This window comes from Neolamprologus multifasciatus, chromosome 17 (assembly GCF_963576455.1).
Source record: "Neolamprologus multifasciatus chromosome 17, fNeoMul1.2, whole genome shotgun sequence".
NCBI classification, from domain to species: domain Eukaryota; kingdom Metazoa; phylum Chordata; class Actinopteri; order Cichliformes; family Cichlidae; genus Neolamprologus; species Neolamprologus multifasciatus.
Window position 1 is genome coordinate 18,885,692 of NC_140455.1, and position 144,179 is coordinate 19,029,870.

The following is a 144,179-nucleotide window of genomic DNA, read 5'->3' on the forward strand; positions in this document are numbered from 1 at the left end:
AACATCTGGTCCATGGGACAATATTCCTCTCCCAAAAGTTCCAAAAGTGTTCTCCTCAATTCCCAGATCTTTACAGATTGGTGGACCAAAATCGTCAACAGTTTCTACAGATGTGCAGTTGAATGCATCATCATCAGTTCAGTCACGGGGTGGCATTGAAGCCCCTCTGTTCAGGACAGGAAGTATCTCCAAGAGAAAATAAAAGCTGCCTTCCTATCAACACTGGACACTATCCCTGATGACTGACTGTCACCTCCTCGGTGCAATCATTAATCTTATCTCTCCAAGTCCATTTTTTTTAAGCTGACATCTTCTTGCCCGTTCCTCCTGCCTGGCAGCTCCATCTTCAACATCCTTTATCTAATACAGCAACTATCCCTCCTCTCCACATGTCCAAACCATTATTCAGAGAAGGTCACACTAACATCTTGTGAACCTCTTCCATTCACTCTTGCTGCTATCATTCTATTACTGCCTCACTGTTTTTTTAAGCTGACCTCTATTTAACTACACTACTGAATTTTACTGTCCACGTGATAATAAAACCTCTTAATCTGATTCTTTTTGACCTCAGTCAAAAAAAAAGGAAAAAGAAGACAAAAAGATAAAATGTCGAATGTATGACTTAAAGACTTTCAGTGAGTCGTTTTAATTCACACTTTGGACTCGGGTGAGTGTTTTACTTGGGGTAAAATTACCTTTTATGAGGGTTTAGAAAGACAAACTGACAGAAAAATTGGTCAAACTGTGACCTTCGACCCCGCATCGTCCAGCGCCGCTAACCCCGCCCCTCTGCGGAGAGAACGGGAGCTCCATTCAAACACACCAAACTGGTAGCCCCGGGATGCGACAGTCGCTGTAGCTGAAGAGAAAGGTGGAAGAAGAGGAAGAAGGACAGAAACACACTCTCTACCCCCGAAATCATCCGAGCAGGGCGGTCACACAGCCAGCCAGAGACACCAGAGCCCGCAGCCGGAACATCCTCACCGAGCGCACTCTACTAGTAGGAGGCTAACAGCACCAACATGGCGAGCGCCTCGTACCACATCTCCAACCTGCTGGAGAAAATGACCTCCAGCGACAAGGATTTCAGGTAAAACAACGCCCGGGTGGAGGGATCTGACCGTCAGTTGTTGTTTATCGCATCGGAGTGTTGTTATTTCGCACTGAAAACGGCGCTTTGCTGCGGCGGGCCTGTCGCTCTCAGGCTAACAGCTAGCATGCCACCTGTCTGATCATCGTCACATCCGCGGTTAGCTGCTAGCATTAGCAGCTAGCCTGCAGGCTAGCGGGCTAGCACCAACTTCTGTCAATCCGCAGGCTAGCTTAGCATGAGTGACGGCGCTCTGTGATGTAGATTCAAATGTGAAGGTACCCCCCCCCCCCCCCGTGGGATTTCTCCCGGGAACCGGGCGGGTTTAACGTAAAAGTGTCGCTCCAGCTAACGGGGGTGTGGTGACGCCGGTAAACAGACGGAGAAGGTCGGAGCTTCAGCCTTGCACTCACATAGACTCTATCAGTGTTAAAGGTGTCTTATTCTGATCTCATTTCTGTGGTTGTTTTGTTTTAAAAGTCTCGTCAGAGCAGCTTTGCGTGAGTCACAGTTCAAAAAAAGCCAGCTTTGTCTCTCACTGGGCCTCGGTACAGCCTTGCAGTTCATCCTCCCTGAAATAAGCTGCTGTAGCTCCATCAAAACAGCTTGTTTCATACAGAAAATTGGCTACTTTCTGGAAGGAAAGTAGACAAACGACTTGTTTCAGACAGAAGGTAGTTGTTTTTAGACAGTAAGTGGCTTGTTTCAGATAGGAAACAAATAGGAACAATTTCTGTTAGTCAGAAAATGTCTGGTTTCACACAAACCTGGCTTGTTTCAGACAGTTTGAACAGTAGGTAACAGAGCTTCTGGGAAGCTGCTTTCTTTGATACTGATCTAAGTCAAGAGTAGAATATGAAACACTACTGTCCTCCTGAGTGGTCAGCTTTTAGAAGCCTGCTGCGGGGGAGCAACCAGCACTATACATAGTGTATTTAAAAGATGGTTGTAGCTAGAGTGGCAGCACCTTTTGGCTACTGGACTGAGTTTTTATTGTTTTTGTTGGAGTAAGAAGAGACCATATTCAGAAACATGGAAGCGGCATCAGTACACTGTACAGGGTCAGCATACCTGCTAATTAAAATCCAAATTAAATCTTCGATCTAGGTTCGTCTTTAACCTAAACTGGGGCTCAGACTTCTTGGATAGTCTATTAGTATGATTAACTACACAACAGCCATATTATTAGTCAAATAATTTCATTAAAAATGTTTTTAAAAATGCACAAACGCTCCAATCCAGAGGTCTAGTTCAGACGGCTAATAGAAGCCAATAATACACACAAAAAATCAGCCCGGGCATTTTGACTAGAGACTGGCCCACCAGGTATTATAGGAAAAACCATAAAGCCTTTGAATGAAAACAAACGCTGTTGTCGCAGTGATGTACACTGTCTTGTTGGCATATATATATCAATCTAATAAACTTAAAGTTTATTAGATTGATACATGTACACCATCCTCCCTATGCTGGCATTCTAAACAGTACAGAAACCCAAAGACTGCTTGGTTGAGTTAACCTCCTGAACTATCTACAACACATGGTGGAAACCTGAAATTAAGACAGAGAAGACTAGAGGTGAGACATGACCATTAGTGAATATTAAAAATAATAAATGACAGATTTAGAGATATTTTCATAAACTATTCATTTACCACATCAATAAACAGCATGGCAGGGCAAGATATTTTTTCTAACATGGCAACCTTTAAAAAGTGAAAGGAGATAGAGAGACAGGTGACAAAGAATAAAACTTAATTGACTTTTTGATGGCATTTTACACACAGTACTGGTACAGAATCTAGAAAATGTGGGAAAATACTGGCATCATATACAGTACTTATTTCTGAAGAAATTATGATGGGACCCTGAAAAAATTACTATGAACAATTAGAGGTGGGAATCACCATACATCTCACGATACGATATTATCATAATACTTAATGCACGATACGATATTATTGCAATTTTTAAAAATATTTTGTGATATTCAGATTCTGTACATAAAGGTAAACTTTATCAATATTCATTTTATCTAATATCAAAGTCTCACACTCAGTCTTTCTCTCATTTCAGTCAGTTTTATTGTTGACAAACTTGAATGGTTTGTATTACAGTCTAGTCCAAATTAACTGAATGCAACCATCTGGTACAATTATAGCTATTCTGAACTATGCAATTTATGAAAACTATGCAGCCCCTTCAGCAACTGAAGAATTTGAAAGTAAATTAAAACAAAATATAATTTTACATTAAATTACGAAGTTTTAAACGTAATTAAAATAAAACATATCTTAAATTAAAATAAGTAAACTGTCATGTTAACTGTCATGCCTAAAAACAAGTTAAACACATTTGGACAGTGAAGGAATGTCAGGATTCTTGTTCAGAAAAAGGATCAACATCTGAAGTCAGAGCATGTTCCAGTCCACAAAAACTTTTTTTGTAACAAAATATCGATTTCTGCTGTCCCTGTATCGATACATTATTAGCAAACAAAATATCACGATACTACACAGTATCGATTTTTTCCCCACCCCTATGAACAATAATGGATTTCTATACATTTAGTCAGATGACCACTTTTGTTGTAAGATTCAGATAATTATGTATTCAAAGTTTTTAAATGACATAACAAAGAAAAATATTTCTTTGTGCCCCCCTCTCCCTGTTAATGCCCTACCTGCCCCCCTGGCAAAACTTTGCTAGACCCGCCCCTGCACAGTTACCAGCTGTCAGCTGCTTAGAAAAGGATCCTGGTGTTATTTGTCTCTCAGAAACAGTTCATAACTTCGCTTCAACTCATTCATATCACCTAAAAGGTAAACCTGTTTCTCCATCACCTGTTCAGCTCTGATGATTCAGTAAGGACATCTCCTGGTTTCATCTGCATGTTTCCCTCTCACCACATATCCGAACCGACATCATGACCAGCAGCTATGGAGAAAGAAACTAGTTGTAGAGGTTGTTTATTGCTGCTGTAAATTTGGATTCTAACATGAGAGTTGGAGGAAGTGCATTTTCTGGTTTTTCGGTGTTGTCTTAATTTTTCAAACTTTGAGGGTTGGTGCTTGGCTACCCATGGCACTCTGATAAATCACATGCAGTGACATAGGCTTACAAATTATCACTTGAATGCTTAAATTCATTACAAAATGCATTCACCAAAAAGACCACTTTAAGAAATAAGGAGACTGATTTAACCAAGCCTTAAATTATGACACACCTGCTGCAGGAGATCACTGAAGCTTTGAAGATGTTTAATACAAACATTAGTGTGTTTTGTAAAAAGTTGTATATTAAGGAAATAATACCTGATCTAAAATTAACCCCTGTGGTACACCACAGGTAGTGTAAGCTGAGATGATGGTGACGGAGCATGCTCTTTGTAGAAAATAAGTGTGAAGCCAACGAGGGAAACTCCTGGTCAACCTGTTCTTCCTCTTTGTCATTTTCAGGATGACATAAAAACCAGTTGCTGCTTTTTAACTGATTACCAACTGCATCCCCCCCCAATCCCCACCATAGGGGTTTTAACCACAGAAACTCGGGGCTAAAACCTACATATATAAATGACAGTATCTGAAAAACAAAGGGGAGTTCACAAAAGGCCTTCTTGCTTTTTTCTGTTGCTGTTTTTCATAATGTTTAATCGATTCATCTTCAGTATAATCAGCAGGTGAAATTGAAATGCTGCAGTCGCAGCCTGAACTGAAGCTTCAGATTAATGAGTTTATTAACAGGCAGACTGAAGTCACACAGTTTTTATTGATCATCTGCAGCTGATATCGTCTAGCAAATAGTGAAGGCAGAAGCGTCTGACAGGAGGTCCGTTAGCGCCAGACGAACACAAATATGCAATGATTTATTTATGTTGGAGCGTTCAAAACTGAGCTTATAAACTGATTTGACAGGAAGAAGAACGTCATCAGGCCCTGCTCCAGGAGTTTGTTAATCCTGAGCTCAGGTGGAAACTGGGTTTTCTGGTTCACAGTAAACTTAAACTCTGTGCCAGTTACCATGGTAACAGACTCTGTGAACTAAAACTGTTCTCTGGCTCCTCCCTTCTTACTGCACCTGAACCAGCTGACTGACACTCAGTTTCATTTCCTCATTCATGAAGTCGCCGCTGAAGATTGGAATGAATCCATCTACAGACAATTTTACACACACTGAAATCCCAGTTTAGGTGTTAAGTGTGTTTTTACTTTACACGAGCGCTTTTAAGGTCAGTCACTCGTCAATATATGAGGGCAGATCCTGCGATTACATCACTGATTTATAATCAGCTCAGAATAAACTGTAGTCTCATCTTTCTGCCTCCGAGACTGTGGGCAGTAACACTGTGGGCAGTAACACAGCCGTCAGACTGTCAGTACTAACATTTACTGTACGTTACTGAGAAACAGTGGTTAAATCAAACTAATCTGTGTTGTAACTTATCACACTGATGGAAAAACATCTGCCACGACTGGATTGGAGATGTAAGGATGAAACTGAACTAAATTTATTTAAAATTTAAAAGTGAGTTTTTGGAAGCAGCTGCACACAGTCTGATTGTAAACTCATTACGTGTGTTCATTGATTGAGATTCAGTGATTAAATGAAGCCAAACAACATTTTAAATGGATAATTAGATCTAATCAAATTAGGATTACTGCATCATCTATAAGTTAAAGTGCGGTTATCAAGTTTCATTCAGTCAGTGATGATGACAGAGTGGACAGAGCTGATTAAAACCACTCTCTTCTTCCCTCCTGTTTGAATATCACGGTCAGCACTAAAATGTCTTCATAGCCCTGCTCATCTGGATTGAAATGGAGGCTCTGCTCTTTATTTACCTGTTACCATGGTGAATTATAGTGTTGGAGCTCCATTGATGATTGCCTTCTTTCATTAACTCAGGGTAAACATATTGAGAGCTGATTGAAGTAACTGATCAGCTGTTCAGGAACAGGAAACAAAAGAGTTGTCGATCCCAGGTCTCCACGATTTTGTTCTTAGACTGTGCAAGCGCAGCTTTGCATGATTCACAGTTCAAAATAAGCCACATTTAACTCATGCTCAGCCTCTGTGTTTCCCTTCATTCTTGGTCTAAAACGAGCTGTTTTAGCTCGTCGCCCTTTAAGCCACCATTGAAAGCCATTAAGCATCAGTTGGGCAGGGCTTCGCTTCCAAGAGCAGTCTGATGTCTGTTAACGTAAAACTTTGCCACTGGAGAAAGAAGCACGTGGCAGAAAATAAAAAAAAGATCTTAGCAAAATTAGAATACTAAGATCATTTTAAACATAAATACTACTTTAGTTTTATCTGTGCGGTCTTTATTTCCCTCTGTATGTTTTTGCTTGATTGTGTTGGTTTTTGTGGTGGTCGTACTTTGAGCCATGTTGATGTGTTTGTGAGGAGTGCTGCATAAAGAGGCACAGAGTGGCTTGGATCAGACTCTTTGACCAGTAAAAAGAAGCTCATATTTAGCTTGAAATTCAGAGCAGCCTGGCCCTCTTTGTGTCAGCTGCTCGGGGACGATCACAAGCTGGCAGCACAGATAATCAGCTTCATCGCTTCTGACGGCCGCCCTCTCAGAACAAGGAATCCTCGATATCATGGAAAGCTGTCGGTTTTGCCTCCTGTTGGGTAAAAATTGACCCACTTTTAGGCCTGATCTGAGCGTTTCCACACGGCTTCTGTGAGACAGGAACTACATATTAGTTATTTTATAAATGTATGGAGCATGAGGTGCTTGGGGCAGATGTCTGAAATTGCCCAAAAATGAAATAAAATTCACCGAATGCCAAAAAGAATATACTAATATTCAGTGCACCAGTACTGTTATGTGGAAGATAAACATAGGCATTAATCTATAAAATACATTCATGTAAATATAACATTTAATGGTATTTAATTTTTCATTACATTTTAAAATGTGTTTATTGTTTATTTCTCAGATTTATTCATTAATATAATAATTGTTAGACTTATTTTTCTGTTTTATGCTAAAGTTTGCACACTGATACTCTATGAATGACCCACTCCTTATTTTCATAATTAAAAAGAAAGTAAATGTATTAAAAACATATAATGAGACATTTTTAAGGTGGGAAAGAATGCAGAATTAAATGCACAAAAAAGCAGGCAATGATTAGATTTATAATTAACTGGTTATGAATGAAATGGTGAGGATTTCAATTTATAAATGAATGAATGCCCACAGTTGGTAGATTCTATTTCATAGTTTTATTGATCTTTATTTACTCAATTTTTAAAATTCCTTAAGTTATTCATTGTTAGTTAAATAAGCAATTCTATTTTTTTAAATTAATGACAAAGTAAAGAAATCCGAGAGTAAATTAAATGTGGATTTTATTCATTATACTTTTCACATTTTTCTTTATTAATGCCAATAATAAATTCAGCGTAATTTGTGAAATTTGAATTCATTATTTTGTCAATAATATATTTTTTGACATCACTGTGTATATTTATAATAGGTTTATTGCCTCTTTTATTAAAATGTATTTACTGATGGTACATATTTTGAATATTTTTTTACATTTTGCACTGTACATCTCAGGGTTTCTTCAGTTTTATATATATATTTTTAATTCATTACATTTTATGCCTTTATTTTTGCATATTATCTGACTTTCTCTGAGAATTTAGTACTTGGCTTATTAGGTAAAATAAACAAAATAAAACATGTATTAAATATGTGCATTAGTACAAAGAAAAATGCAGTTTATACATTTCTTTCTCTGTGATGTTGGCAGCTTCAATCCTCTGTATTGGGCTCTATATATGTGAACCTCGGAGGACTGACAGCACCTTTGATTCTGCATTAAAGGATTTGGATCTGCAGCAAAAACGGATCCATTTAAAGAAGTTAATAAAAGTGTCCTAAAACGGCTCGTTTGTCATCCTCCAGATTATTTTTACCAAGCTCGCTTTAGAGAGACGCAACTCAGACAAAAGAGAGGGTCTTACATAATTTCATTTATTTCCAATTTGCTTCGTTGGTTTTTATAAAAGCTCTTTTAGCAGAGGTCAGCATGTCTGAATGAAGCACTCAGGACTTTGGCTGATGCACATTTGAGGAGATAAAAGACTAAAACTTAAATACTCTGAAGGTTGATCTCTCAACTGTCCTGCACCAGTGTCAGGTCCGAGGGCTTCATCCTGGCACCCAACAGCAGTCAGACTTCAGGTTGTGGAGGTCAGTGTGACATCACTGACCCACTGCCAAACCGGTCGTGTTGGATGACGTCACAGATGGAAAGTCCGAGAGTTTGGTGAGAAACGTGCAGGGGGTCGTTTCACTGCTCTGACACACAAACGAAAAAGACACCAGCTGCTGAATCCTCTACTGATCCTCTCAGTGTGAGAGGAGCAAGTTTTTTTTTTTTTTTTATATCGTCTACTTACTTGTTTGAAATCCTGCTGTAATGAGCTCAACCTAACGGGGTTTTGGTGTAAAAATGAACCGTTTCATTAGGACAGCTGGAGGAAAAACTGACGTGAAAACACTTTGGGAAGAACACGGACTGAGTCTTAAATATGCATTTTCAGAGTTCATGATCTGACCTTCTAGCAGAATAAATAAGTCCTCCTTTGTTGCCCGTTTTGTCATGTCCTTTTCCCTTTTAGTCCTTTCCATTTCCTGGTCTCTTCAGCGCCTCCTGTTGGATGTTTTACTCCAAGCTTTAAAAACTCAAATTAGAATCATTTCTTTTTTCTGAGATTTTCAGGAGGAAAGCTAAGACTTGTCTGAAGCAGATGTTGTACTTTTTGCATCTCCTCAGCTGTAAAATGACTCGCCCATCTGTGCGTTTGATCACCGCACACTTCGACTCGCTTTATTAATTTGTTTGTTCGCTGTTTTCCAGATTTATGGCAACTAACGACCTGATGACAGAGCTTCAGAAAGACTCGATCAAGCTGGACGACGACAGCGAGAGGAAGGTCCGTGTGTATGACCTCGCACTGCTTCACCTGGTGTCTGTCTAATGAATGATTATAATTTATTGATAATTTATTGAACTTTTTGTTGACACTGATGAACAGGTGGTGAGGATGATTCTCAAACTGTTGGAAGACAAGAATGGAGAAGTTCAGAACTTGGCTGTCAAATGGTAATTTATTTGATTTTAAGTTTCCTATTTCCTGTTTGATCGTGTCCATGCGTGTGACTGTGGGTGTGTTTGTTTCAGCCTGGGCCCTCTGGTCAGTAAGGTGAAGGAGTACCAGGTGGAGACGATCGTGGACACTCTGTGCACCAACATGCTTTCAGACAAAGAGCAGCTCAGAGACATTTCCTCCATTGGACTCAAAACAGTCATTGGAGAGCTACCGCCGGCCTCCAGTGGTAAAATATTTGACTAGTACTGATCTCATAACAGCACATATTTCATTCAGTATCACTTCTGAGCGAGCGAGCTTTGATCTGTAAAATGTTTTCAGTATCCAGTGAGTTCATGAATCTTCAGATCGTTAATGGTTTTCCTGTGAAAATGCGAAGATTCATCTTTTCTCCTCCTGCCTCCGTCTCAGGCTCAGCTTTAGCGGCCAGCGTCTGTAAGAAGATAACGGGTCGTTTGACAAGCGCTATCGCCAAACAGGAAGACGTGTCCGTGCAGCTGGAGGCACTTGACATCATGGCCGACATGCTCTGCAGGTACGTAGTTGGGCGGTCACCGATGGATGGCGCTGGTGGGGATGGGTGAAGTTTTGAGTTCTTCTCCGTGTCTCTGTTTGCAGACAGGGGGGTCTGCTGGTGAATTTCCACCCCTCCATCCTCAGCTGCCTTCTGCCTCAGCTCACCTCCCCCCGGCTGGCCGTCAGAAAGGTCTGTCCAACCGCTTTGACTTTTGTGTTTTTGAGCTTTCAGGAAGCTGTTTGTGTCCTTACCTCTTGTTATTTGGGCGTTTCAGAGGACCATCATGGCTCTGGGCCACCTGGTTATGTCCTGCGGAAATCTGGTATTCATCGACCTGATCGAGCACCTCCTCGCTGAGCTGGGGAGGAATGACAACATGTCGACCACCAGGACATACATCCAGTGCACGGCCGCCATCAGCAGACAGGCTGGACACAGGATTGGTGAGACGCCCAGCCTCCACACTGTCATGTCTCTGATTTAGAGATGAATCCTCCCTGACCTCTGACCTCTCGTCTCTCTTTAACAGGTGAGTACCTGGAGAAGATCATCCCTCTGGTGGTGAAGTTCTGTAACGTGGATGATGACGAGCTCAGAGAGTACTGCATCCAGGCCTTCGAGTCCTTCGTCAGGAGGTAAAACTGTCTCAGACTGAAGAACCTGTGGCGGCGGTGCCTCGTGTGCTCACTGCTTTTATTCTTTCCAGGTGTCCCAAAGAAGTTTACCCACACGTCCCCACCGTCATCTCCATCTGCCTGCGCTACCTGACCTACGACCCCAACTACAACTTTGATGATGAAGATGAGGATGACAACGCCATGGATGCTGAGCAGAACGACGAAGACTATCAAGGTACTGAAACCCTGGCTCTGGCTATCGCTGCTGAAGTAAGAAACCTCCAGTTTATGTTAAACTGTTAAAGGCTCAGCTGATTGGTGCTTTGAAATCACATGACACTGCCCACTCATTTACATCCAAATTAAGCGTTTGAGCATTAATCGGTGACGCCATCTCTTCATTTCCTTTCCAGGCAGCGACGATGAGTACAGTGATGATGACGACATGAGTTGGAAGGTTCGAAGGGCGGCGGCGAAGTGTTTAGATGCTGTCGTCTCGACTCGTCATGAGATGCTCCCGGAATTCTACCGCACCGTGTCTCCTGCGCTCGTCTGTCGCTTCAAGGTAGCGTTATTTGATCGGCTTTTATCTCTGAGATGTGTAACGATGACCTTAATGTCTGACCTGCCTCTGTGTGTATGCGCGTGCAGGAGAGGGAGGAGAATGTAAAGGCGGATGTTTTCCACGCCTACTTGTCGCTGCTCAAACAGACCAGACCAGCTCAGAGCTGGTTGGCTGATCCAGACGCCATGGAGCAAGGAGACACGCCGCTGACGATGCTGCAGAGCCAGGTATGCTCCTGCTGTGGACGGAGCTCTTTTCTCTTTATGCTCGCCACGCAGAAGCAGAATTTTTTTTTTAAATTAATGAAATAAAGAGATATTAGAGATGTATAAAGTATGAGATGTTAGAGGAGCTTAGGAGTAGGTTATTTAGATACAGGAGATAAAAGTTATCACCTCCTTGCAACCAATCAGTGCTCACTCTGTATGAGAAATGGGTGTAAAGTTTTCTCTCAGGACAGTTTCTCACTGGTCTCTGGCTGTAGTTCAGCTTTCCTACAGCAGATGTCAGTGCTGCACAGCTTTTAGGAGCATATCTTTGGTTCTCACGGCGACAGGAAACCCTCAGCATCCTGCAAGGCTGACCGCAAGCAGCAGGAAGTACCTGCGGTGGTCTCCTGTGATTCTCTGGTAACATCTTTCGCCCTCCACAGGTCCCCATGATTGTGAAAGCTCTGCACAAACAGCTAAAGGAGAAAAGCGTGAAAACCCGTCAGTGCTGCTTCAACATGCTGACCGAGCTGGTGAACGTCCTCCCGGGCGCCCTGACTCAGCACATCCCGGTCCTCATACCAGGTGACGCTGCCGCAGGTCAAGAATAATCTAGATATGATAGAATACAGTCACTACACACAGATACAAATATTTTTCACCAGTATTTTTGTAGTTCTTTACATAATTCTGTGGCCCAGTCGTGCAGAGTTGATGCCATGAAACTGTAAGCCCCCCGCAACAGATTTCAGGGAGGACACAGGAACACACCCACAAAACAGCATCTTAGTCAGATGTCAGAATGGCTGGCTTTTCTGCTGGGGTTAGGTTACGGCTCCAAAACGTTTTGTATAGGCTCTTGGAATGTTTGATGTTTCTGTTTTTGCTGGGATTACTCTTTGGAGCTGTGTGAGTCTTGATGGCAGTGAGGTAATTGTGTATGTGTGTGTGTGTGTGTGTGTGCACGCTGCAGGTATCATTTTCTCTCTAAACGACAAGTCGAGCAGCTCAAACCTGAAGATCGACGCCCTAGCCTGCCTCCACGTCATCATGGTCACACACCCCGCTCACGCCTTCCATGCCCATGTCCCTGCCCTTGTCCCGCCCGTGGTGTCATGCGTGGGAGACCCCTTTTACAAGATCACCTCTGAGGCTCTGCTTGTTACTCAACAGCTTGTAAAGGTGGGAGTCAAATTCACAACCTCCTCCTTTCTGTTTCTAATATCACAGCTGATTTTTATCCTCCATCCTGTTCTGCGTCTCCACCAGGTGATCCGACCACTGGACAGCCAATCAGAAGCCAGCGACAGCTTCGATCCCTCCCCTTACATTAACGACCTGTTCACCTGCACCATCAAGCGCCTGAAGGCCGCCGACATTGACCAGGAGGTGAAAGAGCGAGCCATTTCCTGTATGGGGCAGATCATCTGTAACCTAGGTAACGCACACACTTGCCAGTCACATGATGTGATATCACAGAGCTTTCCTCGGTTTAATGTCTTCCTTTTTTCTGGTACAGGTGACCATCTGCCTGCTGAGCTTCCGGGAACGCTGCTGATCTTCTTAGAACGCCTCAAGAATGAGATCACAAGGCTGACAACGGTGAAAGGTAAGCCCCGCCCACACACCAGTTGTGTCTCAAAGGAAGCTTGTCTCTTTTCTGCTTCCATATCAAAATGAAGTGTTGGATATTGTTCTGGAGCTGTTAGTGTTTGATGTGTGTGTGTGCGCACAGCTCTGACGCTGATTGCCGGCTCACCACTGAAAATCGACCTGAGGCCCGTTCTTCCCGACGCCGTTCCTATCCTCGCCTCCTTCCTCCGGAAGAACCAGCGTGCCCTGAAGCTCTGCACGCTGGCCGCTCTGGACATCCTCCTCAGAAACTACAGGTAACACACACACACACACACACACACACCAGTAAGCCCTGCCCACCAAACCTCAGCTCCACCCTGTCCACCACCCTCACCCTCTCATCCTGTGCTTCAGCTCTGCGGTGACTCCGGTCATGGTAGATGCTGTCCTGGCCGAGCTGCCTCCTCTGATCTCTGAGAGCGACATGCACGTGTCTCAGATGGCGCTGAGCTTCCTGTCCACGTTGGCAGTGACTCACCCATCCTCACTGGGTCAGCTGAGCGGCGGGAACATCCTCCAGCAGCTTATTGCGCTGGTTCGATCCCCGCTGCTGCAAGGAGGCGCGCTTTCTGCTATGCTCGACTTCTACCAGGTACTTCCAGCTCCGCTTACCCTTCGGCATGTATGGTGGGCGTGAATATGCATATTAACCATGTGACTTCCCGCTTAGGCGCTCGTGGCCACCGACACTCCCGGCCTGGGCTACATGGACCTGCTGAGGATGCTCACTGGCCCCGTTTACTCCCAGAGTGCCGCCCTGCCGCACAAACAAGCGTACTGCTCCATTGCCAAGTGCGTCGCTGCTCTGACCAGAGCCTGTCCCACTGAGGGGCCCGCCGTGGTGGGACAGTTCATCCAGGTGAGTCAGTGAGCAGCGTTCACCTCTCTGCAGGTTAATTGAGCTGTTTTTTAAGGTTTTCACTGCCTTCCGATGAACAGCGAGCAGTAAGAGCCACGAGATTCAGAGACCTTGTGTTCCTCACAGGATGTGAAGAACAGCCGTTCCACAGACTCCATCAGGCTCCTCGCTTTGCTCTCATTGGGTGAGGTTGGACACCACGTGGACCTCAGCGGCCAACCAGAGCTCAAGACTGTCATCCTGGATGCTTTCTCCTCCTCCAGTGAAGAGGTAAGTGCACCTGTCTACACTCTGAATCCAGATGTGACATCCCCCAGCTCTGCTGCCCTTCCTGCACTGTTCTATCTGAATAAAATGAAAAAGTTCCATAAAAAATTTTCAAGAAGGATTTTACTGACTAAATAAAAAAGATGATTGAAAAGATGCTAATCTTTGACGTGATGTGTTCAAAGGAAGCAATGAGCTTTCCTGCGGTTGTTCACCTGTGCTGTTGTTTCGGTGGAGATTAAGCCACCTGCTCTCTGTGTCGCAGGTGAAATCGGCAGCCTCGTACGCATTGGGCAGCATAGCGGTGGGGAACCTGCCAGAGTACCTGCCCTTCGTCCTGCAGGAGATCTCCTCCTCCAAGAGGCAGTACCTGCTGCTTCACTCACTCAAAGAGATCATCAGTGAGGAAAAATACATCACATTTCCTGCGTGTGTGTGTGTTTGGTTTTAACATTGTTTGTTTGTTTGCAGGCTCGGCATCTGTCTCCGGGCTGAAGCCCTACGTGGAGTCTGTTTGGTCGCTGCTGCTCAAACACTGCGAGTGTCAGGAGGAGGGAACCAGGAATGTGGTAGCCGAGTGTTTGGGCAAACTGACGCTGATCGACCCCGAGACGTTGCTGCCCCGTCTCAAAGGATACCTGCTCTCAGGTGACCCATACGGTTAGCCAATCAGATGGGTTGTTGCTGGCGATGAGGCTGATCGATATCAACGCTGATTTATTGATTTCTGCACATTTCCAGGTTCGTCGTACGCCAGGAGTTCTGTGGTAACGGCTGTGAAGTTTACCATCTCTGACCAGCCGCAGCCCATTGACCCACTGCTGAAGAACTGCATAGGTAACCCAGTTTCAGTTTTCAGTTTTATTTGTCATATGCAAGTTAGCACAGGGTCAACATTGCAATGAAATGTGTTTCCGGTTGCGCCGTAAGATGGCTGCACCGACGAGAGCTCCCAGTCATCTCAGCAAAAATGTTATTATTTATTTTGTTCTGCTTTCAATTTCTGTGCGCACAGCGCGATCATACACTCGGTATGACAGACAAACGCTTTTGGAGTTTGTCTGTCAAACTCACACAAATCCAAATGATTTATCTTTCTTTTGTCCCTTTTGGGTTCTTTTTGTTTTTGTTTACACTGTTGTCCCAGAGCTCGTCTTCTTGTTTTTCTCTGTGATGGGTTAGTGTTGCCTGACCAACTGTCTTGTCGTATGACAGTCAGCAGTGTCATTTGCTGTCTCTGGTCTGCTTGAAATTCAGGAACATTTAACTCGGGACCCACAAGCTTCATGTTGTTGTTGTTTCGTTTGGGCGGTGTGGACATAGAAGTTTGTGAATGTGAGCAGGAGCAGCTAAAAATCTCAGACGAGTTTGAATCCCGGTGACCTCAACCTAAAGGTCAAAGTCAGGGCTCACGTTTTCTGAAAGTCTTGTGAATTCGATAACTTCAGAACAATGTGATTTTGAAATTGAAGCCAGAGGTCTGTTTACTAGGAGGCTGAGGGGTAGCCGTGGCAGTTGCAGATATTTTTTTCTAGTCTGTGTCGTTAAAACATTGGTTGGCAAGAACAGGGGATGAATCTTTTTTTCTGTTGCTCGTATCCATGATTTCATTGTTTCGGTGACAGGTGAGGGTCTGTGATTAAATGAAAACTCAAAAAACCACAAATGCTAGCATTACTGCTGGCTTTCCATCACTTGTGAACACAAGATACTTCAGTTTGACGCTCTGGGTGGAAACCCAGAGGGATCGCCCCACCCATCTTTAATCTCAGACTTGGAGACGCTGATTGCCATCACAGTCACTATACTCACAGCTGCACGAGGTGAAGGTGGCGCTCTGATGATGCGAGCAGAATCAGAAGACGCAATTTTCAGCAGTGTGTGAAACTAGAAAATAATCTATCAGACTTCTCGTCTTTGTTTTATTCTCGGGGTGGCAGCTTTTGGTTCTTGTTTTAATTTGCTGATTAACACATATTTAGTAATATTGTGGTAAAAACGCCCGTTCACAGTTGTAATAAACACAAGTTATGATAGAAAAATTGGATCAGCTGTGAAAGGCTATAGATGCAGGGCTTTTTCTCCTTCTTTATGTAAACTCTAAACGTGACAAGAAGACCTTATTTTCTTAATTAAACACTATAAAATGTCTGAAGTTGATGTTTTTATCATTAAAGTCAGAGTTTGTCACACTCTGGTGAGAAATGAAAGTTTCCCCCTCTGTCTGTCCTCTGATTGGCGTTTTTGTCCTCAGGGGATTTCCTGAAGACGCTGGAGGATCCAGACTTGAATGTGCGGCGTGTTGCCTTGGTAACGTTCAACTCCGCCGCCCACAATAAACCCAGTCTGATCCGCGAGCTGCTAGACTCGGTTCTACCGCAGCTGTACAACGAGACCAAAGTCCGGAAGGAGCTGATCCGAGAGGTGAGGACCTCGCCCACTCGATTGCTCCGAGTGGGCGAGGTCATGCGTCTGACTACTGTCCTACTACTCTGCAGGTGGAGATGGGACCCTTCAAACACACGGTGGATGATGGGCTGGACCTTAGGAAGGCTGCGTTCGAGTGTATGTACACTCTGCTGGACAGCTGCCTGGACCGACTCGACATCTTCACCTTCCTCAACCACGTGGAGGACGGTCTGAAGGACCACTACGACATCAAGGTGTGTCTGAGCCCCAGGGCCTGGATCCTGAGGATGCAGTTACAAATCATAAGTGTATTTTAACCTTTAGCATTTTCATTAAATTCAGGTTTAATCCTTCCATTAAAACTCAAATATGAGTGGCTGGCTTCATTTATGGTCCAGTGAAAAACCAGGAGTCATTTGTGTATATCTGAGATCATGATGTTTAAACACCATAAGGTATTTGAATCATAGATACTGAAGCTGCTGCTGTGTTTGCAGATGCTGACCTTCCTGATGCTGGCTAGACTGTCATCTCTGTGTCCCAGTGCTGTTCTTCAAAGACTGGACAGACTAGTGGAGCCACTGAGGGCCACCTGTACCACAAAGGTATTTTTTAAACCAGTTTGGATCCAATGTGTCCAACATATTTGTTTATTGTGGACTTTTCCTGGTTAAAAATAACTCCCAAGATTCCTCATGGTGTTCCTGGAGGCCAAGGTTAAAAGGAAGAAAGTACAGCTGTAGTCAGAAGTTTTTATCTACTCATGGGTTTGAATGTCATGATGATTTGGGGATTTTAAGGATTTCTGATGTATTGTTTTGCTTTTTCTAGTATAATTTATTTTCTTTAAATTACACAGGGTTATTTTTTTTATATGTGTGTGTGTGTGTGTATATATATATATATATATATATATATATATATATATATATATATATATATATATATATATATATATATATATATATATATATATATACACACACACACTCACTGAAATCTTTTTGTAAATGGTGTTGAAGGTTCAATGATGTCTTCACGTCTCATGTGTGATGATGATTGACTATAACTTCCAGCATAAAAAGGATTTGTTTGACAGCACTGGATTGACGATACTCAGATCAGTGGTAAAGTCCAAGTAACTCTGTGATCCATGAAGCAGAGTTATAGATTTAGAAAAGTCAGAAAGGTCTAAGGCCATTTCTAAACAGCATCAATTTCCAAGTTCATCAGTTCTAACAAAACTGTATGTAACTACAAGTTATTCAGAATTGTTGCCACTTTGCCAACATCTGGAAGATGACCCAGACTATCACCCTCAGATGAGAAGAAATTGGTTTGGATGTTCAAAGAACAACACAAGAGCCACCAAGGCTTGAGCCTGGCATGCCTGCCATGAATTGGAAAAACTGCCGGAATACCTCCATCGCTTTCCACAGTCAGGTCACTTTTAGAACACCGAGAATTCCCTGCTCTAGAATCAACACATTCAGTCAACTTGGTATGAACAGAATGACATCTGCAGAAAAGCTTTATGGTTAGAGAAGACAAAGATTGAGCTGTTTGGCCTCAGTAACAAGGTATGTTTGTAGTAAACATAGAACACTTGTAGCATCATGCAGTTGGCTGTTGTTTTGTACAAAGTGGATGGAGTAATGATGGAGGAGAACTGCTTACAAATTGTTCAACTTTATCTCAGATCAACAGCTAGATGGTTGAACCTTGGATATACTTGGGTGTTTCAGCACAGCAATGATCCCAAACACTTCAAAACTGGTTATGGAATGGCATTACCGAAACCTTGATCTCTCAAACCTTCTGAAAATTTGTGGGCTATGCTTAAAAGCTGGGTCTGTGCCAAGAAACCAACCAGTTTAAATGACCTCTACTGATTCTACCAAGAAGAGTGGTCAAATATCCATCCAGAAGTATGCCAGATGCTTTGTTGATGTCTGCCAAAAGCATCTGGCTAAAGTATATTTAACCAAATGTTAGTGAGGTGTAGTTGTATATTTAGTTTTGGCCCTGTGTGGATGAGGAAAAAAAATCCAAAATATATCCAAACTTGTGCTCCCAATTCTTGTTTTTAAACTTATTAAATATGTATGCAAAGATATACAATAATTCCACCCAAAAAGAACAGTTAAAAAAAATAATAAAAAGCCCAACATTACCCTGAGATTTATGCCCATGATGAGTGTGTATAAACCTCTGACCATGACTGTATAATGGAAAAAGTATTAGCTCTAGCATAGAACCCTGAGGAACACCATGACTGACTTTTGTGTTTAGACGACTCATTTAAAGGAGGCATCAGAGTGCTGTTGCATTTTACTAACTGATGTTCCTGGAGTTACGATTGCCTAGTTTTTGTTTTTTTTAACGGTCTCCACTGTCTCTGTAGGTGAAGGCGAACTCAGTGAAGCAGGAGTTCGAGAAGCAGGACGAGCTGAAGCGGTCTGCGATGCGAGCCGTTGTCGCACTGCTCACCATCCCCGAGGCCGAGAAGTCACCGCTGATGTCAGAGTTTCAGTCTCAGATCTCATCTAACCAGGAGCTGGCGGCTATCTTCGACTCCATCCAGAGAGACTCCAGCTCTGCCAACATGGAGTCCATGGATACCAGTTAAAAAAAACCCCATGGACAAAAAGAAGTTCCCACGATGCAACACAGCACCACCCGCTGCTGGAGCGCTAACCCTGCAGCATGTTTCCATGACAACAGGATGCAAACACACACACACACACACACACACACACACACACACACACACACACACACACACACACACACACACAAAATTGTAGTGACACACCCTCTCCTAGCGATCGATCGTTCCATGATGCATTGCACTGAATCAGCTGTTGGAAGAGAAAGGAAGTGGACGGACGGATGGACGGCTCACACACGGAGAAATAGGACAAAAACAAAAAATTACACACAAGGCTTGGAAGCTCCTCCCACTTCCTCTTTGTTTTTCTAGCGAGGTCATCTAACTGGTTGATCTCCTTGTTCATCCTCATTCTTCTCTTGTTTTTTTTTTTTCTCTTTTCTTTTTTGTAATTCCTGAAAGTTCCACAGGTACTGTACTGCAACCTGATTCGCCGCTGCTGAGTGACTGACAGTTGGCATGTTATCGAAACTGACCAATGGAAGGGCGGGGGGAAACAGCCTTTTCCGCCTAAGCTGTGGTGACCAATGGGAGAAGGGCTCGCTCTGGGTTTTTTTTTTTTCTTTCTTCCTTTTTTGATTGATGTAGGCAACCAATAGGAGGCTACGGGGAGATGAGCAGCGGGCGGGATTTTACTGTGTGTGGACCAATCAGCATCTTTGTTTCCTCCTGATTCAGTAGATCCATCATTGACCCCTCTTAGGAAGGAAGTGAGAGTGGAAAGAGGAGGGATCATTGGATCAGGCCTCATCTGACCAGACCTGATTGGACCATAGTGGCTGTTGCCGTGGTTTTGCAGTGTAAAAAACAAAGTAACAGTGTTCTGCTGGTTGTCCACAGTCTGGCTGCCTCAAACTCATTTCTGCTGGTTTAGTCCAGTCAGCATGGGTTTGATTTTTACTGTCTTACTGGTTTCATTGGTTTAATCCGGTCAAACTGGGTCCAGTCTAGTTCATTCCGGTTCATTCTGGTCTGGTCAGGACAATCCACTGTTGTTAATCGCCCGAGGAAAAATAAAAAGGTCCATTTCTGCCTGCCTTCACGTTCTGACTGGGTTTTTTTTTTTTCTGTGTTATGCGTTGCTACATTTTAGAGATGCTGGTTTTCCTGATGGTTCGATTATTTCTGAAAAGAAATAATCACTATTTTATAATAAATTTTGTTTGATTAGATGCTTATTAAACACACAGCTCATGAAATGAATAGAGAACAATAACAAAGTTCTAGTTTCCAGGCCACAAACAGCCCAGCAAAAACATTGACTGGCCACACCTCCACAGCCAGACTGCATCCAGAAATTCAGTTCACTTACAAGCTGTGCAAAATGACATGAACCCTCAACAACAGTGAAGTTAAGTCTTACTCCACCTTCTTTCAGCTGTAAACCCAACACAATACGCATGTCTAATATGCTGAAAATTAGATTATCAGTGGCTTCTTAGGATCCATGTGTGGGTCTCCAAACAGACTTTGCATAAGGTGAATTATTTCTGGCTCTTTAAGCTGATCTACCCAGACCCTCTATTACAGTCTACCTTTGTACAGTTTTATTGTGAAATCATTCGTTACAGATACCCCCTCAGCTTCAGTCCTGAGCATAAACGGTACACTGGGGTTGTAGCTATCGTGACATCACCTGCTCATCTCTGAACTTCTGAAGCATTTCTGCCATCACCATCTTGGTTCTAGGAAATTGGATGTGATAAGAAAAGGCTGGTGTAGAGTACTACGTGACAAGAATTTACCCAAAGCAAGCGTCTCATAAACTGAGTGTTCAAAGGGGTCCAGCCAGAAAGTCATTTTCCCACAGACTTTTTGCAGCTGTCGCCATCTGGTGGTCTTCAGTTTACAGCACTTCTACATTGACATTTTTCCATTTTGGAAGCTACAATGCTGTGATCTCTGTCACTGCCATCAAATCCTTGAATATTTCACTCTCCACAAAAAAGACTGAAAACTGACTAAAGTCAAAAATATATCACAATCTTTATATAACCAAAGTGTGTATTTGCAGCAGTTTAAATTAAAATGTCAAATTGACACACAACACAACATAACATTAAAATCAGTGTGTATTCGATGTATACCCCCCTACAAACATGATGACCTCTTCAAAACTTCCAGTTCACTCTGAGTTTTTTTTTTTCTTCAAACCTGTGGTGGTTGAGTGTAACTGCTTGAATCGTAAAATGTTCAGAAATGCGGACCTGGATTTGGACTGTTTGTAGGGATTTATCAAAATATCTGTACTTAACTGAAACTATGAGAAGACCGCCATGAGTGTTTTCAGTTTAGTTAGTGTAGTTTGTAGCAGCAGAGGGAGCCAGAGTTCAGGTCACAATATAAACCCAAGACCTAAGTGAATGAACAGTTACAAGAGTCTATGCTCTGTTTAGTTTAGTTTTACGGTCAGCCTAGATCTGCCTAAAAAAAAGACTGTCTTAGACGAGCCCTGGCTAGACGTAGAACAGGCACTATGCAATAATATAGAGACTTTGGACCTGCCATTCATTAGCACAAACATGAAACAACATGTATGCTTCAAAAGCATCAACATCAGCTCTTCTCTGACAGCATGGTTGGAGTTTCTAAAAATGACTGAGTCTTCCCATGGAAACGTAGACCCATTTGGAACAACCCTGACGTACTACAGAACAATAATATGATTAACTTCCCAGATTGGAGTTGTAAAGGAATTAAATAGTTGGAACATATATTTGAAGGAACATACTTTATTATGTTTAACAGATTAGTTATACGATATGGGCTTAAGAATAGATAGTTAGAATATCAACAAATTTAATCTGTAGTAAAAAAGAAAGTTAAGCCTACGCAAGTCAAATTACAAACACCACCAAGTGTGGTACAATTCCTTAATCTGAAAACTCCAAAATTACTAAAATATACGGGGCACCCTCCACGTAGATGGATCAATCTCCCTTCCTACTGCAAAATGGGAGAGGGATCAGTCAGCTTAGACCAAAACATCTGGTCTCACATATGTTTAAAAACCTTTACATGGATTAGAAATCCCAGTCTACAATTAATACAATACAAAATACTACACAGAGTGCACTATACAGGTCAACGGATGTTCGGGATGGGTTTTACATCTTGTAACAACTGCTCACATTGTCAAGGGAATACACCTGACAGTTACACCCATGTTCTGTCCACCAGTTCAGAGGTTTTGGTGCTGGATATGTGAGACTTCTCAAAGTGTCTGAAATGTAACATTCCAGCCTCCCCTTCAGTTTGCTTATTGGGCAACTTAGATGAATACAGTCCAGATGGCTCTCACTGCCTAATGCTTTGCTAAGAAGACTATCCTCATGAACTGCATCTGGGGGTTCCCTAGGGGTGGGTTTCTTTGGGGGCTGGACATGAGAGCTGTGTTCCTGACCTGGATGAGGCTCTGGTGGCTCTTGATTAGTGATTCTCTGGCGACTGCGTGTGGCAGGGCCGGAGGAGAGTCTGTGCTAGCAGACGTAGGTTAAAGGCCACGCTGCTCCTGGGTGGGGCCGGGCTTGGGGACTTGGGGTCCTGGGGTTGCACCACCTCTGGGCTGGCGTTCTTGGTGGGCCTGGGGGGCTTGGTTCCTGGTTTGGTGTGTCACTGGGGTTGTGGGTTGGTGCATGCACGGGGCCCTGGCCCTGGCATGGGGGCCTTCGGTGCACCGGTGGAACTGGAGGCCTATTCAGCTGGTGACGAGGTTGTTATTATCTTTTGCATGTGGTCTCTGCTCTTGTGGAGTCCACTCTGCAGGTTGGGGGAGATCCAGCAGAGGTGGAGGATGAACTCAACCTGGGTGTCTATTGTCTTATGTAGTCTGAGAGTTGACTCAATGTTGGGGTGGGTGTAGTTTTTCCCCTGGGGTGGGGTCGGCGCTCTGTGGGACTTGGTGATGCTGCTGTTGTGGGCCCCGGCCTGAGTCCCCTGACCTTGGTGAATTTCAAGGAATGGGGGTGCCTATGGGCGTCAGTGGGGGAACTGGCAACAGGGAGGGGGTACTTTGCCTCAGTTGGGGGCTCTTGGGTCTTGGGTCCCTCGGCCCGCTGCTTAGGTGCAGCAGGCTTGCCGCCATGGCCCAATGGGGCAGGGCTGTACCACCCCATACACACTGTTAGATACTTAAATGGAGAAACCTTATGAATAAGGTGCTTGCACACACAGGTGTATAAATGGGTAAGCATAGACGCACACTATCTTGTCTGCTGCTGCCTCTAAACATATCATATATTATTAGTCCTGTATGCTCCATTTAATATTTATTATTTACTGTTACTACTTATGTTGGTTGTTGCTGTGTTTTCCCTCCTGTGTTGTTTTTGGGAGGATTTTCAGCAGGTGTTTAAGCAGATTTTCAGTGTTTTTTCTCTCTATATATCCCTATTCTTCTCAATTTTTCTCTCACTCTCCTTCTTTGAACTTACTCTGCAATGTTTCTTCCCAACTCATCCCAATAAAAATCTAATAAAATATGAATGAATGAAGTGGACTATTATAGCAAAAGCTGCAATGGTCCACTTGGGAAAATAAATCTGCTGGGCATTTTTTTGGCCTTCAGACAACAACTCTGATTGGTACACTCCCGGACAGGAAAGGCAAAAAAAATCCCCAAGACCCGAGTGAATGAACCATTACAAACAGGAGTCCATGCTGGGGTCAGTTTAGCTTCATTGTCAGCAGCAGGGCTGTTGGGTCTCACCTGTTTACCCAGCGTGCTGATGTTATCACAGATCCAAAGGTGAGAATCAGAGGGCCGCACTCTGATTGGCTACTGAAATGAGGCAGAAATTCATTAGCAGGCAAACAAACAGGATGACGCTGGTTCAGCTGGTCTCCTAGCAGCAGCTGAATTGATGAGTTTGTATTTGTGTGTGTGTGTGTGTTTTAGCCTGGCTGATCATTGACATGCTGATGATTTTTACCCTTTGAAGAATAGTAATTTATTCTGCTCAGATAGACCCCCGCCTCAGCACCAACGAGCCGAGAAGTAAAACAGCTCCAAGTCAGAAAAACTCCCTAAAAGAAACCTATTAATAGGAACAGAGGAGACAGGAAATACATACAAAAGCAGCACAGCAGACTCACAAATCAAAACCAACAAAATTAAAAACAGCATATTTCATAAAAACATAAAAATTTAACCTCAGTTTGCTTCTTTAACTTTGCTTATTTGGAGACAAAAAGAATATTAGCTAGCATTAAGTTGTTCTGCAGCACGTTTGTGTGTTTGATGACTGACCAACAAAGCAGGATAATTATTCGTACATGTATTAATATTATTATTGGTGCTCATCAGAAGTTAGTTTCTATTCCTGAGCCTTTCACTGAGGTCCAAGGGATCTTCCAAGAATGAGGAGCCTGTTTTCCAAAGATCTGATTGGTCAGATGGTGGTGTGTTTACACCTGTTGATCTCTTGTCTTGAACATCACCTGCTTTGGAGCAGCTAAGGTCTGCATGATGAGTTACCCTGGTGGTACAATTAACTACACAGCAGCCATATTATTGGTCAGATAATGTCATTAAAAATGAGCCTAAAGGCTCTTGTTGTCAGCTTCACAAATCTGGGTGGATATTTCCTCCTGACATTTGCACACAAAGCTCAACTACAAGAACTCACAACAAACACTCTTCATAATTTAGAGTTAGACGAATACAAATTTATGTATGAGGCTTAATTGGATGACATATCAATGTTTTATCATACAGTTTCATTTGGAACGGCAGTGAGGTTAAATCAGTCTGAGGGAGAAAATGCTCTGCTGGCTCAGTAGTGTTGAGTGGAGCAGGTGTGACAGTAATCCTATATAAAAATAATAATAATAAATCAAAGGTCAAAGGTCACCAGTGAAAGAACAAACAGAAATTACAGAGCAAACGGTGTATTAGGATGTGTGTGTGTGTGTTACTGGCATGAACAGCAAAACGTGTCAGAGCGTGTTGGAAGTACGCCTCAACACACACACACACACACACACACACACACACACACACACACACACACACACACACACACACACACACACACTCATGTTTCCATCATTTCATTCCAGGACTTAGACCCAAACATCACCTGAATGATTCACCTTAAGGCGACTTTTTATGATGCATAGTCAGATTTGCTCTATTGCCACACAACATGAGTAACACATGCAGGCACACACACACACACACACACACACACACACACACACACCTACACACACACACACACACACACACACACACACACACTCTGTGTTTACTACAATCATAGATACAGTACTGTGAAGCCACACCCAAACAGGAAGGAGTCACCAAGAATAGAGTTGCCCTCCACCCAAACAGCTTCCCTTTCACTGACACACACTTCCTCAATGTGTCTGTGTTTGTGTGTGTGTGTGTGTGTGTGTGTGTGTGTGTGTGTGTGTGTGTGTGTGTGTGTGTTTAGTAGCCTGAAAGCTCTGGTGCAATATGTAGAGTTCTTCACACACAAATGTAATCCGGCTCAGTCATCAACGATGATGCAGCACGGGGGGAGGAGCAATGTGTTGGTGTTGGGGTGATTGTTGTGTCAAAGCAAAGGGAAGTCCAAATTAATTTCTTAAGTTTTAAATAGATGGAAATTTTGATTAATGTTGTCATATTACAGCCAAAAAACTGTTTGAAATATCAGCAGGTTGTTCTATAGAGACATACTCATCAAAAAGAACTGTAAACTTTTTTTTGTTACAGCTTTGTGGTCTGTAGTTTCCAGATTTGATGGTATTCATGTATAATTTGAATAGCAGTGGAACAAAGCCCAGTGGCACGCCACAGCATAGACGTCTCTGACCCCAGGTGCTCAGTTGTGAATATTTGGTAATTTCATTCTTTTCTATGATTGTAAACACAAAATGTTATTCGTGGTTAGAAGAAGATGACATATAAAAGTCTCCATTTTGACTTAAGGGTATCTAAATGTCCCTTTTTCATCATTAATTTATAGATTAAACAGGAAGAAGATTGTTTAATAGAAGCATAATAATAATTAAACTTTTTAATATACCAACTACAAACTTTACTATTGTTATTTATGGTGGGTATTGTTAATATTAGTTTCCAGATTTGATGCTATTTACATATCATTTAAATTGTAAAGGACAGAGGTGAATGTAGGTTGAGAGTTTTAGAGGGGCTCAGCCTTCAGTCATAATGTCATGCGTATAGTGCCTTACAGTTAATATTAATGGAATATACCACTTTCAAATGTAGTCGGCTCTTTTCACATTTGCAAACCTTATTTCAATAAATAAAAGCAGTAAATTTAAAAGCAACTTAATTTTAGTTATCAATCTTCAATCAAAGGCTCAATACATCAGAATTTTCCAAAGTAAAGAACAACTTGTGAGGAGAAAGAAGAAACATGCATAGTGTATTTTCAGTCTCTTAACCGCATAGAAGCAGCCGACCAGATCATTAAGCACTTAAAGCAGCACAATTCAACAAAGAAAGTGTAAAATCACACTACCACTCCATACACCTCAACATGAAGTAAATTGATAAGAGAGCTGCTTTTACATTAAAGATTTTTAATTCATACAAACCCTCCTTTTATTATGCGGAATCAGCACAGAGCATCAGCATGTAGCCCCAATTCAAGAGTGGAGAACAGATTTGTAGTCTATCACATCAGTGTAGTTTCAACTATCGTTTTATGCCATGTTTAGAGTGATATAGATCCTGTCAAATTCTACTACTCACGTCAATAAATATGTTCTTTCGAACATGCACCATTTTCAGTGTGCTGCTGGAAAGCACACAAAGCATCCATGAAACGCATGTCAACATATTTGGTAAAAAAAACAATAATCATTTAATTTCAATTCAATTTTATTTATATAGCGCCAAATCACAACAGCAGTCGCCTCAAGGCACTTTATATTGTGCAGTAGATACAGAGAAAAACCCAACAATCATATGACCTCCTATGAGCTGTCAGCACTGTGGCGACAGTGGGAAGGAAAAATTCCCTTTTAACAGGAAGAAACCTCCGGCAGAACTGGGCTCAGGGAGGGGCGGGGCCATCTGCTGCAACCGGTTGGGGTGAGAGAAGCAAAACAGGATAAAGACATGCTGTGGAAGAGAGACAGACATTAATAACATGCATGATTCAATGCAGAGAGGTCTGTTAACACATAGTGAGTGAGAAAGGTGACTGGAAAGGAAAAACTCAATGCATCATAGGAATCCCCGGCAGCCTATGTCTATTGCAGCATAACTAAGGGAGGATTCAGGGTTACCTGGTCCAGCCCTAACTATACAGTGGGGCAAAAAAGTATTTAGTCAGCCACCGATTGTGCAAGTTCCCCCACTTAAAATGATGACAGAGGTCAGTAATTTGCACCAGAGGTACACTTCAACTGTGAGAGACAGAATGTGAAAAAAAAAAAAAAAAAATCCATGAATTCACATGGTAGGATTTGTAAAGAATTTATTCGTAAATCAGGGTGGAAAATAAGTATTTGGTCAATAACAAAAATACAACTCAATACTTTGCCAACAAAGGTTATGTTACAAAGTATTGAGTTGTATTTTTGTTATTGACCAAATACTTATTTTCCACCCTGATTTACGAATAAATTCTTTACAAATCCTACCATGTGAATTCATGGATTTTTTTTTTCACATTCTGTCTCTCACAGTTGAAGTGTACCTCTGGTGCAAATTACTGACCTCTGTCATCATTTTAAGTGGGGGAACTTGCACAATCGGTGGCTGACTAAATACTTTTTTGCCCCACTGTATGCTTTAGCAAAAAGGAAAGTTTTAAGCCTAATCTTAAAAGTAGAGATAGTGTCTGTCTCCCGAATCCAAGCTGGAAGCTGGTTCCACAGAAGAGGGGCCTGAAAACTGAAGGCTCTCCCTCCCATTCTACTGTTAAATACTCTAGGAACAATAAGTAGGCCTGCAGTGCAAGAGTGAAGTGCTCTAATAGGCTGATATGGTACTACAAGGTCATTAAGATTTACTCACCTGGTTCTTCCTCTTTCTCTCCATCCTCCTCACTCATTCCACATACACAAACATTGTATACAACTACTTTGATATCAGTATAATACACTATTTAGTTATGTGAGTCATCAACAATAAATGTGGGAAAACAGAAGCTGAAGCTTTAGAATATTTTGCTGTTACATGTTGCCTACATGTCCACTGTTATCTGTTTATTTCTGCTCTCTCCTTTTCTCTCCCTCTCTATCCTCCTCTCTAAGACTTTGTGCGTCATCCAAAAGTTAAATGTTAAACTCAGTTGTTATCAATATTACGCAACACCAGGGGTGTAATTTCTCGGGGGCGGTATGGGGGGGTTTATGACCCCCCCCCCCCCCAATTAATAGGCTGTTGATTTTCTTTCTTTACTTATTTCAGGTATTACCCATATGATGTTTAATCATATGGGAATTTACCCAGATTTATTTATTTATTTAGACAGAGATCTTGCCCCCCCCCCCCCCCCCCCCCAAAAAAAAAAAAAGAAAAGTTCAGCACAAAGTTACGCCGATGTGCAACACTGGATAGCTTTCACTCTATCCTGTGTGCAGTAGATGAGTTGGCATATATAACATTAGAAGACAACATACTATTGCTATAGTTATTCTTAGGGATGCTGTAATTAAATTTAAGGGTGCTTGAGCACCCCCAGCAAAGGACCAAGAACACAGCCCTGGGGTAGTCCACAGCTCAAATGCCCCTGATACCACATGGTCATGTGGAAACTTTTGGTAGTTTCATCATTTTCCATGATTGTAAATACAAAATCTTACACAGTGGTTAGAAAAAAACATAGAAGTCTGTATTTGAATTACAGTGCACAAAAATGTCCCCTTTTCATTATTCCTGTGCAATTTGTACATTAAACAGGGAGTAAATTATGTTATAGATGAACGGTGATTATGAAGCCTTTTATAATTAGTGTAGACTTTTTTATTTGTTGTTATTAGTGGATATTAGGGCTCTACAGTTGCTGTATTTGATGATATTTATATAAAATTTGAACAGTAAAGGCCCAAGAACAGAGACATGTGGGAGTTCATTTCTAGGTAGTGAATATTTGGCAGTTTCATTCTTTTCTGTCACTGTCACATGTTGTTTTTAATATACTTAAACAAAACCCATTATGGATGCCAAACAATCAGATGAAAGGAAAAAAAGTTTTTTGTAGACTTCAATTAGTTAAAAATGTTTGTAAACATTTCTGACCTTTTACATATAAAAAAAATACAAAGATTGTTCTAAATGAAACACTTGATGGATATATTCCCACTGAAATGTTTTCACAATTTTATCTTATTTTATCTAAAAACCTGACCTGTATATGGATCCTGATTGGACTGATGATGACATGCTGACAACACTGACAACAACAATAGAAAACTGAAAGTGTTTAATGTGACTTTATAGAAATAAAAGCAAAAACCACAGAGAAACAGAGGTTCTGTTTTACAGGAAACAGGAAGCAGCTGAGAGCGAGGCTGAAACGTCACAAGAAAAAAAGAAGAGGGGTCTTGAACCAAAGTTGTGACGAAGCCTAGGAGAAACCGGAAGTAAATGCAGCCTACCTTCAAAATAAACATATAAGCAGAGGACGAGTGGAGAAAGTAATTTGGTTTGATATTAAATAAACGTGTTTTGAATGGCTTCTAGTGAGTAAAATACAAAAATACAAAGTCTCATCAAATCATACTAATCTTCAGGTTCATGGTTACAGTTAGTTAATATAAACATAGCATTTTTGTTTGTGTTTAGTTGTTAATTTAGCTGTTCATAACAGAATTTTAATTATCTTCTTGTGCTAGTGCATTTATAGACATTAATTTGTTTTTATTTCTTAGCTTATTAGCAATAAAGACTTCTTGACTTCTTAGCTGGTTTCTTCAATAGTTTTAACTATTTATTACTAGTTAGTTACCAGGTATTAGTTATTAGTGTTTTGTATATATATATATATATATATATATATATATATATATATTGCTTATGAAGGTGTCTTTATTTTGAAATTCTGAAGAAGAACATTAGTTCTGTGTTGTATTATATTTATTTCATTCTGGCTGCTTATTGTCATCTTGTGTTTTTTTTTTTTCAATTATTTTCACACCAGTAAATTTATACAACTTTTTCTCAGCATTTTGCACTCAATGCTCAGAGGAAAGCTTTATATTGAAAATACTGACATGAAATGCCTGTGTTTTGTTTCCTGCTGAAAATAATTTCCATGCTATTTATGCTTGAATCATGTTTTTAGTTCATTTAAATCAAGGCTCACTTTAAAAAAAAAAAAAAAAAAAAAGTAGCTTTCAGCCATATCTCACTATCGTGGCCCAATTCAAGTATACAGAGCTACCTGCGGTAGCAACACCTTGTAAATAAGCTGTCACTATTTGTCATTCCAACATTATATTTCTTTATTTATTAAGGTATATAAATTTCTAGTTATTTAATGCTATTTTTTCCAAATCGTTTTTATAAATAAAATATATCTTATGTTATCTTGTCTAAAATAAAATATAACAACAGAGATATCTTAATAATGTATAATGAAATCCAAATTATTAGAAATTAAAGTAAGAATAATATGTTATTTATATTTATTTTATGACTTTATGATATATTAATGTATAAAAAAACCCTTAAGATGAAGCAGAATTATATGTTTAAAACTACAATTTATTTCATATTTGAACCAGTTTTTTCACGTCTTTTATTTTGAACAGTCGGACCGGAGGCTCTTGCGTTCGCCGCGTCGAGCTTAACGTCAGCGCGTCGGGAGCAGGAGGGAGCGGCTCTGGTCGAGCGACGTTCACTGCGAACAAGAGAGAGAGTGAGCGGCGGAGAGCGCAGCGGAGCGGACGGGTGGATGACTGTGAGTACTGCTTCTTTTCTCCCGTTTCTCGCTTTTACCTCTTTTTCCCCGCTTCCGTCTCCCGTTTCCTCCCTCTTTCATGTAGATGTGAGCTAGCCTGGGTCGAACCGGGAAATGTCCCGGCTAGCAGGGACAGGAGACAGGCCGGTCGGGAGCCGTGCTGGGCTGGGTTTGCGGAAGCAAGGGACCGGCGGACAGACAGACGGATGGACGTAAAGGCAGACAGACGGACGGCGGCTGTCCTGATGAGAATACAGTTTATATCAGACACGGGCTGACTGCTTCACGGCGTCACGGCGGCTGTCTGTCCGTCTGTAAGTCTGTTTCCGGTCTGTAGAGCCCGAAGTCCGCTTCTGCTCGCGTTTTGTCTCCGCTCTTCTGAGGCAGCGGGGCCTGCTTGCGGAGCTTCCCGGGTAAGGAGCATTGTGAGGCGGCCACAGAGCTGCGGAAGCCCCGTTGCTCTCCCGGAGGCAAAAAAAAAAAGAGTGGAAGTGATTGATGAGAGGATGCAGAGTTTGAGAGCTTGAGGGAACCTGCAATCAAAGCCAGTTTGCTTGCAAAACACTGCTTGGTTTTATTCCTCTCCTGTTGTACTGCCTGTCAGCAACACACACACACACACACTGAGTATTGACAGGCCCCACCTAGTTCTGCTTGACTCAGGGATCTGTGCGTATTGTGAGTCCATCTTTCTGCTCTGACAACTTCACTTTAGTAGATTAACATTATTCAGTGATTGCTGGAAAAAGCAGAAGTGCCCACTGAGTGAGCAAAACACTGAAATATAAGAATAAAATGCAGGTTTCAGGTTGGGTTGAACTGTGTGTATCTGTGCAGTGACGCTCTGGTAACTAAAGATTAATGTATTTATAGCCTATAAATTAAGGCCAGCAGTCTATGTTGATAACAGCAGATCCTCTTTTTGTTCACATGTAAACAAAACAAACAGGAAACACTGATGTGAAGTATGAAGTTTCAGGTTAAAGTCTTCCTTTCAGTCAACGTTTATGTGGTACAATCACAATACAACATAAAAGCCCTCAGTGACGCCTCATTTTACAGTTATATAATAATTTGCTGTGTAGTTTGATTGTTGTTGTTCATGCATTAAGTCTGAACTGCAGTTAAACTTAAACAGACCCACAGTGAGGGTTTATTTATAAGTAAATACACTCATGGTGTGCAGAAAGGGCAGTATTTCCTTTTTGAATTGTTACAAATTTGGACTATAAGGAGATATGGAAGCTTTCTACTTCTGTGTATTGTTGGGACATGACTGTGTGTTGCTTTCTCCACAGACTGTGTATAAAAGATGGTGAAGGCACCATCGTTTGTGTTTTGTGGTCGTTTTGGAGATATTATTGGAGTCCAGTTCACAGACTCCAATTAGCTGAAGCCACCTGCCTCTCCATCTTTCTATAGTGAAAACAGTGTCTTTTTGAATTTAGGGAAACTGCAGCTTTTTTGGTACTTCAGGTTAATTTTCCAGGTCCCGAGGTTCCTGTTTGGCACTTCCTCTGGGTTTGATGCCTGTGGGTGTGCCAAACCAGGTTTAGGCAGCCTGAGCTGTAATGGCAAATATTTCATGAGCAGCAGTGGTTGGTAAGAGCAAATCAGCTGATTTTCTTTAAGAAGTTTAAGAGAAGAGTGTGTCTATTTTAATTTGCTCACTTTGCTCTGACCCGGAAGTGGATAAGTGGAAGTATATGGATGGATGGATTCTGAGAGCTTTTTAAATTAAAGGACTTTCTGAGCCTTAGTTCTGATTTATTGGAAGACGTGATGATCTTTTTCTTCCTGCTGTTGCTGTGTGTCTGTGCATGTTTCTGTAACGTCTCATTATATTTCGTCATAGCACAGCATCGTGAAGCATGAGGGGGGAAGTCCCGATGCAGGTGCTCTCCCGCAGAGGCAGGTTTGTGACAGGGGGACTTGTAAATGTCCAGAGATAGGGCTTCAGGTGTGATCGAAGGGTTTTAGATATTTTGGCTCATCCAGCTTTCCCCTTGATGGCCTCACCTCTGCTGCTCCAGTGAGTGACTTCTCGCGAAGCGTTGAACCCGTCTGGACTTGCTGCAGAGCGTTGTAGTGAGGCAAGCCTGTTCAGACCCTCAGGCGATGAAATCCATTACTGCTGATGCCTTCACTGACAATAGGGTAGATAAAACTTGAGATTTGAACTCCTCCCAGTCTCCACCTGATCAGTTGTGTGCATTTAGCTCATTTATACAGCTGTTGTGACTGGAGATGGAGACATTTAACATTTTTAGGGTTTTTTAGGGGGTTTTCTGTGACCCATACACCATGCTAGTTTTTATTTAAAATATGAACAAAAGCCCTGAACAATAAAATCCGCTGGGAGTCGTTCTCTTCTTGTTTCTTGTCCCCAAAATAGAATAGATAAACTCTGAAAATAGGATTTGGGCAAAAGTTTCAAGCAAGAGTACTCACTGAGTGTGATTTGTCACGACAGGAGTCTTGCAGTGACTTAAATATTAATATAACTACATGAAGACATTAATAGTCCCACTATTTGAGATAACGGATTTACCTAAAAATTGTAAACACTTGTTGCCTCCAAAATATTAAGCAACTTTAACTTAAGCTGAATGTTTGATGGTAAATTGTTTATTATAAGTGTTTATTCTCAGATTGGTTACCAAAAATAAAAGCTTTAAATTTAAGAAGCACTTTGTCCTGAGTTAGTCTTGTCTAGGGTCAGTTAAGAGTATTTGTGACACAGTATTTACGTTTTTGTTGTACAATGCACAGTTACAGAAACCAAACTTTCATGCATGCGATTCTTCTTTTATATCCCTGCAGCCTCTAAAATTAAAGTAACAGCTTCTGGAGACCTAATCTAGCATGGTTTCCAGGTTGCAAGACTTTTATCCTTCTTTTAAGTCACCTTTGTTCTGATTGGCTGCCCCTCGTAAACAGAATGTATGAACCACAGACAGGATACGAGATGGGTGTAGCCAGTGTTACATCACCAGCTGATCAGTGAAGTCTCGTAATGAAACCTCAAACTCGGTAATGAAAAAACAGAAGCCTGTTTGTGGCGAGGAGCTGCCCCCTGGTGGTCAATACATTTCTGGTTTTAACAGCAGGCAGGTTGAGCTCTGGAGGCTGAGATGATCAGATTAGGGATATCTGCACTCTATGACATCACAGAGATCCGATAATAGTGGAAACTGTCTGAATCAGAGTGTTTAGAGTGCAAGCTTTTGGCTCATGGGGCTTATTTGTACATATGCTGACCTTATTAGAAACTTGGCCATGTTTAATATGAACATCCACCATCGGAGCAGGAGATATGTGGCAGGGTATAAGGGTCAACTTTAAATATTAGATTACACCTGGTGTTACTCATTTATAGAGTCTTTTCTGGTTGTCAGTTAGTAGCTGTATTTGTGTTGTTTACAGGCTGTGATGGTAAAATTTGAAATGGTTTTAGGGTCTGTAAACACATCGTGTCAGCGGGGGTCCTCATGAACAATCTTAAACGTGTGTGAATTTGGATGTGTGTGTGTGTGTGTGTTTGTGCATCGTGTTGCTTCTTGTTGCCGTGACAGTGAAGGTTTGCGCACACACGGCGAGGAATGATTGGTATGCATCCACACACTGAGACATGAACGCATAGCAACAGTAACCAGGAAGGATTCCATAGCAGTGACATCACCACCAGCTGTGAGATCACGTGACTCCGCAGTTTTCAGTAACTTACCGCATGCATGCTGGGTAATCATTATCTCCCAGTGAGGGGCAGGAAGTCTTCATTTGTGTGTTTGTAATTGATGGTGTTACATCTCCAGGTGCATCACAGGAGGAGGTGAGGCTTACTGTAATCCTGCTGTGTGATTGGTAGCTGTGACTGGATGTCCAATAGCGACCTGTTAACGGTCTCCTCCTCTGTGTTTGTGTCTCTCACCCAGCAGACAGACAGTCAGGATGCGTGAATACAAACTGGTTGTTTTAGGATCAGGAGGCGTCGGCAAGTCAGCTCTGGTAAGTAAAAAAAAAAAATCCACGTTAATCAGCTGTTTGCATTAAAGTGAGAGTCTGATGTTATTCTATTTAATGTCAGTGAGTGCCAAAAAAAATGCAATCAACACTGAAATTATCCTGCTGATGAGTTTAGAGCCACATGGCAACACCTTGTACTTTATTTTAACTCAAATATTCAATGTGGATTAATCCGCTGCTGAAAATAGTCCCCACCAAAAACTAATAAAGAAATAGAAAAACTGAAAATAAATACTTGTAATATGTAAATAAACCCCCCACTGAAATAGTGACAAATATTTATATAAAATATATAAAAGAAAAGAAGAAAAATAGAAGAAAAATAAATAAATTAGTATTTTTAAATATTTAAAATAAATAAAAATTGATAAAGAATGAATAGGAAGATAGAAAATATATTTAGGAATACTGAATAAGATAAAGATTAAAGATAAAAAAATACAATGTAAATAGACAAATAAATAATATAATTTATTATATAAAGATATAATAAAGCTTATATAAAGATAATCATATTCAAAATGTGTGTATTAAAGACTAGAAAAACTATTTTCAGTCATTATGTTTTACAAAACTTTATAAGAAGAGGCAAAAATTAATAAGAGGTGATGTAACATTGCGGGAAATCGTGTTTCCTGTTCTTGCACTAGTGTTTGATTTTTGTGCATTCACGTTTGTACATTGAGGTAAAACTGTGTTTGCAGCTTTGGGACTTGCATGGCTGGAGTGCTCCGGTGCAGATTCCTGTGTAAATGGCTGCACAGTGATGTCACTGTGCTTCGTTTTTTTTTTTGCGCCCGGCCATCACTGACACACTAACACGGCAGTGTCAGTCACACTACAATGAAGTGCTTTACTCCCCATGATATAATGGAGACGTGTCACAGTGTCACATTAATTCCGCTCTAATGACTCCCAATGGGGAGCTGAACAGAGCTCCATTAACACTGCTGTCCTACTTCTCTTTGTCCCGCTACTCGTGTCTGTATGTCTGTCCATTTCCAGACTGTCCAATTTGTTCAGGGAATCTTTGTGGAGAAATACGACCCCACGATAGAGGACTCCTACAGGAAGGTAGGACCTCTTCATCCTCACACGTTTTTAGAAGCATCAATAGTTTAATTAGTTTTAGTTATAATCCACAGTTATGATTCATTCCTTTTGTTTCTGCAGCAAGTCGAGGTCGATGGACAGCAGTGTATGCTGGAGATCCTGGACACAGCAGGAACAGTAAGACCTGGCTCTGTCTTCATACTTTTGACCATGAGATGTGCCTGACTGAGTCCTGACCACCTGTCTGTCTGTCTTTAGGAGCAGTTCACAGCAATGAGAGACCTGTACATGAAGAATGGCCAGGGCTTTGCTCTGGTTTACTCCATCACGGCTCAGTCCACCTTCAACGACCTTCAAGACCTCCGAGAGCAGATCCTCAGAGTGAAGGACACGGAAGATGTAAGAAACCACAGCACCCTTTACTTTGCCTAAACTCACCCTAACAGTTTTAAGTCATGGTTTCAGTTAAGTTAAGCACCTGAAGCTCCTCTTAATGTTTTGTGGAGCCTTCTTTGTCAGATGAAGGAGTCTGTAGCATAGTTAAGGAGCTCCTGAGTAATTTGTCCAGTTGTAGTTAGTCTGTTGCTGATGTTTGTATTTAAAACTCTTGTTTCTTGGCTCAGAGGAAGTTGCCTAGAAACCAGTGGAGAAAGGGAGAAGTTTCTGGTAGCAGCCAAAAATAGTTTGCCATGACATAAAAATGTAATTTGAGATAAATCTGTTAAATCTGAGTTTGAGAGGAAGTGGACTCTATCACCTCCACATAATCCTGCTGTCAGGCTTATGCTAAGCTAGCTAACTGACTGCTGATGGGTGTATGTGTAATTTATTCTCATGAAACAGAGGTCACTTGTTTTAACACGCCACCATCAGCCAGCCTGTGTGGAGGCCTTTAGCACTGTTCCCCCTGCTAGACATGAGTTACATTACATATGTTCCAAAAAGTTTTATTTTTAATCAGCATCTAGTGGGGAAAGAAGAAAATAAAAAAACTGCAAATTTGCAATTTAAATGTAAAAGAATAAAAAAGCAAATTTGTAATTAAAAAAATAGAAAATGCTTCTGAACAAGCTTTTAAACAAATAAAATAAAATAAGCAAATGAATTTATAATATCTACATTTAAAATGAGAATAAAACAAAAAAAAGAATTAAAAAAGAAAGAATTAATAAAAAGAAAACATTGTTTTGTACAACATTTATTAAAAACCCAATATGTTTACTATGTTTCAAGCTAGAAATGTATTTATATTAACATGAATTTAAGATTCTGGATTGATTTAGTCAATAAAATGACTGAATAAAATTTCAAACATGTTTTTATTAAGAAACAGATGATTTACAAAATGGATAAATATAAATAAAAAAAATAAGGAAACATACATTCTGACTTCACGTCAAACGTTACAGATTCTAAAAACCAGATGAAACACTGATGTCCTCTTTTCTGGTTTTCACATTAGTTTTCTCCCGTTAAAATAATCCAGTGATCATCTTTGAATGTGCTGCAAACAGCTGTCTGAATGTGAGTGTTTGGCGTGCCAATTTAGGTTCCCATGATCCTGGTTGGAAATAAATGTGATCTGGAGGTGGAGCGTGTGGTGGCCAAAGAGTCAGGCATCGGTCTCGCTCGCCAGTGGAACTCCTGTGCCTTCCTTGAGACCTCGGCCAAGAGCAAGATTAACGTCAACGAGGTGACAAAACACACCCACAGCAAAGTTTACACAGTTAGTCAGAGCTGTATTTAAACCTAAATATCTTTGGGCTTCTGAGTTTTGAGCACCATTGATTCTGCAAAATGATGTACACATCATCTGGATTTTGTAAAAAACTGAAATAAAGCTTACAGCGTGCAACACGAGAGAATCACTGTGATGTGTGCGGTCCTGGCTCAAAAACACTGGAAGCTGTAATAATACAAACATCAGACTATTCCTCCAGAGTTTTTGTCATAGACAAAGAAAAAATGGATTTCATTGTTAGTTTCAGACATTTTGAAGCCTCAGCATTTGTGTTTCAGCTGCTGCTCTGTTGGTTTTGGGGATATGACCATTTTAGGACTATTATAGTCTAAATATGCATTTAGACTCTTTCAAACCATCTGTCCTCTCTGTCCAAAATGTGTACATTTGAAAGAGGAGTAAAAGAGGCCATTTATGTCCACTGTGAGCAACCATCTTTGAACAGAGGCGGTGGTTTATGACACCAACTGTCAGCCATCTATAATTCAGTTTTGAGATCCCTCCCAGACGCCTTAACGCCCACTCACATCCTGGGACATCTGACCTCATGATAGGGTGGGGCCAGGTTTCACAGTGAGCTCACCCAAAACCTTGGCTGATTGTGACCTACACCCATTTTCACACCTTGGCTCGTGTGATTAGGTAGAGGATCATTAGGGGGTCCATTGTCCCTCTTGGTGGGTTACTCCCACAGAGCTTAAATCTGGGAGTCCCCACCATTTGACCCTAGAACTGAAGAAGCTTGTCAGAGGTGAAACGTCTTCAAGCCACTTAAAGAAGTCCAGACGCTTTTCTTGCCAAGCTCCTTAGACTACGATGACCTGGATGACTGAGAACCTTCACGGACACATTTTAAGTAGTTTTTGGCATTTTATTAGTAGTTTGGGGAATGTTTGGCAGTGTAGGTTTCATTTCTTCGTGTTCGTTTGCAGATCTTCTACGACCTTGTCCGACAGATCAACAGGAAGAGTCCCGTTCCAGGGAAAACCCGCAAAAAGTCCACTTGTCAGCTTCTCTAATGGCAGGTAGCTGCTATTGTCATGTGTGCGCGCACACACACACACACACACACACACACACACACACACACACACACACACACACACACACACACACATTGAGTTTATCACACACGTTGTTGTTCACACACACTCTGGTTCTCTGTGTCCAGATTCCTGCTCACCTGATAACCAACCAACCAATCACAGGACATCTTCCAGCTGGCCACGCCCCTTTAACATAACCATGTCATCATCAGCATCAGCCACTCTGTTACCATGACGATCGCTTCTCCCATCCTTCATCACACTATGTAAAGGAGACTGTTGCCTTGGAAACATTAAAACAGAACATCAAAGGACTGCTACGGTGGTGGCGATGATGATGATGATTCTTCTGTTGCGGGAATGCAGGGGCTTGATTTAAACTACGGTTCCCATCATGCTCTCTGCTAGGCTGTCTTTGCAGTGGGGAGTGGCTTCTTGCTTTTTTTTCTTTTCTTTTTAAAACATTTTAAACTTTTTTTTTTTGTTTCTTTCGCCTTATTGTTTTCCGGCAGCCCTGAGCCAATCACACGCAGTGTGACCGTCAGCTGTGTCGGCATCGCCGCGGTGATGACGGTGCCGCCGACACGGCTGACCGTGGGTGTGTGTGGCTCTGGTGAAACCTGTGGATTCATACAGTGGTTATTATTACAGTGATTATTATTATGATTCTTTGTGAAAACAATTAAGTCATTTTATGTTTTTGATTTTTGGGGCGGGAGGGGTGGTGGTGGTGGTGGGGGTGGGGTTGAGGCAGGGTTGGGGGGTGTAGCAGCAGGTCAAGAGGTTAGCTTACTGTGCTGATAGCAGTGCCGTAATTAAAATTAGCCTAAAGTTAACAAACTGGGCGGAGTCAGGAAGAATACAGATGTAACGGGAAGATGTTAGGTGGCTTGTTGCCATAGCAGCATGGCGAGCTGACTCCTGATCTGCTGCTCAGGGCGGACATGTTGCCTTTTTGACAGCAGACTCACACTGGTCCAGTACCTTAACTCTGTGTGTGTGTGTGTGTGTGTGTTTGTGAGTGTATGTGAGCTACGTAACAACAGTGAAGCAGGCCACTTTCTGTAATGATCGTTTTTTGACCTGCGGGGTTGAAACACTGAATTATTGGTCCTTTAGTCACTTTAACTGATAAGATATTAAAGGGGGCCTGTCAAGCTCATTTTCAGCTCTATATTATTTCCACTAGAGCAGTTTTACCTGATTTAAAAGTAAATTAATGCCCTTACTGTCCTTTCCCGGCCCTGCTTAAAATGAGCCATTTTAACCCGTTGCTTTAAGGGCGTCCCCATCCCTGAAAGCCCGCCTTCTTCTAATCGGTCCACTGATGGGAGCCTGCAGAGGGGCAGCACCAAAAACAAACTGAAGCCTGAGCTTTGTGTGTACAAGTACAGCTTTCACACGTTTTCATCCCATTATTTAAAACTATGGCCATGTTTAAAATAAATATCTGGCATTAAAGTTTAGAAAGGAGTACCAGGACCATATTAGGAAAAAAATGTGTTTATATTGTCAGAATAAAGTTGCAGAATGATGTAGGTATTTCAACAATAAAGTCAAGAGTTTGAGAATAAAACTGAAATAAGATTTTAATTTAAAAAAAAGTCAAGATTTTGGAAATAAGGTCAGAACTATGAGAAACAAAGTAAAGCTTATGAGAGTCAAGATTTCAAGAATAAACAAAAAACTAACATAGCATAATCGGTCCCCTTTAAGCTTCTGATGGATGGATTCCCAAATACAACCAGGAGAAGGCGGAATTTCTTGTATTCTTGGTACGTCGTGCTAACACTTTAGCGTGCCCCGTGCTGAGTAATACTTAAATGTTAAATTGTTAGCATCGATAGATGGAGGTGTTTTCTTATCAGTTGAAGAACAAACTTAAAGTCTCAGTGTTTCAGTTTAATAGTAGCATGGCTGCAGTCCAGCCTGAGGGGGTTAAACCCACAGAAATCCTTTGAATATGTGTTTGTGGGCGTGGTCATCTCACGGGAAACGCTTGCTGGACCCGTGACCTCTGTGAGTGCTGCTGTGCACAGTGTTGTACTATCAGCGGGGTACTGCTGTCAGTATTCTGGGTCTCCTCCAGTGTCTTCAGTCATGTAGCATGTTGATGTTTCTGCCAGTACCAGGTCTGACCTCCAGGAGGTGCTGCTGCAACAGTTTGCATGACACGAGCAGAAGCTTCCGGGCCGGAGGGCCGTTTGTGGCTGTGGCAGGCCGATCGCCAACTGTTTCCTGCAAGCACGTTATGATGATTCCAGCTTTATTCTTGTAATATCAACAGAGGAGGGGCTCATTACTGCCTCTGTTGGTCGTAAAGCAGAAAACACCCACTGCTGTTATTTCTGAAAGCTGCAGGTATAATAGGTGTTTCTGTGTACGCCACAAGGGGCAGCGCAGAGCACCTTTTATAGCTAAAAACAAACACGGATTATAAAAAATACACCCCATCGTACTCTTGATAATGTTTATAAGCCACTTTCATGACAGTTTAAAACAATATGAGGCCATTTTTAAGTATATTTTATCACTTCTCCTACACAGTATCCATAACTGGTGTATTAGCAGTTAATGACTGATGATTAATGATGATTAGCAAGCATATTTAGTTACATATAATGGTGTGATTATGTTTATTTTAACTGTTTATTCACATATACATTGAGCATTGCAGTGTATTCTCAGTGTTGGAAAGTATTTCTTCATGTATCAATAGAGACGCTTCATATTATGTATTCATTTATGTGATTATAGCTGATTATGGTTATGAGTAATTCATTAAGAGGGGAAATGAGGTGATAAATGCTTGAAATGTCCTTTTATCTGTTTAGAACTGCTTCAAAGTGAGTTTGTTAAGGGTTCTGGCTTTAAAGCGGGAGTTTCATCCTCAGAAACAACTTTTAGTCATTTCGCTGGCCAGCCGTGGCTGCACTCTGACCTTTCAGGCCTTCGCCCAGAGGCTATGGTGCCATTCGTCATTTCCTGTGACTTCTGAAGGCGTCAGTGTGGTTTAAGAAGAAGAAGAAACAAGTCTGATGTTTTGGAAAAAAGTTCTTTAGATCTCTTAATCGTGAGAATCAACAGAAGCAGCTGTGTGAAAACACGATAAAGGGAGCTAGGCCTTATTTTCACACATCTGCAACGATGCTGCAGACTGAAAAGTAGCTGCAATTGTTGCTTTGAAGACGCGAAGCCAGGTCTGAGTGTTTGGACAGAAACAGACGTGTGTTAAAGTCTTTACACACTTCATTTAAAGCGCACTGAGGCCTTGACAGCTACAGTAAATAGGTGCAGATGGTAACACTTCACTTTAAGTGCCCGTATTTGGCATTTAAGAGCAGCATGTAAACATTTAATAGAAGTGGTATTGCTGTACGGCAGCTGTAAGCAGATATGAACATGTAAATGTGACAAAAAACAAAATCTGACTACATTTCATGTGTTTAAGCATTAAAGTTCACTCTTACAGCTGCATTACAGTGTGTCACAGACCATGTGAGGCACATTTACATACTTCACTCTGCTTTCCAGTCTTCAGTCTGATGTGAGGTTGAAGTGACCATGGCAGCCACAGCCGAATGCAAACTGGAATGAGCAGTTCACAATACGAAGAAATTATTTTTATTTTTTTTTCTCAGTACTGATATAATTCTGCTTCTTTTTCTCTGTATGGCATGATGACCAGTGAAATGTAAAAGAAACCAGTTCAACCAGTGATGTATCAGCTTTGAAAAAATAAAGGAAAAAAAAACACCCAGTAAGCTGCTGGGAGATTAAACACTGGTGCTGAAATGGTCTGAACTGGTTTCTTCCCAGTACGGAAACCCACAGTGGCGGCAGGAGGCAGGGGGAGGGGAGGGGGCAGTGAAGCCAAATGTAAAGTTAAAAACTAAAAAGCCTTAAATGAATAAAAGTGGTGCAATTTTGTAACAGCAACCTGTGATGTGGAGTCATTCTGAATTTCAGCCACTCGTAGAAATCAAACGGCGCAAATCACTCGAGCTCTAGTTACCATCTTCAAAGATCCGTGCCGACGATTGAGCTGCAAAACCAAGAAATGGTCACTGGGACTTCTTCAGCATCACAGACAAGGCTGTGTCCTATCTCTGCTCCTCTTCTTTGTCGCCCTGAACCTGTTTAGAAAGGCCTCAGCGACCTGGACTTTGGCCTACACCTTCGCTTTGCACAAACAGGATGAGATGAAGCTGCCAGATATGACAACCAAGAAGCCACCAAGATGGACATTAAATACTCAGAGAGCACTTCCTATACTGGACATATTCAACCAGTCACACACACTCACACTCTGATGGATGCACCAGGGGAAACTCTTGAGTTCAGCATCAGGAACCATTTGCCAATCTTCCAACTGGTAGATGACCTGCTCTACCACCTGAGCCACATTGTGTGCGGATGTGGAGGCAGATGTTGGGGATCTGCATCAAGTGCATATATGTCATGGCCTGAGGTTGGGTAGTGTGCATCAGTGTGAAACATGGGTATTGGAAGGTGGCAGCTGTGGGAACTAGAAGCTTAGTGTCATAGAATTCATAAGATCTAATACTTCTATCACATCACCACCAAAGTGGTGAACAAGTGGTTTGTGTAAACCCCACATTACCGTCACCCACAGAAGACCGACTGATCCGTAACATCTTCAGCGTGGAGAACCATCAGATCTGGTGGTACTGAGATCAGAATCTCTGTTTGAAGATTAATGAATGAAATAATATATGCTTTAATAGATTATGACCTGAATCATTAGTGATGTCAATGCTGTCAACTGTTCCTGCATTATGAAGCCTAAACATTACCATCTTGTTCACTTTTGGAGCCTGAAGTGAACATAAATCACTGTAAAACATAATTCTCTGAAAAGCTGTTGTTAAAAGGAAAAATGTTAATAGAGGCAGCATGTTTTTTTAACCAGGCTGTAAAGTGGATGGTTTTAAATGGGAGCCTCTGGTGGGCGTTGGAGGAACTGCCGGTTTTGTCTCTTCAGCACTTGCTTCAGCTGGATTTAACGTGTCGGTTTCTGTAAAATACCAGATGTCTATGCTGCATTTCGACTTTTCCAGTAGGAGAAAACTAAACACCACGGTATGATTTTTCACAGGTGAGTACCTCCTGTGGGACATTTCACTGTTATGAATATGTTAAAATATCACAATAAATAATAGTCATTTTAATCCGACTAAACTGACTTAAATCTTGGTTTACGTATACGGAATAATTAAAATAATGTAACCAGGAAATTCATGAGAATTCTATTTGTCTGTTGAATCTGTTACCCATTTATTAGACCTTCATATCTGAGCTGCAGCTGTCCAGTTTTCTGTTTAGCCCTTTTGACGACTTATAAGCCACGTGATTCATCTGCAGCTCTCACAACTTGACAACAGGTCAGTACACGTGTTGAAATAATTACGTTATTTTAATTTGATGTTTACAAGCTGCAGGATTGTAAAATAAATATTAGGCAATATATTATTATACATAATTATATAATAAGTTAAAAACATTTTTTATTTAAGTAAACTTCCGGTTTCGAAGACCGAGCTGTAGCATTTGTAACACATCCAAGTGCTTTATTAATGGTGGTTTTACCCTGTTTGGACCTCTGCCTTCATAAGCTACCCCGGAGCAATATGTCGGTCCAGTGACGCACCGTCCTACGCCGCCCCGCTGTGGACGCGCCTGCGCACGACACTTAGCTGCCATGGCAACCGGGGTAGCTTGTTTCCGTGATTTAGTCCGAAGAGAGAAGCGGAGCCGGTCGTTAGCAGCATGTTGGTCAGGCTAGTTAGCTAGTTATAGCACATTAACCGACTAGTTAACGAGTTAACCTGTCGCGTGATGACAGAGGGGTGACTTCTCGCGGTGTCTGGAGAGCAGCAAGCGCGCCATGACCGTCCGATTCAAGGTAAACAACGCAACAGGTATTAGCATTAGCAGCAGATGCTGCACAGTGAGTTATCCTGACCCTCACTTTGCACGTGATAGCAGAGGAGGGATTAATCTGGATTTAATCCGATAAAGTCAGATCATCCAAATCATTCAACACAACATACACCTCACTGCAACACCGAAAACACGTCGACCTGAAGCTGTTTCGCTTAAGAGTGCACCATATTACTGCTTTTATTTTGAAAGATGATTTTTCAGATAAAGACGTGAAGAACTGGCGCTAAACTTGTATAAATTGAAGAGTTTTATTTTGAAACTAACCGGTGGATGTAATGACCTTAAATCTACCTGCACAGCAACAAGTTCCAATATTTATATTAAAAAATAATGAATCTATTGGTGATTAATTGATCAGCAGTTTTTTCAATCATACCTCGTTACCTGTTTCCATCCTGTGAGCTTTTTGCATATCTGTGTCTTTGTTGTAGAGTCAGACTGAGTATCAGAAGAGCTTTGGTGTTTCCCGCTCCAGAAATGCATCTCCTCAGCGCTGCATGCCGTTGGCCGGTCTTCGCTCCGACCAGATGGGTAAGAAACAGGAAACCACCACAATAAAACAAACACAAGCTGCACCTGAGCTCTGACATGAAGTGGTTGAACACATAAGATGTTCGTCTGTCAGGTGTCAGCAGGGAGCCGGGTCTTCAGCGCCTGAGGAGGCCTCTGGGCCCAGCTCAGTCCTCCACCTCTCTGCTCCATCCTCCAGGTGATGAGCAGCAGCACTCTCTGGCTCACAGAGCAGCGCCCTCTGCTGGTAGGAACCCCATGCTGCTGCTGCATAATGAAGGCGTATATGAAGTAGAAAGGCTGCAGATCCAGCTTTGACATCCAGCTGTGGCACAAGTGTCTTTAATGTGAGCGTCACACTGGATGACTGCATTCAGTCACAAAGTCCTGTTTACCTTCATTGCTCTTTCTAACAGCCTCCACAAAGAGGCCAATTTGAACAGCAGGAGGAAAGCAGAAGTCGTTCACACTGTTCTCTGACTACAGATTAAGCCTGAAGTTTAGTTCATTTTGCTAAAACAGCTTTAACTAAAAGGTCAGACTCTCCAGTATGTTTCATTTATAATAATAATAATGGATAATTGGATTTATATAGCGCTTTTCAAGGCATCCAAAGCGCTTTACAATGCCACTATTCATTCACTCTCGCATTCACACACTGGTGGAGGCAAGCTACGGTTGTAGCCACAGCTGCCGTGGGGCAGACTGACAGAAGCGAGGCTGCCATATCGCGCCATCGGCCCCTCTGGCCAACACCAGTAGGCACGGTAGGGTAAAGTGTTTTGCCCAAGGACACAACGACCAGGACAGAGAGCCCGGGGATCGAAACCGGCGACCTTCCGCTCCAAAATCCATTTGATCGTGTTTGTCTTATCAGTGAAAGAACGAGCCGGAAATTTTGATGATTCTCAAACTGCCAGGTTTTGGGAGCCACTCAGCCCACAGGAGGATGCCCTCCCCAGAGCCCAATCCACCAACACCCCCCAGAGCAAATCCCGGATCCCCCACAGAGCCGGAAACTCCAGCTGGACCACGACCTGCTGAGGAACCGGCAGCTGATGGAAAACCTGGTGAGTAAATGCATGGAGCAGCAGCTACGTGATGACTGATTCAAATATCATAAAGCAAAGAGAAACTAAACCGGCTCCAGATGACCGACAGACCTTTAATGTTCTGAATGTTCAACACGCAGTTTCATGTTCTTTTTCTCCTCAGTGAAGCCCCGTCCCCTGCAGCCTGACAGCCAACCACAGCCCAGCCACTCTGTGACAGCAGCAGCTAACGGGCAGCCAGCGCCATCAGGGGCTGAGGTGAAGTCCGCAAAAACGGACAAATCCTGATTGTTTCTTTGAAGACTATTCAACAGCATGTCATGTACTTGTCCTGTAGATCGATTATGCGCTGAGACAAAAGGTGGGGCTGAGATCAGGAGGTCAAAGGTCAGGAGGGAAGCACTCAGAGTATCACAGACAATTTGGATGGAAGAAGCCAACAGCCGCTGCTGTTTCGCCCATACTGACTGCAGAGCAGGTGAGACCAGATGCACACCTATGTTTGAGCTCCCACAGATCCAGGTGTGCTGCTGCAGAGCAGGTCCACCAACGGCTCAGAAACCAAACATGCGGTGCTCCTCAGGTGTGACATGGACGTTACCCTGAGGAGCCTTGTGTCCAGCACACTCCGATCAATAAAAACCGCAGAGTGCAAGAAAAATAAAAACTGTAAATATATTTCCAGTAAATTAGCTCGAGATCATAATTTCAAAGACAGTGAGTTTCATAAAAGTCTCAGCCAATCAGAGTCATTTTGTAGATCAGTTTCATGCTGCATTTTTTTGTCTTGTTTTTATTAGTCGTTTATGAAAGTATCTTATTTTTAAAAGTTGCAAAAGTTTTTCATCTGTGTACAACTGTAAATAAAACACAGAAATAAAATAAATACAAAAATTAAAGAAAAAGAGTAAAAAAGTTAATAGATAATATTAGGAATTATGCTTGTTTCATTGTGGTGCATTTAATGATAAACGTACAGTTTTAGTGAGTCATTTGAAACAGTATCTAAATAAATGGATGAGTGGGACTGTAAATAAATGGAAGCATTCATAAAAGTAAAATATTCACATCAAAGAAATGAAATGAATTTGTATTCGTAAAGTTCTTTATTTCACAACCGGAAATGAAATGAAATGAAGTCAGAAACATTCATTTCTGTAACATTTTCTGATCAGATCAGTCGCACATGAATGCCACAAAGTGCTGATACTATGTAAATCAACTGTTTTGTATAGTTTTTTACTGTGGTAATCATATGTGGTTGTTACAGATTTTACCCTTTGATGAATATTCCACTGCTTACTCAGAGTTTCTGGGTTTAATAAGTGGTTTGATAGCACGCTGTGTACTGCTGTGCACAGCAGGGGTCAGCACTGAGCTTTAAACACAGATTCAGGGGAGCAGAGTGAAAGGTGGAAACTAGATTATCACACCTGTGGATCCAGTTGATCTTTTCATTGATTGATTATCACTTCTGCTCTCCAGGTGCTGCACTCCAGCAGCAGGTCTGTCCCGCCCTTCAAGATAAACCCTGTCTCCATGAAAACAGAGTATCAGTGCAGCTTCCAGGGTCTGGCGCCACCTGCTGGCCCCCGGCTTCGGAAACACCTGGAGGATCAGAGAGTCCCGCTCTTCCAAACATACAAGGTACAGATGTGTGCAGATGTGAAGACCTACTTAGTGTAGTGACCTCTGCCCTGAAAAATCACATAGCATTTTGAAGGTCACACACCAACCTGATGGTCCTCTGCCTGAAGGTCAACAACCTAATCCTCCGCTTGGCACAGGCAGTGTGAAAGGTAGAGGCTCAGCTCGAGGCATCCTGATGCTGATTTCTGCACTTTATACTTTGGTTAATGGTGTGTTTGGACCCTCGAGTGTTTTTGGAAACCAAACCATTTCATGTCTTTTTTTTCTGTCTTATATCTTTGAGTTTATATGTAATTCTGCAGTAGGAAGACTTTGCCCCACATTCATTTGCTGTTCTGCAGGCGAGACGATTCTTCTTTGTGTCCCACCAAGCATTAGCCTCCAGGGCTGACTGGGTTAGATTTTATTGGTTTTGTGCAGGAGACTAGGAGAGAGAGAAGAGATGAGGAGGAAGTGAGGAGTATGACAGACAGAGTTGCTGGCGAGGTGAAGAAGAGTGTCAGATAGGCAGATAAGACTCCATTACCAGTGTGTCACAGTTAAAAGCTCTGCTTTCAGAACAGAAGCGGGAGAAATGAGACCTGTGAGTGTCAGTTTCCAGGAAGTCTCGGGCCAAACATGAGCAGGAATGGTCATGCAGAGCAGACTCCAGGTCAGTTAAAACAACCCTGAATGCATTCAGTGAGGTCGGCTCTGTGAAATTTCATGATTTCTGCGTGTGACTCAAGCACAAAGACCTGTAAATGTGATTTTTTTAAGATTTGAGTATAATGGCACTTTGTAATGGATGTATGTCAGACTAAGAAAGTCACTGTGAATAAGCAGAAAGCAGAGGTTGAGTCGAGGAAGGGACCAAGCAGAGCATTTTGACTGTGTACTCTATTTTCATATTTTTTAAAGCTTTTGTTCCCAGAGGCATTCATACCATTACTCATCTTTAAAGCTATTAATCAGTGATTGTGTAGGTTTAAGTGTAACACCTCTTTAAGCAAACAGCCACAGCTGCTGATGAGCTGCACACACATCTGTTCTGTTTCAACCTACAGACCACCAGGAGGAGGAAGGAGGAGTCACAGAAGAAGCCCCGCCTCCAGCGGGATGCTCTTCAGAGAGACATGCCCCCTCCTCCGCGCCAAGTGCGGAGAGGATACAGGTGTGTGTGTGTGTGTGTGTGTGTGTGTTGCTGTGTTTTTTTGTGCTCATGAACTCATTCATTAAATCGTTTGTGTGTGTCTGGCAGGATGTTAACAGAGTATGAGTCGAGCTTTCGTTCTCCCCTCTGCAGGATCCCAGAGGGAGGCGGAGCCATGGACAGTGCTGCCCAACAGGTCAGGATCCGGCGAAGCCGTTCACAGTGCTCAGCCTGTTTCACACATATTCATTTATGTGTAGTTATGCAGGTGGAGACGCTATCAGACACTGACCAGAGGTCATAGCAGAGCACAGAAGAGAGAGTTTCAAAGTTTGTTTCTTACGGAGGACCAAAACTGACAAAACCACAAATTTACTGAAATAAATCCTACAAAATGACCCAATCACAGTGCCCATCCTCTAACAGTGGGCCCTCTGCTCACAGTGCAGCTCAACCTTCCTTCACAGAGAACACCAAAGCTTGTCGGGCCTCCAACGGTGCCTTGTTCTCTGCACTGAGGAGAGCTCATGTGACAGGCCTGAAAGTGTCTGGAGATGCCTGAAACCGTTCCCATTCACCTCTGTCTCCTTATCTTTCACACAACCTGTTAACTGACTTCCTGAGTCAGGGTCAGATCGGGTGCTTGTTCTGCACTATGTTGGCACTGTTACACAGCTTCCCCTCACTCTGAATTTGACATTTTCCACCATCCAGCAGCGGACAAACACACTGGAGGATTTAAAATAACGTGTTCAACATTCAGTGTTTCAAACAGTATTTAACCATGTTTAACTGTAAGCCCCAGTCATCAGCATTGATCACTGATCACCCTCAATGCTGCCTGAACAGAGTGTGTGTTTTCCTGTTTTGTGTTTCTGTGTGTGTGTGTGTGTGCGTGTGTGTGTGTGTGTTTGTATGTTGCTGATAGAAAACCAGAGTGCTAGTGTCAGCAGTAAAACCACAGAGCTTCATTTCAGGGAAACATGTCAGACTTAGTCATATACACACACACACACACACACACACACACACACACACACACACACATACACACACACACACAGGTATGCTCCTACCAGATGGATGGAAAGCGTTGTCACAGCAACATGAAACACTTTAAACTCTCCTGTTTCAACTGAATGTTTCCTGAAGCTGTTCCTGCAGCTCCATCCATGCTGCTGCTTTGCTGCTCTTATAGTGAGCTCCTTCTTCACCCGCAGAGAGCATCTGCCGCCTGATGGAGGCAGTGCCCAGAGTCTGTGGTGCAGCTGGCTTTTGGGCCACTCCAGCTCTGGGTGTTGTTGGTCCATCAGCTACAGAGAAGAGTGAAGTTCTTTAAAGATCTGAAGTGAAACTGAACGTGTCCACTGCAACCGCTGTCTCTGCGTCTCATGCCGTCTTTTTAAATCTTTGACGTTTCATTCGAGCTTCTCCTGTTCCTCTTCAACCTTGCGGTAGCTATTTTGGCTTTTCCTACTCCTCAACCAATCAGCATTCAGCTTACACAGCGCAAGTGGGTTTCTGGAGGAAAGGCCTTTCTGCAGGCAAGTATCTATAAAAACACGCCGCACAAAGGCCTAACTGTTTGAAGGATGGGTGTGGAGTCCAGTGATAAAGCGTTTTCACCATCACCATCTTTTCTGCACACTTGCTGGCTAACTAGTTGTCAGTCAGAAGTTTGTCTGACACTTAAAAAGACCAAAACAACCGAAATTGACTTTATATTTGATTCCAGGGGCGTCAGACTGATCTTTGCTCGTGGGCAGCATGCAGCCTAGTTTGATCTAAAGTGGGTCAGACCAGTTCCATTTATAAATGGAAATAACCCACGCACGACTACAGAGGTGCTTCAAGGTCAAAATGTACACAGATCTTACATCGTCGGGCACATATTTCTGTCCCTTTCTTTAACGTATGTATTGCATAACTGGCTGTAAACAGCAAGCATTTACAAAAGTCTTTTAATGTGGTTTGATTGTGAATTTCCGCCCTCCTAAAACCAGACCTCCACTCTTCACAGGAAACTTTGTGAAGTAGCATTCAGGAGTATATTTTTGATGCAGATTCTTTCACACAGAAACAGCTGCTCAGTGAAAATAAGATCAGTGAATCTGTGGGAGGTGTAACCATCTGGTTAAGCTTTCCAAGCCTGCGGTGGCCTTCGAAAACTTCCAGTGTGTGCAGGGAAGTTGTCGGCTGGCGTCACAAGCTGTGAATTCATCAGGGCGACAGTTGTCAGAGAGAGGTGCAGCGTCAGGCTTACTGCTGCTGGGTTGCTCGGTTAGGTTCAGACTGGAAACATACTGAGGTTTCAGAATAGGGTCAGGGTTATCCAGGGTTGGGCTGGGGTCAGGGTTGGGTGACTTTTTACAAGAATCTACTGTGACACATTACACAATCAGAGCAGATCAGCATCTTTATTAGCAGCTTCATTGTTAACTTGTTTTGATCCCAGCATGATCTGAGAAAGGCGGAAGAACTTTTGAGCAAATGCACATTTGGTTGCGCAAACCTTTAAATCATTTCCCATAAATCTGCAGGAAACTCGTTGTTCAGCACTTCCCTCCTGCTCACTCATTAATTTGCTAATGTGCCAATCACGTGCACCAACCAACACACTTTCTACGAATTTGTGTTGTCTTTTGATCCACTCTATTCCGATTATGCTCTTGTTGCCTCATCATGTTGCTGCGTTCCAAGTAACTTGGGCATGATTGGACTGCAGCATTCACTGTCGAATCTGTCAGGCTGCACAATATAGTCAACGTGCAAGTATTTAAATTTGTCATCTTTGTATAGCTTTTAGGACAGAAGGGTTCATTGGAGCACATACAGATCTGGAAATGTTTGGACTGGTGACAGAGTTTTCTGAGTTTCTATTATACCGCTCAGAGCACATATGAAACAATCAGCTGAAGCTGAAGTGCAGATTTATCAGATTTCATGTCTCTAAAAAGGCTCAATCAAAAGATGTGGAGGGTCTCAGGATCAGTGGATGCAGTATGAGCCAACAAAAGAGGACACCACACTGAACATGTGCCTCTGTAAAGTTTAGCAGTGAATGAAAGGGACTCAGGCATGGCATGACCCTATGTAGTTTGAGCTCCTCTTTGTACTCAGATTGCAAACTGAATTTTTTGAGGGTCTAATGTTGTTGGTAGTCAAAGACAGCAGAGGGGCATGGTCTTAGGATCCTTTACATGAAAAAAACTCTTCAGAATGTAACACTTTCAAGCTTTAGGTATAATAGTTCAAGACTCTTTGAGTCGTATCAAAGTCACAGACTACAAACTTTGACACTCAAGAACAAAAAGTCCAGATTAGAGTTTTTTAAAGAAGATGGCAGTTACATAGCTTTGGAGTCTGAAATTCATTCCAATTTTCAGGCTCTGGTTCTGGAAGTAGTCCTCTGTTGAACTCATCATTCTGTCACATTGGTCAGTGTGTGCTTTGCTATCATTGGTAATCACTTCAATCACTTCAGTTTAATTGGGGAGCCATTCATTTGTGTCACTAATGGTTATTTCTATACGTTGTTGAATTTGTTTGGGATCCAGTGGTTCCTGGTCAGTCTTGTTGCTTTAACCTCGTCCTGTGTGGAAACACCTTGATAACAGTGTATTTGACATCAACAAGAAAAGTCAGGAGGTGCTAAATCATTAGGAGGCCGCCTCAGGCAACCCTGACGCTCTAAAGGCAGTCTGGTGAGTAACTGCTGGACTGAAACTATCTTCAGCCAGTCTTAATATAAATGTATAAAGTGTATTGAGAAATATCGTTGTAGCTGCTGCTTTTGTTGGAGCTCCTTTAGAGTGACAATTAGAAAGTTCTTTCCTAACAGGGAATATTTTTGGCATAATTTTTGCATCCGTCTTCAAAACCTTTTGCTTTATCCCTGCCTTTATCCCACTGTGCAGATGCTATAGAAAGGACTGATGATGTGACATGATGCATTTCTTGCTTATTACCTTTTTTAGAAGGCAGGATAAAGCTGCCGAGGCTTTGGCTGCTCAGACTTAAAGATCATTTGTGGTCGATTGTATGCTGTCACAGAAGTATCTGTCCGTGCTGTTTAAAGCTGTGGTTCTTGTTTGATAGCTGTGGTGTGTCAGCACTACACCACAGGAGTTCAGGGATACAGAAGCTTCCACTAAGACTTTAACTGATGTGTTCCAGTTAGGATATTAACACCAAACACCGTCACAGTCAGTGAAGACTACCTGACAGTCACAGCTGAGACATTAACTACGCGCTGTGGTCACAAGCAGCTGCAGTTTTCTGCTAAACACACAATGCTGTATCTCAGCCTTTTTATGTGGTCACAGACAATGGAAACTTTACTTCAAGTAAACAGAGAAATTATCCAGAAAAAAGAAATCCCCCTCTGAGACCATAAGGGGGTTTCATAGCATTCCTATGCAAACTTCAGAGTAAAGAAGACAATGTACAATGGCAGCAATGTTAAAAGTTCATCAAATTAATCTTAATTGGCCCATAAAAAAGTCAGATCAGTAACCTGAAATATTCAACTCATGATGATAAAACAGAGAAAATCTTTGATACTTTAGAAGCTGTTACCAGTAAAGGTTTGACATTTTTGTCATTGTGAAAATTACTTTCTATATTATTTGACTGTTTTATCCCTAAAATTTGAAGTTTACGTCTGTCTTTTGAGAGAGAAAACCATGGTCTTACTTACGTTTTCCTCTCTTACCCAGTTAACATCCTCGAGGTCACCAGGAACCTGTCAAGTGTTACAGTTAAGTTTTGTTTTAGCTGCATGCTAAATTAGCACATTTTTAAAAACTAGATATTAACATTTATTTCAACTTAAAGTTTTCTGCTTAAAGCGTTTCCATATGCGTGTTCAAAGCCTTGCAGAAATGGGTGGAAGTGAACCCTAACCCTAGATAGGTTGGCGGTGACCTATGTGTGTGGAAGTTAAGTTGAAACCACTCCACTCTGGTGTTTGTTACTTTTCAGTGGCATAGAAATATGGGCTCAAATTGTGGTCATAAATATTTTGTACTTGTACTTGTTTGTAAAAAATATTTTGTTAAGGTCTGCTTACAGATACAAAGCAAAATACTATGTGCAGCAACTCTAAGACTTTCATCCTGCAAGTACAAATTTTGACCCAATTTTTCTTCCTTTCAGCTGATTGGTCAATGTCTTGTTAATCACGAATTTAACAATCCAATCAGAGAACAGATGGATTTGGCTGTTGGTGGAGTGCTTTCCTGAGCTTCAGGTCCTGGAAGGGTAATACAGTTTAAAGCTGGAGGATCTCAATATGAATACAGTGGTCTCTAGTTTATCGCAGGAGTTAGGTTCTCAAAATAATCTGTGGTAGAAAGTGCTTTGAGTACTGAGCTGCAGGAGTTGAAAGGCACTATAATAATAATATCAATAATGGATTGCATTTATATAGTGCTTTTCGAGACCCTCAAAGCGCTCTACAATTCCACTATTCATTCACTCTCACATTCACACACTGGTGGACTATGTAAGTACCAGCCCATTTACCATTCATGTCTGGATTATATCATCTTTATTTTGATTTTTGAAAGTGGATGAAGTCACGGGAAGAAAAGTGCACCACAGTTTGGTCGTTTCCTCTGAGCACCCTCCTCTGAGTGTCTGACCTCTCAGGACGTTACAGAAGAGTTCCACACCGACAGCCTCAACCTGGAGAATGAACTCCCAGTGAAACAATCACAACCATTTTCCTGGTCTCGCTCCTCACCTGATCTTCTGCTTTCAGTATTAGATAATGTAAATTTTTCTACTGAAAACTTCTAGATTGAAGTAGAGGTTTTATTGTCATAAGCACAGAGGAAATAATCATAGCAGTTTACACGGTACAAATGAGAAAGTGCAATAGCAGATAATAATAGTTACAACAGTGATAGGGTAGGAGAGGGGCAGTACTGATTGTCTTATTCAGGAGTCTGCCCTTGATTTCAGATCACTGTAGCATATAGTGAAGGGCAGAAGTTTGGGTAGGCGATGTTATGGACACTCCCTACAATCCTGTAGGTGTAAATGTCCTGTAGTGACGTCAAGGCTGCTCCTGAGATGTACTGAGCTGCAGGAGATAAATCTTCCTGTTCTGAAGCTGCACTGTGACTGAGGTAGCGACTGCACATCTGTAAACGTTGCTAAGGACTTTGGCCGATATTCCAAATTTCTTCAGCAAAGTCTGTGCTGTGATTTCTTTAGAAGCTCCTGGATGCTGCAAGACCAGGTGAGATCACACTTGTACATGCCTTGATCTTATCTGCAATTAGGGAAAGGTTATTTTCCACCTGGCCTCCAGTCTTGCCTCATCTCTGCACAATGACTGTATTGTCATCCGCAAACTTCATAATGCTGGTGTCAGACTCACCGCGCACACAGTGTTTACAGTTCTGATACTCATACAGTTTCTGACCGACTGGCATCTGTGGCCAGTTATCTGGAGTTCATTTAGATAATGCTTTAAAACAGCTATCCAACTAAGTTCTTACGGGAATTCAGTTACAGTCTTAACCTCCATGAGCTGCTTATTACAGCCAGCAAAAAATGTCCGGAAATAAAGACTTCCTCCTTAGAAGGTGGGATGATCCATTTATTTGTTTCCAGGTGAAGGAGTTGAGGCAGAAGGCGTTGTTGTATCGTCATCGTGCCTGGGGGACCAACTTTTCCAGAGACCATCTGAGCCAGCTGGTATCCGAACACAATGCTCTGTGGGAGCCGACGGACACCACGGTCTCAGCTAATGACCCCGCCTCCCCTCGCTTTCCCCCCGACTCCTCACCTGACCGCAACAGCTACAGCACTTCCTGTGTGGAGCCCCTGGACCTGGCCAGGTGAGAGATGCAACTGGTTAGAAGTAAAAGAAAGAACTGAACGCTGCTCTGTGCTGATTTCTGTTGTCTGTTCAGTCACTCCAGTAAGAGATCCTCCATCGCAGGCTCAGAAACACAGCAAATGAGCAAGGACACACAAATAAATAAACAAGCCGTACCGGGACCTCCTGCTGAACGGCGTACAGCCTGGGGGGAAGAAGAAAAAGAAGATGAAGAAGAAGAGGAAAAACAGGAAGAAGAAGAAACTACAGATGAGTGAGTTTCCTCTTTACAATCTCTCTTTTCTCTCACTGTTCTCTGTGAAAGGATAGTGGAGTAATGGAGGGACTGTCTCTACTGGATTTGACAGATAATCTCAGGAGTTTATTGATAAAAAATAAGAAAAAAATAGAAGAAGAAATTATTTTAAAAGGTCAGATTGAAGTTTGAGTTATCCAACAAAATAAAGGAAATAAGCCTGATTACATAAAGGCTGGTGACAAATGAAAGAAAAAACCAGGATAAACTGTCAGAGATCCTGGATACTCGTCTGGTTTTTTTCCCTTCAATCTGTCACCTCTCTGTAGATGAGAACACACTACAGCCAATCAAATGCAGCACCAAGGAATGACATCATCAATCATAAAGACCAGGACAGACCCACAGGTTAGATGAGGTCTGCTGCAGCTGGTAGACGTGACGTCTGAGAGGAGACAGAAGGGCCTCGATTCAGCTCCATTTCTGCTGAAGAAAACAGTGACTCAAAAGTTTGACACTCAGATCAAAGCAGCCTTGCTCATTCTCAGGAACTGTGTGTGTGTGTGTGTGTGTGTGTGTGTGTGTAGAGAGGAGGGAAGGCTGCCAACTCCCGAGATAAAAATGAAGCCGGTTCAGAGGACTCATCACGACCTGACCACCCCTGCTGCTGGTATGCAGACATCTTTCCCTCACATTAGATAGATAAAATTTCATATTTAATAAGTAAATAAGCTGGTTCGAGTTGAGTTTGAGTTCTGTGACCTAATCACATTTAATCTGGCATCAACTGCATGCAGGTTAAAAAGGTTTTATACCAGATCTTAAACCCACTGGCTCCCATCTGAGCTTTTTATTTGCTTTTTAAGTGTTTGAGGTCCAAGTCGTCAGGAATCCAACACTAACCCTACCATTTGTAGAAAAGCAGAGTGGTCATGTTTTGTCTCCCGATTGCCAAGACCTGGGAGAAGAATATTAACTAAACTGAAATTACACATTGTGAATGGATTGAAGTTCATCGGAATCCATTAGGAAAGACCAACACGTAGAAAAAAAACTCGGATATCTGTCAGCTGTAATTCTCATTCATTTATCCCAAAGACTTATGCATATTCCCATTACTTACTTTGACATTTATCTTTTGTTCTACTGATGGATTTTATTATTAAACATGACCAATGTTTCAGGTAATGAAGTCAAGTAGTCAGTGTGAGCCAGAAGCTCAGTTTATCACAGTTTCTTTTTTGCTTTTAGGGCTGTGTGATGTCAAAGAGCCTATATACGAAGGGCTTACCAATCAGAAGAGTGTGTTAAAGGGAGAGGAGCTAAAACAGAATTTGTCAGACAGAGAATAAACTGAGGGGCCGCACTAAGGCCCTGTGTAAGATAAAGAAGGATTATTGTGATCTGTGAATCATGCAAAGCCATGCTGGTAGAGTCAAAAATAAATTGGTGTAAATGAGCAGATGTTACTGCCAGGACATAAATACATTAATGCCTGTGATTGTCCTGCAGGAGGCGCTATATTGGTTGGGAAACTGAGGAGCACTGATGGCTCTTCTCCACTCAAACATCAGGTAGTGATGAAAGTATAGATCATCTGAACTTAAATGATATCGGCTTATGACACTGATGTGATTCTCTCTGTGTTCAGAGATGTGGGTCGGCTGTTTCCATGGCAGCAGGGTCAGAAACACCAGCCAAACGTAATGAAGCGTGGTCAGACAATATCACTGTCTCCTATAGCCCAGCCCATGACCACAAATCAGCTTCCAGCCCTCCGTTTAAACCAACCAGGATGAAGCAAACACTTTCACCTGCTGCAGCGCCACCGCCTCTTGTCCCGGCCCCGCTGCATGGTTTCCACGGCACCCTGAGACACCCGGACTTTCAGCACAACGGTGAGCATCAGAACTGGAATTAAGGTACTTGATTGGGCTGTGCAGTGGTTTGGAAAGACCTGGAGAAAGCCACCAGTTCTGTTACTGAGCAGTTAGAACAGATTTAAAGTACAAGCTCATCAGCAGGCAGGATGGCTCCAAATAAGCAGGTGTCATTTTATATAAACTGCCTCTATGTTTTGATTGGTCACTCAGTCTATTAGTATTCCTGCAGCCTATCAGGATCAAGTTGTGTTAAAGGATTGGAAATGGCCTCCAAAACCGTGTTAGGATTAGAGATCATCGTCTTCTTCAGACCTCTTGGCATGTTCTTATCCCCTCAGCAAGCGGATGGGACCTCAGACCTTCATACATACGATTCATAAACTGTTCATAGTTCAGTGAGGAGTGATAATTTGGAAGAGTTCAACTTGATTTATTGCACAACAGAATTTAGTAATAAACTCTCCGGTGGTTAGACCAGGGTGAAGAAGAGATGGGGAGGTAGGTCTCATGAATCAGTCTTTGAGTCTGACAGGCAGACTGATAGAAGAGTGCTGAGATTGAAAGCATAAGGCTCATTGGCTCACAGAATGTGAGGGAGACAATGATTAGACTAGACCAATGATGTCACCATTAAGTTTGGCAGTATGGGAAAAAGAAGAATAGACTAGAAGCTGAATAGCCAAGTGAGCAGGGAGGTGAGGGATTACAGGTCTTCCTTCATGAAATTACACATAAGGTTAATCATTAGAGACTGTAAATTAAAGATGGAGTCTCCACTTTGGAGATTTAAATGTAGCATTCTGGCTACCACGTTGTTCTCTGTAGCGGCAAGTGACTGTGTTTGAGCAACAGGTTGGAGTGCTAAGCTATTAGTTAATGCTGGCTAGTTAGCATAGACTTACTCATCAAAACTGGAGCTCAGAGTTCTTGGACGATCTTTTGGCACAGTTACAATACAGCAGTCATATTATTGGTCAGATAATTGTATTAAAAATAATACAAAAAGCTCCAACAGCACAAACATGGTCTAAAGGTAGAGTTCAGTGACTCCAGTTAGATGAGGTGAAGTCTAGCAGACAGCTAGCACCTTTCAATCAATATACATGCCAGTCAAAGAGGCCAATATAATAATAATACTAATAATAATAATATAATTTAAAAAATATAATAATACAGACTGTAGGCCTTTAATTCAACTGGGGTAAGCTAAATAAAGGTTCAGCTCCTGTAGATTTGTTATGAAAGAAGACAATAGTTACAGAGATAAAACAGTGTTTGTATCAGGCTGTGAACATGTTTATTTCTGCTGTAAACAGATTTTTTATCATGTGAGCCTGTGTTGACTGACTGCTGGAGCCTCAAGAGGAGTTGGAAGAACTACATGCTTTGGCAGTTTTTGAGTAAACATGAAAAGTGTTACATTTAATGTGGAGAGTGTGGCAGAGACATACTCCTCTGCAGAGCTGCAGGTGTAACACTGGAGCACTTTTATGAATTACTCCTTAGTCCTGATTATACAAGCAGCTCCTCCTGCTGCAGACAGACGGATGGCCTGGCCTTCCCCTCGGCTCCTCACTTCCTTCTCATTTTCTTTTCAGATTTCATTTTTCTCAACAGCTCGGATTTCATATTGAGACCTGAACACAGGGAAAGATAGTTTACCACAGGAGGCAATCTGTGCGTGTGTGATTGTGCGTATGTATGTATATGTGTGTGTGTGTGTGTGTGTGTGTGTGTGTGTGTATGTCTGTGCGTCTTTGCCAGCGACTGATCAATGAATCTGGTTGTTGTGCATGTCCTCAGGTGAGCTGGGGTTGAGGTTCAGGGAGCGTCCATGTCCGGGCGGAGGCTGTGGCTCAGACGAAGGTGAACCAAATGTCTTTTAAGATAAACTCCTTCTAATTAAAATGACAATTATTTGACTTTTTTCTTTTTGCATCTGTTACCCAGACGACAGGGTCTCTGTGCTGTCATGGCGCTCTGGAGCCTCCTGCTCCATGGCGTCCGCCGTTCTGGAGCGCGCTCAGAAGAGACGGGAGGACTTCTGGGGGAAGAGATGACCCAGCGTGTTTTTTTAATGTAGTCAGGATGAGGTTTTTATAGATAAATTTAAATAAGAGAGATAATCGTGTGTTTTACTGATTTTACTGTAATCCTTTGACCTTTGAGAGAAATACAAATGAAAATGATAATACACTGACTCAATTTTGTTTCCTTTTACTTGACTTTCCTTAAAACTCCAGGACTTTAAAATCTTTGAAAAAACGTAGACATGTTGGTGTGAAACTGGCTGGACATGAATTCTTCCTCGGGTTTTGAGGGAATGAGGTCAGACCGGTCAGTCGGACAAAGGTTTCCACCAAAGTCATGACAGTGACACACTTTGAAGGGACACACAGCGACAGCTTATTTTACTTCCTTATGAACACAACTGTACATAGCATTCAATATAATTGAGTTCAATTTTATTTACATAGCGCCAAATCACAAACAAAAGTTGTGCTTTTTATTTTAAGGTAAAAACCTACAATAACACAGAGAATTTTATTTTTTTGTTTCATGTTTTGTTACTAGTTAATTTTTTTAGTTAAGTTTTTAGTTACTAATAAAGCTAAAAACATGAAGTTTCTTTTGAGGTTGGCATGAAAAAGGTTCCTATGAATCAGTCATGTTGCTTTGTTTCCTACAGGCCAAATGTCTGATTTTATATTAGTCACTTTCATTAAACCAGGAAAGAACAGAAAAATTCCTGAAAACTTTTTTTTTTTCCACACCTAGTGTCTCTTCTTTAATGGTCTGTTCCTCTGTAAGCATTGAGGTGATGTCACCCTGGGAGGAAAAGCAAATATTTAAATCACTTCCTTCAGTCAGAGAGGATACAATACCGAGCAGCTTGCTTTGTACAAACACAATGGATATACCAAAACATCAAACAAGCGAATAGCAGCTACTGAATTCCCCTCATAACAATGTACAGCACAGAGCAAACAATGCAAAAAATAACCTGCATGGTGGGTAATTTTTCCTCTAGATCAGATTAGAGCATTTTTCCCTTTTTACTCATTGGGTCACTGGGTAAGATTTAAATAAAAAGTGATCCAATTAAAAAAAAACAACAACAACAACAATATATATATATATATATATATATATATATATATATATATACATTTCACATTTTCATATTATTAAATATTTTACACTTTAATTGGCCACCATACCCATTGTTATAAAACCCCCAAAACCCAAGCACAAAAGATTCCCCACACTCACTTAACCCACGGTCTCTCCCAGAACCTTTAAATGGTGTCTGGGCCCCCAGGGAAACATTTGCCCAAACACCTTGGAGAGAACACAGGAAACGCAGGTGAGGAATCACATCTTACAATCACTTCTTTGCGACCCCTTTAATTCTAGACTTCCACACACACATCTCCATTAGTTCTCCTTACTGGTAAACTTTATTTTCTCTCAATCACAACCTTTTCACAGACAACCACCACAGTCCTTAATGAGGAGCAGCTGCACAGGACTTGAAACATTTAGGCATGTAGAGATGAGTTCAAACTGAGCATTGGCATGAGGAAGAAAGTGGCTTGGTTGGTGGTGTCATACGCACAGGTCTCAGTGATCTGCTGGGATTTTCCTACATGACCATCTGTAGTGCTTACAGAGTAAGGCCTGAAAAAGGGAAAAACATCTAGCAGCAGTTCCCTGGGAGAAAATGCCTTGCTGATGTCAGAGGTCATTAGACAAGCAGCAGCAGAAGACCACATCCGTTGGCGAAGATCACCCTGCAGGGCTCCCTTGTCACTGACAAATCATTACCGTAGGAGCATGCCGTCTCTCATGGCTTTTGGTTGCTTAACCTCTAATTTGTGAAGTTCCAAACATGGAACTTCACAAAAAAGAGGTTGATGTCATGGCGTCTACATTCATCAGTGTATGAAAAGTTATGCTGCGACACTGAGACGTGTGGCATGAACAGCATGAAAGGGGGGATATAGGTTCATTCCTTTATGAACACAATACATCTTTTCTGTGCTTTAAATTGCTTAATATGATATGAATTGATATGAGTAGTTACGAAAGCTTTTTTTTAAATGATGACAAACAGCAAATGCAGATTTTTAGAATAAATGCAGCTTCTGGAGCAGCTTCCTTGGTTATTTTTAAATGCATATAAAAATCCTGTTTGGATCCTTGGATTTGTATCAAAACTCCCAGCAGTTCTGCTGAGATGTCATTCACTTCGAACGCAATTGTGTTTGCAGTTTTGCCGTCTTTTGCAAAAAACAAAAACATGTTGCAACAAGTCAAAATTGTTATGCAAGGCTGCTGCAGTGTCTCATCTGATGCACAGCTCCTCTATTTCACAACAAACTCAGCAGCTATCAGAGGAAAATGCTGAAGGTAAAAACAGAAAAAAATTGTTAAATTGTCAACAGATGACTGATACACTCAGCACCTTTGTGTTAGCTGCAAGTCTTAATCCCATCATCGGTTTTGGAGGCATTCTCACACCCACGGCCAACAAAATAAAAGAAACCAGATAAAGGAGCAGGCCACTTGATCCCTCATGTCAAAGACGGAAAACATAACATCCCAGAATTCAGTAAGCGCTGAGGGGAACTGGGTGTTGGCATCTATCAGATGACCCAAGGTCATTATTCAACCACTGGAGAAGGCATGATTACAATATCCTTGATCTGGAGCTAGATTGTGGAGCAGTGTCTCACTGATACAGAGACACAGCCAATGTTAATGGTCTGGTGTGTCATGGAGTCCCTCAGGGATAGACTTGGGGGCCCTTTTTATTCTCTCTGATTTACTTGTTTATTTATAAGCTTCTCTTGGGGATATCGTTTGCAAACACGGATGTGCAGGTGATATTCTCTTGCACACCCTGAGAAAGGATGTTGTTAATCTGTTGCATAATAATGGTCTAAAGCATGCTGTCATCAAATTTCCACCAAATGTAGCACAAAACGTGACCTACTTTTCAAAGGAAATGTTTAAAATAAAAAAAAGTTTATTACCTACTTAAGCTGGTGGTGGAATTTCCAGTCAGATACTTTTAGACAGTTGCCAAAAAATATTAATAAGAAGAAGGCTAAAGACTATTGCAGGACAAATAAAGTCAAGTTTTTAAACTAGTGTTTTTTCCCCCAAAGTTTCTTTCTTTCTTTTTTTTTTTTTTTAAATTGTCTCCATTTTGACCTTTTATATAAATTTTCAATTTGTGCAAAACAGGCAGAAGAAAAATGTTTGCTGCTGCTAAAACATATAAAAGAGCTAAAACAGCTACAAAATCTTATTAAAAAATAAATTAGCTAATACTAAAATAATAGCTACAAATGCACATTTTGTTAAAAACAAATAAATAAATAGTTACATTTAGATTATAGGGCATTGATAAACAGGTATTATTATTAAACAAAAGATAACAAAAGTTAAATTTTTGCTCAAAACTCGAAATCCATTTTTGTTTTGTGTAAAAAGGAGCATATTTTAGCTTTGGCTTTGTCAGCTATGACTAAAATATGCTAATATTCTTCAAAAAGATTAATATATTTCAGCTAGTTTATCAAGTTTTAGCCATGCTTTGCTATTTGGCTAGCTGCTATCAGTCTCTACACTGTTTTAATCCAGACTAAAATGTATCTCATATGTTCCAGAGGATGAGCTCCCAGGCTTGTCCATATGATAGTCCCCCAAATCATTAGGTGAAATGCTAATCTAGTTATTTGTTTCTAAGCACTAAATAGCGGTTATCAGTGTGTTATAGTCGATAGATACAGCAAGCTACCCTTGCTAGCTAATGTTAGCTGATAACTTGGTCAATTCTGCCACCAGAAAAGCAACATGGTGGCAAACAGAAAACTGATATTGATGCCTACTTGGGACATTAAAATGTGTAACAGGGCAGATCTTAGTGGAATCACAGTGAGGCAGACCAAGGCAAGTGCAGCGGAACAATAAGCATGTATTTGCCACACAGCTTTCCTTACAAGCAATTCACTCCCCATCTAAAGGTAACTGACAGACTTAAGTACATTCAGCTGTCACAGACTAAACCATTATTCCACTCACAGGTAAATTCTTAAATCCCAATCTTCCACCACAGTATATAATCAATTTGAATGAATAAATAAATAAATAAATAAATATCTATCTATCTATCTATCTATCTATCTATCTATCTATCTATCTATCTATCTATCTACATACATATATATATATACACACACACACACACACACACACACATATATATATATATATATATATATATATATATATATATATATATATATATATATATATACATACATACATTTCACATTTTCATATTATTAAATATTTTACACTTTAATTGGCCACCATACCCATTGTTATAAAACCCCCAAAACCCAAGCACAAAAGATTCCCCACACTCACTTAACCCACGGTCTCTCCCAGAACCTTTAAATGGTGTCTGGGCCCCCAGGGAAACATTTGCCCAAACACCTTGGAGAGAACACAGGAAACGCAGGTGAGGAATCACATCTTACAATCACTTCTTTGCGACCCCTTTAATTCTAGACTTCCACACACACATCTCCATTAGTTCTCCTTACTGGTAAACTTTATTTTCTCTCAATCACAACCTTTTCACAGACAACCACCACAGTCCTTAATGAGGAGCAGCTGCACAGGACTTGAAACAAAGGCTACCAACTGATTTTAAAATACCCAAAAAATATTCAATAAATAGTTAAACTTCTTGTGTGGAAATGTTCTCCTGTGCAAATCAATGCTTAAAGTGCGATGCTAAATAAAGTGCTAGATAAGGTGCTTTTTAATCATGTTAAAGGTGCTCCTAAAGTGCTATACAGATTATAATGTAAATAGTAGTAGGGAGTCTTCTTCCTTACAAAATGGCTATTGTTATATGCAGTTTGTGTTATATATATCAATAAACTCATTTGAATCTATTAGCGTAATATATTTTATTCCAGCAGTTTGAGCGCTCACAATTTTGTTGCAATAAAAGGCTATTCTATTCTAGTGGATGGAAAGATGCATTAATTTGTATTTTTTTTCTTAATTTGTTAATTAAAATATACACAATTTTTCACCATGTATCACAGGTCTAATATCTGACGGCGCAGCCTGGGAGTGTTTAACCATGTCTTAAACATATACTGATACTCCTACAATATTAAGAGTTATGTGAGCTCAAGTTGAAGATTTTCTATACAGTACACATTTTCCTTAAATGTAATTTTAGGTGCAAATATTTATTTATTTTTTTATCAAGGACTGAAACAATGTTACCATTTATGATGAAAAGTCATGCTTTAAATGTGTGTAATATCTGTAGAAGCTGGTCTATTTGAAGTGAATGTTGAATGACGAATTCTATAAACGAGTTTTTGTTTATGGCGGCCCATCCGGCTGAAGAAGATGCTGCAAGTTTAAAGCATAAACTTAGAAAAATGGCCATGTTGCTAATGAAAAGCTAGGATGATGCTATTGATATTATTAATTATTCCTATATGCCATTATATGTCCTCTGTCACAGAGTGTGAGATGCTGCGTTTGCTCTGTCCTGGAGTTCTTATGCCTGTTACATCTTAATGCATACATTAGAAAACAAAGCCTCTCCACAGCTTTATTTAAATTGCTTTATTAAAACATTTTACTACCCAGCCTGCATGTCAGCGCTTTTTGGTAAGTGTTGCATAATACTAAGATAATAAAGCAACATCTAAACAGGTGTCACAGACCGGTTAGACGTGTTTTTTTTCTTTTTTTTCTTCCAAGCAATTGTGTTTCCAAGCAAAAATTTTTCCAAGCAAAAATTCCAGTTCTTAATCCACCAGGAATGATGACGACAACACACACACACACACACACACACACACACACACACACACACACACACACACACACACACACACACACACACCAATACTGAAAGAAGGAAATGATGTCACTGGATAACTATAGTTAATGTCTCTTTGCTGATCCTGCGCAAGCACACCTTGAGTGAGAGTTAATTTCCTTTTTGTGTGACAGTAAACACACTGACCTGCGTGAGTGCGCATGTGTGTTTGATCAGGTTTTTTTGATGGCCTACATTCTGACGAGGGGGCGGAGGTTTGAGGTGTATAAAAGACGTCTCAGAGTTGCCTTCTCTCCACAGCAGCACCTGCTAACAGGTCAGGGCTCTCTCTGAGAAGCAAAATTATTGCTTTAAGGTGAAGCTTCTTCAGGACTTTGTTCTAATTTCATATGTTTCTCTGTTGCAGGTTGAAACTCTCAGACTCTCTCTGCAATCTAAAACGACTGAGATACACCTATCCATCTGCACTATGAAGCGCAACACTGCCACTGTCGCCTCCTTCCTCCGTCCCGCTGCAGCTGCAGTTCTCCTCCTGCTTTTCTTTGGCTGGGACGAGCAGGCTTGGGCACACCCTGTGGCCCGTCCACTCAGCCCGGTGCTCAGACATCCGCAGACCTATAAGGACGTCGGACAAGTGTCAGAACATGTGAGTGGTCAATTTGATTGTAAATTAGAGACAGAATTCAATAATTCTGAATTACATTTGAATATAGTTTTACATTAGAGAAATTCTGCATTTAAAAAAAAATTTGTGGTGATATTCTTCAAATTTACTGCTGCCTTGTGAATGACCGCGGTAAAAAATATAAAGGGACGCATCAACTTTAATCCAGAAATTTTGGCTTTAAGTCTCACACTGAACTTTAAAGTAATAATAATAATTTAAAAAATATAAAATAAAAAAGGGTTATAGTTTTGGCACTATTTGTACTCCACAGTTTGCAATCAGGAGCTAAAATCTGTAAATGTGTTCACTTTAACCCACATGCTGCACAAACTCAACCACTTTTAAAACAAAAAAATATAAATGGAAGCCTATTTCATACATCTCTGATACATGTTGTACAATGTTTTACTAATTTGGCACTAATCTTGCTCCGTAGGGTTTTAAGCATTGATTCACATTTTAAAAGGGATTTTATCAACCAGAGGAACAAAATTTGAGAGAACCACAATTAAAAATCAAGTTGATTCAGTTCAATATTTGAGAAAAACAAACTAGCCTGATTATCCATCACCATCAGTGTTTAGGATCCTGTTTTGACTCAGCTTGAATGCATGAAATGAAGAAAATCCAAATAAACCTCTCTGTGTCTCTGCAGTATCAGAGGATCCAGCCAAAAGACGACGAGGACGACGAGGACGACACCAGTATGAGAGTGATACCCAGAGTTAATACTAACGATGTGAGTAATCTAAACTTTAAGCAGCTTCTTTGTATCAGTACTTGAAAGCAGTACTTGCAACAGAGTACTCTGAATATGTCCACCCAAGACGATGAAACAGCCTGACCTCTCATCTCCCTTCATTGTCTTTAGCACCACTTTGAGATCTGCTGCCTGCACGCCAACATCCTGGACTATTACCTGACTAACATCCTGCACCACACCAACAATGACCACGCCCACATGCACCGGCTAAAGACCAACCTCCACCGCATCAGCACAGACCTGCAGGCCCACGGCTGCGTAAGTGTTTCACTTGATGGATTACTTTAGCAGACAGTGCAGGAAGCATACGCCTTCTATGTGTAACAAATTAGCAAGTTATAAGTAGGTGTTTTAACCGGGGTGGCATTTATTGGAAATGTTAAACGAGACGTGCACAAACCCCACTGTAAAAAGGACAAAATCCCACATCACTGCATGCTTTTAAAGTTCTCCTCCTTCATGTGGAGGATGGAGCTACTACAAACTTTTTGCAGCCATGTGTGGCGGCGCTGTGGTTGATCCTGAAATCGATAACGACTTTCTGTGGTTTCGTGCACACATAAATAGAAGAGATGGGACTGATAACAGTTGCTAACTTTCTCGATGTACCTCTGCAGAATGTCACTCAGTACCACGACCACAAAAATGCAGTGGATTTTCGCACCAAGCTTGAGAAGGTAAGATTGAACTTTCTTTTAAAATGCCACTTTATTCTGAAGGTTTGTTTTTATAAAGAAGAAGCACAGAAGGAATAAAAAAAAAATCATGAAATCAGGAGGCGATTAACTTCGGAGGAGGGCTCAGTAATTAGAGTGGACTCGTCATGCTTTGATCTGCTTTCTGTAACGAGGTCAAGAAGTCCCTGGGTGGTTTAAAACTGCTCCAAACACAAGGTCATCTCAGACGCAAGAGGGGCAGCCAATCAGAAGAAAGCTGGGTAAAAGAGATGTGGGGAGGGAGATAAAACAGCTTGTTTCAGAAACAAAGGGCCACTGTAAAATAAATCAGGGTTATTTGAATCCAATAAATCATGCAGAACTGCAAAAGAGACTAAACTGACAATGATTTTGACACTTTATCAATCTTTCAGGTTGTTTTCAGTGTTTTTAATCCGTAAATGACAGAAATTTGTCAGAATTCATGTTTTAAGGGACAATATTTTATGATCAGCTTTGAGGATTTACATTTTCATAGGTTAATTTCAAACTGTTGGACACAGTGAGTAATGTGATGATTTGTACAACTTGGTATTCACCAGATGGCAAGTGGATTAAAGATAGAAGATAATCCGCATGATCATAGAACAGGAATTTAACTGTCAGCTTCAACCTGATGAATCTGACAAAGAGCCCACATACAGATCTAAATACCTGAAAACTGCAGGGCCTCCCTTTGGCTTCTTTTTGGGACTATTTGTAACAGCGGACTGATACAGATTTGGTGCTCTGCTGCATATTTGGATGTCCTATAACTCACCCTGTGTTTGCTTCTGTTTGTTTCAGATGAAGAAAATGAAAGGCATCACCAAAGCGATCAGCGAGCTTGACATCCTGTTCAGCTACCTGCAGGACTACTGCGTGGAGCCAAGGAACAGCACTGACGCCTAACACCGCCATATTTATCACCAAGTTTTATACCAGCAGCTTTTATACTTCTATTTATTCATTTATTTAATTTGAGGACATATTTAACATTTTATAAATATACAGTTAAAATATTTATATTGATTGAAGTATGATTAGTCAATGGTCTGAGTTAATTTATTTATTGATGATCATAACATTTATTGACAATTTTTTAATGCCGGCTGTAAAAGGACTCTGGCGTTGGATTCTCACGTTGCCATGTTATGGCTGATTGTTACAGTATTTAAATGCTGATGTTGTTGCTGTTGGCTGCAATGAACTGTATGTTATAAGATTTTAAAATAAACATTTTTAAGATTTTATCCCCTTATTTCATTTTTTAATCATATAATGCAATGGCTACATGATTTCTGTTCACTTTTACACGAGTTTTACACGTTTTGGGGGAAAAACCAAAAACATATTTGACAGAAAATAAGAAAAACAAAAACTGGTCTCCTTGTAAGCTTCCAACCTACCCAAAAATATGCCAATGAGAGTACCAAATGTAAAAGGAAAATAACCGGAAAGCAAAGTTGAGAAACCGACCATCAGAATCAGAATACTTAATTGTTTTGTTAGGTGCTCTATTCAAGCTTCAGGTAAATATTCCAAAGGTTAACAGCAGTGATACAAACTGTCCAGGTGTCGCAGAGAGGAGGTTAAAGTTTGAGAGCCGCAGGTAGGAAAAATTTCCCGTGTTGGAATGAGTCTGCTGCCCGTCGCGCTCTTTTGAAGATCACGGAGGCGCCGCGAGGGACTTTCCAATGTTGTCCGTAGCGTGGACAACATCGCTGTCACGCAATGCCAAACCCATTTAATTTAAAAATACACAGAAACAACAAATGCTAAAACAACAACAGTACCCCCCCCCCCCAAAAAAAAAAAAAAAACCCAAAACAAACAAGCATAAAGAGTCACAAGAACAGAAAAATCATATGGCACGCATTAGCACATTGGTTTATTGAGTTTATGGGTCACCTCAGATGTTGACAGTCACTGAAATGAAAATGAAATTAAACAAAATAAAAGCTAATAAAATGTTAAAACCTACATCACCTCTGTGTGTCTATTAGCTTTCATGGTATAGGTATATTAAAATGCGTCACACTGATCTGAATCTTTGCGACAGCCAATCAAATCTGACCCAGACTGAATCAACGCCATTTTGAACAGAATTACGCAACTCTCTTGGCACGTATTTGGCCTCTTAAGTGTTGAGAGGTTACGGGTAACAGTCATAGGCAGGGTGAGCAGTGGTTAAAGCTTATTGTAGCATTGGGGCTTGGAAAATAGGGCAGTGGAGAATTCTGACGTGTTCTGGTGCATCGAAGCGCTGCCAACATGCAACACCGCGACCTAAGCGAACAATAAGAGTGGGTGTTTGTGACTTGACTCATACGCTGTGTGAATGTACAAAGCCCTTTAACATCACAATGATGACATTAAATCAAAGACTGGTGTGTTGTGTGGTGAAATACATAAAATCCTAAAAACAAACAAACACATGACCAGAAAAAAGCCTACAACACAAAACTACCAAAGAACAATTCCAGAAAAACAGCTACCAACTGATAAACAAAACCCCAGCAGTAACAATGTAAGTATTTACTGCTAAACAACAAACAGAGAGCTAAAGAGCTGCAGACGATGAATAAACAACAATGCTGAAACACAAAAAAACCCAAACCACCTAAATGACCAAAAAAAGAAGGACAAAACTAATACACAGAGCTAATTATACACCCAAAACTTAAAAGAACAAACAAACAAACAAACAAAAAAGATGAAGTTAAAGAATAAGAAAGCGCTGAAAACCAACGACCTTTACTCTACAACCAATAGAAATGACATAAATCTTACCCCAAAAAACAAATAAACAGTGCTAAACTGCTACACAACAGGTAATAGTGCCAAAGAACTACACATAAAGCAATACACAGTGCTAAAAACTGCAGAGAATAAAAAAACAATGCCACAAAAAAAATTAAACCACAGAAAAAATTTAAAACAACCAGTGACGAGTAATGAGAACAATCCTGAAAAATTCCCCAAAACTGACATTAGGGCTGAAAAAAAAAATCCCTGTGGTTGGATCTCATTTGAAAGCTCTTTACGACACACTGCAAGCTGCAGGTCTACTAATTTGACATACTTTACATTAAATCAAAATTTTGTTTCATAACTGACTTTTTTTAATGAGATTAGATTAAATATAAAATGATGGCCTCTTATTCTCAGGGTGACACAGCCACTTTAACTGGTGCAACATGTGCAGAGACCGCACACAGACCTTGCAGACCTACTAACCTACTATCAGAGCTGCAGGCTTAGTTTCAGCTCTCTGCTAATTCGTATATGCAGATACTTGGTATGAGGTGTGTGTGTGTGTGTGTGTGTGTGTGTGTGTGTGTGTGTGTGTGTGTGTGTGTGCGCGCGTGTGTGTGTGTGTCGGGGGGTTAGGGCTTTGGATCATTTTAGATTTGGTTTTGAATAATTTTGGACACTTGGTCAGTGTGTTGATCTGAAAAACGAATCTGCAGATATAACTTGGTTGAAGGTTCTCCAGCTCGTGGATTTGCTGTTACTTATGGTTTCATGTCATCTCTTTTTGAAGCAGTAAAAAGGCATCTCGGTCTGACAAACATCTTATAATTTTTTTTAAATGTATTTATTTATGCAATTTTTTACACATTCACAAACAGCGGGACAGAGGAACACAGACAATAAAGACAACAACAACAAAAAAATCAAAAACAAAACACAGGGACAAACAAACAAAAAACAAACAAGCAAACAAAAAAAACAGAGCAACAAACCCCACAACAGGGTACACAGCCAGCACTTATTAAGAACAGCAGAGAAGAAAAAAAAGCAACCGGTATACATGTCAAAGAACTCACAATCCAGTGAGTCCAATCCACAAGATCAAATCCAAAGATCGCTAGGAGGAGCCGATAACAATTACGCAATAAAAACATCTTATAATTTTTAACTTTCTGCAGTGCTGTCTGACATGTGGATGCAGGTGCTGCAGTTTTTGTTTTTTCTACATGAAAACCAGCCGTAAATCAAAGCCCGTAGTTCCTTTAACATCACTTATTAGGCTGCATCTCAAAACAAATATCTTTACCTTTGAAAGTGTCCTTAGTGTAAGTTCCTAAAATTAAAATAACCTATTAATCATCCCTATTAAAGGAGCACCTTGAGCTTTATTAGAAACGATGACTGTTCTCACTTCACACTGGAAAGCTACAGCTGATCCTCACAAAGGTAGAAACACTCTTCCCAGTTATTTACCTCTCAGTGAGGGGGAGGGGTCAGCATTGCTCTACCTGTGTGATGTCATCACAGGGGATTTCCTACACATGTCACCAGGTAATGCAGGAAACTTAGCAAACTTTCCCCCAATGTGTGTGAGAACTGAATTTAGCCATTGAAAGAGACGCTGAAAGAAAGCCATGGATTTCAAACAATGATGACTCAGTGCGCTGTGGTTATTTATATAACTTCAAGGTAAATGTCTAAGGTAAATAGTGCACATAGTGTCTCAATGACCAGTAATAGAAGGGCGTGATGACTTGAGGTGACGGTTGTTGTGATTTAGTGCTATATAAATAAAACTGAATTTAACCATTTGCTCTGCTGCCACATTCATCTACATCTACACTGCTGCTTTGTTGATGTGTCTGGGTTTAATGCAGATAAGACTTTCATTTTCACTCAGACCCCTGTTTAAATGTGTCTCAGTCAGATCGGAAATCAGATAAGAATCTGTTTCACCGTCATATGCAAAGCAAGCTCAGTCCACAAGGAGGCATTAATGGAGCTGATGTTACAAAAGTACAAAGGCCAGAAGAACAACTTCTGATCCATAATTACAACAGTAACAGTTTAGCTTCAACCATTCGGTCTGGGATTACGTGATAAAACAGAAAAGTTTAAATCCACAGAAGAGTCATCACTCCAAAATATTTATAATTGTGTTAAAATACAACAACCAGAAACAAAGTCTGAAACCAGAATACAGCCAGCCCTCAATCAAGTCGGATATCAGTCTAAAAGCCAAAGGTAAAACAGTTTAAAACCAGTCAGTGAAACCAAACCAGTGAAACTAGAAAAAAAGTCAATCTAAACCAATGTAAGAAGGACAGAATTAAGTATATTGAAAAAAAAATCACATCAGAAAAGTGTCTAAAACATCACAATACCCGAGACCAATCTGAAACTCAGTCCAAAAGCAGTCTGAAACTACTCAAAAACCAACAACTAAGCAAATGTTTAAACCAGTCTAAAGTTAGTCCAAACAGATTTACAAAGGATAAATTTGAAGCAATGTCCAAAAATGACCCTACATCAGCCGATACTGCATCTAAAATTCAGCTGAAAAGCAAGTCAACTCAGTCCACAATTATTCAAAACCAAATCTAAAATGATCCAAAGCCAAACCAAAATGAATTTGAAACTGGTGTCAAACCCCTTCAAACCAATCTGCAAAAAATCACTTCAAACCAAGGTCCAAAGAACCAAATCATCTAAAATAAGTTTATACAACTCAAAAACGAGTCAAAGCACAAAGCAAGTACCAGTCATCAAGTATATATCGGCTGAAATAAACCATAGATGTTCATAAATTATGTGTAATAATGAGAACTGACACAAGGCCTCCGCCCGGCTCACAATGCACCCGACCCCTGCGCTGCCTCCTGCGGGTGGTGGGCCTGCAGGAAGATGGGCCCACGTCCCTTTTTTGGGCTGTACCTGGCTGGCTCCCATGGACTAAGGCCTGGCCACCAGATGCTCACCCTCGGGCACCCTCCCCGGGCCTGGCTCCAGGGTGGGGCCCTGATAACCCTATCCAGGGCAGGGTAAACTGTTCCCTCGATGGTCTTGTCATAGGGGTCTTCTGAATTGCTCTTTGTCTTGTCCCTCACCCAGGACCAATTTTCCATGGGAGACCCTGCCTATTGGCAAAACAGCCCCCAGAAGACATATCCCCTGGGATCCCTGGGACACACAAACCCCTCCACCACGATAATGTAGCGATTCGCGGAGGGGGGGAGGGAGCCGGCAATAAGTCGGACTCGTTCCTGGTGGGTGATGTGCTCCGCCAGGGCTGTCCTTTGCCACCGATTCTGTTTACAAATTTTATGAACAGAATTTCTAGGTGTAGTCAAGTGGCGGTAGGCTTTCACTTGGGTGGTCTCAGAATCTCATCTCTGCTTTTCGCAGATGATGTGGTTCTGTTGGCTTCGTCAGGTGGTGGCCTCCAGCTCGCCTTGGAACGGTTCACAGCTGAGTGTGAAGTGGCGGGAATGATAATCAGCACCTCCAAGTCTGAGGCCATGATCCCTAGCCAGAAAAAGGTGGAGTGCCCACTCTGGGTCAGGGACAAGTTCTTGCCCCAAGTGGAGGAGTTCAAGTATCTCGGGGTCTTGTTCACGAGTGATGGGAGAAGGGAGGGGGAGATCAACAGACAGATTGGTGCTGTGGTGGCAGCGATGCGGACGCTGTACCAGTCTGTTGTGGTGAAGAGAGAGCTGAGTATAAAAGTGAAGCTCTCAATTTACTGGTCGATCTACATCCCTACCCTCACCTATGGTCACAAGCTGCGGGTAGTGACCGAAAGAAAGAAATTGCGGATACAAGCTGGCAGGGTGGCTGGCCTCTCCTTTAGAGATAGGATAAGAAGTTGGGCCATCTGGGAGGGGCTCAGAGAAGAAAAGGAGCCAGTTGAGGTGGTTTGGGCATCTGACAAGGATGCCTCCTGGGCTCCTCATGGGTGAGGAGTTCCAGGCATGTCCCACCAGGAGGAGGCCCTGGGGCAGACCCAGGACACGCTGGAGAGATTATATCTCTCAGCTGGCTGAGAACGCCTTGGTGTTCCCCTGGACAAGCTGAAGGAGATGGCCGGGGAAAGGGAGGACTCGGCTTCTCTTCTTGGGCTGCTGCCCCTGCGACCCAGCCCCGGATAAGTGGAAGAAGATGGATGGATGGATGGATGGACACAAGGAAAAGTATTGAACACATGAAGAAAGGGAGGTAGAAAAAGGCATGGCACCAGGTGAAATCTATCAGTTATTAGAAATCAATCCTGACACTTTGTGCAAATTAATCTCAGCTGGTTCTGTCCCAACTGATGGCTTAAAAAAGTGTCTAATTACTGAGGTGTCACATAGAGACGAGAATTTGTTTAGGAAATGCAGCATTATTAAAGTTTCTTTCTGGGCAGAGTGCATAAACTGAACATTCACTGCAAAATGATCGGCAAACAACAACAAACAAACAAACAGAGGGAGCAGAATGGAAAGTAATCGCTGAATTCAGCGATATCTATCTATCTATCTATCTATCTATCTATCTATCTATCTATCTATCTATCTATCTATCTATCTATCTATCTATCTATCTATCTATCTATCTATCTATCTATCTATCTATCTATCTATCTATCTATCTATACATGTGTGTGTGTGTGTGTATGTGTGTGTATACAATATGTCCTTTACATATTGTTGTGATATACATCATTGTTGTGCTTGAGAGACAAGATTCTACCGGAACGAAATTCCTTGTATATTTTTGCGCATATACTTGGCCAATAAACGCAATTCTGATTCTGAGTATGGAGGATGTTCAGTACAAAAAGAAGATAGAGATTAGGATAGGATTCAACTTTATTGTCATTACACATATATACATATAGGGCAACAAAATACAGTTTGCATCTAATCAGAAGTGCAAGAGTAGTACGAGTTCTACTCCTGCACCATCGAGAGCGTTGAGGGCATTGCACAGCAATAAGCATTTCACCACATATCGTACTGTGTATGGTTGTGTGTATGACAAATAAAATTTGAATTTGAATTTAGTAAGTGCAATAAGAGCAGATTATATACAGATAAGTTAAGCAAATATACAGATGTAGAGAGCATATATACAGATGTACTACGGGCAAATGTACTGATATATACCGATAAGGGTACTATAAAGGGTGGAATAGTTATGAAGAGATTATGGACAGAGAGACCAAATATACAGATGAACTACAGACAAATGTACAGATGCACTGTGTATACATATGTACAGATATACAGATATGCAGATAATCTGTATAGTATACAGATGTTCTATATTGCTATACAGATGGGCAGATATACACATGTACTATGAACAAATATACAGATTTGCTAAATATATACATTAGCATATATATATATATATATATATATATATATATATATATATATATATATATATATATATATATGCTAATGTATCGGTGTGAGGTAAACAGAACACTAAACTTGCAGCATCTTCTTTAGCCGTCCTATGAGTATATCTACAGCAATGGGAGCGTAGTGCTCTGTGTTGAGTGTGATGGTAGTAGTAGTTATGGTCTGACCTAAAATGCTGGGGTCTGTTGGTCAGAAAGTCACAGCCAACCTCTCTCGCGCCATCTAAAAAGCAAAGAGTGCACATGCACAAAAAATACCGTTTATGGCAGGGCATTCAGGCCGTCACACAGTACAAGCCTGCACCAAGCAGCTGTGATGTAGATACCACGCTTCCTGAGGAACTGAGCAAGTTCTACGCACTGTTTGATGCACACTCAAGGAAAGAAAGCCACGCCCCCCACCACCGACCAGATCATCTCAATACCCGCAGCCGACGTGAGGAGGTCTCTCACCAAGGTCAACCCACGGAAAGCTGCTGGACCAGACAACATCCTAGGTCGTGTGCTGAGAGACTGCGCTGATCAGCTGGCCAATGTCTTCATAGACATTTTCAACTTATCGCTGAGCCAGATGATCGTCCCAGCATGCTTCAAGTCCACCACCATCATCCCGGTGCCAAAGCAATCCTCAGTATCCTGTCTGAATGACTACTGTCCCATCGCCCTGACCCCTATCATCATGAAGTGCTTCAAGAGACTTGTCATGGCACATGTGGAAAGCAACCTCCCCTGCACACTGGATCTGCTGCAGTTTGCATACTGGCTGAACTGTTCAACTGAGGATGCCATTTCCACTACACCTTACCTCTCCCTCTCCAACCTGGACAAGAAAGACACCGATGTCAGAATGCTGTTCATAGACTTTAGCTCAGCATTCAACACCATTATCCCCCAAAAACTGTTTGACAAACTCAGCAAGTTGGGACTGAGCACCTCTCTCTGCAACTGGATACTAGATTTCCTGTCAGAGAGCCCTCAGTCCGTCCAAATAGGCAACATCTCCAGCACCATCAGGCTCAGCACAGGAGCTCCTCAGGGCTGTGTCAGCCTATGGTTGTTCAGTCTCCTGACACATGACTGCCCTACACAGTTCTAACCACATCATCAAGTTCACTGACGACACAATCGTGGTTGGACTCATCAGCAGCAACGAGGAGTTGGTGTACAGAGGTGAGGTTCAGAAGCTGGTGTTCTGGTGCAGCGAAACCTGTCACTGAATGTGGACAAAACCAAGGAGATGATCGTCGACTTCAGGAAGATTCGCTCCACCCACACACCACTGAGCATCCACGGTTCCACAGTAGAGACTGTTAACTGCACCAAGTTCCTGGGAGTTCACATTTCAGATGACCTCACCTGGACCAGCAACACCACCCCTATCGCCAAAAAGGCCTAGCAGTGCCTCCACTTCCTGAGACGCCTGAAGTGGGCCAACCTTCCTCCTCCCACCCTCACCGTGTTCTGCAGGGGCACCATAGAGAGCGTTCTGACCAGCTGCATCCCCGTAGTTTGGAAACTGCAAAGTCGGCGACCTCTGCCAGCTACATCAGATCGTCAAAGCAGCTGCCAAGATTATCGGAACATCTCTCCCTGTGCTCCAGGACATCTTTCACAAGTGCTGCATCAGTAAGGCCTCCTGCATCGTGCTTGACCCCTCACACCCCTCACATGGACTATTCTCCCTCCTCCCATCTGACAGCTTTTTCCCACAAGCCATCAGACTCCCGAACTCACTACCAGCTCCCCCACTACACACCCCCACAGAAACCATTAACTGACACCATTGCACTCCACATACGACTGCCTTTGTAAATACAGATGCTGCTCTATGGACAATCCTAATCTCAGGAATCGTGCTCATGTTGGTGATCAAGATGCAGTGACCCAGAGTCTCCATTTCAATGTGGGTCGAAAGTGCAGACTTCAAACTATATACCAGTTTTAAAATTGTCTCGATAGGCCACGTAAAACCAGAGTTATGATAAAAAATACACGTGACGTTTTATTTCTGAACAAAACAGTGGTGTTTACAGCGGGAAGAAACGGTAAAAACTGCGTTTTCTAAGGACAGCGCTAGCAAACACTCTCTGCTTGCGAGTGAAAAAAGAAAGAGAAAAACACCCCTATTGGTGTTAAATTGTGCCATGTCAACCAATCAAAAAAAATGATATGGCAACATGTGGCATTTAGTGTTTAGGAAGAGGGGGAAGTTTTAGGAGTGACGCCAGTGAGAGAAAGCGGGTGAGCGAAAGAAAGAGAGAGCGCGAGTTTTCACATGAGAGACATTAGTGATGTTTTAGTGTGTTTGGAGGTTATAGTTAAGTGTGTAGTGTAGTCATTGTTTTGTTTTGTGTGCCAGTTATACTGCTGAATGTCACATTTGCTCCAAAAAAAGCCACCAAAGGCAGATTCCAGTGTAAACGCTGTCCCCACATGGAAAACAGGACTGATACACCTCCTGTTGTCAGACCTGCAGGGTTTAGGCCTGTGGTGTTCTCCTCTGTCTTATAGTGGACAGAAATAATTTTTTGAGTTGCATATACAGGGCTCTAGACTAACTTTTTGACATGGGCGCACCGGTACGCCTAACTTTAAAAATTTAGGCGCACCGGCACAAAAGTTAGGCGCACACAAATTTTTCAACACCGCAGTTTGACATGTGCATCTTCTTTGGGGGGTAAGTTCATACAGACAATATTCATTTCTAAATTATTAACTAACAATCTTGTGCTTAAAGTGCTTTGTCAATATTGTATAAAATGTTAAACTTAATCATCATCTCGGCCTCCTCTGACGACCTGTTTGCTGCTGCATGCTGCTGAAAGGCAGTGGGGAGAGGGGACACTTGGGTAGTGCATTTATTGCAGCATATAATGTGTTTTCTGGATACACTGTGCTTTTTCAGCATTCAAAGATTGATGGCACCTTGTCAGAGCACTGGCTATGAATTTCAGACGGATCAGGCCTTAACAAAAAAGTTATCAATAGTTCTTTTCATCTTTTCTTATTATCCACAGCTACATCCACTTCTGTCGGGTCTAGGCTGCTCACTAGGGCTGGGTATCATCACTGATTTCTATAATCCATTCGATTCCGGTTCTCAAAGTCCTGATTCCATTCAATTTAGCCTCAGACAGTCAGAAATATTACAATTCTGATCATTTATCAGTACTGATAGGCCTGATACTTCATCAGAATTGTGAACATCACAGCAGATGCCTTTGTGTGAAAGTAACTGAGAATAAAACACAAAAAAACATGAAGGAGATTTTCCTGACCTGGCTTTTTATAGCAGATAACCTTGAAAATATTCTGCAATATTCTGCAATTTTGCATAATTTTAAGAAGTTTAAATTTCTTCAGTATTGAACAGCAGAAATTAGGCTTTCTTGTCGGAGGTCATTTACGTGAAAAAAGAAAAAGACAGCGCTGTAAACAGCGGTAGACTGGTGGGTAATAAGCAAATGAATAATGCAGAAAACAGAGATTTGAGACGGGAAACTGTTCCTGAAGTACACAGAGAGAGAGAGAGCTGTGCAGGAAGTTTGATTTTTATCGTGGTAGAAGCAAAACAGCAAAAGTCAGAGGAAATTTATGACGACATTGATCAAATGTGAAGCGTAGTTTGCTGCTTCTTTTGCTGCTGGCTCGGCGAATTTTGGTTGGAGAGAGACAAAACCTGCAGCTCAGAACCAGCACAAAAAAGACGGAAACACAAAGCGCGGACCCGACACATCAGATTTGCTGAGCTCTGACAGCGTGTCCGTGTTCGGGCCGTCGGGTGAGAAAGCCGAGAAAGACAAAGCTGATTCTGATGCGTCGGGTCCGCTCTGTGTTTACATCTATAGAGTGGAATCCGTTAATGAATTGATATCGCTTTATTCAAGCTACTCGCCTTTCTCTTCCACCTGCACTTTCAACTGGACCACGGCCAATCAGAGAGGTCCCGCCCCTGACTATCTCTGATTGGTATAGTCCACGATAGGGGCATAATGTGTGTCTGTTGTTGACCACACGGAGAGTTGCAGAGATTTTTTTGTTACCCGAACAGTTGGTCACACAGGTGCGACCAAATATTTTTTTTTAGTCGCACCACTGAAAAATTTGGTCGCATTTGCGACCAAATTGGTTGCACTTTAGAGCCCTGATATATCATTTGTGTGCCTTTTGATGCAGCACACCTGATAGTTCTGTAAATAGTTTTACATGGTTATACAGTGGGGCAAAAAAGTATTTAGTCAGCCACCGATTGTGCAAGTTCCCCCACTTAAAATGATGACAGAGGTCAGTAATTTGCACCAGAGGTACACTTCAACTGTGAAAGACAGAATGTGAAAAAAAAAAAAAAAAAAAAAAAAAAAAAAAAATCCATGAATTCACATGGTAGGATTTGTAAAGAATTTATTCGTAAATCAGGGTGGAAAATAAGTATTTGGTCAATAACAAAAATACAACTCAATACTTTGTAACATAACCTTTGTTGGCAATAACAGAGGTCAAACGTTTACTATAGGTCTTTACCAGGTTTGCACACACAGTAGCTGGTATTTTGGCCCATTCCTCCATGCAGATCTTCTCAAGAGCAGTGATGTTTTGGGGCTGTCGCCGAGCAACACGGACTTTCAACTCCCGCCACAGATTTTCTATGGGGTTGAGGTCTGGAGACTGGCTAGGCCACTCCAGGACTTTCAAATGCTTCTTACGGAGCCACTCCTTTGTTGCCCGGGCGGTGTGTTTTGGATCATTGTCATGTTGGAAGACCCAGCCTCGTTTCATCTTCAAAGTTCTCACTGATGGGAGGTTTTGGCTCAAAATCTCACGATACTTGGCCCCATTCATTCTGTCCTTAACACGGATCAGTCGTCCTGTCCCCTTGGCAGAAAAACAGCCCCATAGCATGATGTTTCCACCCCCATGCTTCACAGTAGGTATGGTGTTCTTGGGATGCAACTCAGTATTCTTCTTCCTCCAAACACGACGAGTTGAGTTTATACCAAAAAGTTCTACTTTGGTTTCATCTGACCACATGACATTCTCCCAATCCTCTGCTGTATCATCCATGTGCTCTCTGGCAAACTTCAGACGGGCCTGGACATGCACTGGCTTCAGCAGCGGAACACGTCTGGCACTGCGGGATTTGATTCCCTGCTGTTGTAGTGTGTTACTGATGGTGACCTTTGTTACTTTGGTCCCAGCTCTCTGCAGGTCATTCACCAGGTCCCCCCGTGTGGTTCTGGGATCTTTGCTCACTGTTCTCATGATCATTTTGACCCCACGGGATGAGATCTTGCGTGGAGCCCCAGATCGAGGGAGATTATCAGTGGTCTTGTATGTCTTCCATTTTCTGATGATTGCTCCCACAGTTGATTTTTTCACACCAAGCTGCTTGCCTATTGTAGATTCACTCTTCCCAGTCTGGTGCAGGTCTACAATTCTTTTCCTGGTGTCCTTCGAAAGCTCTTTGGTCTTGGCCATGGCGGCGTTTGGAGTCTGACTGGTTGAGGCTGTGGACAGGTGTCTTTTATACAGATGATGAGGTCAAACAGGTGCCATTCATACAGGTAACGAGTGGGGGACAGAAAAGCTTCTTACAGAAGACGTTACAGGTCTGTGAGAGCCAGGGATTTTCCTTGTTTGAGGTGACCAAATACTTATTTTCCACCCTGATTTACGAATAAATTCTTTACAAATCCTACCATGTGAATTCATGGATTTTTTTTTCACATTCTGTCTCTCACAGTTGAAGTGTACCTCTGGTGCAAATTACTGACCTCTGTCATCATTTTAAGTGGGGGAACTTGCACAATCGGTGGCTGACTAAATACTTTTTTGCCCCACTGTATAAAAAAACGCCTGAGGCCTTGGCTGCATTTTTAGGTAAATAGTACCATATAACTTTGTTGTTTGCAAAACTTGTGCATAATTTTTAGAAATGTACAATTTCTATTTGCATTTCAAGTTATGAAAATGATTTGTTAAACATGTTTGTGGTCTTTACAATGAAAAATATAACTTTTTTCTACTTGGATTTTAAATTTTTTGTCTGAATTTAGATCAATTGTGCTAATATAGTATGTCAAAATGAAAAAATAACTCCAATGTCAGATATTTGAGATTGTGCTGAAAATAATGATACCAAACAAGGCAAGATGAACAGTTTTTAAAGGTGAAATATAGAGGTAAAAGCAAAAGTAGTCAAAAACAGCCAATTATACCCTGGAACCCAGAGGGTTAAACCAATTCAAGGCCACTTTAAATCTCAATTGAAGACTGTTATTAACCCTTTTTTTTTTTTTTTTTTAACCTCAAAGTGTATTCCCCTTACCTTATTCTTAATGTGTGTATATTTATTTCTTACTCTTCCTATATTTATTGTTGTTCTTTTGCACTGAATAGAACTGGACTCTCATTGTCTCATCTCTCTATGTACTGTACTGTATATAGCAGAAATGAGAATAAAGTTTACTTTGACTTTGATTTGTGAGTAAAGTGAGTAAAGCGAATCTGGTGGTGTTCATCTGCCATAATGTTAATGTTTCTTCACAGCTCAAAAAGAAAAGCGACAAAATAAAACCATTGTAACAGCGGCTGGAAGATTTCTAGAGTTCAGAGATGCTAAAGCTGATGAGATTCATACAGCTGATACAGCAGGTAAAGGCAGAGAAAATAGAAATATTGGGGATTAACCCTATAATCATGGTACTGACCATACTGCTCATAGTCTCATTGCTGATGGTCAAGAATTCAAAAAAGATGTTCATGAATTAGAAATACTTCAACACATTATATTCATTCAAGACAATTGGCTGCATCCTCAGCTAGATTTTATTATTCCAGGATTTGATTCCATGAGCTGTGACAGAGAAAACTATCAATGTGGTAGAGGATGTGTTAAAAATTAGTTATCTTACTGAGGTTCCATCACCCCAGGATGTCAAATGCGTTATCTTAGAAATGTGTGATACAAATAAAGAAGAAAATATGAATTCAATTCAATTTTATTTATATAGCGCCAAATCACAACAAAAGTCGCCTCAAGGCGCTTCATAGATACAGAGAAAAATCCAACAATCATATGACCCCCTATGAGCAAGCACTTTGGCGACAGTGGGAAGGAAAAACTCCCTTTTAACAGGAAGAAACCTCCGGCAGAACCAGGCTCAGGGAGGGGCGGCCATCTGCTGCGACCGGTTGGGGTGAGAGAAGGAAGACAGGATAAAAGACATGCTGTGGAAGAGAGACAGAGGTTAATAACAGGTATGATTCAATACAGAGAGGTCTGTTAATACATAGTGAGCGAGAAAGGTGACTGGAAAGGAAAAACTCAATGCATCATGGGAATCCCCCGGCAGCCTACATCTATTGCAGCATAACTAAGGGAGGATTCAGGGTCACCTGGTCCAGCCCTAACTATATGCTTTAGCAAAAAGGAAAGTTTTAAGCCTAATCTTAAAAGTAGAGATAGTGTCTGTCTCCCGAATCCAAACTGGAAGCTGGTTCCACAGAAGAGGGGCCTGAAAACTGAAGGCTCTCCCTCCCATTCTACTTTTAAATACTCTAGGAACAACAAGTAGGCCTGCAGAGCGGGAGCGAAGTGCTCTAATAGGGTGATATGGTACTACAAGGTCATTAAGATAAGATGGGGCCTGATTATTTAAGACCTTGTATGTGAGGAGTAGGATGAAGTTGGTTAATTTATGACGCTTATGCATAAGTTCAATAAGGAAGGTCTGTGGCCTCAGATCTGTCTGCTCCCAGGTGCTGCTGGCTAAATCTAAACTTTATCACTCCCACTTTCCCACGCTGTCAAGCTGTTTGTGTTATCACTGGTCTAGTCGAATCATCCTCTCCCAGCATTCTCCAGGCCAATCAGCATTCGTGCCGCGTACTTTAATGGTCACTGTGCACCTGCCATTCTCCTTTGCAGACACCCTTCTCCACCTTCCCCTCTCCTTCTCCACCTCTCTTGACTCAATAATTCCATTCAAGTCACCTTGATCTCCACCACCACCATCTAGGCTCCAGGGCTTCCTTCTCTAATCCCTTTCAAAGCTCGAGTTCTGTTCTGCTGAGATGGGACATTGGAGTCTAACCACCAAACCAAAAAACCACCCCTAATTTCCTTCGGGATTAATAAAGTATTCTGATTCTGATTCAAACACTTCTATCTATATTCTGTTTATCAGTAAATCATTTTCATTCTTTCTAATTCTCTCTCCTTACTGAACTATAATCTGTGCAAAAATAAAATCTTCATATGGTAAAAAGAAAATTGTCCGGAACAATAAATAAAAAAAGAAAATATGAATAGTCACAACAGCTTATGGGGAAGCTGTCACACAGACAGTAATGGTGATGTAGTAGAAGAGCTGATTGATGACAGATCACTGTATGCCTTAATAATGGTGAAGGAACAAGATGTTTAGATCTTACTCTAGTATCTAGCAGTTTATTATTTCTTCAGAATGGTAAGTTAGGAGGGTTTCCACCAAAGGAAGTGATCATTTCCTCATAATCACTAACGTTAACATTAATGTGTTTTAACAAGAAGGAAGTTCATTCATTCATGGTGCTTTGAAAAGGGGGGCTAGGAGAAATCAGAAGACTTCAGAAGACTTTGTATGCAAACAGCACATTTGGTGAAAATATAGATTACAGGACATATAACAGCGGGGTGGCTGTAGCTCAGGTGGTAGAGCAGGTCATCTACTGATCGGAAGGTTGGTGGTTCGATCCCTGGCTTCCCCAGTCTGCATGCCAAATATCCTTGGGCAAGATACTAACCCCAAATTGCTCTCCGATGCATCCATCGGAGTATGAATGTGTGTGTGAATGTTACTTAGAAAGCACTTAGGAAAAATGTGCTTGTGTGAATGGGTGTGAATGGGTGAATGTACAAGTTGTGTACAGCGCTTTGAGTGCTCAGAAAGAGTAGAAAAGCGCTATATAAGAACCAGTCCATTTACCATTTACCATATCCTGCTGCAGCACTGAGTATACCAACAGGAACTACATAATGACATATTTTCAAATCTAGAGGTATACATTAATTCTTCATTATATGCAGAAGTTGCTGCAATTTGAATGAGGGGAAGGACTGTTCAACACATAGTCAAACATTTGCAAAAAGCAATAGAAAAAGTGGAGGAGTGGCCACATGACTAGGGATTTAATTCCTGTTATATAATTATCACAGAAAAGCACAAAATCGATGCTCTAAAATTACAACTATATGCTCAACCAATGGTTGAAGTGACTTAATGTAAATATGTTGGTCAGTGGTTAGCAGTGATGGGAATAACCAGCCCGTTCTCACTCCCGAGACGTAACATGGCGACGTTTTGTCACGTCCCGCGGCGTTCCTGATGAACGCAAAAGGAGACCTTCGGCGTTCTTATGGTACGCGGCGGGTAATGGCTGAAATCCAGTGCAATGACGCTCCCGCGGTAATAGACGTTCCAGCCCTGTATTGCAGCCCTAAACCTAACCTTATCCCTAGCCATAACCTTTTTCCTGATCTTAACCAGGACTTTAATGATGTTAAATAGCGTGTTTCTAAGCGATTTGAAGAAAAAGAGCGAACATGTGTAGATTGAGTCCATACGGTTCTCATATTTCCTCATTTTTCCGAGGTCGTCATTTAGGAACGTGGTGGGTAGCCGAAAACGTAATATGTTGACGATTTGTCACCTAGCGTAAAATGTTACGCTGTGGGAGTGAGAACGTGTTGCAATAACTGCGTTAAAAGTAACGGTGTTACCAACGGTATTACTTTTTTCGGTAATTAGTAATCTAACTAATTATTATTTCTATTGTTACAATTCAGTTACCATTACTACCAAGAAAATGCGATGCGGACGCGTTACTATTTTTCAACACACAGAAAGTTGAAGGTGTCTTCAGCTTACTGGGAGCTGGGGGGCAAACCAATCGCATGAATGCTGCTGATTGGCTGTCTCCAGGTTGGAAACAGGAGGAGTGATACACCTCCTGCTGTGAGGCCTGCAGGTATGGCTACCTCCACACTAAAGCATTTTCGTTTGAAAACGCATTGTTTTCTCTCCGTTTTGGCCTCCCGTCCACACTAAGACGGCGTTTTCACTCATGGAAAACGCAGCGTTTTGAAAACGGTGACACATTTTAGTCATGTGATGCAGTCAAGTGACCAATTAAACTAAGATAGCGGATTATACAGCAGTTGTTTTGTTTGCTCTCAATTTTAAAGATTAATTAAAGATTAAAATTAATCAATTAAAGTTTAATATCAGTCTTTATGCTCCAGATAGCTTTTTCTTCTTTAATTCTCATTCGCTTTTGCAACTTTGTACTTTTGTGTTACTCGCAACAACAACTCCACCTCATCATTAGTCCATTTAAAAAACTCAGTGCTTTTCCTCGATATTTTGCCACAATGTCTCAAAGAGACGGAAAGTAAATAAGCAGCAGACAGAAATGAGGCAGGTCGAATCGGTAATTACAGTACTGGAACACAGTACTGGAACGTAAGCATTTTCGGCCGTTTCAATATGGATGCACAACTCTGTGAAAACGACTAAAAATGCTAGTGTGGACGCGGAACGTTTTCAGACGAAAACGCTGTTTTCAAATCTATCCGGGCTAGTGTGGACGTAGCCTATGAGGTCTGTGATGTTCTCCTTTATCTTATAGTGGACAAAAATAATTTTTTGGAGTGGCACAAATAATTTCTGTGGCATCTTATTTGATGCAGACATCTGATTGTTCTGTAAATAGATTGAAATGGTTATATAAAAAATAGCCTTGGTTGCATTTTTAGGTAAATAGCTACAAATAATTTGTTTGCAAAATGTGTGCATAGGTTTAAAAATGTACAATTTATATTTGCATTTCAAAAATGATTTTTTTAAACATGTTTGTGGTTGTTACAGTAAAAATAACTGTTTCCTACTCTGATTTTTATGTTTTTTGTCTCATTTTAGATCAATTGTGTTAATAAAACATGCCAAAATGAAAAACTAACTGTAAATTCAGACATCTGAGGTTGTGCTGAAAAACATGATACCAAACAAGGCAAGATAAATAGTCTCTTGCCTTGTTTGGTATCATGTTTTTCAGCACAACCTCATAAAGATAAAGGAGAACATCACAGGCCTCATTGTGAAACCTGGCCCCACCCTATCATGTGATTGTGGGGTGGGGCCAGGTTTCACAATGAGCTCACCTGAAACCCTGGCTGTGACCCACACCCAGGCCCCCCTATGTTTTACAAGAAAAATGTTCGCATATTCAGCTATTCTTCATCTCCTGCTTTGCATTTGTGTGGGCGCCCCGTCAAAAACCTGTCCATTATGCTAGCAGTGTCCAAGCTTTTTTTTTTTGTTTTTTTTTGTTTTCCTTTTCATACCTCGCCCCCCCTAGGGAGCGTGCCCCACACTTTGGGAAGGTCTGAGGTAGAGGATCATCAGGGCTCCTTTGTCCCTCTTTGGGGGGATACTCCCACTGGGTTTAAATCTGGAACTCTCCACCATTTGACTCTTAGAACTGAAGAAGCTTCTCGGATGAGAGGTAAAGCATCTTCAAGCAACTTACAGAAGTCCAGACGCTTTTCTTTCCAAGCTCCTTTGACTACGATGACCTGGATGACTGAGAACCTTCACAGACGGCAAGATAAATAGTTTTTAAGGAGAAATGTTTATGTAAAACAATCAATCACTAGTATCTATCTGGTATCTGTTATGAGGTCATCAGTGCATCATAGCTCTATTGTGTATGGAGCAGCAGCAAAAACAACATTACAACAAGTTGGCAGGTAACAATATAGAGCATTGCGGTTGTGCAGCTGCCATGGCCTGTATGCACATTCACCATGCAAGTCTCCATTGCTGAAGAAAAAACATGCACCAGCACGTTTAGACAAGCCTGTAAAATACTGGGAGGATATAGTCTGGTCAGATGAGACCACAACTGAACTCTTTGGGATGTTTGGAGGTCAGGAGGCACTTCATGTCGCCCAAAAACACAAACAGTGAAGTCTGGAGGTGGGAACATCGTGCTGTGGAGCTGTTTTTTTCAGCATATGGCACAGGTGCGCTTCATATAACTGACGGAAGTATTAACAGAAAAATATACCAAGATGTTCTTGATAAAAATCTGCTGCCATATACCAGGGTGATGAAGAGGAAGTGAGGGTGGACGTTTCAGCAAGACAAAGATCCTAAAACAAAGCCATGAAACTCTCAAATCTACACCTGAGCAATGCATGTGACCATACAAGAGGCATCTTGAAGCTGTCATCACCAACAAAGACTTTTCCATGAGTATACAATAAATTTCAGTAAGTGTGTCATTTCTCATTATTACACTAAATTTCTGGACATTTATGGTTTGTTTTCTTTGTATGTGCAGATTGGATGGGTTGTTTCCAACATGATGTTGAGTTCACGGTATTGCGACTATTAAATTATAAATTTTTTCCTGGTTTTTGTTGGCTTAGGGGAAACTCGCTCTCCTCAGGCTAAAGTTAGCTAGCATTAACTTAGCTGCTAATATAAAGGTAGCAGCTAGCAGACTAACCTTCCTTCATAATGTAGCAAAAAGCCAGATGAGCTTCTGTGTTTGTCTTTATATGCAGTTGTGTGGAGCCTGTGTTGCGGGTTAGTGTGAGAACAAATGATCTTTAAAAGGTGGAAAATTTCCAACTTTTACTTCCACTTTCTTCTGAGCTCCTGTTCAGTGACATACCTTTCTGCAAACACCCTGTTATCAACTCACATTCAAGGCCGCAGGTATTTTACAGTCACTGATTAACCTGTTTGAGGAAACTTGAGCACTTGGAGAAATGTCCATGTACACTGACAGAAAACCCACAAACTCCCCTCAGGAATGTCCAGACCCTAACTCCAAGAATCAGGGCCTTCGTTCTGAGGAAACCTACTGAGGGGCCCTGACAGCATTACTAACTTAAATTCTGAGCTGGCATGGAAAACGTTCAACAACACAAAAGAAAACAGACCACTGACCCCAAAAGTGTTTGCTATTTGAGTCAAAAAGCAGTGTGCCATTTCTGTAAACTGCTACTTGGAAAAACTGCTCAGTCACGGTTTCCCTGCTAACTCAACAAAGCCACAACCTACTTTTATTCCATGCATCTATACATTATAATCTGCTGACTGAAAGATGTAACATGCACTAAAGTATGTCAGCGATAATGCAATAATTGCAGTTTGATGTAAAGGATATGAAGAAAAAGCTCAGAATTCCTGATGTTGATTCCTCTTAGTTATTACCCAGAACATCAACACTGGACAATTCTGCACAACCGTATCAGTCAATATCTGCAAATGGGATCTTCTGTATGGCTAAAATTAAAGAAATGTTCAGCTAATAGAAAAAAGAAGCTGTTAGTCTGCAGGTATGCCAAGTCCTCCTTGTATCCAGGTGATTTGATCAGCAGGTAAATACAAACCTTTGTGCTGATGAGAGAAGTTGTGATTTATGACCTATTTTTTCATTTTTTTAAATACTGCATATAACTGCAGATTCCTTTTTATTTGTGGTATTTTATTACCAGTATCTGTTGCACACCAAAAGCTAGTCTATTCTATTTAGCTTTTTGTGAGAAATTATGGAGCCCTCAAGGTTCATCCAAATACCAGGTGCAGTGGAAAACTGTAAACAGGTGTGCTGTGTCCAACCCCAGAACATTGCAGAAAATGCAAAGGAACACAATGATCACTTTTCCCTCCAATAGACTGAGGGCTTTCTTGTAGTTCCAAAGATACTTGGAGAATGGGAGGCAGAGCCTCCAGGAAAACAAAAAAACAAAAAACCTGTGACAGGGATACATTTTGTTTAACACCCTAACTCAAGATTTAAGCTGCTTAGCAGTTTGGGTTGTATTTTTAGTTTTACTACTTTACATCCTATTGGTTTGACATTATTTTGCTGAAATAAGCCGAACTTCATGTCCCACCAAACCTCGCTATATATATATCTATTGAATATGATAGAAACCGGCATGGCTCAGTAGCAAAAACTGAACCGTAGACTACAGATGCTGGAGGTCTCATTGTGGCTACAGTTCTTCTTTATGTGCACAGACCTGTTTGTGCACATGGACAGACTCGTCCTTCCACTCGACCTCGGACCTTCTTAAATGAGCTCCAGAGAGAGCGGGAGTGTTTCTGGATCGGGTCTTTAATTGGAATTTGAACTTTTATTGGTGGATGCAGAGACGTCCATGCTCTCTGATGACTTTCAGGGGTGTTTCTGAGTTCTGGGCTTGAGGAGAGGAACCGAAAAGCACCAACATTCAGCATTAGTTTGCAGCTTCGTGGGGAGAGACTTTAGTCATGACTGAAACTTTTAATAATCTAGGAAAATCCTGAAAATCCTTCCTCGATGATGAATCGCCCACATATTCCTTCCAAAACAACTTTAAAGCCAAAACCAAATCAAACATTGATTTACTTATGGGGAGGCTCTGGTTAATTTTGATGAGTCATATGATTATAATTCATATCAAATATCAAAGTGTGTGTGAATCATGACTTGACATAAGCTCTCAATCCGCCGTGCACCTTCAAACCGCCGCAGTAGGTGGATTTACTGAGCCTCGCTGTCTTTGTGGCAGCCTGACCTGGTTACTGCTCTGACTTCCAGGAACAACTCAGTGTTTTCTCCTGACACAGAAGCTACTCAGCTTTGTCTTCTGCTTTTTTTCCCTTTTCTTCTACTCTTCTCCTGCAGTGCCGGCGCGCTGACATTGATAAACTGGGTCAATTTATGAAACCCATCTAGTCAAGGGTTCCTTGGCTGCCTCGATCAAAGGCACAACCTAGTTTTATCTGACCGCACATCTGAACATCAAAACCCAGGTTTTACCCCATGAAAGTGCCCATCTTCTCAGGAAGGAAGTGACATCATCATCATTACCACTGTGGGATCTGCTGACTCAGCAGGAAAAAAGAGACAGAGAGGAGGATAAGGGGAGCACAGAGGAGGGAAGGATATAGGTGGAAATTGAGCAGAAAAAGGAGAAATAGGAAAGCCCACGATGATGAAAAGGAAGGCAGGTTTGGAGGAGAGCGAAGTAAACAAAAATGTTTTTAAAATGAGGAGAAATAAAAATTAAGAGGAAAAAGGTGGAGTTATTGGAAAAAAACTAGGCCGGAAAACCTAAAAAGGAAAAAAGTAAGGGGGGGGGGGGGGGGGGGGCAGAGTGTGATGGTGAGGAGACAGTGGAGTAAAGGGGGAGAAAGAAAAGAATGCAGGAACGAGGAGAAAAGGGGAGGAGCCATCGGCTGGGAGACTCCTTGGAAATTTGCAGTGTGACTCAGTGATGTTTTAAAATTGAGGGAGGTGACGAGAGCGAGGGGGGAGAGAGGGGGGAGGAAGATGATGGGGGAGGAGATATAAATACAGCAGGGGTGAGTGAACCCGCCACAGTCAAAGATGCCTCTTCTGCTCATCAGACTCTCTGCTGTCGTGCTCCTCGTCAGCCTCGTCTCCGCCCAGCAGAGCCTCACCTGCCGCCAGGACATCCACACGGGGCTGATGAGGGACCTGTGGAAGCACACCAGGCTGCTGATCAATAGGCTGCCGGTAAGTTCAATAACTGCTTAATACTGCTTTAGAGTTAAGCTCCCACCAGTCATTCAGTGCATCATCAGTCTGATCAGCTACAGCTACTCAGTATTTCAGTTTGTAACACTTTTACTGATTTGTTTGCTGATCAATATCAATATTCATTTACTGATGAGTCTGCAGATGAAGCCAATCTTGATACATTTTTAACATCAAGACATTAGTTAAGATTATTTATGGTTAATTACAGTTATTGATTAGTGCTTAATTTCATTTTAGTAACAGGATCGATGTTCTATCCATCAATATGTGAATTTATTATCAATAAAGACTGCAGCGTGAATTTGCCCAGCAAATCAGTTTAGCAGAATTAATGATCAGTAATCAGTACTGGGGTGGCTGTAGCTCAGGCGGTAGAGCAGGTCATCTACTGATCGGAAGGTTGGTGGTTTGATTCCTGGCTTCCCCTAGTCTGCATGCCAAATATCCTTGGGCAAGATATTAACCCAAATTGCTCTCCAATGCATCCATCGGAGTATGAATGTGTGTGAATGTTACTTAGAAAGCACTTAGAACAATGTGCTGGTGTGAATGGGTGAATGCACAAGTTGTGTAAAGCAATGCACAAGTTGTGTAAAGCACTTTGAGTGCTCAGAAGAGTAGAAAAGCGCTATATAAGAACCAGTCCATTTACCATAATTCTTTTAAAATGACTTATTTTAAAATATTGATTTGATTTAAAATATTGATTGTCTGTTTGATACTAATTGGCTTCTAATAAGGTCAGAATTGCAATATATTGATTAGTCTCTCAGTCATAACGTTACACTTTTTAAAGTCAAAGTCAAAGTAAACTTTATTGTCATCTCTGCTATATACATTACAGTATATAGAGAGACGAGACGACGAGGCTCCAGTTCCATTCAGTGCAAAAGAACAACAATAAATATAGTTAAGAGTAGGAATAAGAATAAATATAATGACTGGGGTAAGGGGAGTATAAACACTTTGAGGGGATAATAACATTCTAAAATTTACAATCACGATTTATATTCAATCAAATCATAAATGCAAATTATTGATTAGCAAACATTCATTTAACATGCATGCATCATCAATAACCTATAAATTTGTTTGGCATTTTGTGAGATTTTGTGCTATCAACCAAACATGGGGACCAACAATGGGGGTGAGTTTTCAAAGTAAAAGTCTGTCACTGATGTGCTTTGTTAAAAAAAAATAAAATCTGATCTTATTCACAGAAGACTGTGAGCACTGATATGAGTAGGAGTAGTATGAGTCGTCAATCGTATGAGTAAAAGCGAAGCTCCTTTTTTCCACAAAGTGAAAGTCTGAAAAGCTGCCGTTTTTAAACCAGATCAAAGACATGAAATCACATCTGAAAGAAACGGGAGCTCACGCTGATAATGCTTTAAATGTTTAAGGCACTAGTTTGACTCACTGACAAGGCTTTTAATAACTTATAACACATACTTGAAACAAGCTTGGGTGTTTTGGTTTTGTGTGTTTAAAGCTTTTATGCTTTATTTTGAAAGAAGAAAATGTGTCATGTAAATTAAAAATAAACTACCAAAACCTTTTGTTATGTAATAATGAGTTTCACACTTTCACTTACAGACAGAAAACCATTTCTCCCGGAGGTTCAGACTTCTGCCCAACTTCTGTGTCAAATGTCAGGAGGTCAGTAGTTTCAACTCGTCTACAGCTGAGAATGTGATGTTTTCTGAATGGAGTTTGGTGCTGTAGACCTGGTAGCGGTTTTTTCTGAGGTTTCACCTTTCAGGCATCATGGTGTCCGCCTGGTTTACCTCAACCACAGCCTCCACTCCCCTCTGTAATACTTCACCAGTCCTGAGCTGAGTGTTGCTTGTTATGTTCACACAGAAACACAATAACGTCTGAGCTCCCCCTGCTCTGTCCCCCCCACACACGCACACACAGGCATTTCCAAACTTCTTGCAGGTGACATTCCTGTTCAGTCGAGCATTTTCTTCGACAGAATTAGTGACGTATTCTTACCCCACAGAGAGTTTCATGAGTGAGCTTCCACATACAGATGTGGGGGAAAGTCACGGTGCAGCATGTGGTTATATGGAATTTTGTTAGGTGGACAGAAAGGCCATGATGTTGCTGAAACTCTGAAAAATCACATGAAGTGAAAATTCAGTGTTTGTGTGAAATAAAAACTGGGTTACAGCTTCAGTGAAGCAGAAGATGATGAGATCTTCGAGTGCAGCTGAATGTGTACAAATGTAAAAGTTTCAGTCATCCTGTAACGTCTTCACCTCTCTGTCACGGGTGTATGACGATGGTTTGGTACCTGATGATGCGCAGTGTGTCATTGTGCTGCTCTTGTCTCCTCAGCACGCGATTGGCTGGTTGGAGATCAGAGAGCTGATCAATATCTACCAGAGGAGCGTGTTCAGCAGCGAGGCCATCCAGAAGCTCCTCCACCCGCATTACAACGACCTGATGTACGGACTGCAGCACACACTGCGGCACTGCGTGAGTACACAACAGTAATACACATACAAGCGCAATGTGGTCCTGTAACACACACAAAAAATGACCACTTTATTCCATGTGCTTCTTGTTCAGATTTCCTCCTCTGAATCTTCAAAATATTCCAAGATCATGAAGAAGCTGGAGAAAAGAATTAACAAGGTAAAAATGTGCACACCCTACAGCCCCACCAGTACTACTGCTGTTACCACTACAACTACTGTCTTTTCTAATCCTTCATAGTAACCTTGCTTTGAAGTATTGTGCTGCTTCTGCTGCAACTAGCAGCAGCATACTCATAAATACATTTATATCACTTGAGATATTCACTCTAACTGAACCTGATGTGCCCGATTGTCTGCAGAAGAGGAATGGCGAAGGAGATGAGGGAGACGATGGAGCGCTGAAGGGCATCAGAGAGTTCACCTACATCCTCAGGTGGATCAATGAGCTGACACACCACCACACGCTGTAGAGCTGCTTCATCATCATCGTCATCAGTATTTGTATTATTACAACCACCCCAACCTCCACCACCATCATCAGCATCATCACTGAGGATTATTCTTTGAGGATCACTTTATGTAGCAAAGAGTTTGTTATTAATGTTTTTATTTATTTTTTTAAACTGGAGTTTTGGATGTATTTGATTTTCTGGCACAAGCGCGCCAGAAAATCAAATACAAGTACGACTGAGAAGAACCAGCAACTCGGCTCTGAGTTTTCTTTTTGACCCGACGCACTGATGGACTGAAGTGATGGACTAAGGTTTGTGTAAGTGGATCTTCTTTAACAAAAGAACGTCCAGCAGAACCTCAAATTTGCTTTACAAATGTTTGAAAATTTAGATTTTTAAAACAAGAAAAATGAGGTAAAACTAGTAAAAATATAAGCTGTGTTGCTGGGAGCCTCTTAAAAGATTGTGAATAATTTACATGTGTGATGAAACATTATGTACAATATAAGTTATTTTGGATAATTTATTGTATTTGAGGACGAAGAATCTGAAGAATCTGAAGGATTAAAAATACTTGAAGCTTTATTATATCAACCTGACAGAAGAATAAAATAGGATATTTTTATATTTTAACTTTATGTATATGAATTTGTTATATTTTTAGAGAAATAAACTAGTTTTTATCTTAATCACTGGTGACTGGTCTGTTTCTCAGAGTTCCTGAGAGTTCACAGAGCTTTATCTCCCTCTGCTGGCCTGGATTTGAAACAACAACAGTCTGCAGAGCCTGGGAGTGAAGAATGTTCTTCTGTGTTGACATTCATAGAAAAATTGCTCCTTATGAATGATTTCAGCCTAAAATCCGAGATAAACATTATGAATTATCTGAGAGATGAGCTTGTACTGGGGCGACCGTGGTTCAGGGTGTTGGGAAGCTCATCTTGTAACCGGAAGGTTGCTGGTTCAATCCCCAGCTCTGTCTATCTTGGCCGTTGTGTCCTTGGGAAAGACACTTCACCTACCGCCTATTGGTGATGGCCAGAGGGGCCGATGGCGCGATCAGGGCAGCTGTGGCTACAACTGTAGCTTGCATCCACGATGCACAGAGTGCTTCTGCTCAGCTTCTCACTCAGTCTTCGGTTTGCTGCAAAAATTGGTGCACAGAAGATGTATCCTGAATCAAGGGCTCGTGTTTGTTGTCAGCGTTTAGCTAACACTAAAGCAGGACACCTCAAAGCTGCACCACCAAGGAGGAAGCAACTTAACGAACTTCTTAAACCCCTAAAATCACTGAATGCACATCATGATTCTCCAACTGAGAGAAATCAGGAAGGTAACAAAGTTCAGAGGAAGTGGATGTCACAGCAATAACCGGACGGGAGGCGAATCGACTCTGTACACAGACACAGATGAAAAAAATGAGGACGAGCAAATCATAAAGGAGGGGAACCAATCAAACACCTGGAGGAAGACAAGAAAACATGGAAGGAAAGAAGAGGGTAAATCAGAAAGGTTAACTGCCCCACTAAGGTTTTTACACCCTCTCCTGTAAGCACAAAGCTGGCACAAACATCTCTCAAATGATTTTAAAGAGTTTAAACAAACTCAAAGTCCACTCACTGGGAGATTAGTGGCTGGCTGTAGCTCAGGATCTGCTGATTGGAAGGTTGGTGGGTCGTTCCCTGGCTCCCCCAGTCTGCATGCCAAATATCCTTGGGCAAGATACTATGTTCAAGTTGCTCTCCGATGCATTCATGGGAGTATGAATGTGTGTGAATGTAGAAAAGTGCCATATAAGAAACAGTCCATTTACCAAAACTCTACAAATAACCGATTAACATTCTGTTAACAGCGACATTCAAACATCCAGCATGTGAGGACTGTTAGAGGGCAGCTGCCGTTAATCAAGTGTCTGCAGCGAGTGGGTTTGAACAGGAGGACTGGGAAGGTTTCAGGAAGAAGGCGCTTAGCAGCATGATGGATCTTTCTCTGCTTCAGAGAACAGAAAAGAATCCAAAGCTGTCAGGATCTCCTTATCCTCCTGTGCTGACCTGCCTCTCTCTCCTCTGTGTGTGTTTCAGAGTTCAGTGATCACTCACCTGTGTGCAGTCTGATGATGACTGACCCAGACATTGTGGGTCTGTGGACAGGAAACAGACCCTGTCCCCTGTGATTTCGTCTTTGTCTGCGAGCCCCTGAAGACAGAGTTAGAGATTCTACTTGGAGTGATCGTGCTGATTGGCTGTTGTGGGTGGTGGTTAGCATGTTCACCCAACACACCAAAGACCCCATTTGAGACTGCGAGGAGACACAAACTCAGTGTCAGTGCCTAGCCTGGATAAATGCGAGGGTCGTGTCAGGAATGACAAAATCCAAATCCTCGTTGAGGAAGAGTACGGGCTGGTTGGCTGCTGAACAAAGGAGCTGGCTTATGACACCAACACTCAGCCACCTACAATGCATTTTTGAGATCCCTGCCCAGGCACCTCCACTCCTGCTCACATCTCGTGTCAGGTGACCTCAGTAGGTTACATGATAGGGTTGGGCGAGGTCTCATGGTGGTTTCACTTGAAACCTCTGGAGGTAATGACCCACACCTTGTTTTACAAAGTCATGTGACGAGTTACATGATTAATAGTGGATCAACGACCCTCTCAAAGCACAATGGCCACCAGGGTTTAAACACCTGGGGCTCTCCAGCAGTTGGTTTTAGAACTGAAGAAGCTTGAATTAGAGGTGAATATCTTCCAGTTGCTTTTTTTCAATCTCTTAAGACCACCATGGCGTGGATGACGGAGGACCTACACAAACATGTTAAAGCATGCAGTGCTTTTCACAACATGTCACATTCAATGCTTAAGGATACCTTGGCATCCAGACAGAAGCAACCAGGTCGAACCACCAACCTTTCAATTAGTAGCTGATCTGCTTGACCTCCTGAGCTACTGCCACCTGCTGCAGTTTTACTGCTACAAGGAAGGTCAGCTGGTCAAAAAGAGATCACAAGCTTCGCATTCATATTCGATACCTTCCCAGCTAATTTAGTCCAGCTTCAACAAAACTGGGTCAATACTTTTGGAAAGATGGTCATCTGAGAGTTAGCAGCTTCCCACATTTGGCACGTTTTTTTGTGTGCCAAGATTCAGGAATTGAAACCTGTTTTAATGACTTCTAGTTTTACTCACATAACATTTTCAGACCCAAAGTTAGTGACATTTGACCACACTTATTCAGCGGCATAACGGCTGTAGACCAGTTAACTACTATTATGTTGCAGCTAACACCTTCTAACCTGTCTAGAAACATGAGGTTTGACAGTTTATAATCCCTGTTTTATGGTCCTTTGGTAACTTTATAAACCAAATACAAGAAGAATACATAAAAATAAATGAAATTAAAGGAAAATACGTTAAAACGGGATTTGGATTTCGAGGCTGGAATTTCATTTGAATTAATGGAAGGATTAAAGAAAAAAACGACCTGAAAGCAGCTCTGAGTCACGATCCCTCCCCTCACCTGTCAGTGGAAACTCCCACAAAGACATCTGGATCATCAGCAGAAGCCACAGTGAGATTTCCACCCCCACAGTGACACAATACTGAACTCAAAGCGTTGTCATTGTCAACTGCTGAGTCAGCCCCTCTGCAGCGGCTACCTTACTCATGTTCAGAATTAAACCAAGACAAGAAATCATTTCACAGTTACATCCCTTTAAGCTGGTTTTATCTTCAAACTTTGGCGCGTTAACACGACACTCTCACATCAAACATGTACAATAAGTAAAGAAAAAAAAAAGTAGCCATCTCAATTGTTTTATAGCCTTTTGTCTCAGCCATTTTTTCTGTAGTAGTTTGACTGTCAATTACAGGAAATTGCTGCTTTGACATTATCGAGCGGGTTTCCTGACATATAGAATTTCATGATTTGAATATCACTGCTGAAGTTTTAATGTCTGAGTTTAAAGAACTAGAAACCTCTGTGTGTGCGACTAAAGGTCATTAGCTCAACATCTGCTACACATCGGTGGCTGTAAGACGACCCCTGTGTTCCACTACCTGTTTAAGTGACAAACAGTTTTTAAGGCCTTGAAGGCTTTTTCTTTTGTTTTGTTTAACAGTGTTTGGAAAACAGCTGAAACTGGAGCATCTCATTAAATACGGCGATGCCCGTGAGTCACAGTCATGTGAAAAAGAAAGTACACCTCATGATTATTTACTTTTTGCATGTCTGTCTATATCCTTCAGCATTAATAGTGCCTTCACAGAGCTGCACTGATGTCCCCCATGTCATGACAAATACTTTTAAACTATGAGCTGGCATAATTTTGGCTGACCCAAGAGCTACTCATGTGAAAGAGACCATATTGGAGTACAGTAGCCAGGAAGGACATCTCCCTTCCAGCTATTCACATTTTACATATGTGGCTAGAGACTGGCCAGAATCCATATGGTTTCGCATGTCACAGATTGAAATTTCAATTCCTGTCGGCTCCTTCAGACTCAGTATATGAAGGATTGTGGAAGAAGGAGTCCCCTTCACCAAAAAATTAAAATGTGAAGTGGCTAAATCACATCCTCTCCCTCCTCACATAAAGCCTCATCTTCTGAGCTGAAGTCATGGCTCTGACACACAAAAACTTGCATAAACATGCTCATTCATTCCTGATATTGTTACAGTTACCTTTGGTCAGCAGATCACACATGCAAACTCCCCATCTCCAGACAGCTAACAAGAGCTGGCGAAGCAACAACAGCTTAATATAAGCTAACGTTAAGCTCAAATCACTTTCCCTCTGAAAAACAGTTTGATTGCCTTCTCACATCATAAGCAAGATTATTTAGTAAGTCGCTTTATTCAGCTGTTAGCTGCTATCAGCTGGTGTTCACTAACACCAGCTGATAGCAGCTAACAGGCTCTAACAGTAGTCTTATGGACAGAAAAGTTATCAGTCATGACTCAAAGACTCGTATCAGACGTATTCATATTTGATCTTACCAGGCTGATTATAACATGCTTGTTTTTCATAGGCCAGTGTAGCTAAGATTATGCTCTTGAATTTGAAGGGATAAGAAAACAACTCAGTTAACTGGAATATGCAATTTACACTGAAACACTGTTTCACTGTTCATGACAGTAGATGCAGAAAAGGACTGAAGAAGTGTGGCTTATTTGAAAGGCTGTCAGAAGAAAGCCTACGCTCAGCACAGCTCAGGTTTGCAAAGTTACATCTGAACAAGGCTCAATAACAAGAGATGATTGGACAGATAAGACCAAAGTGGAGATGTTGGTCCATAATGTCTGTGAAGGTGAAAGTCTCAGTTGGTCCATAATGCACCACCACAGCATATGAGCACAAAACCCTCATACCAAACCTTCAGCCCAGTGGTGGAGGAGTCATATTTGGGCTTCCGCAGAGACACTTTGACGACTGTGCTTCCTTGGAAACAGGGTTGTAGTTGTGCAAAGCTAACTTTCTGAAATGGCAGGCCACCCAATACAATAAAAGCTTCAAGCCCTTAAAGTTTCATTTATGCAACAGACCAGCTGTACAGCTGTTAATGATCATTAGTCAGTGTGATTGATGCTTTCCAAGTCTGTGTAGGTGGGAAATTCAACCCTCCACCACAAAAGGATGTGGTATGTGTTTGTATTTGTGTTACTGACGGTTGGCCCAGAGGCACAAAAAAAAAAAAAAAAAATCAACAAAAAAACAACGCCCAAGCTAAGACTTCTAGGAAACACAGGCATACAGAGTGGTTTAAAAAAACACACACAACCAGCTAATTCCATTGAATTAACATTTACCTTGAAAGCTTGCATGTGTGTTTTAGAGGGTGGCAAGAAACACTATCAGCCCTACATCCTCAGATACATGTGCATGATTTTATTTTTAAATATTAAAGCTAAAAGTATTTGTTTGATCAAATTTAATCTATGCTGACGACACACACTTCTATACTTCCTTTCAGCCTTTTTCCACACTAAATATATATGTATTAAGTTTGCAGCTTGGGACCATGCCTTACTCTGTGTGCAAGCAAGCATTGGCAAAATCAGTTCTATGTGCTTTACCATGTATGCGGTACAGCAACTGAGCCACTAGAGCACATGCTGTATACCCGAATATAAGAAGGCCTGTAACTAAAAACATGCCAAAGATACACGTGAAAGACACAGTCACCTGGCACTTTATTAGGTATAGCTTGCCAGTACTGGGTTGGACTAAAGGTCAACAAGGTGCTAGAAATATTCTTCTAAAGAAGAAACAGTGCATCATAGGAATCCCCCAGCAGCCTAGACTTTTTGTAGCATAACTAAGGAGAATTCAGGGTCACCTGATCCAGCTCTAAATGTATGCTTGGCAAAAAAAGTTTTAAGCCTAAACTTAAAAGCAGACGGTCTCTCTCTCAAATCCAAACTGGGAGCTGATTGCACAGAAGAGGGGCCTAAAACGTGAAGACTCTGCTTCCCATTCTACTTTTAAATACTCTAGAAACAATAAGCCAGCGAGAGTGAAGTGCTCTTATGTGGTGATATGGTCATTAAGATAAGATGGAGCCTGATAATTCAGGACCTTGTATTTGAAAAACAGGATTGTAAAGATTGGATTCTGGAATTAACAGGGAAACAATGAAGAGGAAGCAATGTGTAGGCTAAAGTCCTACATATTTGTGCATTTGTACATTGAAGGACATATCCTGGTCAAAAATGACTGGAGGCAAAGGTCACGCCATCAACAGTAAGCACCTGGTTAGATGCCATATTTGTGAGAATGTTTAGGGCCAAGTACAATAGCTTCAGTTTTATCTGAATTTAGAAGCAGTAAAATTAGAAGTCATCTAATTTTAGTGCGAATAAACTGCCAGTTACCTAACATAGACCTAGGTAACCTTCTTTGTTTTTTAATATCAATGATTTTTTTATTCATCCTTGTCAGTTTTTTGGATTGTGTTTTCAATTACTGTTGTGCTCTAGCAGACCACAAACATCGTGTCTGCTGGTTTTTCAACCTTCTCATAGAAATGAATCCAACAGAGAAAGTTGGTGAAGGTTTCATTTTTAAGCTCGGTTTCAATCTGTACACAGACTGGCAATAAGCAGGCATGCTGCTAGCTGCTACATCGTGCTCGTTTTGCACAACAATTAGAGTTGTAGCAGAAACATGATCTGCACTTTAAGGCCTACTTTTCCAAATTCATTACTCGTTATTCTAGTAAAGATGTGTCATGTAATTCAGAGAAACAGTGATGAGCTTGTCCACTTAATTCTTGGTATTGTTCATACTGTTGCCATGATCACTCATTAACACGGTAAGTTGGGTAAAAAAGATAGCAGGAAAGTGAAATTTACAATCTCTGTTTCAATAAAGGTGAACTTTGAAATCTGCAGCTCTGTTCGTAAGGATAAATGTTCAAATACTTTTAGTTACTCTAACTCAATTAAGATCAATTTAACGGGGAATACCTAGAAATTATTTTCATATGCAGTGCAACGGCGTTTTCTCTCTGCACTGATGATTCAGATGTCACTGCACGCCCTGTGGTAGCGTTTCCACCAGAAGAGATGATGCAGGGACAGCGCATCTTCCTGCTGCAATGGCATTTCTACTCTCGGCGGTAATACCTTAACCTCCAGTGGTGATATTTCCACCGGTGCAATGGCGCTCCAACCCACGATGATGATTGCATTTCTTCCCGCCACAGTTTCGCTCCCAGCTAATGTGGATGTATGAATATTACACCCATGTATGGTTGATTTACATATTTCAAAACCAAAGGTGTTACTCCATTGCCCCTCTGGACTATTTTTTATAGTTCCACCTGAAATGATGCCCGAAATTCAGTGAATAATAGCTCTACAGCAAACCTGGGCTCGTTGAATCAAAAATAACTTCAGACAGTTTGGCAGGTGTGGCAGTAATCAGGCCATCTGGGTGTGGGTAGAGAAACTGAACTCATATATCCAAAGATGTGATACACCACAGTTACGTTTGTTTGCCCCCTTCCTATTTCCTAGTTTTTGTGTGTTTGTCACAGATCATCACTTTTTCACACCACTATAAGGGTGTAGGGTGAAAGAGAGCAACTGTGGTGCTGTATGAAGGGTCAGGGTATAGCGGGACATGTTTGAGAACAGCAGTACAATGGAGAGGTGTGCGGCGGGAGTGACAGATGGCTTGAAGGTGGGGGTGGGATTACATCAGGGATCTGCTCTGAGCTCTGTCTTGTTTGCAGTGGTCATGGAGAGGCTGGCTTCTGTGTATACCAAAATGGTAACAAAGCAAACACTACCTACATCACTTGCACTGTTGTTCCATATATTTTTGATACTGCTCCCAAGTGGCAGAAGAGAGCTACAGCATGCCAACATGGGGCACCACACCTCTGTAGCACCAATCCAGGACCTTCAGAGCCTTTGGAGTCATCTCTTTAGCCTCTTTGGAGTCTAAAACAGTACTGAAAGGCAGGTTCATGCACATCTAAATAGGAATGTCTTTAATTTATATATTATGTAGATTTACCAACAAACTGTTTAACTGTTTAACCTCCCATCATTCACCACTGTCCTGGTGACCTTGATCATCTCTCATCTGTCAGATGTGAGTTAGGGGTTTTTTCTATGCCCAAATATGGAATTTTCACCTGTTTGACATTCTTTTAGAAGAAGAACTGTAAGAGGACGGGTTTTATGATCTATCATCTTCTAGTTTCTGAAGCTATTTTCATTCAGCGCTCGGCTAAAATGCAAACGTAACCCTGCCGACCTGCTGGACGTTAAGAGGATAAACTGGAGTAAAAGACTCATTCAGCACTATAAATAAACAAATCAAGATTAGAGACAGATGGTGTGACTGATATGAGCTGCAGAGGAAAGATAACAAAGGAAACACAGGCTTCAAATCTTTCACAATGAGTGCTTTTTAACTACATTGTAGTAAAAACACAAAGGGACTTTCTCCTCACTTTACTAATCTCTGTATAACTTATAAAGAGCTTTCAAGGTCCACGTATCTTCAGAGTGAAAGTTAACAACAACCTCACCAACCTGTTTACAGCATCCAGCAGCCTGAACGTACAATGTACAGAGATGACTATTTGATGTCGTCAGATGTGGCGCAGCATGTCGCCGCTCTCAAAATAGCACACAGAAAGGCTGAATGAGGGCAGCTGCTTTTAGCAGTGATAGCATTTCATCCATTCAGACCGTTACTGTCGACTGAGTTTGCCGCTCAGTGGGTCAGTCGGTGCGTCAGTCAGGCATAAAACCGCAACGCTAAAGCAAAGTACAAAGAAAAAACGTTAGTTATTCAAGATATTGATCACAAAATGCTGAACAAAAGAAAACAAAAAACATTAGACATCAGTACATTGAAACGGTTAATTACAAGCATCTGTTAAAAGATGAGTCCCAGATGCTTCTGCAGTGCTACTATTGAGAAGGCTCTGTCCTTGTGCCTCGTATGGGACAGAACCAGCAGGCATGGGTCACATGACCTTAGAAAGCCACGAGCTAATGAATGAGCAGATGAATGTCCTCAGACACTATACAACCATAGAATAGAATAGAATAGAATAGAATAGAGTAGAATTAGAATTAGAATAGAATTCAACTTTATTGTCATTGCACATGTCACAGGTACAGGGCAACGAAATGCAGTTTGCATCCATCCAGAAGTGCTTTAGCCATGATATAGATATATTACAATATATATTAGCAATAATATAGATATGTAAGTATATTACAGAAATGGGTCTATTATGGCATGTTATAGTGTACACGGTATGAAGTATGTTATGAATATTCTATCCAGCAGTCGATGCACCCTCACCTGATCTTTATCTTGAGATCAGGGTTACCCAACTTTGATTTGAAGATAAACTCAAATCATTGGCAAAATGTGAGCGAGATTTGATTTCTGAAGCAACGTTCACATGGTAGGGTCACAACACAATGGCGTGGATCCATCCTGGCTTGACTCAGTGGTTCAGGATGATGGTGATGAAATGGTCTGAGGGATATTATCTTGGCACACTTTGGGCCCCTGAGCACCAACTGAGCATCACTTAAACACCACAGCTTACATGAGTATTGTTGCTGACCATGTCCATCCCTTTCTAACCATAGTGAACCCATCAAACTGGTTTCTTGAACATGACAATGACTTTGCTGTACTCAAACAGCCTCCACAGTCACCAGATCTCAATCCAGTAGAGTACCTGGTGACTATATATATATACATATATATATATATATATATATATATATATATATATATATATATATATATATATATATATATATATATATATATATATACATACATATATATATATACATATATATATATATAATTTTCGCACATTCACTAGTTTCTGTAACCACTACATTGCTAACGATACTAAGATGCACTTTGCTGTTAAGACTAACAACCTCAAAGGTCTCACTACCCTCAGTGAATGTTTCACTTTGGAGAGTTTCACTTAGCAGTCAAATAATCTGCTAAAAGTCTTAGGTTTGCCCTTCAGTTGAACTTTAAATCTCACATTTCTGAGTTCATCCACTCTTTGTTTCTGTCAACAACAAAAGACAAAAACACGCAAAAATAAAACCTACGCCGTCTACTTTTAATATATTTATCACATGCCTCATATAACGTCATTCAGCAGAACTGCTCAGATGTGTTTACCCAGCGGTTGGTCTTGCAAACATCAGATCTGAAAATTCTATCATGTGATTATTTTAAATCCAGAGGCAACAACACTTTCCAGGTAGTAGCGTTTTAACTTTGTATCGGCCTTCCTCAGCCCATCAGGTTGGCTGGTTCACACCAACACTTGCACATAAAAAGTAACCTTTACTTCTATGTATCTGTACTGTATATTTGCATATGCATATTTAAATTACGGATTTTATCAAGACTGTGAAGCACTGTGCAACGGTGTGGTTTAAAATGTGCTATACAAATGAAATCGTTGTTATCATTACACATGATGGACTTTGCCACTGTGATGTCAAAGTAAAAAAAAGTACCAGCAACATAAAAACAGCAGTGAGGCAACACTAGCAGCAGCTGCCTATGTGTGTCAAATAAGCCGTGCCCCAACTTCAAACCATAATAAAATTCAAAAAGGTGAATACAGTGTTTGTAAAGGGAAACAATCCACAGGCATAAATTGTTTCTTGCAGCAGACTGGACGTTTTAGCATGTTAGACCCAAAACAGAGGCGAGCGGCTTCTTGAGAAGCTGTAAGCTGTAACCACATAATGCCTTTTCTCGAAATGTAACACAATAAACTCACTTATGTTTCTCTATAAAAGCAAACTGAAATGAAATAAAGGTCACGTAAAGTGTTTTATTGTAGGAACAATCATTCATGATAGTTTGGCCTGTTATCTGTTTAGTTTTCAGATATTTTGTGGGCCACTGAAAGATGTGCAGATAACCTAAATTTGCAAACATTTACATGCACACAAGGTTGCGCAGAGACACAAAAAATCTGTAGTTTCATAAATCTTACATGAGGTTTGTTGCAACCCTGGAACCATTCATGCACATCAAACACACATTTTCCACTTAAATTAGAGTGAGCAGGTCTTTCTCTGACCAGGGGGTCCCCTCACCCCGTGCATGCGTATGCATTCAGAGAATGGAAGTGAACTGAAACCTGACCAGGGAGTCTCCTGTGTGTGCACGTTTAGCAGCAGCAGAGTTGTTTTAGAGGAAAAGTCATGTTGATGCTGCTGTTTCTGGTTCTGCTGCAGAACCCACAGCCCACAGACCACAAGAATAGATAGCTGTATATATAGAACCTCAGGTCAACGGAGAGTATCAGTAACTAGACAACACACTGTTGCACTTTATCAGCCTCCTTGTGAGAAGACACTTTTTGCTCTTTTATAGCAGTTTGATTTAAAGTTCCTGATAGAAGATGTCTCCATGCAGTACTTTAGCGTGTCTACTGGTCTTACTGGGAGCTGTGCTGGCAGCTTCTGGGTTTCCTCGCCATCGTAGGGCTCCTTGTGTGTCAGTTTCTCAGTATGTCTCTGAGAGGATGACACAGAAGCAGGCACTCATAGCGCACGAACTGGTAAGTTTACCTGTGGAGTCACGCAAGGCTCGATTTTAGATCCTTACGTGTTTTCGGTCAAACGTTGCGTTGCCCTTTAAGATAAAGCGCTAATTTGAGATTTTAATTTAGAAGTTTGCTTCTTTAAAATTAGATGAGAGAAATAATCTGTGAGTATTTTCAGGTGTGTGACCAAACATGAAAATGTCGTAAGGTGTTGTATGGTTTTTCGTGTATGACAAGGATGCCTCTAGATTTCAGATTTACGTTAGATTGATTTTTAGTGTAGACTTACATAGAATGTTTTTTACCTTACTTCTAAGGCAGAGTTGATGAATTGCATAAATTACTTGGACTTATTGATTTATTATTACAAGAAATCAATCGCATGACTTAATGGTGACTATCACGAAATCTGACACACTTCTCAAACTTCACAAGGAGATGAACTGAAACCAGTTCATGTGCTTGTGGTTTGTTCTGATTACCACCATGTTTCAAAGAGAAAGAGGATATGTGTAAACGTGCTTTTTTTAAAAAACAAAAAAACAACTTTGATCACCAAAAGAAAAAAAAACTTTAGTTTTCTGCAAATGTAACCAAACTATAATATCCCTGTAAGATACTCATTGAGACCAAGGCTAAATGTCTGCAGCACATCTAAACAACACTGACATTATGATATTGACAACACTGATAGTATGTTGGCCTGAAGAGGACAATGTGTATATACGTGTATTTGACAGTAACATTTATTTATTTTGCCCATTTCTTTGTGTTTGTTTTTGTTGTAGGTCTGTAGGTCTTTCTAAATATTTTTTGATTGTATATTTGTGTATATTTTAGAGGCTGACGCAGCCAGAGGTTGGCAACATTGAACTCTTCAGTTTTGTCAACAGTATTAACACCTCCAGCCAGGTAGGCTCAAACAGTTCATTCATACCTGATGTCTTATTTCTCCAGTTTTCTTACTTCCCAATAATAACAGCGCAATCAGATTTTATGAGCTAGATCTTTTAAGTCAACTGTAGCCTATATTGGGAGAAATTTGTGTTTAGAGCAAAATGTTTTTACATTTATATGTAAATTCATCCTCACTACATAGCAGTGAAGACTGAATATCTTTAGCACAACCTCCTTTCATTAGACAGGCCTTTTTCTAGAAAATATTATATCCAACTTGCTCGTTTTTCCATCTTTTTTACACATCCTTTTGAAATATTCATCGTTTTATTCAAAACATGTGTTTTCTGTGAGGTGATTAGGTTTGATAGTGCCCGTGTTTTGTTTTAACACTCATTGCTCCACCAACCGAGTCCAAATGCTAAAACTAACCCTAACCCAGAATCATCAGTGACCTTGGTCAGGACTAGTTATTGGTACAATGATCATGAATAAATTGGCCACCTGAGTGAAAGAGCCTAACTGCTTATGCTGTTTTTACTTCAGGAGAAAGTTTTTTGCTAGCAAAAGAAGATAATGACGGGAAAAGCTTAAAGACACTTAAAAAATGTTGCAGACGATATTTAAGGTGATGACGTCTCTGTTTCGGAGGATAAACTTTCTCTTTTTTTTGGTATTGCTTGTCAGTTAAGGTCCTGGTCACTGTTTGCCACACGGTTAATCTGTAATCTGTTTCTTTTTGTTGCAATTAAATCTGTGAACAAACTAAATGCTGGTCTAAAAAGCCTTTCTTTGCTCCACAGAGAAATGACAACATAGAGCTGATACATACTAGTTTGGATGTCTACAAACGCATTTTCTCCAGCATCCTGGCACATAGCAACCACCATCACCCCACCCAAGGAGAGTCCACGGCCTCCGTGGGTCTGCTGGATCAGGTCTCCGATTCCAAGAGGTCTGAGGTTGAGTCAGCACTTAAGAATCTTCAGGATAAGATGGAGGGGCTGAAGAACCGCCTGACTCACGTGAACCACAACAAAGAGGAAATACTCCGCAGGCTGAATCAAATAAAGGTAACAGGCTACTGATTTTTAGTCTCATTCATGAAACACTCAATGCTTGGGCAGTTTTGTGGGTCAGTCCCACCAGAGTGCAACACAGAACTCAGAAGAAGGGAGGTCCGTACATTGGTGTTTTTGTTCATCTTTATTATCATTCATGCTTTTATTTTTGTCTAAATCACAACAATAGTCCATTCAAGGTACTTTATCTCATGAGAGAAACACTCCAACCATCCAACTAAGGTTTATGAGCAACTGCGTGGTGACATTAGAGGCAAAGACCTTTATTTTAAAAGGAAGAAATCAATAGACGCGATGAGGCCGGCCATGTGCCAGGACCAGCATCAGATGAAGGACTAAAACTGAAATTAAAGAAACAATCTATTAAATAAATATGTTATAAGTAAAAATTAAATAAATAGATACAAAAAATTACAAAAATTTGCAAATAAATAAATAAAGTGAAAATATTTATCACACAAGAAAAATAAACATGGAAGCAAACGCGATATCTAATTTAACGTATTGTCACATTAATTTAATTTATGCCCATAATTAATAAACTAAATCCTGTATTTATTTATTATCTTTTTTTCAATATTTACAATTTCACTCCTCCACATAAGTGAAATTGCACTATGCACATTTTTTTGTGTGCATACTGCATTGTGAGATTGTGAGATCAAACTTTAGCTGGTTGTGTTTTTAAAGTATCTGTGTGTTACCTTTGACTACCCAAAAGAGTTATTAAAAATGAAACTAAATCTGGGTCAAAGCCACCGGCTGGTGCTGCTGGAGTTCATGTAATGCTGCAATAGTACAGTTTGAGCTTTAACTGTGGGTTTCGAGCAAAAACAAAACTAGTGCAGCAATGAAGCAACAAGGAGGGTTTTATTTAATCACCACCAACAAACGCACACACTCACACACTCAGTAGTGTATTCTGCCTTAATACTGATGCTACTTAAATAAACTAGTGGTTTGTTCTGCCACTAAAAATGGTCTCTGGGAAAAGCACCATTTCCTGCTGATTAATAAGTCAGACTTCCTGCAGCAGTTCTAACTCTTTTTAAACTTTAAATCAGAGAGAAATGGTAGATTTCAAGCTGGCAGACTGTAGGTTTCAGCTTATTTCAGGGTAAGATCATTTTGTTTTCCATCAAACTGGCCGACAAACAGTGTTACACGGGTCTGCGCAACAGATGTTAAACTGCAACTAAATAAAGAGATGCTGGTGTATCGTTGAAGAGATTACGCCCACAAAAAGAAAGAAGCCCATAAAAGAAAGAATTGACTAATATAGAAACTTTGCAGAAGAGAAACTCTAAAGTCATGTGATCTTTTCAGTTAACGGTTAATGGATGCAATCATTAAAGAACTTCAGATGTAGTTCAGAAATTGAACATTTCTAGATGATGTCACTGGATTGCTGTTGGCACTGGAGCAGGTAGTAAGCAACAGAGTTCATTTGAATGTATTATTTCATTTAGTAATTAAAACCTTTTACATTAAATGCATGAAGATGATTTGTTTGGGCAAAACAAAAGATTTCAAAGCACTCTTGTCTTTCCCTCTCAAAATTCTAGAGTCAGAGTTTTACTGTCATTGTCAGACCTTACACAGACGACAGCTTTAAGAAGACTATAAGAAGCCTGTGCCATGATAGAAAAGCCTGAAATGATTAATTTCACATACTTTGAGACTTTAAAAGCCTTTCATATGTGTTGTTATTTTGGGAGCCAGCATCCACAGACCTGCGAGCATTGCAGAAAGAGGTTAATCATTTATTGGAAATGTATCTGATATTGGTTAGATAATGATTCTGTGGAGGAGGCTCCACCCACACTTGTCAGTGTGTTCCCCTGATCATTAACTGGAAGTCGTGTCTGTTTTTGCAGGTTGATGATCTGATGGCTCAGAAGAGAGCTCTGGCTGAGTACCTGGGGGTCTTCCAGGCAGCTTCTGTGATTGCCCACGCCAGCTGTTGATCCCACACCCACCCCTTCATCTGAATAATGACCAATAATTTGGACTTTAAGTCATTAGCTTGAATTTTCGGTTTAGAAATCTTCTTTTTTTTTTTGCTCTTATTTGTTATCTTCGTATTTATAACTTGGTTAAACTGCCTCAGGTTGACCATTCAGTTCCACTTTTACAGTTACTTATTATTTATTTTCTTATTTAAGACCATGCCTCAATCCACTGCTCCACTTAACTGAGTTATATTTGTTTTGGTAGTAAATTAACGTGTGCTATTTATGATTTATTTATCTTATTTATTTTTTTGCTGTTATTTTAAAATTGTATTTTGTTTGTTTAAATAAAATCAGAATTTTGCTGACCCAAGGCTTAAAGTCTGTTTGCATGACGAGCTTTTGTCTTTTTCTAACAGAAAAATATCTCGGTCCAATATCCTCAACCACATGTTATATGAAATCATTATCAGGTTTCACAGATGTTGAAAGCTGTTCACTTTGATTGCAATCTAATACTGTGAATAATAACAATGATGACGACATTCTGCAAAACAGAAACACCACAGTTGCTTTACTGTTTCAGTCTTTCCATCAGATAATGATGCAGCAGTGATGCACAAAACTTGCAGACAAATTATTACTGCTTAATATGCACCGCATCACTGCTGACCCATCTACGGTTAGGGTTAGGTTAGATTAGGGGAAAAGCTCAGATATATTTAAAAACCTTTAAAATGACTGGAAACCCCAATCTACAATTAATACTAGGGCTGGGTATCGTCACTAATTATTAGAATTGATTCATTTCTGATTCACAAGGTTCGACTCAATTCAATTTTGACTCAGACAGTCAGAAATATCATAATTCTGATCATTTATCAGTATTGACACTTGTGAGACTTCATCAGAGGTGCAAGCATGACAGCAGATGCCTTTGTGTCACGCAGGTGGAATGGACTCAGTTGCAGACAAGCTGAATTAAGAATGGAATCGCACCAGGCTACAGTGGCTTGCAAAAGTATTCGGCCCCCTTGAAATTTTCCACATTTTGTCACATTACAGCCACAAACATGAATCAATTTTATTGGAATTCCACGTGAAAGACCAATACAAAGTGGTGTACATGTGAGAAGTGGAACGAAAATCATACATGAGTCCAAACATTTTTTACAAACAAATAACAGAAAAGTGGGGTGTGCGTAATTATTCAGCCCCCTTTGGTCTGAGTGCTGTCAGTTGCCCATAGACATTGCCTGATGAGTGCTAATGACTAAATAGAGTGCACCTGTGTGTAATCTAATGTCAGTACAAATACAGCTGCTCTGTGACAGCCTCAGAGGTTGTCTAAGAGAATATTGGGAGCGACAACACCATGAAGTCCAAAGAACACACGAGACAGGTGAGGGATAAAGTTATTGAGAAATTTAAAGCAGGCTTAGGCTACAAAAAGACTGTAAAACTGTAAACCTACCAAGACAAGGCCGTCCACCTAAACTCACAGGCCGAACAAGGAGAGTGCTGATCAGAAATGCAGCCAAGAGGCCCATGGTGACTCTGGATGAGCTGCAGAGATCTACAGCTCAGGTGGGGGAATCTGTCCATAGGACAACTATTAGTCGTGCACTGCACAAAGTTGGCCTTTATGGAAGAGTGGCAAGAAGAAAGCCATTGTTAACAGAAAACCATAAGAAGTCCTGTTTGCAGTTTGCCACAAGCCATGTGGGGGACACAGCAAACATGTGGAAGAAGGTGTTCTGGTCAGATGAGACCAAAATGGAACTTTTTGGCCAAAATGCAAAACGCTACGTGTGGCGGAAAACTAACACTGCACATCACTCTGAACACACCATCCCCACTGTCAAATATGGTGGTGGCAGCATCATGCTCTGGGGTTGCTTCTCTTCAGCAGGGACAGGGAAGCTGGTCAGAGTTGATGGGAAGATGGATGGAGCCAAATACAGGGTAATCTTGGAAGAAAACCTCTTGGAGTCTGCAAAAAACTTGAGACTGGGGCGGAGGTTCACCTTCCAGCAGGACAACGACCCTAAACATAAAGCCAGGGCAACAATGGAATGGTTTAAAACAAAACCTATCCATGTGTTAGAATGACCCAGTCAAAGTCCAGATCTAAATCCAATCAAGAATCTGTGGCAAGATCTGACAACTGCTGTTCACAAACGCTGTCCATCTAATCTGACTGAGCTGGAGCTGTTTTGCAAAGAAGAATGGGCAAAGATTTCAGTCTCTAGATGTGCAAAGCTGGTAGAGACATACCCTAAAAGACTGGCAGCTGTAATTGCAGCAAAAGGTGGTTCTACAAAGTATTGACTCAGGGGGCTGAATAATTACGCACAACCCACTTTGCAGTTATTTATTTGTAGAAAATGTTTGGACTCATGTATGATTTTCGTTCCACTTCTCACGTGTACACCACTTTGTATTGGTCTTTCACGTGGAATTCCAATAAAACTGATTCATGTTTGTGGCTGTAATGTGACAAAATGTGGAAAAGTTCAAGGGGGCCGAATACTTTTGCAAGCCACTGTATATACAGTGCACGGGACAGGGATTTCCAGGGGATGGAGGGGAAACAGGTCCAAAACACACTCGACACGGCCAATCCTCACTCTCCACTTTCACACTCTTCTTCGGCACTCACGCTCAAGTTCTCTCCACACCTCACTGGCAGACTCAGGGGAATGGGTCAGGAACCAGGGACGGGTTCAGGAATGAGAGTTACTCTCAATTAGCAGCTCAGGCAGTCAGGTAATCATGCAGATTCACAGCAGGTGGGTGACTACAACAGGTGCGTGGGCCAGGGGCGGAAGCGCAACTGAGCTCCGCCTTAAAAATATTCTGCAGTAGATCAAAAACTGAAGAAAACCATGAATCAAGATCTGAACATTACCTGATGCTGCTGAAGTGATGCAGAACAAAGTTATAGAGCGATAGAGCAGGAGGAGGGAGGCAATTAGGGATGGGGATGAATGGACCAAGGTTCATTCATCCCCATCCCACATGCAGGGCCTAGGGGCTGGGCACACTGAACAGTGTTCATTCAGCCTCACGTCTGGTGCCGGTGCCCACTTCTTAATTTTAAATCGCATGTTAAGGGTTCATGGGAGGGGCTCAGCTGACATCTGCCAGAAGGCTGTCTGTGCCATGCCCCTCCCCCGTTTTAAATGCACACAGGTGTAAAAACAGGTACTCACAGACACACACTACCTTGGGCATCTGCGGCCTCAAAAAATATGTTGTATTATTAGTACTGTGTGCTGTTCAGTAACATTGTCATTTTTATTTATTTATATGTTGGTTGTTGCTGTGGTCTTTCTGCTGTTCTTTTCCCTCTCATCAAGTTGTGAAGTAGATTTTCAGTGGTTTTTTCTCTCTTTTTCTTCCTGTTAGCTTTCTCCCCAACTTTATTTTATTTCCTCTTCTTCTATCCTGTCCCCTGGTCTTGTCCGTTGTTGTTGTAATTACTCAAAATAAAAAAAATCCTAATAAAATATGACTATAAATTGGACCATTATAGCAAATGCTGTAATGCTCAACTTGTGAAAGTGAATGACTTTTTGGCCTTCTGACAACAATTCTAATTGCTACACTGTTGGACAGGGGAAAAAAAGATTGGAATTAAAGCTTGGGTTTAGTTACCATCTCACCTGTTTGGAGCACCCAAATGAAAAATCTTTGAAAAGAAAAACTGTAATGGCAAAATGTACAAATTCGTTTAAAATGTAACATCTGAGTTTCTGGAATGAGCATGTGGCTCAAACAAAACTAACTGCAGGTGTTTGCAAAAGCTGAGATAGTTAAAGTCTTAAATGCTCAAGTAGATATTTACCTGAAGTCTGTTTATTTGGTCCATAGTTAAAATATATTTTTGAAAACTCCCATCTCGACTGTCAGAAAGTTTTAATTCAGTTAGAACTTCTCAGAACTTCAGAACTTCTCTATCCTTTTCTTTGTACTTGATCCATTGTGATACTTATGTATATTACATATATTGTATGACAGTTTCTTTAAAAGTCATCTTGGAGAAAGTGTGTGGAGAGGGCAACTTTAAAATCCTAAAGTGGGTCTTTACTGCATCCATTATCCTCCTCTGTGGTCTTTCTTTTTTCCTTCTGCTTGGCAGCTCCATGTTCAACATCTTTTGTCCAGTATATCCACTTTCGCTTCTGTGCACATGTCCAAACAATCTTGGTTATTTTTTTGTTGGTGCGTCACTGTGTTTGATGACGTTAGTGATCTAAAAATGTTAGCCCACTACTGAGGCTAGAGCAGAACAGAAGCGTCAGTTTGTTGAATTTTGCAGAAAATGCAGAGTGAGTTTAATTAGTCCATGACCTAAAAATACCATCCGCACTTAAAGTGGTCCATACGTGAAGGGAAGTGCCCTTGGAAGGAAAATCTTTCAATAAACTCAAAAGATGCGTCTAAATTCAGTCACTTTTTCTGAGGTGGTAGCAAAACAAGTGGAACGTATTCAATGAAGGAAACCCCAAACTCTGCACGGTCGCGGTAATAAGATTCCCCGTGCAGGATCATCTCAGTTTGTTACACTGGAGCCGGAGCTCTTAAGCCTGATTCAGTTGTTTAACTTGAGAACAAAATGTGTAAAAGTGAAAAGATTATGTAATATGTGTGAGACTTATCTGAATAGGAGGTTTCACTAGTGACACATGTAATGATGTGGGAGTGTACAGGACATAACTGCCCACAATTACATGCTATACAATCTCTAATTTATACTATTTATTTAAATCTAATAAAAGGTTGGATTTAAAGATTCATATTTACCTGTTTAGATTCACAGGAATAACTGTAGCATCAATTGTTCTCTTTACTGGAGCTAAAAGACTGGAAAACACACCAAAATATGTATTTACATTGGGGTGTCTACAAACTTTTGGTTGTCCAGAAATAAACGTGGAATGTTACATGTACTTCTGTTTCTGCAGCGTCACATTAAAAAACATTAAAAAACACATTTTTTCAAGAAAGAAACAGAATAATAAAAAAGGAAATACCGGATAAGACGAAGAAGCAAGTGGTACTCGAGATTTTGGAAGAGGACAAAGACATTTTCTAAATGGAAATACGCTTATGTGTTTCCTGAGACATCACGGTGTATTCTCCATCTCTGAACCAATCACACAGGGAATTTCCCCCCACCTGATGATGTCACGAAGAATCGCAGGAAGGATCAGCGGTTAAACTCTGAGCATAGTCATTCACACCTACCTACCTGCACACTAATAACAAATACATATTTTACAAACCTCAGCTTAGTTGATCACAGATTTTCACACCTATAAGGAGGAAAATCTGCTGAGTCAAAGTAAATGAGAGTTAGTTCACAGATTAATTAAAACATTCATTAATTAAAGACTGAAAGTGACCATCTATGCAAGCCCAAGTCATGTTACCAGCTTTGTTATATTACTGTCTTTGTGAGAACTGTCGCGCAAACACAACCACAACACAAAGGTCATGACTTTACAGACAGATATTTCATAATAATACAATAACACACACCTCATATCACCTTGGCTTGTTTCACAACTTACATCAGAAGGTGTGAAAGGTCTTTCGTTCCAAGACATTCATGTTCCTGAACACAAAGTTCCCCCTTTTTTTTTTCTTTACCTCAGCGTGATCTCACATTTACTGACTTGTGTCCATGTATGAAAAATTTATATTTTCCACTTTCAGACGGTTAAAAATTTCACATGTTGAGACTGAAGGGACGGGCAGTGACGTCATTTCCATGTAATTTCACATTTCACACAAGAGATGTTAGTTGGAAAATATTTCAACACTGGAATTCAGAATGTTTTTCTTTATTTTTTTTTATCTAAACCTTGTTACTCTAGGTTTAGATAACAAAAATCATGGCTCAAAAGAGCTAAAATACAACTGTTGCCAGGTTGATGACAAATTAGATACTTCAGTTATGAAAATGTACTTCCTGTTGACTTAATTAAGAGACTGATAGGTACCCTGACAATCACAAGGCACTAGAATGGAATTGACCTCTAACTTTTTGTTTTTAAACTCAGATAAAAGTGAGGTTATTGTACTCATCCTAAAAGTCTTAGAAATGGGGAATCTGACCAAATGCTTACCCTGGATGGCATCACCTTGGCCTCCAGTAACACTGTAAGGAACCTTGGAGTAATTTCTGACCACATATTAAACAAATCTGTAGGACTGCTTTCTTCCATTTGCATCTTGTCTCAGAGTGACACTGACAAACCAGTTCATGCATTTATTATTTCTAGGCTGGATTACTGTAATTCTCTATTATCAGGATGTTCTAAAAACTCCCCAAAAAGCCTTCAGTTAATCCAAAATACTGCAGCAAGAGTACTGACAGGGACTAGAAAGAGAGAGCATATTTCTCCTACATTGGCTTCCTTCACTAGCTCCCTGTTAAATCCGGAATCAGATTTAAAACCTTGTAAGACTGCAGGCTCCTAGAGTATTTAAAAGTAGAATGGGAGGCAGAGCCTTCAGTTTTCAGGCCCCTCTTCTGTGGAATCAGCTTCCAGTTTGGATTCGGGAGACAGACACTATCTCTACTTTTAAGATTAGGCTTAAAACTTTCTTTTTTGCAGTTACAGCTGGATCAGGTGAGTCATTGAGTGTTTCTTCTTCCCTCCCCCTTTTTCACTCACTGTGTGTTTATACACCTCTCTGCACTGAATCATTAGTCATTATTAATTTATAGCTCTCTTCCACAAATTTTCTTTGTCCTGTCCCACCCTCACCCATAAATGTTCATATCTGCCCCTCCCTGAGCCTGGTTCTTCCTGTCTGTTAAAAAAAGAGTTTTTCCTTCCCACTGTTGCCAAGTGCTTACTCATGTGGGGTCATATACTTGTTGGGGTTTCTTTCTAATACTGTAGGGTCTTTATATGACAATATAAAACACCTTGAGGCGACAGTTGTGATTTGGTGCTATATAAATGAAATTGAATTGAACTGATCTGATTCCTTTGGTTGCTAGCAAGTTGCTTACTTAACATTCTTATAATTTTATTGAGTTTGTTCTTAACTGCAAATAAAAACAATGGATATAAAGCAGAAGAAATATAGGACACTAACAAAAATAAATGATAAAAAGAAGTACACTCGCTCTTCCTTCTGGACTGAGGTGCCACCAGTTTTGGCATTGTGGTGTCCTGTGTGATGCGTGAAGGGGTTACCCCTAAACCCAACCTAAGAGATGGGAGTTTTCTTACAAGAGAAAATGTGATGATGACTGAAGCAAAAAAAGGTCCAGGTTTCTCCAGAGTTTAGAAACTCTGAATCATCGTGTGTCAGATGAATGTGGACAGAGGCAGGCTTGGAAGATTCAGCCTGTGTTCGCACCTTCTGAGTCAGTGGGCAGTCCTGTCCTGAGCTGCAGACCACCCTGCACATAACCTTTCACACACAAAATAAAAAAACGCTTTCCCCATGAAGTAAAAGTAAGATTCACACGTGGTCCTGACCACTCATACTAGCCTGAACAAAAATTTTCTTTATTTAGGGGAAAATCACAAACTGTATATAAAAGATGGATGTCGCAATCGCAATCATTAAAACCACAGTTTTGTGGACTACTGTTTTGACTCTTTGGGTTTGCATTTCATCCATGTCCTGTCTTTTTTCTTTTCTTATGAAGACACACGTGACCATATTTGGAAGAGAGTGTCGCCCAAGCACATGCAGCTAATGCTGCATTTAGCCAGCCAGCTTGATTAATAAGATTTATTTTTAATTTGCTGTGTTAATAAATGAAGAGCTGAAAACAGCGTAAAACTAAATTTAATCAACTGAAACGTCACTTCTTTAGAACATCTTTAAGTACAACTAAACTTTGAGCAAGACACAGCAGCATCCACTCAAAGTGTCATAATCCCTAAAAATACACTTCATATGATAAATGCTGAGTTTTAAAATATATATCTCCTTGCATAACTTTTAATAAAACAATTATTAGATTTAGAGATCAAAAATAGGTCTTATAGTTTGAGTGCTTAAGTTGGTTATTTTGACATGGGAGTCAATGACACTGCAGTTCCTTTAATGTCCACTTAAAACTGGCTACAAAAGTGACTCTATTTCCACAGATTTCCATGTTAAAATGGAATTGAACTTTCAATTCAACTCTATTTATATAGTGCCAAATTACAGCAACAGTTTGGAAGGCTTTGTTTTTGTAAAGTTTCAATAGGCTCAAGGCGCTTTATATTATAAAGTAAAGACCCTATAGTAACACAAAGAAAACAGAGAAAACCCCAACACTCATATTACCCCATATGAGGAAGGAAAAACTCCCTTTTAATAGGAAGAAAACTCCAAACAAATAACCACAAAACCCAGTGAACTGAATCTATGCTGTAAAGAAGAGTGGGCCAACATATCAATGTTTGAAACTGATTAAATCACACAGGAAATCATCACTTTGGTGTATTGCTGCTAAAAATGATTTTGCAAGCTACTAAGTACTATATGCACAGATTTTATATTTATTTAACAGATTAAAATTTTTAATCTTTTAATCTGGATGTGACATTTTCAAGTTTTATAATAAATAATTACAATATTGGGGTCAATAACGCAAGTTTTATGGCTTTTTATGAATTGAAAATGTTTTACTGGATCAGAAAAACCTAAAACTTTACAATAAGTTTTAACTTTAAAGCCCAAAGCATTCAAATTGTAAGACCTTTCCTGGAAAATTCAGTTGAATTTCAATAGAAATTCATCATTGACAATCATTTAAATGCAGACTGATGCTTGATAAGAATCTGTCATGACTTCTTTAAAACTGAGACAAACTTCTAACTGTGAAACCCCAGACCTTGTTTTTGTCTACGCACAAGGCTAGGGGATACCCACATCATATCACACCTGAATGCAATCACTAAAGCGTACCTGTCTGCTTTCCTGTCTGTCTTTCCTGTTTCCTGCATTTCTTTGTCTCCCTCCTGCAGACCTCGGGGCCTCATCTGAACTCAGCCTCACTCATGGCAGTCGCTTTAGATCAGGACAAAGGTTGCTTCTTACTCGCCTTAGCTCTTCCTGTGTTAACAAAGGTGGCAGAAGTTGCAGAAATTTGCAGACTTTCAGGACTTTCACCACTTGCATTGGTTGTATTTCATGCACCATGTTTAGCTATAAATTCTGTGCTGCATAATTTACACAGAATTTCCTGTTGGGAAAACTGCTCTGAGATTACATTAAACTGGATTGCAAAAAAGGTGTTGTTGTAAGTTGTATTTTTTTTCCTATAAGTAGAATAGATGATAAATCAGGATGGACAAATAAAATAAATTGTAAGCAGTGTTGGGGAGTAACGGAATACATGTACCACCATTACGTATTTAAAATACAAAATACGAGTAACTGTATTCTGTTACAGTTAAGATTTAAAAAGGTGGTATTCAGAATACAGTTACTTTGTTGAAATAAAGGGATTACACGGCGGTCTTTTCCTGTTTCATATGTTAGGCTATGCCATCTCTATTTTTGGAAACCCAAACAAAACACACATTAAGAAGCTCTAATGCCCGTGTCTCAATCTCGCGTCTCATAATAAAGTGAAGAAATATTTTTAAAAATGATTTAATATGAAGGGAATAGATAGAATGTTACAGGCATCGCCCTAAAGAATGTAGCCTCATGGGCAGTGTAGTCCGTGCTGCAGGGAGAATGGACTGCTATACCCGTTATGTGTCTGTGAGGGAGAGGAGGGAGAAAAAGGGGAGTGGAAAAGTACGAGTTGTCACCGACCAGAAACAGGAGCTGGAAGCATGTAAATATAATAATAATCACTGCAGCCACAAAGAGTGCCTGACGAGCCCAGTTGTAAGTAAGCTATTAAGACTCGAATCTAAACTGTGTTCGCGTTTTCCTCTGAAACAATAAGTTCTGTTGGAGCCTTTCAACGCCTCTCTCTGTCTCTCGCTAGCAAAGTTGACCCAGACAACAAGTAAAGTAAGTTTTCAGCTATGAGCCCAACAGGAACACGACGTATTAGCCAGAAGTCCCTTTACTATGGTTTGAAGCCGCGACCCTGTTTTATATACACGCGGAATAGTTTTCTATATGAGATGGCTGCAAAAAGTACAGCCTTACCTAATGTCTACCCTACTGTTACTCATTTTATATTAAGACTTAAAAATTTAGTTGCTCTTGGTATGGCGAGTAACCTTCAGTACTAGTAATAAATCACACAGCAATAGTACATTCATGTAGTTATAAAAAAGCATGATAATGTATTAAGTAATCCAAAGTATTCAGAATACGTTACTCTCATTGAGTAATGTAACAGAATACATTTTGGGGCATGTATTCTGTAATCTGTAGTGGAATACATTTTAAAAGTAACCTTCCCAACATTGATTGTAAGGCTTCAAATGACGGCTTCAGAAACCAGCGAGTGATTTTAAATCCAGGCTGTGAGTAAAACCCACCTCTGTGTATCTGTCTTATCACAGGTAAGAATGCAGAATAATCGTCTTTGAAATCATTTCCATATCATCTTTTTTTTTTCTAACTCATTATCTGTGGCCATTTCTGCTGAAACCTCTGCTTTAGGTTGCATTTTTCTTCCATGGCAGCCAAACACATTACAGGTGCCTAGGGAAAGTCCTGCAGGTTAAACTGGGCTAAGGAAACATTGGAAAAGGGTTTGCTGGCATAGCAACACTGGGGCGTACAATAAAACTCTATTTTTTGTTGTTTTTGTCTTTGCATGAGTGTTATACTAGTTGGTGCAACACAGACATTAAGGAATTCTAGATGCTGAGCTATAGAGATATCATCATAATAACAACAAGAATAAACATAATTTTGCAAACTGAGGAGTCTTTTTTAACTAATGGAACAGCAGAATGCATTTTTTCTACGAAGACCTCTTTCCTCACTTACAGTAAATCTTTTTCCCTGAAGGTCAGACCCTTCTGTGGACACACGTTATTTTTGTTAGTTTCACTTGATATACATTTCAACAGGGTTTTTTCCACACACTGCATGCTGCACTAATATTTTCAGTGTTGCTATTACCAAAGAATAAATATATTTGCATGAATGGGCGTGGAGCTAACAAGAAAACCCTTACATCACGTCTGTTTCCTTTAAACTGAATGGGGAACTGCTCGCTCTTCTGATTACTCAATCGAGGCCTTCACACCTAGAATGACATAGTTTCCTGTCATCATCTTACCTGACATTCTCTTCTCTACTGTCCATTGCTCTGTATAATACAATACAATGCTCAGGCATGACTCCGGTAGCTGTGTATTTTCATTTAGTCTACTTAAGACTATTCACATGTGCATTGCTATTGAGTGGTTAATAATCTTCCTTATCGTGTAATTTTAACTGATATAAACTGCTGCATCTGACAGAACGTAGGCTACTCTGGGTCTTAACAGCATGCAGATGTTTCAAAAATACAAGTCAGGTGATATTTTATATCTTGTGTACATGAGGGTTTGCTTTGTTGTTTGGAATCTCTCGCCTCATGATAGTTCACTGGCCACTCGGAAGCCAGGAAATCCTATACTAATCCTATAAAAATGTAGGGAATCCAACTAGGCAGATTCAATGCATACTTATTACTGCTTTTAAAGTGCATGTGTAAACATTCAGAGGTTTAAACATGTAAATATCAAAACATGTAACCAACAAATGGGTACATAACTAGCTCTATACCCCTCATAAACACCTCTGTGTGCATCAAATGACATAAGTCTACTTCTACACTTTACACTTGTTTTTGTCAACAAATCCAATAAAAGGAGCAAAAATAAGTAAGTAACATCTATAAATAGTTTCTCAAATAAAGCTACAAAAAATAATTAAAAAAACAAAAACAAAAAACCCTTATACAGAATATTCATGTTATATGGTCCTTAACCATAAATAAACTAGCATATTAGTCTGAATACAACATCACCCAGAAAATAGATCAAAAATCATTAATGAAACTATAATGGTTGTTTGACAGATATCCTCGCTTCTGCAGTAAAGACATCTAAGATCTAATTTGGCCTCCAGTAACACTGTGAGGAACCTTGGAGTAATTTTTAACAAGGTTATGTCCTTCAATGCACATATTAAACAAATATGTAGGATTGCTTTTTTTCCATTTTCAGGATGTTTCTAAAATTAGAAATATCCTGACTTAGAGTGACATTGAAAAACTAGTTCATGTATTTATTACTTCTAGGCCAAACTACTGTAATTCATTATTATCAGGATGTCTTAAAACTCCCCCAAAAGCCTTCAGTTAATCCGAAATGCTGCAGCAAGAGTACTGACAGGGACTAGAAAGAGAGAGCATATTTCTCCTGTATTGGCTTCATTGGCTTCCTGTTAAATCCAGAATTGAATTCAAAATCCTGCTCCTCACATACAAGGTCTTAAATAATCAGGCCCCATCTTATCTTAATGACCTTGTAGTACCATATCACCCTATTAGAGCACTTCGCTCTCGCACTGCAGGCCTACTTGTTGTTCCTAGAGTATTTAAAAGTAGAATGGGAGCCAAAGTCTTCAGTTTTCAGGCCCCTCTTCTGTGGAACCAGCTTCCAGTTTGGATTCGGGAGACAGACACTATCTCTACTTTTAAGATTAGGCTTAAAACTTTCCTTTTTGCTAAAGCATACAGTTAGGGCTGGACCAGGTGATCCAGAATCATCCCTTAGTTATGCTGCAATTTTCATTTTCAGTTCATAGATTGAAAAGATTTCCTGATATTCTGAACATTTCCTATCCCATCAAAAAGAAAATTCCCAGCACTTTTTAACTTAATTTCCAGAAAAAATACACTCTTAAAGTACTGTGCAAAAGGCTTAAGCCACTCATTATGTCTTTACATTTAGCTTCAAAGAGGCCAGCTTTCTTGTAGTTTTGGTCTTGAGCAATAGTTTGAGAACTGTCAAGAAGATCTTTTAACATTTGTCTTTGATATTGGCTGTCCTTATAGCTGACTCTTATCAGAGGAAATTTCTTGTTTGTTAAGCCACTTCACACTGACCTATGAATCATTTGAGCCTAAAAAAGATTCCTAACTCTGGAAGAACCAGTATTGTGTCTTAACATGCAGTATATCTCAGAAAAGTGAGTACACCCCTCAAATTTTGTAAATATTTTAATATATCTTTTCATGGGACAACAATGAAGATGTGACGCTTTGATACAATGTAAAGTAGTCAGTGTACAGCTGGAATAACAGTGTAAATTTGCTGTCACCTCAAAATAACTCAACACACAGCCATTAAAGTCTAAACTGCAGGCAACAAAAGTGAGTACAAAGTGATAATGTCTAAATTGTGCCCAATTAGCCATTTTCCATTCTGGTGTCATGTGACTTGTTAGTGTTACAAGGTCTCAGGTGCAAATGTGGAGAAGAAGTGTTGAATTTGGTGTAATTTCTGCTACTGTAACAGAAACTTGGCATATCTTAGCATGGTGTGCAGTGCAGCCTTAAAAATTTGAAGAAACTGGACAAATTGAATTTGTTATTTGTTATTTTGTTAATTTATTTATTTCAAACATGTAAACAATATGCAGATACATTTAGAAAATAAGAGAGAAAATAAATACTATACAAAAGTCAATACATTTCAATATTGCTACCGTTTTGATTCATTTACATGTTGAAAGGGACAAAGGAACAGACAAAGGAAGTGGTCGTAGGCTTACTAAGCTAGCTACAGCAGGTGAACACTATCTGCAAGTCATGTCCTTAAGACTGACCCTTTAGTTAATTCATTTAATGTTCACTGAAATCTCATCAGAATGGTCTTAGCGAAAGGGGCGCTGTCAAGAAGCCATTTGTAAAGAAAGGAAACAGGGAGAAAGGCCTAGGAATGGCAAATTAGACTAAGGAGTGGACTGAAAGTCAGTGGCAGAGTTCAGGGTGAAGAATAAAGGTTTAATACTAAATATTGACTTTGAATCACATTAGAATTCCACTCATTTTTTGCCTAATGTTTTGTATTTCCATGTATGCTTGGACATCTTTCAGTAGCACCACAGTAAATGCACATCCACAATTAAAAGTTAAAAAGAAACTAAATAGAAAACATTTGCTATGAAAAACAATGATATAAAACAATGACTCGATATTTTTTACCTGGACGGCGATATAAGATATATATCTCGATATATATATTTTTTTTTTAAAGCCATAAAGTAAGAACAAAAAGAGTTCTTAGTCAAAGCTGTGTCCCAAATGTCACACAGGCACTTTTATTAACATAGAGCATAGATGTACATAAAATTTACTCAAAAATAAATTATGAGCATTTATTAAATAATAATGCTCCATAAATAAAAGAAAAGAATGTTGTTTTTGTGCAGTCAAAATGTAAACTAACAGACGCTGAGCATAGTAACAAAGACCGATTTCACAGCTGCTCTGTTCCCAACTTCTACTGCGTGACTGACAGCCTGGAGTTTGAAATCCTCTTCGTAACCACGTCTCTTAACAGGTGCCATTTATGGTTCTTATACACAGTAGGGTAATATTACGTTGAAGCACAGTACGTATCACTCCGCGAGGCTCCTCTGTAGCCGTAATGCTCCGACAATCCATCAAGCGGTGCAGCTCCGTAGCTTACCAAAGTCGTACTAAAACATTTTTTGACAGATTGCTGAGCGCTGTGTACCACATAAAATCGGTTCGCGGCCATCAAGCACAACCAGAATTCATACATAAGGCGCGCTGTCAACTTTTGAGAAAATGAAAGGATTTTAGGAGGGGCTGCACGGCGTTAGCGTGGTTTGCTCGTTAACGTGTTAACCCCGTCCAGCCCCACACACGGGGCGATGCGCAGTAACTTGTTAACGGAGATTTGCCGTGTCCATCTTGTCGCTTCCTGCAGGTGAAGCGATGGGGGAGGAGGGGGAGTTGTGTTCAGTGAAGGAGAGGCGAGGCCGAGTAACGTTGCATAAAGACAAAAGTGGACGAAAGAGAGGCAAACTTGCGGCTCCACAAGTATAGTTATAACGTAACATAGACTATATCGATATAAAGGATATTGTCACATCTTATATCTCGTATAAAAATATATCGATGTTTTTTAAAAACTCGATATATCGCCCAGCTCTACTCCGTAGCAATACACACCCTCAAAAGTTTTAGAGTTTCCAATAAAACCTGAGATACAACCAATCCAGAAGCAACTTCAGTCTGTGCAATGCGTTACTTTGGTTTCTGTCCTGAAGAACCAGTTTCATTGAAACGATGTGCAAAAACGGGAAACGGGCTTTGAGGTGCGTGTTTGGCAGATGTGTCACAGAGGTGTTACCCAGTCAGCAACAACAGGCACATATATTCCACCATAATACAAAGGCCATGCACGCAATGGATCAACTTTCAACTGTTGAGAATCCCAACACATGGGTGATATCACAGCATTACCAGGACTGTTTCTGTCAGTGCCATCACTGATAATGACCCTAACCCTGACTCTGATCCCACAGTCTACCCTCTCACTTTCATTAGTAACTTTAACCCAGAACTTTAGATGGAGGAGAATAAATTAGAAGTATAATAGACCCTAAAATTTGATTAAACATGTTAAAATAAAAACAGAATAAAATAAAGGCAAAGAGAGGATAACTGCATGATGACACGAGCTAGACAGTGTCTTAACTTTGAAACACTGAAATCATCCACCCAGCAGTTGGAGCTGCTTTAATAATCTGGGAATTTAGTGCAAAGTGAGAAAATAAATTAACTCTGACTGTTATGAGTTTTAAAAAAAAAGTAATTTAAAAAAGAAAAATCAAGAAAAAGAAAACACTCCGATTTGGGAGGAAGTTGTAACCAATGATGACGTGGACCTCATGGGGCTGAAAGCCATTTGAACTGATTATTAAAACAAGGTATGTTCACTGGAACTCCAAATGGGGCAATGTGCAAATGAAATCCACAGCAAGCATGCTATTTCCTCCTGTCTGATCTTTTTTTATGTGGAGATATTTTAATCTTGTAAAATTTACCCAGTCACCAGCTGCCTAACCCAACCCTACCATGGAGGATGAGAGGTCGGTATTATCTCAGCCACACTCTGAGCATCCCAGCATATGTTTCCTTGCAGATCAGGACTCATTCAGCTTTTGACCTTACATTTAACTGTGCTAGTGAGCATATACAAAATAATTTGTTAGCTCCAAACAGTTTATCAGGTCAGATGAATATTACGGAAGAACAACCCTTGTCCTAAATATAAACCACTTAGAACGATTACTTTCTTTGGGCCCTGACTGCCAAGATTTGAAGAAAAGTTTAAAAAAAAGTCTGACTCTTCAAATGTGATGACCTCACAGGCTTTTATTAGATCAAACTATGAATGTGTACCCAACACTAATAGATCGATAGATAGGTTTATCAGCACGACGTGGCACATGTATGGCCCGCGATCAGAAACAGTCAGAGGTGGCTGTGAAATCCCAGATGCAGTGGATTCAATGGAGGTGTAATGATTTCCGTGACGGAATCGCTGGATCTAATGGTTTCTGACGCAGGGTGCCACCTCACTCTTTCACGCAGCGTGCTTTCCAGTCGTTGCTCCTCGAACCTCAGTGCACGCTTTGAGAGGTTAATGCAATTATGAGAGGTCTCATGCAAACTATTAGACCCCTCTGCAACTTCAAGTCTGACCAGCAAAAGCACAAATTTTAATAAAACAGCTGGGAGACGCAAAATTCTGCAGTGAGCAGATGATTTGGGTATGATATGCATGAGTGGGAAGCCGACCCCTCACCCTCTTCTATGAAGTTGTTGATTTAAAGGAAACTGCACACAACCACAATTTCACACCTAGATCATCGCTGCATCTCTCTCTCTCTCTCTCTCTGAGTGCATGTCTATGTCACTCTGCCACTTTGCCTCTCTCTCTCTCGCAGAGTTATAAATAAAAGCTTTCATGACAAGTCAAACAGTTCGCACCAACTTCAGGGTAAGAGAGGCACTGTCAGTCAGATCATCAGTCACTCAGTCAGGGAGGACACTGCTCAGCCAGAATCCGTTCTCAAATTGAAAACACTCGGCCCAGATTGGGAATCAAACCGAAGACTCAACTACACTCAGGGGTAATACAAACAGAGACAGGATGGCTACCACAGTGAGGGCAGCAGTCTGTCTGTGCCTCTGGCTTTTTGCCTGTCAGGTCAGAGGATCCCACATCCCAGCAGAGATGAACAGGACCATCCAGAGCCTCTTGCAGCACTATGTGAGTATTCACTGCACTTCAACTGCTACTTAGTACTTGAGTAATACTAGACTGTGCAGCTCTACAGACTTTCTGTTTCCTCCTGTTTGTCACAGTGATGCTCTTACCACAAACACACACACACATGCGCAAAGATGCCTTTTTAAATTTCCACTTAAGTGTGTGGTTAAAGGACCATTTTAACCCACGAGGCGCTAAATACTACACACCCAGCCTGGAGCATCTCACATACGAAACTTTATGTGAATGATATCATGTTTCATGTGGTGATGCAGAGGTGAGCAGGGACACTTCCTGGAATGGTGGATTCAAGGATGAGACAGAGTCACATCACAGATGTGGGAGTGTCCTTGAATGTACCTTCAAATTTTTCTGCAAAGTATGTGCTCATTGACCCCCCCCCCCCAATTATCATTTTCCCTATTAGCAGCTTGTTTTTGTAATTTGTTTAGTTTTTCATTGCTGGTTGGCAGACGTTCTTAACCATCCTTTAAACTTCATGACAGACAGTCCTTGAAGGCACCAGTAATGATAGAAAGCTCTAAACACAGAAACAGCTGTACTGACGCTGTCTTTTATAACTGCTGTTGGATTATTGGCCTTCTCATGTTTATCACTTTTAAAATGTTTTTGTCTTTTTCGGACAAATTTCTCAATTTCTTTACAGTCTCCATATTTGACATCACACACAGTGTGGCCGACAGGCTTTAAACGCACCATTCGTACCACTTTCTGAAATTTTAATCTTCAGTTATCAGTTTCAGATCAAATTCCAATTTAATCACGGATCTTTTAGTCCAATAATTATTATATTTCACCTTTTTCCTACACTTCTCTTATTGGTCTTTAGTCGGTCCTGAATAGAGCAGCTAACCTGCCAGCAACCGGCTAGCAGGCTTCCCTTCAGTGGCTTCCAGTGAAATTCAGAATCAGTTTTAAAATGCTGTTTATTTATATATGAAGCAAAGTAAATGAGCAGTTGCCCTCTCCAGTCAGCCAATTGGGTTTTTTTTTTTTTAACAACAGCTCAGCTGAATCATTGGTTTCTTTAAAAAACTAAAACTGAAAACCTTTTATAAGTTAGTGATTCCTTGCACCTTATTTTCTGCTCCAGTTCAAACCATGTTTGACAATGTTTGTGAACCAGGATAAAACCCAATACCGATACCGATTATTCATTATTAATGTCAAACATGATCTGAAAATATCTTCTTTTTTTTTGTCTTTTGCAGAAAATTTCAAACCGGGAAAGATATGATGGGAAACCCGTATTTCCTAGTGACCAGAACAAAAAAATTGAGGTAAGATTCATGTGATTAATGGGAACGCGTAGTTTGTCCACAAAATGTAAAATGTCCATGCAATCCAAAGAAAAGGTTTCTTGTGGCAAATGAGAGTTTTGCTCTAACTATGGCCTTACTATAACCTCAAATGGATAGGCAGAATTTAGGAAACACACTTGTGGCTTAAGGTCCACGTGGTAAGCATCAAGGTAGCTTAGCCTAAAGCTCAGTATTAATACTGGAAACCATGCTGTATTCCATCCCTACACAAAGAAATGAGGAACTATTTCTATCCATCCACCCAGTGTCTTCAGCATCATCATCACTAAAGTGGATTTCCAGATGGTGTAAAGATAATAAAACCACCACTTTGAGTTTTGCATGTCTATGAAAGAGTGAAGACACTGATTGGTAATCAGGCATCTTTAAAGCTGTTAGCAGGTGTATTTCTGAACTCTGGAAAGAGTCAGGATACTTGATGGAGGCAAACCTCCTGTTGAGCTTCTCCATCTTTGGCTAACAGGCACTGCCTGAGTCAGCAGCCAGCTGATATTTCCAGGTTTTGTCTTTCACATTGAGTTGAGGTTTTTGTGGGGTTTTCCTTCACTTTGCTGGCTCTGCAGGATGCCACCTTTCTGCAGCTATTCTCAGTCTCCCGATCAAACTTTCACTTTTCACCAACATCACTTACAAGGCCGTTTCATGGTTGGTTTCAAGTACTGACATCAAGCCAAGAGAGCACAGACTGAGGAGCTCTGGTCGGCAGTTTTTTATATCACTCTGTTTGAAGTTCTGTGTGGTTAGATGGCTATGAGGTTCAGGTTAAAGCTTCTGCAAATTTGGTATAAAAAGGAACGTTTTTTATATCTTCTAACTAATTATTAAAAGTCTCACTAATATTATTGTAAAGTAACTGTACTAAAACTGTAATTAAAGCAGTCAACAGCAACAAGAAAAAGGAAAAAAAATTGAGAAAATTTGAAGCAAAACAATGGAAATTTTGTTGCACTGTCTCTCGAGGAACAGTTAAAGATATTGCTAGTAAAAGAAGAAAAGTATCAGCGCCTTTCTAAAACTGAATGTTCAAGTAGATTTTCTGTGGTCACCACCTCCTATAGCCAGCAATATCTTCCAGCACTCAGAAACATTTTGACAGGTTAGTCATAACAGTTGGAAATTTAAAGTCAAGATGAGTTTCTATTATAGCTTAACACATGGTGGTATGCAGGGGGGAGGCTGGCATATAGGAGTTGTATGGAGGGTGGTATTTTTCATGAACTTTATTGCAACCCACCAGGTTTTCCTATTTAGAGGTTTCTTTACCACCACACCTACCCCAGTGCTGCATATATTTTAGAGATATCTAATGACTCATCTGAGCTTTAACACCATTTGCCCCCTCTCATTCGAAGGAAACGTCTTACATCTTTTAGCCTGCTTCTGTCCGGTCAGTTCATTGTGCTTATGCCTCTCTCGGGTTTTAAAGCTCTTTAAAAACACTCTTGATGGTGCCACTGATAGTGTTTTGTCAGGGATCCCACAGCTTTTGTTGCTTCTGACATGAAAGGTTTTTGGTTGTCACCAGAAATTACCACAGATTATTCAACAAGTGTAAGTGAATCGACCAAATTGAAAACAAACACTGGGTCAAACATTGAGCCACAAACTCTAATTTCTTACATCCAAACTAGTAGTTTCAGTCCTGTTAGCAGTGCATGGATATGACATTCAGGTTTAACAGCAGTCAATGAGTGGTAATCCCCTTTAAGGCCTTCTCTGTTAGCTTAACTGTTGTGTGGGAAACCACAGAGTTTTTTCCATTGTGTGAAAAGTTTTTAGCACCTAAGGTTGTAATGTTTGTGAAGCAACCTTTTCCTCACATCTCGGTTTTTCTTTAGGTTTATTTAGTACAAATGCATTCTGCGTTGTTTCAGTTTTTTGGCTTTTGGTACCCGAGTCCAAAATGCTGAGGAATGCTGCGAAATTCAGCATTTTGGGTATTTTCAAAGCCATATTTGCACAACCAGATATATTCATATTAAACAAATATAAGCCATTTGTACTTTCATGTCATTACGTCTCTGTTTCTTGTTCTCAGACCAAGTTGATCTTCATGGGTGGTGTTTTGGAGTCGTACGAAAAGTTGCTTGGCCACATGTTGAAACAACTGCCCACTCCGAGTCCCCAGATCGCCGTGAGCAACGCGCAACCTGGCTCGGCCATCACCCCTGCGTCCAGCAGCCCTAACAACGCAGGCTTGGTAGCGGGCAGAGATGTCAGATCAGAGCTGAATTACATCCTGAAGAAGGTCCAGGAGCTAAAGAAACGCCGCTACCATGAGCAGGAGAAACTTCTGCAGGGATTGCAGACCCTCAGAGATATCAAGGTAGAGAGCATTCTGATTGCTTCTTGGCTGTGAAAGCCTTAACTTGACTTAGGACTTATGTAAACCCAACAGTGAGGTTTCTGTAAAGTCTATGTTGAGGATTGTGCAGTGATTAAGAGGAGCTCACAATAAGCCTCAGGATGGGTTGAGCAGCCCATATAAATGGCTTATGTAAAGCCTGAAAAGTTAGACTTGAAAAGATTTGACCAACCTTATTGAGGGCTTATATAAGTCCTAAATTCACACTTAAGGACAAATGCCTGGGTCCTACAAATGTCTTTGGAAAGCTTACCCTCTGAACATCCAGAGCAAGTCCCTGGCTGCCCATCCGGGATTTTGTTTTAGTGAAAAACAGGCAGATTTTGAGGATTTCAGATCATGTCTCATTCATTTTGGCAATACAGTTTTTGTGTTAAAGACTTTTGCATTTGGTTTAAAACAGACAAAAAGAGAGAACTCATACCCTAACCTTAGATTAGTCGTGAGTGACCTGCAGGATATTATGAGGTTTAATAACGCATCCACAAAGGATTTAAATAGAAACTAGGAAAAGAAAAGGCAGAGAGAAAGTTTAGGGCTTAGGTGAGACTTGAAATAAGGTTTTATTTAGGGCTTAAAATTATGTGTTTTTTGCAAGTCTTAAATTTGTGACGCTTACACCACGGGACGATGTGCCTTAGCTATTCTAAAAGCTCACAAAGGTCTTACATTATTTAAGGGTTTTAAATGTTGATGTCATTGTGCTGAATCTTAACAAAGGTCCTCTCTGTAACCGTATGATTGTCATCATTAATGTCAAACTTGCCTTTGTCTCTCTCTCTCCTGTAGATGAACGACCGCATCGTCCAGAGCAAAGCACTTTGGCAACTGCCACAGCTGTACGAAGAGGCGAGCTCGCTCCCCGAAATCAAGATCCAGAGGAGACGCAGACGGCGGAGGCAAACAAAGGCTAAAGATCGCACCAGAGCCTAAAAGGCGACCTAAAGGCCATAAAGAGAAATAACAGTAAAACAAGGACGCAGGATGTTTAAATTATACAAAACCAAAAGATTCTCAGACTGAAACCAGTGTGTCTAGTTGTTAGGATTTTGTATTCTATTGAAAATTTTCATCTATATTTATATTTAAATTAACAGTGAACCAGCAGCCTAAGCCTTATAAGATCGTAGTCTCGGAAAAATATCTTTATATAATGTTTGGTGTGTGATACTTGAAACCAGCATAAAAGTTTGATCCTGTGGAATATTTTCACTGAAGGATCCAGAGATTATACCTAATTGTTTTCAACATGGAGTTTCACCCAGTGGAAATACTTGATTTAATGTTGTTGTTTTTTCTCGGCTTTATAAACTTCACATTATTAAAAACCCACAAAACAAAGATATGTTTAATTGTGGTTAAAGTTTATTTTTTACTGAATATTTTGTAAATTTAGGTCATTTCTTTCTTGTATTTTGTTTTAAGTTAAAAAACCCTGAATTCTTTCTGAGTGAAACTCCCTCTTGTTGCACTGAGATTGGACTGTGGTGGAGAAATGGGCGGTTCCACTGATAATTACTGATAGGTAGTTTTCCAGATTTATCACATTTTGTTGAGGAATTACATTTATGCAAAGTAAATGTGTGAAATCCCATTTACGTGACAAATTTAACAAAGTTTTCACATAATTGTATTCTATAAGTTGATTTTTTTTGTCTCAATGGGAACCCTGACCTAGCTTCTCCACTGCAGTGCCAATGAGAGCTGATGGTGATGATGTTTACAGTACAAAGTACTTCAGTGTACTACTATTCCTCTGAACAGTCAGGTTCAGTACTGTAGTATTAAATTTCTTTGTAGTTGAAGTACTAAAACCTTCAGGATGTTTTGTTTTTATTTTTACTGACATATTGTAGTTTTCTTTATTTATTTTGTATTTAAGTTGTTGATTGTTGATTATTTATTATTAATTTATTGATTGGCAAATGCACCTGAATAAAACAGAATGACGCTGATTATGGCTTATGTGCAGTCTCTTATAGATTTAAGATATGGTTGTAAAGATTTTGGACATTTCCCGCACCTGGATGTAAAACATCATGAGGAAGGAAAGTTGTGATGGAGAATTTATAGGAACAAGCTCAGAGAATCATGAGTCATGACTTTTAATCCACTGATTCCTGTTGCTGAACACAAATTTTTACTTTGTTATTATTTTGTCCCTGAACATGACTTTTTATCAGTGGAGAGGAGGCGGAGGAGAGAGTCGCCTCACGCCACAGAGCTAAAGTCATGCATGTCTCACTTTTTTGCACATCATTTGTTAGTTTAAACACCAAACTAGGTTAGCTCACTGCCCATTTTCTCTGCATATATATGTATATATATATATATATATATATATATATATATATATATATTAGGGGTGCAACAATACACAAAATTCACAGTTTGATACTTTGGTGTCACAGTTCGATATTTTTTCGATACAAAAAAATGTTCATGCCTTTTTAATTTGTCATTTATTAAAAATATAAATATATATTTTAACTCAGAAGTACAGTTTTTAAATTTAATGTTGCTGAAACAACAACATAATTAAAAAAAAATCTTATCGAGAAATCACTATCTTTGGAAAAGAGAGTTTATTACAGAGAAATGGCTCTTTCCAAAATAAAAGCTATACTATACGCTTCTTCTGGGCTATATTCTCAGCAGCATATTAAACATATCAGGTCCCCATAAGGAGAATCATGTGCTAACGGCTGTCTAAATGACTCGGGTAGTTTGTAGCATGCGTGCTTGTTGTTTTTGTCTGCTTCCACTTGTCTTTGCACTAGGATGATGTCAGCATAAATGTGCAGTCATATTCGTTGTGTTCCCACTAGTGCTGTCACTCGTTAAAATGACATTAAAGCCATAACGCGGCAAATCTCCGTTAACGAGTTACCGCTGATCGCTCCATGCATGGGGCTGGACAGTGTCAACACATTAACAAGCTAACTGCGCTAACACACTAGTTCCCACCAATTGAGCATTGCGTGGCACATCCGACATACTGTTTTACTTTTGTACATGACGCGCTTACCATCAGGGTCATACTTCACATGAAAACCAAAATAGTTCCAAACGCCAGATCTGAATGAGGGTGGGGGAGGTTCAGTTTCAGGTAGCGTTGAGGCCATGTTGCAACAAGCTTAGCTTCTGTCTTGCTAGCTTGCGCTGCACTCAGTGGATCTGCACTCGACAGTGCAGCCTAGGCAGAGTAGTCGAACGCAGATCCACTGAGCGCTCAACACAGACAGCATTGTCAGAAGAAAAGTTGATAAAATAAATAAAACATTTTGTATTGTTCGATACATATGCATACCGAACCGAAAGCACTGTATGAACGTTCAATATCAATAGGAGTATTGTTGCACCCCTAATATATATATATATATATATATATATATATATATATATATATATATATGTATGTATGTATGTATGTGTGTATATTTATATAGCCTATATATATATATATATATATGTGCGTGTGTATATATATATATATATATATATATATATATATATACACACACACATATACAGTGGGGCAAAAAAGTATTTAGTCAGCCACCGATTGTGCAAGTTCCCCCACTTAAAATGATGACAGAGGTCAGTAATTTGCACCAGAGGTACACTTCAACTGTGAGAGACAGAATGTGAAAAAAAAATCCATGAATTCACATGGTAGGATTTGTAAAGAATTTATTTGTAAATCAGGGTGGAAAATAAGTATTTGGTCAATAACAAAAATACAACTCAATACTTTGTATGTATGTATGTATATATATATATATATATAAGAAATATATGACCTATTTAAATGCATTACTTTCACATTTGTATTCTCTGATATGAAACAATAAGATGAACACAAAATGACTGATTCATTCGTTTTGTGACGAGTTAATGAACTTTTGTGAGACTGGCGTGTCTGCCCACAGACAGACCAATCTTAAAAAAAAGAAGTTTCATTATCAATGGCAGGCGGTAACTTCTGCAAAGTAAAATGAAATGTTTGTCACGTTGATGTTGCTCTTCATATCCTCTTACATCATCTCTTTCTGCTGCACAGATGATTTCATGTAACTCCTACTTTTGACGAAAAGCGTTGAAGGCCCAGGTCAGCTGCATCAGCTAATAATTGCCGTGACATCAAGAATAAATTAAGAGGAAATGAAGCCAAAAAATTCTGTTCCAGTTTTGAGTTTATGAAATCTGTTTGGTAGCCTTTAGTTTTGTTTGTTTTATAAGTTTTATTTACTCAGTTTAACAAGCCTTTTGTCCTGGTTGTGTGTATTTATAGAGTTTATCCATCCCCCATGTTTAGCTCATGTTTCTATATTTCCATTTACAGTCCTGGTTATGTTTCAGTTCCAGTTTGTGGTTATGGAGTTTTATTTAGTCCTCTCCTTCTCATCCTCCTGTGAGTCCCTCTCTCGTTGAATTCTCTTATTTTTTGGTGATGTTTGTTTTCCGTTTCCTGTTTTATTTTGGTACCTCAGGTGTTTTACATACATAGTTTTACTTCCACATAGGCTAAATTTGTTTCGGCTGCGTCGCAATACTCTCCCTGATTACATCATTAGTGTATAAATAGTCCGGTCTTTCCCCTTGGTCTTTGTCTCGGTGTCTGTTTCATTCAAGGATTCACATTACTGCTTTGGACTTCTGTTGGTTTGATTTTGGATTATTTGTTTTCTGAATAAACTTCATAAATCAGTTTTGGTTCATTCAGTTTCAGTTTTCACTCTCAGGTTCCCCTCACCAGCAGCCCTGGATCCAGGAGAAGGGTTTAAGGGTGAAAAAAAAACTGCTGGTAAGAGGAGGCTTAAATGGTAAAGTGACAAACTGGTTTCTGGAGCAAAATGTCCACTAACATATGGTTGGTAAATAAAGCTATACTGGTAAATGCATGCAGTATCTAATACTGCAGGAAGAGTGGGGTTGGAGGGAAATTACTTTGAAAACATCCAAGTGCAACTCCAAAGGTCACTCTGTGATAATCATCAGAGCTCATCTCAAATGTTGGACAGGCCTGCATCTAGAAAACAAAGATACCATACTATTTTGCCAAAACTCCAACCTGAACACCAAATTAGAGAACTAAAAGTTTCCTCAAAGCAAAGGAAAACCAAAATGCCCCAAACCAAGAGGAAACCAAGTTTCACCAAACCCAAAGAATAAGCTGTGGCAATGACGTAAAAAAACAAGTAATGATAACACGTAACAACACTCATTCCAACTGTATTTGCCATATTCACAATTATACAAGTGTAATGCACAGTGAAATGTATGTACAAGACTGGCTGTACAAGTAATGAGGAAGGCATAAATAGAGAAGAATTCCAATCAACTATTTTTTGGAACACATTACACCTAAAATTACATCTGACTAGAATAATTTGGTATGCAGAAGAGTTCATGGTTGATTCAGTGACTACGTTCCCAGGTACTGTGGCTGCAGAACAAGCAGTCCTTTACCACTGTGCTGACAGTTGGTATGAGGTGTTTGTGCTTATATGCTGTTTGGTTTTCTGCAAACGAGGTGCTATGCATTATGGACATTGTTCCAGAGGCCTTGCGGTTGTTTCAGGTGCAGCTTTGCAAACCTAACCCATGCTGCCATGCGAGAACAGATTTCTCCTGGCAACCCTTCTAAATAAGCTAAACTTGTTTGTTGTCTTTTTCTAATTGTATTGTCATGAATTTTAACATTTGATATGCTAAATGAGGCCTGTAGAGTCAGACTACATGGAGTCATGTGAGATCTCACTCTCTTTTCACAAGATTGTATACTTACTATACATTATTTGAGGCATTCGGACACATCTTATGTTAGTGAAATACACTGGGGGAAAAATTAAAGGAACAAAAAAGGAAGAAAATAATGCTGGGTATCTATACTGATATGGACTGGGTAAGGTTTCGGAATGAAAGGATGCCACATTGTTTTTTTGGAATGATAGTACGGGTCAATAAAGACACCCCGAAAATCTAGTCCATTTTGCTGAAATTTCATTGCAGCAACTCAAAATGGTACTCACACAAGTTTGCATGTATGTCTGACAATGTCGGGGCATGCTCCTAAGGTAAGATGATGGTTGGTATTCTGGAGGATCACCTCCCAGATCACGACCATCACTGAGTTTCTGGACAGTCTGAGGTGTAACCTGGTGATCTCAGACTGATTGAAACATAATGTCCCAGAGGTGTTCTTTTAGATTTAGGTCAGGCAAACCAATCAGTGCCTGCCTGTATACTCTCTCCACTAGAGACTGCACATTGGGTTGCACCGGAACCGAGGACCCACTGCAAGCGGTGTGACAGAAGGTCAAAGGATTTCATCCAGATGCCTAGCCTGTGGAGGTTGGCAAATACCAGTCAGGCTTCACAGTGCCAGGCACTGAGCAGAGCGCTTACTAGAGGATGTCAGGCCCTCAGGCCACCCTCATGAAGTCTGTTTCTGATTGTTTGGTCAAAGATATTCACACCAGTGGCCTGCTGGAGGTCATTTTGTAGCTCTGGCATTCGTCATCCTGTTCCTCCTTACACAAAGAAGCAGATACAGGTCCTGTTGATGAGTTAAGAGGCTTCTACAGCCCTGTCCAGCTCTGCTAGAGTAACTGCCTGTATCCTGAAATCTCCTCCATGCTCTTAAAACTGTGCTAAGAGACCACAAACCTGTTGGCATATACTGACTACCTGTCCAACTCTCCTCATGCTGCCAGTAGTGACACTGACCCTAACCAAATGTAAAAATAGGGGAAAATAAGAAAGCATCTGGAGGGAAAAGATGTCAGTTGTCTCTAACTGAATCAGTATCTCAGAGGTTTAACTGACATGATGGTCAATTAAACCTCTGATGGTCATGATGGTTTTGAGCAGCATAATCACAACCTCTAAGGCAATTTCACCTGAGTAAACTTTCCATTTTTAAAGAGTGAAAAAGTCCATATTTGGCAGCTGGATGAGCTGCTGGTGGAGTGAATCATTTTAGACTTTTTGCACTTCATTTGTTTTATCTTTTACTGCATTATTTTTTTAAAATAACACTTGGTTACAGTTAGTCTATTAAAAGGGCTTTATTAGGTTTAGACAACAAAACTACTTGCATAGCCTGAGAAAACTATTTTTCTGGACAAAATGCATGCTGCTGACATGAAATACACTTCTTATTAGAGTTATTATTTACAAACCCTATATCACAACTCATGTAAAAGCAGGTTTCCTGTGACTATTTCATGTTTTCTTATGAGAGTGGCCTGAGCAATGAAGGCAATGACACTGACCTGAAACTCCACTCTTACCTTTCATTGTATAAATGAAACCATGACATGTCATTTGTATCACAAGCATGGAAATTAGGAATCTCGTGGTTGAATATTTAATAATACTTTGCATTTTATAAGCCTATTATTCTCTTTATCTGTAACTTTACACAGTTTTTAAAATCTTAATATAAAATTTTAAAACAAACTAATTCAGATGGAGTTTAATGTTTGTGGGCTTGCATAGCCCAAACAATAAACTTCTGCAAACAAACAAGCCACAGAGACCATGAGCCTCTGCAGGCAGACAGGTGGCCCTGAGTGTTTAGACCCCCACCCCGCAACCCACAGCTGTGATGTCACTTCCCGTGACATCACTTCTGGTAAATATCACACAGCTCTTCTTACAGTAAGTGCAGCACTCTCCCACAATGCACTGCGAATTGGATGCGTGTTTGTGTGTGAGGCTGTGACTTCTAAGAACCAGAGCTGTGCTTCCCCACAGAAACTGGGGTTGCAGCTTTGTGTGTGTTTGTGTGTGGTCAATAAAGAGTCTTTGAGGCACTTCACAACCGTTGTAGAAGACAAACAGGCTGCAAAAACTACTTTTTATGGGGATGAGTTTTTACTTTCTTTTTGTCTTTCGTTTTTCTGTACACAGAGTGAAGACTCAGCAAACCAACTGTATGAGTGGAGTTCCCCAAGGTTCGGTCCCAGGGCCTCTTTGGCACATGTACATGCAATCATTTTAAATCTTGTTGTTGATGCACAGACAACAAACTGTGTAAGCTGTTTATTATGTATTCATGTTTTCGTGCTGGCGACAATTTCCTCAACAATTAGCTACCAGGATAGCTGAGTGACAAGGTACATGGTACACCAATTGCTACATTGAAACAATTGGTGTGCTTTTAAAAAAACTGTAAAAAATCTGTATTTATAATTGTGCAGATAGCATAAACATGACATTGCCATTACAGTGCAGCTGTAGTAATACAGAGGGCTTTTTTCCATTTATTTGATTAAATAAAAGCCTGATAAAGTATTATTATTGTCCATATTCTGGAATATTTAAATTCCCATGAAAGTCTTTGCAAACTTGGCCAACTTTTTTCATTCATAGAGTACAAACTCTGAATGCATGTAGGCATTGTTGAAGCCACCTTTGTGTATAACACCAGGAAGCATGCCAGTAAGCAGCTTAGATGCAGAAATGATAAAAAATAGCGAACACACTGTAGGTGGTAAATGAGAATCCTGGCAGTTATAAATGACAACACAGGCCACCAGATAGTGTGTCTCTGTTTGGGGTGATGGCTATGTTTGTGCTGTTGCATAGTGTGTGTGTGTGTGTGTGGGGGGGGGGGGGGGGGGGGGGGGGGTATTGTACTGTCAAGGGGGTGGACTGCTGCATTTCTGCAGGACTCCAGTGGAAAACATGACAACAAAGACAGACACAAAGACTCAACTTTTATCCCCACCTCTGTTTCTGTGGCTTCTCTGTGAGTCTTTGTGCTTTGTGTGTGTATGTGTGAGTTTCAGTGTGAGTCAGTGTGTTGCAGATGCTAGTGTGAGAAAATGGAAATGCGTTTTTTGTGTCTTCAAATGGCTGAAAATATTCAGAATGAATTATCTCAAAGCTATGAGCTGCTGATGCTACAGAGAACGAGCGCTCTGGAGGTGTGATGGAGCAAATTTCCTTTTCAGTTAGCAGAAGCTCATTTAACCTTCACTCCCTTTCAGAGCTGATGGAGAGGAAACCACAAGAAGATGGTGGCAGATTGTTTGGAGGGAATGAGAGTCTGACGCTTAAGATGAAAAGAACTCATCAGATCTGAAAATAGATCAAAATTAGGAAAAAAAGCTACTTCAATTGAGGGTCAATGATAGCATGTTGTCCTGTGAAAAACTAAGTACACCAACACTGGTTTTATAAGAACTCAGAGGGGGAAAGTAGCCAGGTGCTGCTAATCAGATGCACTTTATTAACTGTGAACATAACTGAGCACTTGCTGTTTTGGCAGTTTGCAGGTTTAGAGCATTCAAGTGTATAACACAATGCTATAATCTTTTTAGGATACAATGTCCCAGCAAATTCACTCGAAAACAGTTGGTGCAATGCAAAGAAGTCAAGAGCTCCATCAAGCCTGAATTAGCATGTTAAAGGTTAAAGTTCATGACAGTATAATTAGAAAAAGACTGAAAAATTCCAGCTTGAAGCCTATTCCTTCAAAAAAAAAAAGGAAAAAAAAGTACAGCTTCGGTTTGCAAAGGTGCGTCTAAACAAACAACAAGACTTCTGGAACATCTATTGTGCACAGCACCACATTTGCAGAAAACGAAACACAGCATGTCAGCACTAACACCTCTTACCTACTGTCAGCATGGCGGTGGAGGACTGCTGATTTGGGAATTGCAGTAATAAATAAAAAATAAAAAAAGTATTCTAGAATCAAATGTGAGGGCATCTGTGGTACAAAAAATGGTTAAAACTGAGTCAAGAGGATAATCAAGGTCCAGTGCAAGTCCAGACCTCAAATAAGAAATGTTTAAAAGTAAAAAGGGTGTCTGTTTCCTGAATCCAAACTGCGTGCTGATTCCTCAGAAGAGGTTCCTGAAAGCTGAAGGCTCTACATTCTACTTTTAAATACTCCAGGAATATGTTCAGTGTTGAGCTTTACATAATATTTCACTGAGGTCAAGCAGGACAAGCACAGAGATGAGTCCACTGTCAGAGGCCATAAGAAGGTTATTTGTAACTTTCACTGAAGCTGTTTCTGTGCTGTGATGGGCTCTGAAACCTGACTGAAACTCTTCAAATGAATCATTCCTCTGCAGATGATCAGTTATCTGTTTTACAACTACTCTTTCAAGAGTTTTTAGATAAAGGGAAGATTGGAGTGTTGTGCAGAAAAAGGCAACAAAAATAGAATCTAAAGTACAACAGAGCATAGAATGAACCAGACTGAAAACAAGCTAAACAATAGTGAAATACAGAACTCAAGACTAATACAAAGCTAGAACTTAAACCCAAAGAAGTAAATCAAAAGTCCAGAACTCACAAACTGGGTTAAAGACCCAGGATGAGGACATGGCAATTCCCCTTTAGCTAAGACAACAGGGTCAAGGGATGGCTTTTTTTTTTAGTAATGGTTTAATTACTGCCAGTAGTAACTGCAAAAATGAATTTTGCCACAAATAGGCAGTGTTGGGAAGATTACTTTTAAAATGTATTCCATTACAGAATACAGAATACATGCCCCAAAATGTATTCTGTAACGTATTCCGTTACGTTACTCAATGAGAGTAACGTATTCTGAATACTTTGCATTACTTAATATATTATCATGCTGTTTACAACTACATTAATGTACTATTGCTGTGATTTATTACTGTTACTGAAGGTCCGCGGCTCCGAACCGTAGTAAAGGGACCTCTGGCTAATACGGTGGGTTCGTGTCGGGCTCGTAGCCGAAAACTAGCTTTACTTTGTTGTCTGGGTCAACTTTGCTAGCAGAGACAGAGAGAGGCGTTGAAAGGCTGCTCCAACAGAACTTATTGTTTCGGAGGAAAACACGAACACGGTGTACAGTCGAGTCTTAATAGCTTACTTACAGCTGGGCTCGTCAGGCTCTCTTCTTGGCTGCAGTGGTTATTATTATATTTACATGCTTCCAGCTCCCGTTTTTGCTCGATGACAGCTCGTACTTTTCCTTTTTCTCCCTCCCTCGCTCACAGACACATAACGGGTATGGCAGTCCATTCTCCCTGCAGCACGGACTACACTGCCTATGATGCTACATTCTTTAGAGCTATACCTGTAGCATTCTGCCTATTAGCTTAGCACAACAACAACAACAGGCGCTCTCTCACCCAGGAAACACGCAGAGAGAGCGTCACCCTGTAACCATGGCAACCGTAACGCTGCCGCCTGGAACAACAGAACGTAGCTGTCAAACAAAACCCAAACAGTCCTGACCCGCCACAATATGAAACAGGGAAGTACCGCCGTGTAATCCATTTATTTCAACAAAGTAACTGTATTCTAAATACCACCTTTTTAAACGGTAACTGTAACGGAATACAGTTACTCATATTTTGTATTTTAAATACGTAACGGCGGTACATGTATTCCGTTACTCCCCAACACTGCAAATAGGAGTGGGTCAAAACTCTTTCACAATGACGCACGATACTGATAAAGTCATACAGGAAACCATTATTTAAAGTTATTACTGATAAAAGGTGGTTCTACTGAATTATGGGGCGCACTTAGTTTTCACAGCACTTTATAATATAAACACAGTTTAGCACTAAGCACAAACACAAGTGATATTTAATAGGAATGCCTCTGCTTTTGCAGACATTTGGTTGTAAAGTTGCAAAATAGCCGAAAAACCTAAATGTTGACATGGTGATGGCGTTCAGGGGAAGAGCAATGGTATATCAAACTCTGTTAAATGCTGTCATTAGAAAATCAGTGCTAAATTTCAAAATGAAAGCACTGCAGAAGAAAAATCAAATTTAAAATGTATTAAAATGTTTCTTCTTTGTTGTTCATATTAGTAACTGGAAATATCTGACATATAGACAGACACATCAGAGATTATTATCTAACCACTGAAGGTGGAAGTAAACTGAAAAACACCCAAATAACTAAGAAATTAACTGAAAGAAAGTTAATTATATGTGAAATGGAAATATAAGATTAAAATGCAGTCAGTCAATGACCCTTGAGCCTTGATGTTTAAATATGACACTGCAGATGTGACAACTGACACGATAATCTTTGAAGGCAGCTAAAGAATTAAAAATTAAGAAAGGAAGTTATTGTAACATCAGTGAGAGTAAATAGTGCATTAGAGAGAGCTGACACTAATCTGGTTATCTGGGTGGGAGGATATCGGTGGTTCAAAGCTGTGTTGCTAATTTTCATGTATTAAACACTTACTAAGATTTCTTTATCTGTTATTTTGTGTAATTACAGAGAGAACGGCCTGTAAGCCATGTGAGCATTTGCATTGCTTTGTGATTTGGAGATAAGTGATTCTCAGCTGTTTCACTACACATTCAGAGAAACTCCATAGCACCTGGGATCATGCAAGTCATGCAAATACAGCAGCTCAGAAACCAACTCAACTAAACTAAGGCCTTTAAAGTCAACAGCCTGTGTTGTTTATGTTTATTGAATAAAAGTTTAAGGGAAATACA

At 40.6% G+C, this 144,179-nt stretch overlaps 6 protein-coding genes across 15 annotated transcripts; all 6 read left to right on the forward strand.

Annotated features, from left to right (window-relative positions):
- The first annotated feature begins 759 nt into the window (after positions 1-759).
- On the forward strand, positions 760-24,079 carry cand1 (cullin-associated and neddylation-dissociated 1). Its single transcript, XM_085138058.1, has 26 exons — positions 760-1,093; positions 8,974-9,049; positions 9,152-9,219; positions 9,298-9,452; positions 9,638-9,761; positions 9,845-9,932; positions 10,018-10,186; positions 10,273-10,378; positions 10,450-10,595; positions 10,774-10,925; positions 11,012-11,152; positions 11,578-11,719; positions 12,108-12,316; positions 12,404-12,572; positions 12,654-12,743; positions 12,870-13,023; positions 13,124-13,361; positions 13,440-13,628; positions 13,755-13,898; positions 14,161-14,296; positions 14,367-14,543; positions 14,637-14,732; positions 16,150-16,319; positions 16,394-16,558; positions 16,802-16,909; positions 18,709-24,079. The coding sequence occupies exons 1-26, from the start codon at positions 1,026-1,028 to the stop codon at positions 18,931-18,933; spliced, it is 3,705 nt and encodes a 1,234-aa protein (XP_084994184.1). The 5' UTR covers positions 760-1,025; the 3' UTR covers positions 18,934-24,079.
- Positions 24,080-30,736: 6,657 nt separating this feature from the next.
- LOC146499285 (ras-related protein Rap-1b) lies at positions 30,737-39,460 on the forward strand. Of its 2 annotated transcripts, none has more exons than XM_085137887.1 (8): positions 30,737-30,866; positions 34,805-34,874; positions 35,898-35,966; positions 36,066-36,122; positions 36,204-36,344; positions 37,495-37,638; positions 38,619-38,711; positions 38,858-39,460. In XM_085137887.1, exons 2-7 carry the CDS (start codon positions 34,818-34,820, stop codon positions 38,703-38,705), a joined length of 555 nt encoding a protein of 184 aa, XP_084994013.1. In that variant the 5' UTR covers positions 30,737-30,866; positions 34,805-34,817; the 3' UTR covers positions 38,706-38,711; positions 38,858-39,460. The 2 variants fall into 2 exon arrangements, with proteins under 2 accessions (XP_084994013.1, XP_084994014.1); XM_085137888.1 differs by having other exon boundaries at positions 30,755-30,866; positions 34,802-34,874.
- A 15-nt stretch (positions 39,461-39,475) lies between these two features.
- saxo6 (stabilizer of axonemal microtubules 6) lies at positions 39,476-60,559 on the forward strand. 8 transcript variants are annotated; one of them, XM_085137882.1, is made up of 17 exons: positions 39,476-43,851; positions 44,038-44,137; positions 45,131-45,230; positions 45,325-45,456; positions 46,130-46,279; positions 46,425-46,519; positions 46,599-46,739; positions 47,747-47,908; positions 48,958-49,064; positions 49,152-49,239; positions 55,668-55,894; positions 55,970-56,149; positions 56,719-56,801; positions 57,644-57,705; positions 57,783-58,029; positions 59,818-59,880; positions 59,965-60,559. In XM_085137882.1, the coding sequence occupies exons 3-17, from the start codon at positions 45,197-45,199 to the stop codon at positions 60,072-60,074; spliced, it is 1,881 nt and encodes a 626-aa protein (XP_084994008.1). In that variant the 5' UTR covers positions 39,476-43,851; positions 44,038-44,137; positions 45,131-45,196; the 3' UTR covers positions 60,075-60,559. The 8 variants fall into 8 exon arrangements, with proteins under 8 accessions (XP_084994008.1, XP_084994007.1, XP_084994010.1 ...); XM_085137881.1 differs by having other exon boundaries at positions 39,476-44,137; XM_085137879.1 differs by lacking the exons at positions 39,476-43,851; positions 44,038-44,137 and adding an exon at positions 44,299-44,658.
- A 3,876-nt stretch (positions 60,560-64,435) lies between these two features.
- LOC146499287 (uncharacterized) lies at positions 64,436-69,281 on the forward strand. 2 transcript variants are annotated; one of them, XM_085137131.1, is made up of 7 exons: positions 64,436-64,549; positions 66,122-66,221; positions 66,312-66,551; positions 67,228-67,311; positions 67,444-67,593; positions 67,953-68,012; positions 68,838-69,281. In XM_085137131.1, the coding sequence occupies exons 3-7, from the start codon at positions 66,375-66,377 to the stop codon at positions 68,940-68,942; spliced, it is 576 nt and encodes a 191-aa protein (XP_084993257.1). In that variant the 5' UTR covers positions 64,436-64,549; positions 66,122-66,221; positions 66,312-66,374; the 3' UTR covers positions 68,943-69,281. The 2 variants fall into 2 exon arrangements, with proteins under 2 accessions (XP_084993257.1, XP_084993256.1); XM_085137130.1 differs by lacking the exon at positions 64,436-64,549 and having other exon boundaries at positions 66,091-66,221.
- Positions 69,282-91,390: 22,109 nt separating this feature from the next.
- Positions 91,391-97,210, forward strand: LOC146499288 (uncharacterized). The gene is made up of 5 exons (XM_085137211.1): positions 91,391-91,779; positions 93,400-93,462; positions 94,147-94,287; positions 94,381-94,446; positions 94,649-97,210. The coding sequence occupies exons 1-5, from the start codon at positions 91,630-91,632 to the stop codon at positions 94,757-94,759; spliced, it is 531 nt and encodes a 176-aa protein (XP_084993337.1). The 5' UTR covers positions 91,391-91,629; the 3' UTR covers positions 94,760-97,210.
- A 30,671-nt stretch (positions 97,211-127,881) lies between these two features.
- On the forward strand, positions 127,882-132,642 carry LOC146499289 (interferon gamma-like). The gene is made up of 4 exons (XM_085137204.1): positions 127,882-128,001; positions 129,234-129,302; positions 131,383-131,670; positions 132,499-132,642. The coding sequence occupies exons 1-4, from the start codon at positions 127,882-127,884 to the stop codon at positions 132,640-132,642; spliced, it is 621 nt and encodes a 206-aa protein (XP_084993330.1).
- Positions 132,643-144,179: the final 11,537 nt, after the last annotated feature.

Excerpts from the sequence above, each read along its gene's own strand:
- LOC146499287 (XM_085137131.1), top strand. The coding sequence starts at position 66,375 with ATGAAGCGCAACACTGCCACTGTCGCCTCCTTCCTCCGTCCCGCTGCA. Across the intron at positions 66,552-67,227 it reads TCGGACAAGTGTCAGAACAT|TATCAGAGGATCCAGCCAAA; the intron begins GTGAGTGGTCAA and ends GTGTCTCTGCAG. Across the intron at positions 68,013-68,837 it reads TTCGCACCAAGCTTGAGAAG|ATGAAGAAAATGAAAGGCAT; the intron begins GTAAGATTGAAC and ends TGTTTGTTTCAG.
- cand1 (XM_085138058.1), top strand. The coding sequence starts at position 1,026 with ATGGCGAGCGCCTCGTACCACATCTCCAACCTGCTGGAGAAAATGACC. Across the intron at positions 9,762-9,844 it reads ATGGCCGACATGCTCTGCAG|ACAGGGGGGTCTGCTGGTGA; the intron begins GTACGTAGTTGG and ends CTCTGTTTGCAG. Across the intron at positions 12,744-12,869 it reads AAGGCTGACAACGGTGAAAG|CTCTGACGCTGATTGCCGGC; the intron begins GTAAGCCCCGCC and ends GTGTGCGCACAG.
- LOC146499289 (XM_085137204.1), top strand. The coding sequence starts at position 127,882 with ATGGCTACCACAGTGAGGGCAGCAGTCTGTCTGTGCCTCTGGCTTTTT. Across the intron at positions 128,002-129,233 it reads AGAGCCTCTTGCAGCACTAT|AAAATTTCAAACCGGGAAAG; the intron begins GTGAGTATTCAC and ends TGTCTTTTGCAG. Across the intron at positions 131,671-132,498 it reads AGACCCTCAGAGATATCAAG|ATGAACGACCGCATCGTCCA; the intron begins GTAGAGAGCATT and ends TCTCTCCTGTAG.
- LOC146499285 (XM_085137887.1), top strand. The coding sequence starts at position 34,818 with ATGCGTGAATACAAACTGGTTGTTTTAGGATCAGGAGGCGTCGGCAAG. Across the intron at positions 34,875-35,897 it reads GCGTCGGCAAGTCAGCTCTG|ACTGTCCAATTTGTTCAGGG; the intron begins GTAAGTAAAAAA and ends GTCCATTTCCAG. Across the intron at positions 36,123-36,203 it reads TCCTGGACACAGCAGGAACA|GAGCAGTTCACAGCAATGAG; the intron begins GTAAGACCTGGC and ends GTCTGTCTTTAG.
- LOC146499288 (XM_085137211.1), top strand. The coding sequence starts at position 91,630 with ATGCCTCTTCTGCTCATCAGACTCTCTGCTGTCGTGCTCCTCGTCAGC. Across the intron at positions 91,780-93,399 it reads TGCTGATCAATAGGCTGCCG|ACAGAAAACCATTTCTCCCG; the intron begins GTAAGTTCAATA and ends TTTCACTTACAG. Across the intron at positions 94,447-94,648 it reads TGGAGAAAAGAATTAACAAG|AAGAGGAATGGCGAAGGAGA; the intron begins GTAAAAATGTGC and ends GATTGTCTGCAG.
- saxo6 (XM_085137879.1), top strand. Across the intron at positions 45,231-45,324 it reads TCTTCGCTCCGACCAGATGG|GTGTCAGCAGGGAGCCGGGT; the intron begins GTAAGAAACAGG and ends TTCGTCTGTCAG. Across the intron at positions 55,895-55,969 it reads GAGCCCCTGGACCTGGCCAG|TCACTCCAGTAAGAGATCCT; the intron begins GTGAGAGATGCA and ends TTGTCTGTTCAG.